The following is a 144,179-nucleotide window of genomic DNA, read 5'->3' as shown; positions in this document are numbered from 1 at the left end:
TGTCCGTGTGGAGCTCGATGTGCTTCGCCAGGTTCTGCTCCGAGCTGAAGGTCCGTCTGCAGAGCTTGCAGAAGCGCGTCTTCAAGTCAAAGCCCATGGAGTATATGGGCTTCCATGGGATTTTGTTCTCCTCTCTGGGACTCTTCTGACTTTGGGTATCACTAGATGAGCAACTGTTAGCATCTGGACTCTCTGGAGGTTTTCCATTGGCTATTTTCGTGGATACGGCGCAGTCAGAGGTGATGATCTTGTGGACTGTCCGCAGGTGTCTCTGAAGGTGACCTCGAACCTTGTACGTTCTGTTACAGAGGAGGCATCTGCAGGGGGATGAGTCTTCTTCGGTTCTCTCCTCAGATGAGAGCTGATTGTCCTGATGCTCCTCAGATATCACAGCATCTTCTGCACTTCGGCTTAATTTCCCTTCTTCCTCAATGCGATGATCATCTTCTTCTTCATTCATGCTGATGTCGTCCGTGTTTGGCTGATGGTGAGTCCAGCCGTCTGTGCTGGTGTGGTTGGGGCTCTGGGATGAAGGTGGCAGGTCTTCCTCCGTGGACAGATACTGAAAAACTGCATTCTGGTTACCATCAATGGGCTCCAGTCGGAGAAAATATTCCTGCCCATCGGAGCGAGGATAGACGGCCTCCAAAAGCTCTTTGATGCTTTTGCCTTCTGCAGAAGAGTCTAAGACACAAACAAGAAACAGATCCATGATAAAAATCAACTCATGTAAATAACAGCTTGATGCGCTGTGATAAAACTCATTGGCCCTCATTTATCATTCTTGCGTAGAAACGGGCGTATATGTTGGCGTAAGATTATGCTTACACTCCTCTCACCGCCTGATTTATGAAACTGTGCGTACCGTTGATATTCAGGTGTACGCAATATCTGCCCTTCATAAATGCCGCGGCCGAAAACGAGCGTCATTAGAATAACAAGCCCATATAAATTCAAGTCTCCGCCTCCCCCACGCCCTCATTTTACGCCATTGACACACGAAAAGACGGCAAAGAAGAGAAACCGGGGAAGTGAAAAGAAACAAAATTGTTTTATTTGGCAGTTTAAAGAGTGGGATTAAAGACACATTAATAATTGGATGACAATTTGTAATATTCTTATTATTATTTTTATTATTAATTGATATTTAGAAGAATAATTATTTATTATTATTATTATTTACTGTTGCCTACATCTAAATTCTATGTCTGCTTAATGGTTCAGTTAATTTTTTTTTATATAATATTTTAAAATGATGTAGTAACTTTTGTAGTGTGTTGTTCTGTATTTACATACAGTTGTTTGTTAGCTGTATCTTAGATCCAGTTTGATACGGAGCTCCGGATATAATTCAAATTAACAATTTGTTTCCACGACATCCACATGTTTTAGCTAAGCTAATTCATAATTTGAAGTAATAATAATTGTAATAGTAATTACGAAATATTCTAAATATTATAATAATTAATTCCAAGGAACAAACTGTTGAATATTGGGAACAAATTTTAAATTTATGGCCATACTTTAGACTAAATAAGAAAAAGAAGTGTCCATAGCATAAAAAATTATTCGTGGCCATAATTTTGTCCGCATGTCATCATGATCGGATTTACGGCTCCATTCAACACAAGCATTTTACCTTACCTCATCTGTATTTATTTATCATCGAATGGTACGTAACTAGCTTACCTTTTATTGCATTACCATGTTTTCGTAGCACATCCTTGTGCTTTCTTGCAATGTGCCGCTTCAGATTACAGGAAGAATATTTGCTAACTCTTTACAGTCTCTCCGCAGTCCCTTTCAATTTTTTCTTCCTGCTCAATCTTAACTTTGATTTTTACTTTAAATTTATGTATAAGGCTTGAATTCCATAACTTATTGCTAGACGTTTTTACAGATTCTCGAACTAGCAAATTATCAAAGGGCGTTCTGGGTTCAACGAGCGGTGCTGAGGGAGCGGAATTTTCGGAAAGGCGCTTTGATGGTAATATTACCGCACCGCTCAACGCTCCGCTCCCACTAAGCTCCGTTCACATGCTCGCTCTGAAACATCAGGTAAAGCGCACAGGCTCTCAACTGAAGGAATACATAGGCCTATGCATACAAATCAAATGCTTTGGTAAAGTCTCACAAATTGAACATTGTTGCATAAAAATAAACACTGAAGTTTATAATTACTATGTTTTTTACAGTGGGTCATAATATATCATATATTTTAGTTTGTCAGTACGTTTTGTGGTGTTAGGAAGTTTTTGCGCATTTCTGCACTAACTCAAAATGTGCGTACACCACCTCCTGAGCTGGCGTAGGATTTGAGCGTGCCGTACGCCAACGTCCATATTGATAAATCTCAAAGTCACCGTGGTTTTGGGTGTACGCAAGGTGTACGCTGGAAATTTGGTGTACGCACTTTTGATAAATGAGGGCCACTGTCTTAATGGTTATTTAATTGTAACGGCTGTCATCAGAAGCATTAACACATTAACTTATGAACACCCATCAACTATTCAGTAATCTGCTACTGAGTTTAGCCAATCAAAATAATGGAAAACATCCCCGTTCATCAATATTTTACTATGTTCTTACCTCAACTTAGATAAATTAATACATACCTATCTTTATTCAATGCGTGCACTTAATCTTTGTACAGCGCATCTTGAATATGTTAGCATTTAGTCTAGCCCCATTCATTCCTTAGGATCCAAACAGGCATGAATTTAGAAGTGTTTTAATTTGTGCCACCATACTTACTCGTGTAACTACTTTAAATAGGAAAAACATGGAAGTGTTTGGTGGCTTCTAAATTCATCCATGTTTGGATCCTAAGGAATGAATGGGGCTAGGCTAAATGATAACACGCATTGAAAAAAATTATGTATTAAGTTGAGGTAAGAACATAGTAAAATATTGAAAAACGGTGGTGTTTTCCTTAAACACAATTCTCAAAGGTACAGTAGGAAAAAAGGTCATGGGTTCAATCCCAGGGAACACACATGCAGATCAGACAGTGGATAGAAATTGACGTATATTACGTAAACCAGTGGTTCTCAACCCCAGTCCTCGGGCCCCCCCTCCCAGAATGTTTTGGATGTCTCTTTATATGAAACTCCTGATTCCACTCATCAGGCTCCTTTCAGAATAGCTGTGTCCCAATTCAAGGGCTGCAACCTTATAAGCATGAGACCTTAAAAGGTGAGCACTCGGTCTTTCAAGGTGGAAGCCTCAGAAGTTCGCGAAGAGAACTGAAATGAGACGGTCTAACCTTCGAAAGACCCATAATTGGCGTCACCTGCTGCACGCGCCCACCGTGCCTGTCAGCAGGACACAGCTGAGACGTTTCTGACTTATTAAAATAAATTTGAAATCAGAAAAATATGAATTTATTTTAAAAAAAGACACGTTGATGTAGATTAAACTACTTAACAGTAAATCAAATTAATCAACCTTAGAAATATATGCAAAATCAAAAGAATAATATTAACACAAAACATTACTTATAATACTAAAAATGTGACAAGAGAAAATGTTTTCTGATAAATACACTTTTATTTAATAAAGGTTTTGTTTATTTTAAAATACCAACCCATTATATGCAGCCGTTGCAGACGCGCAATGAATCTTAGGATATCCTCGGCTGTTAAGGATCCATTCGTTCTATCCTTAACAGCGCGGAGAAATGAGGACGCATTTTAAGTCTTCATTCTAAGCATCCTTTGAATTGGGACGGCCTTACCAGCCTCAAGTCGCGCTGCTGTGACGCAATCGGTCTTAAAATACGTCCTTAGAAGGTCGAAGCCTTTGAATTGGGACACAGCCAATGTCTGAAACATTTCCTTAATAAACACACTAACAAGCTGATGAACTGAATCAGGTGTTTTATATATGGAGACATTTAAAATGTTCTGGGGGGGGGCGAAAACTGGAGTTGAGAACCACTGATGTAAACCATGACTGATTTATTAGTAACCTTAACTAACAGGGCAACTTGTAAATAAGTAACTGCATAACAAATATAAGCTAGATTTGATCGTTTGCCTATTTTTCACCAAAATCACACTTAGGCATTTGCAATTACATAAAAACAACAGAATCAACACATCAACCCTGAACGCCTTCATTAAAACTGGAGGATCTTGGTTAACTCAACATTGTTCTCTTGAGAACAGAAGACAGGAAAAATCTCAAACAGTTTGTTTTACTAACCCTCAGATTCAGGATGTCTGGGGAGACAATAAACCTCCTTGTGTTTGATCAGATTGGGAAGACCACGGAAGAGACTGCGACAGACTTTACATTCAAAGATCGTGTCCACTTCTTTCAAGAGGATGTGTTTTAACTGTGCAGTACCTGCAAACAGACACAAGAGGACAGCGATGACACTTACTGTCAATTGCATGAATTCTTCACACGATTCTACAGGATCATAAGGCGAGGAAGGGTATGTGAAGAGTTTGGTTCCAAAATGCAATAAATCCATTATGACATTTTTCTGTAAAAATGTGTTTTCTATACCAAAAAAAGGACGAGATGAAAAACGCTATTTTCTGTTACAAACTTTCACATAGCATCTTTAGGTTATAATAACATGAAAAATAAAAATCCATTACTTGATTTTCAAAGATTATTAATTATTATAATACTTATTATTTCTTACACAAAATGCAAAGTTTTTTTTTCAAAATTTCTATAAATCTATTGAATCAATATATAAAGGTGCATTCATCTTTGCCATGTTATATTCATTTAGTTTGACTAGTGGTATACACTGATTAAAAAAAAATCAACATTAATTGCATAAATCAAAACATTTACTTTGTCATATTAAGAACACTGTATAATTGCTGCGGTTATACTTGGGACGTCGTCACTGAACTTTTTTGACAGCGATCAGCTGTAAAATGTTTTGGTCCTGCTTGATTTTCATTGACTTTGAGTAAATGATTGAAAGTTTTTCATAAGATCCCCTGGGGTCAATTTGTTAGCACGACAGAAGCTTGATGCTGTGGTGAGAACAATCAACAGCCGACATTTTTCCGTCACCCGAGTGGCTTATGTTTCTTCCACGCCACAGGAAACCACCCAGGTTTATCAAAACCATCTTTTGTTTGTTGATCACGAAGTACAAAGAACTGTAAATGAGGAAAACTAGGATTCTGTGTTTATTCAAAGTGCCGCCATTATTGTTTACAATGCGTGGAATGGTGCGCTGTGATTTGTTAAGTGGATTTATTGCATTCTGCAGAGAAGGAGGACTGGTGTTTGTAGAGTTTTGGGAAAAAAGGGAGAAAAGATGACAGAATAACACAGCGGATATTTTTAATACTGACCTGATACAATACTGATATTGGTTGTAACAAATTTTTTTTAAATGGCGTTTATCGCGTTTTGGAACCAAACTATTCATGTGATGCAATATACGCCACCTGTCCGAAAGCATTCGATAATCTGTTGGATTCCAGATTTGGAAGTTTCCAGTGGTCTCTGGAGCAGAGGAGGATCCCCAACTTCTGTCGAGTTTACTGCAAAACATAACACAACACAACATAGTTCAGTCAAATATATGCATGCTGCTTAGGCTTGCATAGAGGCAGAAAGTTTCCAGTAAATTTCCAAAAAACTTATCATGGAAACTTAATCTGGGGAATTTTGGAAATATTCCAAATTGGAAACTTAACAGGAAATTATGGTATTTGGGAAACTATATCATATACAAACAGACATGCATGCAAGGTAATAATGTTTTTTTAAAATAACATCCTGATTAATTAATTCTTTCATTGAGTAACACAAAAAAGCATAATAAACATTATTATAGAGACAGAGCGCAGCACGTCATAACCTGAAAACCACGCCCACCGGTGGGGAAACAATCCAACCGTCTCCATTGACTTTGTATTGCGAGAGGCTGCCTCCTTGTAATTTCTGGCTTATAACAAAAAACAGAATAATGCCTAAAAGCTGCTGTGTGACAATATGTACAGCTAACAAGCCAAAGAACCCAGAAATAAGTTTTATAAGCTGTCGAGCCGTAAAACTCAGCCTTTAAGGAGAAAAAAGTGGATCGCCGACTACGTTTCCCCCTAGTGGACGCAGTTCTTCTAATATGAGTACTATGAAAAGTTGCCTGTTTCCACTTTTGTGTCTTTAAACGCTCGTTTTTTGAGGTCGACAGCTTATAAAAACTTATTTCTGTTTTTTTTTGGCTTGTTAGCTGTACACCTTGTCACACAGCAGCTTTTAGGCATTATTCTGTTTTTAAGTTTAATCTGTAAATAAGTTTTTATACGCTGTCGACCACAAAAAACGAGTGTTTAAAGACACAAAAGTGGAAACAGGCAACTTTTCAAAGTACTTCTATAGACCGTTTCAGCAGTAACAACATAAACAAGCGGCTGTCGCATTCCGCACGTAACTTCCGGTAAACTCCGCTAAGAATAAATAACAAAAAAGTTCTTTAAACGTAGTTTATTTATACAACAAGCAAAAAAACAACACATTTTTGGTTTTAGGAAACCAAAACGACGAGGCGTTTGTTCAAGAGCTCAGTTTAGCAACTAGTCAGACCATTAAAAACAAAACGAAACCGGAAGTAAGGTTCGGATCCAGACGTGTATCGCGTGCATCCGATGAAACCGTCTATTAGTAGAACTGTGTCCACTAGGGGGAAGCGTAGTCGGCAATTCACTTTTTTCTCCTTAAAGGCTGGGTTTTACGGCTCGACAGCTTATAAAAACATATTTCTGGGTTCTTTGGCTTGTTAGCTGTACATATTGTCACACAGCAGCTTTTAGGCATTATTCAGTTTTTTTGTTATAAGCCACAAATGACAAAGAGGCGGCCTCTCGCAATACAAAGTCAATGGAGACGGTTGGATTGTTTCCCCCCGGTGGGCGTGGTTTTCAAATTTGCATAACTGCGCTCTGTCTCTGTAATAGTGCTAGCTTACATCCAGGGGGTGTGGCCTCTAAGGCCCTTCATAAAGCAGTGTGCTGTGTGCATGTGACTGAGGAATGTGCAGGGTAGAAATTCAACTGAAACTGCATTTAATCGTGTTGTTTTAAACAAAATTATGCTGCAAGATTTTTTTAAACTACATTTAAGTCCCCTGTTTTAGGCAACTTTTTTCAAATTCCTAGTTTATTCCCATATTTTTCATGGAAAGTTTCAAGCCTTGAAAGTTCCCAGAAGTTTGCAACCCTAAAAAATATTTACCAGACATGCAGATGGATATTTTATAAAATCCCACGTGAGATGATATACTGCATTACCTGCTTAACACTGTGAAAGTTTGAAAAAGTGTAAAACTACAACTAAATGTAAACATACTGAAAATGTAGTAATGAATGAATGCATTTGTAATGATTTGTCTATGATAAGTTAAGCTGTTGTGGTTTCAGGTATAAGGAGGTCATTATTCAGGTAGTTATTATAATGCAACTTAAAGCGACACTATGTTATCATCAACTCGACAGTCCATCAGACAGCATCACCTCTTAAAAACTCATTATCCACAAACGATGGCCGTGTTTTTATTTTTCACGGATATAAGTGATATCCATTTACGCTCTCATCTTCAGCTTGCAAACCAAGACTTTATTAAAGTCTACATTATTGATGCCCTTTGCCTGCGACTGTCGAGATGAAAACGTCTGCCTCTGAAACAAAGGCTTTGATTTAATACAGATTCACTTTTCCGAGGAATGCACCTGATAGTTTCTCTTCTGTTCGGTACATGGATGTCAATATTTAAACTGAAGACTTATAAATAATAAAGCCACGTAACCTGTGGGGCTATTACAGAGATGATTACTATGAGTGGTGCTTGCAAAAGCTTTGCTACTAGATTGACAATAGATTTCAAGAGACAAGATTATAGAGGATAATCGTTTGACTTATACTACAGCCCTACAAACAAAAACTCCTATCATCTGTGATGATACAAGGCTATAAAGCATCAGATAAAGAGATGGTGCTGATGGATTTATAACTGGACCAGCAAGCTTTGTTTTGAACAGCCCTGAGAGACTCGCCTTATATAAGAGATGTTTAATGGTAGCCTGTGAGTGAATAGCTAGAAGCTTTTTTTGTGGCATACACGCGAGTCAGTACATGTATGTATTCTCATTTAACTTTAGGGTCAGGGGGTGGGGCGTGACCTCTCCTCTTCAGGGGCTTAGAGACTTTGGTGACCCCTACTGAGTGAGCAACAATAGCTGGCAGTGGAGGAAACTGCTGTAATCTTCTCTGACCCTCTCGGACCTCTGGCTGTCAGGAAAGATCAGTCAGGATCAAGCGCTATTGAAATGCATTCACTGCTGTTGGGATTTCTCTCTCCTTACGGAGGTTACCGATGTGACTTTCAGAGTTTGTTGGTGCTTAGATGGACCTTTCTAATAGACTCAAAGTACAACAGACTCAAGAGAGAAAGAAGCTTACCCAAAGTCTTGCTTGCGTGGTCTGGTCCGGGCACGACGGCCTCATCCGTGAGGTCATCAGTCTGACAAGACTTCTCATTGGCCGGCATCGCGCAGGCTTCGGATATGGGCTCCTCCATTTCCAGTCGGCTTTAAACGGGCCTCTGTAAACAGATCAATACTCTAATCTAGATTCAAGGATTCACGATTTATGAGTTTGACTTTCTACAGTCTTCCTGTAGCTCAGTTGGTAAAGTAATGCATTAGCATTAGTTTAATGTTTGTGCACACATGTGTAAATACAGCATCATTGTCTGGTCATTCACACTGTTATTCAAATGCACCATCAGATGTCAATGTATTGTAATGAGATCATGAGGTCACAGCCCAGCTCTGTATAATCACTTACAAAGTGACACAGATATACCACTGGTCTAACTAAACTCAATCCATGACACAGTATTAAACGTTTGGGTAAGAAAGTTTCTTCATATAGGGTCGGTTTCTTGAACAGAGATTATCTTAAAACAGGACTAGGCCTTAGATTAATTTGGAATTAAAACTAATTTTAACAAACATGTGCATTTTAAGGCAAACAAATGGCACTGTTGTATTTTAAGATATGTCAGTGCAAATTGTTTTCAGTTTGGACAGCTCTGTTTAAAATTTTTTAGTCTAATCCCTGTCCGGGAAACAGCCCCATAGAGTTGTTGTGAGCAGTGTGTCCTCTGCTGCCCTCTGCTGGAGCTCGCACTATAAAGTCAAATGAAAGTTAAAGGCATTCCTCTGATCCTTCACTAAAACACGCTGGGTTATTTTCAAACCAGCTGCCTACATTGGGTCTAACAGGGAGGAATTCAGCCACTGGGTTAAATTATGTTTATATCTGATCCAACAATGGGTTAAAAACAAGCCATCTTTTTGGGTTGAAATTAAAACACTGGGTTTTTCCCATTTTTGACCCAATTGATGGGTTCAAAATCACAGCGTGCATTTATCTATTTAGGTGATGTTTATAATGAAGTTGCATCAAAGACTTACAAATGATATTTATACATGTATTACAGTAGAAATATACAGAGAAACAAGTTAGACAAGTTACTATTTCAGTTTACCAGTTACTTTCCTGGAACACAACATCAGATGGACTTGACCTTTTAATGATTGACTAACTTCAAAACATAAAAATTAAAAAGAGAAAAAAAAACTTTAGTCGATAGCTAATCTGAATATCCGTGTAAACATGAATGGTGCTTTGGTCCTTGTAAAGGTGCTATGTCCACCAGTCACCTTCACTTCAAGTGAGGTAAAGTGTACTGCAACTTATTTGACTAACTTTTGCAAAACATCTAATTAAATTTTACTTCTATACCGCTTGCAAAGCAGCTTTATACAAATCTCATGAATCTCAACCCTTTTTTTTATTTTAAGGCCAATGTCCACAACAATATTTGGGGGCTTTGGCATAACCAGAAACATGTTTTTTTTAAACTAACATAACATCTTGCTTTTTATTTGTTTTAGCTTATTTTAATGCTTGTTTTGTCTATATCATTGTAAGTCATATTGAGGCCCTCTTGTAAGTTTTTTGAGGCCCCAGACCCCAGGTTCAAAACAAATAGTAGAAACATAAGAAATAACAGTATAGAAATATATATGGCAACGTAATAATAGAAAACAAAAATTATATAAATGATATTCAGATCTGATATCTAACAGCACATAAAAGTGTATCATTTTATATCTGAGTGAATCCTCTCGGCGTGTACCGTGTACAATATCACCTACATCGGGTTATTCTGGCGTCACGCGACAATGCATTGCGTCACATCCGCGCATTTAATGACAACAACAACAACTCTTAACGATGACGCGTGACTACATGCTTAATTTATAAAACGAAGTGATTTTTAACCTGCATGTTATCCAACTGGACACACTGTTGTAAGTTAGTTTAGAGATAGCAAGCGTGCGCAAAACACGTGACGCGTGTATATGACACTTTATACGCATTTGAATCTGTTTTAAAAGCAAAACAAACTCATTCTTACGAAACAACTCGATTACTTCATTATTCTTGAAATCTCCTGGGCATTGCTGTAACTGTCGACTCTAAAATAAGTGTTAAACTACAAAAAACACAACAAACTACAAAACTCAACGCGCTTCAGCTACAACAGACCTGGTGCGTGGCGTAAAAGCGGACTGACGCCCTCGAAAAAGCATGAGATCTATCAATAAATACACAAAATAAACTTTATAACCCATTAACACAGACAGAAACACCGAAACGCTGATGCGCGAGTCTGAGACCGCCGCGCTTCGCTCCCGGTTGCGCGCGGCGCTGGAGAGCCTTCCGCCTTTGCGCGCGCTCTCCTGACTTACATTTGACGCAGATCTCAATGAAACGACACATAATACTAACACTAACAGTTACTTTAATCCAACTTACTCGCTAGAAAGCAGTCAAACGGCACGATGAGTCGAAACCGAGCCGTCTGTTCAACCACAGACACGACAAGAGCACCATGACGCCATTTTCTGTCGCGCTCGGGAAGGAAACGCAACGCTTTTACGCGTTTAAAAGACACACAAAGCAGTAAATCACAGACAGTCAGTATTAAATAAACGTCGCTTACGTTGTTTTGACGGATAGCATGCGCAGATTTCTTGTGTATGAGCTTCAGGACTGCTCTACGCCTCCAAACGCTTCAGTGAGACTCCGGTAGCAGCAGCAGCACATGCACTGGTGTCGATCAGCGTGCTGTAACCTAATGGTTAAAGATCTGGGCAGGTCACTTAAGGGTTGTGGGTTCGAACCTCATACGTGTCGATACCTCAGCACGACCGTTTCGTTTACCATTACACTTGTTCAGTCCAAGTTATTAGTTTATGAAGTTAGTTGTAAATCACTTTGGACAGAACTAACTCACAAGTTATGACTCAAACCAAATGCCAATACAAATATGGTTTAAGTTTTTCATAGAATGCAAAGTGCATTTCAGAGATGGTTTGGCACAAGAGGAATGCAATAACGCTTTTCACTAACGTTAACTCACTAATGTTATATCGTTTAACTACTAAATGTTTATGTTATTCGTTTCATATTTGTACGTTTTTATTAATATCTGAACGCTCTGAAGTTTTAGTAAAACATTTAGTAAAACATTTTAGTAAAATACCTCATAACCTTTTTGCTTTTATGCATACCTATGAATTGGTATGTAACATACACACAACACCTCCATACTAATGCTGTTACACAGATAACTTAACAGAACTACAGACAGACAGACGCGAATATATTTAAATATTATAGAGAAAATAACTTATAGTATAAGATACTAAGTACTGATATGAGAATGATTAATAATCTAACTTGAAGTAACTTACCCTGACGTCAGGTGCTGGATCGTTGCGTTGCTAGGAGACCACCACCCGAGATTCGCGCGCCAAAATTCATTTATGCAAGCACGTGTGTATCTGTTGTTTACGAGCTCGTGCACGTCTAGAAGGTCGGGCACAACTCTGCAGAGATTGGACAGATAGATAGATAGACAGACAGCGCATAGATAGATAGATAGATAGATAGATAGATAGATAGATAGATAGATAGATAGATAGATAGATAGATAGATAGATAGATAGATAGATAGATAGATAGATAGACAGACATACAGACATACAGACATACAGACAGATTTATAGAGCAGATAGATAGACAGATACAGCAAATAGATACACTGGAAAAAATAAAAGCTGGATTTACTTGAAATATAGTGCATCATTTTTTAATCCACTTTTTTAAGTAAATCCAGCATATTATTTTTTCAGTGTTTTTTTCAAAACATTTTTTGATAGATAGAGCAGATAGACAGACTAAACAGAGCAGATCGATAGATAAGATACATAGATAGAAAGACATACAGAGCAGAGATAGACAGGCAGAGCAGATAGATAGACAGACAGATATATAGAGCAGATAGCTAGATAGAAAGGCTGGACAGAGCAAATCGATAGATAGATAGATAGATAGATAGATAGATAGATAGATAGATAGATAGATAGATAGATAGATAGATAGATAGATAGATAGATAGATAGACACATAGAAAGACATACAGCGCAGATAGACAGATATATAGAGCAGATATAGACAGGCAAAGCAGATAGATAGATAGACTTTCTGAGCAGAAAGAGAAGATAGACAGATATATAGAGCAGATAGATAGACATATATAGAGAGCAGTTAGACAGATATATAGAGTAGATAGACAGATATTTAGAGCAGATAGAGGAGATGGACAGATAGATAAAGCAGATAGACAGATATATAGAGCAGATAGATAGACATATATAGAGAGCAGTTAGACAGATATATAGAGTAGATAGACAGATATTTAGAGCAGATAGAGGAGATGGACAGATAGATAAAGCAGATAGACAGATATATGGAGCAGATAGACAGAATAAATAGACAGATATAAAGAGCAGATAGACAGATAGATAAAGTAGATAGACAGATAGATAAAGCAGATAGACAGATAAATAGAGCAGATAGACAAATATATAGAGCAGATAGAAAAATATATAGAGCAGATAGATAGACATATATATAGAGCAGATAGACAGATAATATATAGAGCAGATAGACAGGCAGAGCAGACAGACAGATAGACTGTCTATTTGAGCAGATAGAGAAGATAGACAGATATATAGAGCAGTTAGATAGATAAAGCAGATAGAGTAGACAGACAGTTGGATAAAGCAGATAGACAGATATATAGAGCAGATATACGGATAGATAGATAGACAGATATATAGAGCAGATAGACAGATAGATAAAGCAGATAAACAAATAGAGCAGATAGATATAGCAGATAAGACAAATAGATAGAGCAGATAGACAGATATATAGAGCATATAGACAGATAGATAAAGCAGATAAACAAATATATAGAGCAGATAGACAGATATATAGAGAGCAGATAGACAGAGTAGATAGACAGATATAAAGAGCCGACAGACAGATATCTAGAGCAGATAGACAGATAGATAAAGTAGATAGACAGATATAAAGAGCCAATAGACAGATAGATAGAGCAGATAGACAGATATATAGAGCAAATAGATAGATAGATAAAGAGAGAGATGGTTTATTGATGGACCGAGACAGATAAATAGACAGAAATAGACAGAAAGATAAAAAGTGATGATGGATAGAAACAGACAGATATTTTGTAGACTTTCTACAAAATACATCAACAAACCATAAAAGTAAAGAAAATGGGATGATGGTAAACATTTTTTTTACCAAAGCATCAATGCATTAATGTTTAATACTTGAACATCAAAAAGCTTCACAACTCAAACTTTAACCCATGAATCAACAGGTACAGAGTTGTGCAACACTGGCTTCTTAATTGTTTTGCATGAAGCTTTTTGTAAACAAATACTCTGTACAGACACTCGCATAAAAATCAAGAATGCAGGAAAGCAGGTAAGAAAACTGTATTTCTGTAACAGCTGAAATGCAAAATATCATCAAACCTGTAAATACACATCTATATTGAGAACGTATGGGCCAACAGGACACAGACTGTATAAAGGACATGGACGCATCTGTTAGGAAGGAGATCCTCATCTTATTCATTGATGGTTTTTGAAGAAAAGTCCAGGTATAAAAATAAGGCCTTAATAATTACTATTTGTATGGCTGGGTCAAGCGTACGCACTGCAGGTACGACTTTAGACATTTAAATAAAAGTGAAGTTTACAAGGGCAGGTAGACATCAGGGTGCAGTGTTATGACAAATAATCCTTTTTACCAAAAACGTTACATTCACTTATAATGGCAAAGTAGTAGTATGCACACATATAAGACAATACATGTACTTACATAAATCAGTATATGAAATAAACCGCTCAGTGGAAAACACAATGAATTAAATCTTCTGTATCGCTTCAGGCGAATGAAGAATTTCAACAATCAAATCCATATAACATTAGGTGAATGAAGGAAAGAAACTGACAGGATTGAAAAATTACCAAAATAAAAGTCCTGGTAAATAGGGCTGCATAATGATTAATCACAATTAATCTTTTGCAGAAACTAGAATAAAGGTTTTTGTTTACATTATATATGTTTGTGTACTGTTTATATTAATTACGCATAAATAAACACACATGCATGTTTATATTTAAGAAATATTTACATGTGGATATAGATGTGTATATTTATATTATATATAAATACTTATATATAGATATCATTTTCTTAAAATTATACATGCATGTGTGTGTATTTATACATACACGTAATTATTAAACACAATACACACAAATATATGATGTAAACAAAAACTTTTATTCTGCAAACGATAAGTTGTGATTAATCATTATGCAGTTTTACTGATAAACATCGAAAACAGTATTGAAGGAATAAAACAACATATGTCATAATAAAAGAGAAACCAAAATAAATTAAAATATAGACAAATATAGAGCTATGCTATGATATATAACGGAAACAGTTTGAAATAACATTCATTCATTTATTCATAATCTAAAGCACTTCTCAATTTAGGGATGCATTCAGTCGACCTCCTGTAAAGCGCTGTACCACAAATAAGATTTCCAGGTTTCCACAGTTTCATATTGAAACATAATAAAATTATGACCATATTAAAATTGCATTTATTTTTAAACTGTGAAAATTCACACAGCAATGAGTTCATCTTTGATTCCCGTTGTACTTTTTTTAAACTCGCACCACAATTCTGAAAAAAAAAAAATAATAACTCTGAATAAAAGACCTCATGTGACTGACATGCAATGGTTAAAGGTCAAATAAAACATCCAAGCTGTCCTCCAACACCTCTTTTCTCTATGAATAACAGGCGTGGATTGGGGATCAGCACACATAAAATATTACAGCGCTAACTTCACAAGGAAGCACTTAACCCTTAACCTGTGATGTTTAAGGGATCTGGGGCTGGTTTAAGCTCTGACCTATGGACAGTTTCACATTAATAGCAAGGCAACACGGTAAAAATCCAACACGTGGGGTAAAAATCTGTCGTCGCGAACGAGCGCTGACTGGATCACAGAGAGTCACGTGTCTACACATGTGCGGATTTAACAACTAGGATTATTTATCTTCATAAATTCATATATCCAAAATTTTTATAAATAAGAGTATTAAAATCCTGAAAAATATGACAGAAAAGTGCAAACAGGGATCTTTACAGATTCTGACGTATTTTGTTTAGGCTAAAAATGAAGACCTTCTCATAGATAAAACCTGATGGAGTTAACTGTGAATGACATTATGTCTCAATGAAAAAGTTAAAAAGTACAAATAACAGACATGCAGTACATCCACTGACAGTCTTAAAATAAAATGAACACAGAAGGAACCATATAAAGTGAATGTTTCAATCTTTCATTGCTTAAATACTTTGTCATACACCTTATTTTGTCTTTGAGAAGGTCTTCATTTCAAAAGCTTAAACATTAAAATGACATCCTTAGATAAAAGTGGCAACCATCCGGCTACAGGCCTGTGCTGATTGCCAATACTGGCTCATTGTTACTGTATCTCTCTGCTGGAAGTTTCGGGATACTGGGATTTTGCAGTTTAAAGCTGTGGGAACATCTTTAAAAAAAAAAAAAAAACATAGTTTAAGTGGAACATTAAGTCTCCGGCCGAACCTTAAAGGAGAACACCACGGTTTTTCAATATTTTACTATGTTCTTACCTCAACTTAGATGAATTAATACATACCTTTCTTTATTCAATGCGTGCACTTAATCTTTGTACAGAACGTCATGACTGTGTTAGCATTTAGCCTAGCCCCATTCATTCCCTAGGATCCAAACGGATGAATTTAGAAGCCACCAAACACTTCCATGTTTTCCCTATTTAAAGACTGTTACGTGAGAAGTTACATAAGTAAGTATGGTGGCACAAAATAAAACGTGGGGATTTTTTAAGCGGATAAAAAATCAGAATATTGTACGGCAGAAGAGCACTTAGTTTGCAGCACTTCGACCTCTGGCGCAGTAACATCATCACATTATTTTGTGCCATCATTCTTACATGTTTAACTACTCACGTAACAGTCTTTAAATAGGGAAAACATGAACATGTTTGGTGGCTTCTAAATTCATCCCTGTTTGGATCCCAAGGAATGAATGGAGCTAGGCTAAATGCTAATACATTCACAATGTGCTGTACAAAGATTAAGTGCATGCATTGAAAAAAATAGGTATGTATTAATTTGACTAAGTTGACGTTAGAACATAGTAAAATATTGAAAAACTGTGGTGTTTTCCTTTAAGTTTCTGATAATGACACATATGACTAAAGGAAGATACAACCACAAAAAATGTTGTTGACCTCTAAGAGACACTAACAATAAATACAAAAAAATATATATATAATAAAAGATATGTACATACATTTCCAACAATAGGGTCTCCAATATAATACTTTCAACTTTCAAAATGGCAATGCAAATATAATTCTGCTTAACATGTGAAGCACTAATCCGGTCAGTTAGAAAATTAATAAAGAACGATAAATTATTATACAAAATTCATGACGGTAAGCAAGTCACTTTACACTCTTGACTTCTGGATTCCACGAATAAAACAAAGTATTCAAAAACCTGAATTCATTCATTTTAGAAAAATACAAGCGTCTCTGTAAAATTTTCCCTTAGTTAAAACTCTTTCTCCTGTTGTGTAGTTCAGGCATGAATTAAGTGCACTTGATATTGACAAAGGGTTTTCCTCCTCCAGAGATATTACGTCTGTCCAGCTTGCTCTGAACAGAATCCTCATTCGAATGCAAATAAAATTAAACTCCATCCATCTGTCGCTATGTCGAAAACATGTTTCTTACGTTGGCTATTACAAAACAAAATCTGAATCCACGTGAAACTGAAGTTTGTGAAATATTGTCTTTCAAAGGTAATGATGAGTCTAATCCTTTAAAAATTAAAGAAGCGCTTTATGAACTGAAAAGCAAACGATAAAACTCAACCAGAATGAGGAGAGGCAGCTGTGGGGATGAAGGCAGGACAGACACAGTGCTAAGTCTTAGTGCTGATCTCCAGACATCATGATCTCCAGATTCACAGAGACCCTCAAACAGTCCACAGCATCAGTGAGGTACCTTGGGCTAAAAAACAACAACAACAACAACACGGTTAATGTATCCATGTAAGCAAGTTTGGTAAATCAAACTCAAAAAAGTAGATTTTCAAGTCGCCATGAAACGGAAGTATCAATTGCCTAATTTTCCCCACGGTGACGTGTATCCGAGTAAAACCGCCTCTGAAGTGAAATAAGGCAGGGCTGGATTTGAATTTGTCCATCGAGATCTGATTGGATCATTTGAAGTTGGGTCGTGTTGCTAATTGCTAATCGCAGCGATATTCCCCCGGACCCCGCCCACCTGCCATACATTATGACCGAAAGTAAAGAGAGATTAATGAAGCTCACAGATAAATCATTTGTAAAAAATACCACGATATTACAAAACAAATTACAGTTTTTTATTTTACTTTCAATGCGACTTTAAGAACAAAAACCTGAGTGCTTCTGCACGTGTCCGAGTTATTTATTAAAGTATAAGCAATAGTAACAGTGTTGTTTTCCTAAGCAAACACTACTACTATGTTCTCTATTCTTACTAGTAAACATAATTTTGTAAACTATTGTTAGCTTTTCGGACAAAATTTTAAACCTCTCTTTTGTAAGGAGTCAACTAAAGGGTTAATGTTGCTGTCGAACATACGGTCCAAAATCTTATCGATCAGTAAAAACAAATAAATAAGAAATAAACATTTGTACCTGTTTGGAGGGGGCGCTGTGAGACGCATCAGCAACTGACGACAGCAGGCCGCTTTTCCTGAAGATGGCATCCAAGACCGCCGATTTGGATGTTTTGCTGGGTTGGTCACAGTCAGCGCTCGGTCCGGGACCTTTCCGTTTCCGGTCGTCAGAGAAGCCGTATGTCAGTGAGCTGTGTGACGAGACGCCTCCGTGAACTCCTATGAACTCTGCCCCGCCGTACCTGTCCTCGCTCTGTCCGGGTCGAGGTTTGGACCTGGCGCTTAGGGCTGCCGCGCCGTTACTGATGTGCGGTAGATTGTAGCTGTTCCCACCTTTCCGGGCAGCCCCTGACTCGGATATGGAAGGTGGCTTCCGCTTTTTGGGTCCTGGGCCTTCCCCCGAAGCTTTGGCCGGTTTAGTCCGCTGCATTTTGGGGCCGGGCTCCCGGTCCCTGATGCAGAACACCCCGGCGCCGTTGTGGGAGTAAGAGGTGGAGTATGAGGCCATGGATACTCCGTCCATAGCGGCCGTGAGCGTGTGGTTGGGCAGGAACGAAGAGCCGAGTGGGGACGCTTCAGTCGGGCCTGTCATACTCTCCACCACTAGAGGGACTTTCCTGTGACAAACAGGATGTGACATCATCAACCTGTGGTAGGAACCTATGTGGCATGTTAACCTAAATAGTACATTTACAGAGAGAAATAAAAGTGCTTTGCTTGTGTGAAGTCTACAATGAAGAGTGCATTTGATTGATTTTGACCACATGAACGCTTGCAAAATGAACAACTATATTTTACTAGGATTGAAGCTATTATACAAAATAAAAGCTTCAGTGACATACAAGAGGGCACAAATTTTTCATTTGTGCACAAAATCTTACCAAATGAAGTCGTATGTCTGTAAGCAGACCGTCAGATGTGTAAAAGATGTGAAATATTCACCTCCACATAAGTGAGTTGACGTGTTTCTCCACCATGCAGTGCAGTGCCAGTCTCACCCGATCCCACCGTCGGTCAAACACATAGTGACCTCTACCCATCAAACGACTGCTGAACGCACAGCACTAACAAACACACCGAAGAAGAAAAACATCTGTTAATCTGATGAAGGACATGCATGAAAAATTACAGCTTTGGTTCAACCGTATGTGAATTTGTGATGCGATGGTCGCTCGGCTCACACTCAAGGGTCGCGGGTGGTGCGGTGTATAGTGGCACAGTGGTTTCTCGGTCTCCTCGTGAGGGTCGATCTCTCCCTCGTCACTGGACAACCGCACGTCTCCACCGATCTTCTGCCAGCTGGGTGGAGGTTCAGGAGCAGCAGCGGGAGCAGAGCTGAGAGTCACAGCACCTCCATTACCAGATACTCTGAAAACGCAAAACCTTATTGGTCCAAAAGCTGACATCATTTATTGTCATCCTTTTGTTATCAGCAGCATTACCTGTTTGTGTGAGCACTGGGCAGCCTCAGTTTGAGAGTGGGTGTGGTCTTGCCATTGGTACAGCCTGCAGACAGGCTGGGTGCAGTGTCGTGTGATTGTGTCACTTGTACTGATTGAACTTCCTTTTTTTGCACCGGCTCTTTCTCTTTCGCCCGTCCTTTATGCTCGGCAAGCAAAATGTCAAATGCTGTTTTCCGCCCCTGGACCGCTCGGCGATGGGTAAGAGAGTGAGTCTAACATACAAACACATGTACGGCATGACGTCGATCATTCAAATGCTGACATGTGATATTAACAGATGGCACAAAATGAGTCACGTAACAATACTAACCTTACAGGTTAACGATCGAGTGCACGGCCGCTTTGTCTCTGGGTCCAAAACTCCACAGTGTTTATTAGGATCAAAGATTCTCCCTATACAACAATAACAGTAAGAACGATAAGTGACTATCTGATCTTTAATACACACACGTGAGAAGTGCTGTTTGTGTGGCACTTTTCCCTTTCAGATAAGAACCTGCTTTATACTGTATTTTGCTTTATAGATAGCAAGAAAAGTTTGTATCTCTGAGAAACTGTGGTGTAGGCAACACAGCATCCAAATTAAAACATCCCAGATCAACTTGCATTAATACAATCCAGCATGACAGCTCAATATACCGCAATAGTCATGATATATGCATACCGCAATAACTTGTGATATTTGAATGATTTTAATACTTCAATCAAAGAGAGTAGAGACTGGCATGTGAATGTTTGTGCAGTGTTATGAGAGGACGATGATCAATGATGAGATATAATGTAAAACAAGTATGTTTGCTATATAAAATCAATTAGTTGGTCTGTGACCCAACATGGTCCCACACCACCGTCGGACATCACAGACCCGCGTCTGCTTCATACACCGCAAACTGTATTCGTCGCTCATAATTAAAGTCAGGTCATCTTTCTTCATACAACACGAGCTGCACATTTATCAGGCGCTGCTTCTGTTAACCGCACAACCAGCTTGTTTAAAAGCAAGTCAGCGTTGCCAGGTCCTCCTAAGCCTTTCGGCAGAGTTATGAATTGGGCTTCTTTTCAACTGTTTGGCAGGTTGATGTTTTTCTGCGGGTTGGAGATTGAAGGATTTGGTTCATTAGTTGTTATTGTTTGTGCTGTGAAGTCATTGGGATGCTTTTGGACTAATTTCAAATGGCTATTATGCTTGTTTTTTTACGTTCATCTGGCAACCCTGACAGGACAATGACAGAAGTACAAGCAAACTCTGGTTAATAAAGGTTTAATTTTCTTTAATATAAGCGGGTTTCTATTTGTTAAATTGTTGTTGGGTTTTAATAAAAATAGAATTGAACCAAAACTAAGCATTTGTTTTAAAGTAAGGAAGAATTTTTTTTTTTTTTTTTTGATTGTAACAACGAATGTATATTTTTCTCATCAAGGATGAAGTTTAAAATGAGTTTGTAAATATGTGGAAAATTTCCTCACATCCCTGTAGACTCGTTCAAACTTTGTTTGTTCTTATTTTTATTTGTAGATTTTAATTTTTTTTTTTAAGACTTAAAATATAAAAATCAAAAATATTATATTAGTAAAACTCTGTAGTAGTGTGGGGCTTTTCCAATACACTTCTACACGTGAATAACCTAATAAAGTGTCTAATTTAGCTATAATAAGTGAGAAATCTAACTGAGTAATATTTATGTTGTTATCCGATTAGTCAATGAATCTGAAAAATAATCATAGATTAATTGATAATGAAAAATAATCGTTGCCCTTGTAAATTTTTTTATTTTATAAACATGCATGTATTTTAGTTCAGATTGATTTCACAAAACGTAATGCATTATTATATCGCATTTTTTAGCAAGTTATCACACTTGTCTACAATATGCTCCAGATTATGTGTCTGGTATATTGTGCAGTCCTACTTTCTATAATGACCTCAAACTTGCTATAATGGTGTTTGGGAACAAGAGAATCTGGCAACTGACACTTACAGAGAATAAATCAAACCTTCAGATTGACCAAGATCCAAGTAAACAACACCGAGAGAGACACATGTCTGACCTCCACTGAATACTAACCAAAGATTCAAGGCTAACAAACAACTCCAGATACCCTGAACCACAGATCTGACGCGTGTGATTGAGACACATGATAGCTGTCTGTTTATCTGTTTATTTGTTCACATTCACTTATAAAAGAGAAAAGTATACTTTCATCAAAGTATACAAACTTTATCTGTCACTGACAAAACATTAAAGGAACACGCCCACATTTTGGGACTTTAGCTTATTCACCGTATCTCCCAGAGTTAGATAAGTCCATACATACCTTTCCCATCTCCACGCATGCTGTAACTCTGTCTGACGCAGCCCCCGCTAGCTTAGCTTAGCACAAAGACTGGAAGTGAATGGCTCCAGCTAGCAAACTGCTCCCAATAAGTGACAAAATAACGCAAACATTTTCCTATTTATGTGTTGTGATTTGTATAGTCACACCGTGTACAAATGACAAGGACATGTGAGACACAGCCATCTTTTAACCGTATATATACTGGGAACTATATTCTCAGAAGGTAAAGCACTGCTACTTGGGCGGAGTGATTTGCACAACTCTGAGCGAACTCTCTGCTCCTCACCAGGGGGCTTTTCGGGTGCTGCCCAAGTAGTAGTGCTTCGCCTTCTGAGAATATAGTTCCCAATATGTATACGGTTAAAAGATGGCTGTGTCTGCGTTATTTTGTCACTTATTGGGAGCAGTATGCTAGCTGAAGCCATTCACTTCAAGTCTTTGTGCTAAGCTAAACTTATGGGGGCTGCGACAGACAGAGTTACAGCACGCACAGAGATGAGAAAGGTATGTATGGACTTATCTAACTCTTGGGGATACAGTGAATAAGCTAAATTCCCAAAATGTGGGCGTGTTCCTTTAACTATTATAAGGGCTGACATGAAGCGAGTGTGCTTCTCTGAATGTCTCAATTAAACAGACAGTTTCCCACCCACCTGAAACTCTTCTGTGCTTCGCACCCTTAGCTCCATTCTGATGCTTCCTTTCTGGGGGAGAGGGAGGGGCTAAAAGTCTCCTGTCCAGTAAGGATGGCGATATGGAGGCTGAAGGGGCGGGCCGTTTCTCCATCGGCGAGCGTGAGGGGCTGGGTCGTCCGTCAATCAATGACGGAGGCGTGGTCGCGTGAGGAGTCACCGGGCCTCGTCCGTTCAGAAGCTTTTCCTGGTTCTTGTGAGATGCTGGTGGTGTCAAGGAGGACTTGAGAGAAGTGGACGACGGAGAGGAAGACGAAGAAGAGAAAGCCAGAGAAGATCCCGCGGAGGGAGATGCGGAGTTGACTTTGATGTGCACGCCCTCCGGTCTGTTGAAACATGGCATCTTTTCCAGACTCACCACAGGTAAGGACACACTGCAAATAAAATACAATTCATTATTAATATCTTTGAATCCCACCATGACCAATTTGGATGCTTTATTATAAAAAAAAATAATGTAGCTGTCTCAATAAAGTCCACAAAATTTCTCATGTGTGTCAATTAGCCATGGAACTGACCACGCCCCACAAGATTGGGATGAGGATAAGAAATGAAACTCTGGTTTGGTTCGGTGTACCCACCAAGCTTTGGCTCGGGCTCCCTTAGGTGGATACACAGCCAGCGGTGCCTTGTTAAAGCGAGAGTGAGGATAGTCACGAGGAACCCGGAAGGGCAAAGCCTCAACTTCAACGTGACCCACCGGCATCTTTGCCTTGACGGGAACCAGCGGGGCTCTGGAGCTACTGGGCGAGCCGTGTCTCCTCTCTAAAGATCATAAACACAGGAAACTTACAGTGACATTACAGGACCAAACACAACATTTGGAACAAAATTACAAACTAATATGAACACACTGTGAGGTTGGCCCATTACTAACCAACTGTGTCAATTTCAAAATGGCAATAATTGATTGTTTAAACATGTGACCCTGGACCACAAAATCAGTCATAAATCATACAGTCATAAGTTTAAAGAAACAGCCAACAATACATTGTATGGGCAAAATTATAGATTTTTCTTTTATGCCAAAAATCATTGGCACAGTCATGTTTCTTAAAGATATTTGAACTTCATTTAAAAAATTTTAAGAGTGATTTTCTCAATATTTAGATTTTTTGCAACCTCCGATTCCAGAATTTCATATAGCTGTATCTCGGCCAAATATCCTAACAAACCATATATCAATTGAAAGCTTATTTATTTTAATTTCAGATTATGTGTAAATCTCAATGTAACCAATTACCCTTATGACCCTTATGGTTTTGTGGTCCAGGGTCACTTTGTCAATTTTGAGTTAAGTAAGTCTTTGTTTATTTACAAAGACAATCAAAGATATTGGATACAACAAGACTGATATTACTATAAATAGGGAACGATGCAGTGCCCAATATGGATGCTCTGGCAACAGTAGTCCCGCCTTCCAGTTAAAAGAACCAATCATCAACTGATAAAGACTGAAGATTTCTGGTGGAGGGGCTCTGTACAGAGTCACATAAGGTGATTGACAACCTGTGAGCATGTGCAGTAGCTGAAACGACTTTGATTTAAAGTGGGTTTTTTTTTTAGCTAAATTTAAACTTAAGAAAAAGTTATGGTGGTACAGTTGATGTCAGGTAGGGCTTGATAATAATTCAATATCAATATATTTCACAATATACATTTTTTCGATAATGTTGATATTACTTTTTATATATTTTTTAAACATTTCCATCATTTCAATATACATTACATATAATTCAGGCGGCTAAAAGCTTCTAAAAACGTGTGTTAAACGACGGTAAAGCTCTAGTGGTTACTCGCGTTCCCGTGACTTCTAGCAACCATGAGTCGCGATCTCCGATCAGATTTTAAGTTTGAGACTACCGTAAACACAAATTAACTGTGAACGTTCATATATTTATACCTTCTTTTATTTTAAATATGATATAATTTTATTGGAGAATGTTTCAAAGATTTAACAAATTAATTTGTTAGAAGTTTGTTTTTGGTACAGGCACCCATTGTGGGCATTCTTGGCAGTTTTTCCTGAGGCTTTTTAATGTGCAAATCGTTATTGGATTTATACTATATCAACCAAAAATTAATAAGTATATCATGATAAAAGTGTTGGTTATATCCAGTGTTTTAAGTAATTAGTTACTGTAATTTAATGACTTTTTCCTTAAAGTAAGGGATTACTGTTATTTTTTCAGTAATTTATTTACAGTTACTTTTGATGTAATTGATACTAAATACTGTGTATGGACTGTAGACCAATTATATATAAAACAATAGTGAATTTACATCAAAAGTTAATATTAAAATGCATGGTTTTATGTATCCTTCTAACTCTAAATACTTTGAGTTCATAAGAATAATGGTTACAATTATCACTATTAACTAGTTGGTTATTAGAATTAATATTACTGAGATATTGTCTGTTTATTAATACTTAAAGGGGACAGAGAATGAAAAACCATTTTTACCTTGTCTTTGTTGAATAATGGTAGTCTACCCACATTCACGAACATACAAAAAGTGCTAAACATGCTAAACATCTCAGTCTCATAGAAATTCCTCTTTTAGAAATGTCAGCCAGAAAACGTCCCAATCTGAAAAACTGATGCTTATGACATCACAGGCATCTAACTGCCCCTCCACTTTAAAATAATTGCCTACATTTTTTGGGTGGCAGCAAAGTCAGCCAATCAGTAATGAGATTGCAAGTTAAGCCAGTAGGGGGAGCCAAATAGGTGCAAAACCACTTGTTTAAAATCCCCCACACTAATAGAGCTATCTGAGAGAGGTTTTTAGGAAGCTTCTAAGGCATTACAAACCCAAACAAATTTTTTTTTGTCTACATGTCACATCACAGAACAAGCATAAATACTCTGTTCAATTATTCTATGTCACCTTTAGGCAAATATTTATGTCTTAGTCTGGAAAACCTTATTCTACATCCTTAATCCTACCCAATTCCTACAAATACTTAAACTCAACAACTACTTTACTAAGTATTAATAAGCTGTAATTAGGCAAATGTTGTTAATAGTTAGTTAATAGTGAGAATTGGACCTTAAAAAGAGTGACGAGAATAATTTATATACTTTTATATGATTTATTCTAGCCATTTCAAGCCTATCTTTGTATCATTTACTAAATAGGATTTAGAAAGTAACTAGTAATGAATTACTTTTTGGAGAGAGTAATTTGTACAGTAATCTAATTGCATGATTGAAGATGTAATTAATAACTTGTAATTAATTACTTTTTTTAAATAACTTAGCCAACACTGGTCATATCTTACAGCCCTAATGGCAAGTTGTGTCTTGTTGTTTAATTGTGATTTTAGCATGTGACATCTGTCTTTCCCATTCAAGTTCATATAGGACTTAAATCTTGCATAACTCAAAATAGCGATTCATAATTTGTGTTCAAACGTGCCTTTCTAGTCAAAAATAATTGTAAAACCTTCACCATTGGAAAATAACAAATGGATAGTAGATGTTCAATAAGACAGAGGCAATGATGTTAATACACTTACGGTTCTTGCTATGCATGGCTCTGGGGGTGAAGGGGTAGAGGTTCACTGTTTAGCAACTCCACAACTACCTGCAAACACAGAAGTACAATTTAAACAAAACAAAAAAACATATCATACTTCAGATAAACTACACACCTTCTCTGAATGTATGCCATTTTAACCAGTTGGCTGTAGTAAAAAACAAGCTTGTTTATTGTCAAGCGTGTTATAATACAGCCACTGGATCATTCTGGCAGCTCTCGAACCATCCTTGGCCTTCACACTGGGTCTTGTCTGCCAGCGAAAATCTCGGCCAAGAGCCATAACACCGTTTGTAAGGTCTCAAAATAGCTGTACAGGGAGAGCCCATCGTCTGCAATGAGGTTTAAACCGTGAAAATAATGAAGAACGCTGAATAAAAAATGCCTGTGGTCTGAATATGCAGCAGGTGTGTAAACAAGACTGTAGGTGACTGCCAGCAGCTGGGCTAAAATAAGGGACGAAGTCCACCTTGTTGACCGGTGTGTTGTGCTCATAATCTGATACAAACAGATGTGATAAAGATTATTGGTTTCTTGCCATCATGATAAATTAGCGCTCTATTGGCACTGCCTTTGAAAAAGATGCAGAAATGGTGCCTTTCTATACCCTAGGGATCAAACCCACAACCTTTCTCTAATGCAATGCTCTGCCAGTTGAGCTAGTTTAACCTTCTCTTAACATCACAGATGAAGTCAGAATATAAAAGATATTTCTGTAAGCAACTATTTCGCAACCACCCCAAATACCCTAGCAACTGCAAAAAAACAACCTAGCAACCACTCAGAGTACTCTAGCAAGTTAAGAGTGATTTTTGCACAGACATCTTGCTGTCATTCAGTAATTTATTTACATTTGTCAGACACTTTTATCCAAAACAACGTACAGTACATTCAAGTTATACATTTCATCAGTACGTGCATAACCTGGGATGAAACCCAGAATCTTTGTGTTGCTAGCACAACGCTTTACCAAGTGAACACAATTATAGTATAAAGTATCTATTTACTGTTAAAACACTTCAAAGATCCGATACCATCCATCCAGCTTCCTATCACACAACCTTTATGTGTGTGGTCTATGATTTATGCCTATTTGTCTGTCTGACAGACCACAGGAAGCCGCAGGCGAAGAGTTGCTGGTGCTCAGCTGAGCTGCACGCATTTACATCCGGCCTGCAACTTCAGGAAGACCCAACACCGAAAACTAATCCTGCCTTAGAGCTAATAACACATGCACGCACATGCGCGCAAACAAACACGTGAGCCTCAGATCAGACGCTTGAGCTTTGAATAACGCACACTCTCGACGGTTGGGAGCAGCGCTTACCCTGCCTGCTTGTTCTGCAACGGTGGAGCAGGCAAGAAATGAAAGCGAAAGAGCGTTGAGAGAAAAACACAGCATGTTTCCTCAACGGCTGAAGGAATTCCACTCTTTCTCTCCGAGCTGCGGCGTTCGAGTTGAATAGCTGCGAGTCGTTGACCCCTGCGCTCAACTCCAGGCGTCCCACAGCTGCTGTGTAGATCTCTGCTCTCAGACGGGCGGCTTGAAAGAGGGGGCGGTGGGGGAAGAAAGCATTGAATGTGAAGGAAAGACAGTGGCAGATCCGTCCTTCCTCTTGAGAAATCGAGCCTGAAGGGGGCGTGAGCGTGGATACGCCGCCAACGGTGTTCTGGACTCGATGCCAAAGACGGATGAGGGAAAAGTGAAAGTGCAGTGAAAGCAAGCGTGGCGTCAGAGTAAAACTGCTGTGGCAAGAAAGGACCAGGATGAACATTCAGTCATAATGCACACCACTAACTTTTGTTAAACGGTTGTTGGTTTGATTAAAAGTGAACTTGCACGATAAAATGTAGACCTTGAAATCACAGTGTCCGACAAATGAATAAATGCAATCTTAACACAAACTCTTTTCACTGTGTCGTCTTTGCGCTTGGCTGCACAAGCGCATCACGCTTTTAATATCAAAGGAAAATCAATAAACTCATTCTGAAATCATTAAAATCCTTAAATGTAAAAGTTCACCGAAATCAATAAAAGATTTAATATTTCTGTGAACTGTACCTTTAGTTTTCTGCTCCCGGTGTGATTCACAGGTTTGTAATAGCAGGGCAACAGGCACGAATGGCAAATGTTTGGCTGTTAAAAACCAGACTGCACTGACCACCCACAATGCCCGGCTCTAATAGACGGTTAGGCTGACGCTGTAGGCTGCATTAAATTGTGTCATAACATGCCTGAGGTGTAACACAGTGGTGTAAACATGTTTACTGTAACCTGCCTCATTCTTGTATTATTACAGAGGATACAGACCAAAAGCATGCAAATATTTCATGAGCAATTGTCTGGTACAGCAAATATCACTATAAATTCATCAAAGTCAACGTTTTTGTGTACCAACCCTACTGAAACATCCAGCAAAGACCAGAATAAGCTGGTAGCAGCTGGTTTAAGGTGACAGTAGCTGGTCCTCCCAGCCTGGCAAATCTGTTCAGGCTGGTGGGTCAGCTGGTCTTCCAGCCTGACCAGTTAAGTCCAGCTAGACCAGCTTAAAAAGTGACCAAAACACAGCTAGACCAGCTTGCTAAACCAGCAATACCAGCTAAAACCAAGCTGGGAGACCAGCTAATACCAGCTCACCAGCTTTGTTAGGAAATGTTAGGAAAATAAAACAAGATCGCAATAAATAAGCAATTATCAAGATCCATTTAACATCGAGTTCTGCTTTCCTGTAGCCGACAGGCTTCAGAATTATACCCACTTCATAAACCTCGACTATTAAACTGCCAGACAACAAATCACAAACACACACACACATACTCACCGTAACAAGTCAGGACGTCCTGAAGCTTAGTGACTTTCCTGCAGACATGGCAAACGGTGGGTTCATAATCCTCATGTGTCTGGAGGTGATCATGCAAGAACATATCTACAGGACAAAAAGATTCAACCTGTTTATATCTGAACCAGTTTTGTTTTTAACTTCAGGATGATGATTTTAGGAACTTCTGTAAAAACATCTGGTTTACACCACTGCTGGATTGATACACACACGCGCACCTAACGGGCGAATGAAACTTTAACATAGGGCCTACGCCGTAGCATCTAAGCGTCAGTTTTCATTTATACTTCTGCGTCAATGTGTATTTACAAAAATGGACGCAAGGAATTGTGGGTAATTTGTAGCAGTGAAGGATACGTCCCATGCATCCTCCAAATTTACGTGAAAGAAGGTTGCATTCGAAAATGGCATTCATGCTTTTCTGAAATGAGAGCCTTGGTGACGTATGCTGCCTTCGAATGCGTCCGCCGGAGGATGCACAAATACAGTTTATTGAATATTGCTCAGAATACAGCCTACTATTATTTACAAATAGCATGTGAAACACATTATGCAATGGTAAATGTACTTAAAAATGTCATAGTTTAATACAATAATATAGTACAGTGTAATTCTACTGTATAGTATAATTACTAAAGTATACTGTAGTATCAATCAACTACATACATTATTATAAACTGCAGTTAATGTAATATACTTAAATAATTACTACAGTAAACTCCAAAACCTCTTTAGTATCTAGGACTATATTTTTTTTATTGTGGGATGCATACTGAAATGTGCATACTTTGTACAGTACTTAAAAAACAGTATGCTAGCTGTTTAACACAGCCTATAATTCAAGTTTTGAAAACTCAGTGATGTGTAACTGAGCATTGGCAACAATAACAACGTTCACGTGAAGACACGCCCACTAGCATGACACAAACACGCGTACGCGCGCCAGCACGAACACACTCACCTTCTTCACAGAGTCTGATCACTTCTCTGCCCTTCACGAGCTGTTTCCAGGGGATATCAGGATAAAAATCTGAAAAAATGTGCAGATATGAGTCATATATCTGAACGAAACCTAACAGTTAAGTAGCGCGCACAGTTACAATCAATGGAAGCTAGATGGCCGCCTTGCTCAAGCAGTACACAAACACACATATACACGCATAAACAATGTCTAAACTTATACGCACTCGTACACAGTGCCGTAACAGTGCATATATAAATAGAGTAGAGAGCACTAAAATGCATGCGCCTTTACAGCATGTTCTTTATATATCACGCAGGACACGCGCGCAGCTACGGCTCAATCCCAGGCGAAAAACAGCGACAACAACAAGTGGCGCATTCACGTTAAGGCTCGGGATGACAGCGGCCTCGTGCGCTTACCGAGTGAATGTCGGAAGAAGGATGAGAGCGCGTCGCGTGTGAACGGATCCAGTGCGAGTTCTCGGCGATACAGTGTCGCCATTGCTCTTCCTTCTTGTTGCCTTTTCCTTCGCAGACAGCCAGACGAGCAGCGAGCGAAACATGTGACGTCAGCTTCGGCGCAAATCGTATGTGGTTCGGTTCTATTCGGCTTTCGGTGATGTAACGGTGCGTGGTTGACCACAGTTCTTTCACAAAACTTGTCTATATTTAACACTATGCTTTTTCTTTTTACTTAAAAAATATGTGTCTATTTAACTTTTTGTATAATTGTCCTTGTATTATATTGGACATATTGTGTGTATATACGCAAACAAATATCACACTTGAAAATGGTTTCCCTCTTCATATTTCTACCTACATTTTTAACAATATTTTATACACAGAGAAAACACTTACAAAATACTAGAAAAAAAATATTTTATTAATTTCATTTTAAAATTAATAAATAATGCTTAACTAATTCTTCTCATTTTAATTATTTAAAACTTAATAAAATATATATTATTATACAACCCCAAAACAGAAAAAGTTGGGACACTGTAGAAATTGTGAGTAAAAAAGGAATGGAATAATTTACAAATCTCATAAACTTATATTTTATTCACAGTAGAATATAGATAACGTATCAAATGTTGAAAGTGAGATATTTTGAAATGTCATGCCAAATATTGGCTCATTTTGGATTTCATGAGAGCTACACATTCCAAAAAAAGTTGGGACAGGTAGCAATAAGAGGCCAGAAAATTTAAATGTACAAATAAGGAACAGTTGAAAGACCAATTTGCAACTTATTAGGTCAATTGGCAACATGATTGGGTATAAAAAAGCCTCTCAGATTGGCAGTGTCTCTCAGAGGTCAAGATGGGCAGAGAATCACCAATTCTCCCAATGCTGCGGCGAAAAATAGTTTTCTGAGTTTCTCAGAGAAAAATTGCAATGAGATTGAAGTTATCATCATCTACGGTGCAAAATATCATCCAAAGATTCAGAGAATCTGGAACAATCTCTGTGCGTAAGGGTCAAGACCGGAAAACCATACCGGATGCCTGTGATCTTCGGGCTCTTAGATGGCACTGCATCACATACAGGAATGCTACTGTAATGGAAATCACAACATGGGCTCTGGAATACTTCCAGAACACATTGTCAGTGAACACAATCCACCGTGTCATTCGCTGTTGCCAGCTAAAACTCTGTAGGTCAAAAAAGAAGCCATATCTAAACATGATCCAGAAGCACAGGCGTTTTCCCTGGGCAAGGCTCATTTAAAATGGACTTTGGCAAAGTGGAAAACTGTTCTGTGGTCCAACGAATCAAAATTTGAAGTTCTTTTTGAAAAACTGGGATGCCATTTCATCCGGACTAAAGAGGACAATGACAACCCAAGTTGTTATTAGCGCTCTTTTCAGAAGCCTGCATCTCTGATGGTTTGGGGTTGCATGAGTGCGTGTGGCATAGTCAGCTTACACATCTTGAAAGGCACCATCAATGCTGAAAGGTTTATCCAAGTTCTAGATACATATGATCCCATTCAGACGTCGTCTCTTTCAGGGAAGACCTTGCATTTTCCAACATGACAATGCCAGACCACATAGTGCATCAATTACAACATCAAGACTGCATAGAAGAAGGATCTGCGTACTGAAATGGCCAGCCTGCAGTCCAGATCTTTCACCCAAAGAAAAGATTTGGTGCATCATAAAGCAAAAGATGCGACAAAGAAGACCTAAGACAGTTGAGCAACTAGAAGTCTTTATTAGACAAGAATAGGACAACATTCCCATTCCTAAACATTGGTCCTCCTCCAGCTGTTCCTTTATATGCACATTTAACTTTTCTGGCCTCTTATTGCTACCTGTCCCAACTTTTTTTGGAATGTGTAGCTCTCATGAAATCCAAAATGAGCCAATATTTGGCATGACATTTCAAAATATCTTACTTTCAACATTTGATATGTTATCTATATTCTACTGTGAATAAAATATAAGTTTATGAGATTTGTAAATTATTCCATTCCTTTTTTACTCACAATTTCTACAGTGTCCCAACTTTTTCTGTTTTGGGGTTGTATATATAACCATTGTTTGATCTAAGTATAATAATGGCTGCGTCTGAAAGCTTAAGCCCCATTCATACTGCTGCGACAAGCAGTAGCAGAGCGACGGGATCTCATTCATTTCAATGGAAGCTTGGCGACTTCCGGGGACACGAGTAAAAGTGACCGTTGGCTACCATATGGGTGTGTCCAGCGACGTGAGAAAGTTTAGAAAAGTTTAACTTTATGCAAATGATTTTCGGAGCGACTTCCAATGAGAGCAAAGCCGTGGAGTTCATATCATCCTTCTCTCGTCAGTCACTGGAGTGACTGGACTCATTTATTTATGACAACCAGATTTTAGAAACGCCTCATTGAAAGAGACAGGCGACACACCGCAAGAAAGTTGCTGATTGTCTGAATTAGGCTTTAGGGGCCTTTTACATGTCAGGCCTAAAAATTTGTGGAAAACGCTAGGGGCATAGGTTCTTGTCACATGACCTGCAACTTTTCAGTGCTTGCAGCATTCTGAAAAGTTGAGATGTTTTTAACTCGATGCGTTGCGGCTACTTGAGTGGGCAAAAGATGCGATATGTGAAAGGCCCCTTAAGCAGCTGACTTGTTGCCACATTTTTTTCGAACTTGACCATGCTTGACCAATCAAATTCCCCGTGCACGCCATGCATACAATTGTGGGACAAGACAATGAAGGTATCTCAGGGGACAGGAAGGCCCTGTCCCAAATGGTGCACTTCATGTAGACTTTCGGTCTCGTGGCCTTAAATTGCGCATGCACGCTTAGTCTATGGGTGCGTCCCACTCCAGTTTTAGACACGCACTCGCAAACTTCCCTAAACACCTTACCTCTGGGGAATCCCTGTCGCCATTTTGAAGTTCGTTCCACTTTGTCAAGTGGACGAGGGAACGATGTATGGACAGACCCTCGCTCCCTCGATTTTGACCAAGGGAGCGAGTCTACTTCATATGTACACTTCAGGCAGCTCCATATCCCACAATGCATCACGATTGTGACGTCACTTCAGCAACTCGCGCTTTGCAAATGGGGGGGTTTCCACTTTCCATGTGATCAAGGGCTAAGGGCGATCCATTTGAACCTACTTCAAGTGTTTCAGCAGTAGTGGGCACTGGTACAACGTAAGCAATGACGTACATCCGAGTGAACGATACTGAGGTAAGTTAAGGAGGGAAGGTCATATAAAATGAACTGGAACCTGCGTCCCTAGGGTGTCCCATCAGTCATTTTTATGCTCTGAAGTGTGCTCATCAGCGCCCCCTTTGCCCCCTTAATGCAGTCTTTGGTGAAACCCGCACTGCAGCAGGCTTCACGCACTTTAACAACCCAGAAGTCCTTGCGAAAGAGCAATCAGACCAATCAGATGACGGAAGGGAGGAGTTCACACTGACAGGCAACTTCTACTCCTATTTCCAGCGTGACGTTCGAGTCTGTCCCAAAATACAACTCCGGTGCACCCACGTGGACTCGCATCAAGGGTCCCTAAAGTCTGCACTACATGATGTCACCAAAGTGTGGACTGAGGAGGACCACAAATCCGGAGTGTGCCATTTGGGACAGGGCCGAAGTAAATCTAACATTGGATTCGAACGCGTGGCTTGATGCCTTCATGCCTTGGAATGCTACCTCTTGAGGGTTGTCAAAAGATTAATCGTGATTAATCGCATACAAAATAAAAGTTTTTGCATAAAATTTTGTGTGCAATTATTATGTATATATAAATACACACATACATGTTTACATTTATGAAAAATCTTATGTATTTTTTATTTATATATAATATAAAATATGTAAATGTTTCTTTAATATATAAATTCATATGCAGTGTTTGGGGTAACGGACTACAAGTAATGTGCATTACGTAATAATATAACTTTTCCGAAGTAACGAGTAAAGTAACGCATTACTTCATGAATGTACACATTAATATTTGAGTTACTTTTTTTAAAAAGTAATGTGAGTTACTTTTCAGTTTAATTCATTCAATTTAAACATAAAATAATGTTCTGAATTAACCTAAACATATTAACTAAGTGGACACAGTTTGAGTCAGAAACGGAAATGGCAGGCCAGAGCTCGATATTTTTGCGATCATAAAAAACACCTGCAAGGCCTGAAAGGGAGCAAGCCTCAGCCACGTAAGAAAAAGTAACGCAAAAGTAACTTAAAAATAACGTAAGCATTACTTTTCATGAAAAGTAACTAAGCAACGCAAATAAGTTACTTTTTTGGGGAGTAACTTAATATTGTAATGCATTACTTTTAAAAGTAACTTTCCCCAACACTGTGCATATGTGTGTATTTATATACACGAAATAATTACGCACAGTGCACACACACACACACACACATATATATATATATATATATATATATATATATATATATGCAAAAACAATTATTTTGTATGTGATTAATCTTTTAACAGCCCTAATAATAATTATCATTGAGTTTTTCTGTTTGATAGTTAAATAAAAAAATATATAGTTTAACAATTTTGATTACATCATGATTTTATTATAGACAGATAAATACTAATAAATTATATAAATAGATGAATAGGTTAATGAAGAACTCTAAATAATTGTCTTATAAAGCTGTATGCCAGTAGGTGGCGATACAGCACCAGTCAAAACATGACTGCCCCTCATCCTAACATCTTGTTTTTCAAAAGATCACTTTATCTTGATAACTTCCTTCATTGTTTTATTACATTACAGCATAAAACTCACAAAAACTGAGATGTATGGGAGAGAAATTATTATACACCGATGAATAAGAGGCTTCACACCTCCTTTTTTTACTGCTGTAAATGACCATGCTGCGATGTTTGGTGCATATAATGTTTGGTTTGTTTTCTTGACAAATGGTGACCGGTGAAGTCACAGGATGAGCAGACAAACAAAAGCAGTATTATACCAGAAGCAACCAGATTTATTTGGCAAAAACATTTTACTCTTTCCCAAAAAGTACAAACACAGGCAAGAAATATCAGTCCTGTAAACTAGTATACTTTTCAGAGTTTTATTCACCAAAAAATAAAACCGTTTAAATGCACAGAAAATAATGCTTTCCTAATCCTAGTCTATGGCAGGAGAATAATAAAAACAAACAAAGATAAACCATTTAAGCATTAAAAGTACGACAAGCAACACTCCAGCCCTGCCAGAAATACTGTTGCTGAATAATACTGCATTACAATGACACATATAAAAAATACATGTACAATAACACAGGAATATTTTACAAATGTGCTACTGAAGTAAATCACGCTTTTTAAAAGAAACCAAAATACAATAAAAAATAAGCTAAAACATAATATTGTCTAAAAATGTCTGCCTGATGAATGATGCATGAGACAAAGGTCATTTAAAAAAACATGCAGGAGTAATGCAATATAAAACAAAAAACACTTGTGGGTGTGAGGCACTCAGAAACAAACCTAAACATTTTTCAAGTACACATAAACATCACGTGTTTCTTACATCATCTAAGATATTGTTATTGTGTGTGGTGGTGATGATTCGGGAACAGGGTTTAGATAGGTGCAGGAGCTGGACCCCGACCCGCCACTGGCCGAGCATTTACCTTCTGAGAGTGCCAGCGTGTCTCCTTATACACAAACCAGGCATTCCCGGCCCATATGAGGAGGTTCAAAAAACCAAATACCTGTAAACAAAGCACAACAACATTTAAAGTTGACTAATAATGCCATGCATACTTAAAGCTTATTTAGTCCACATTATTCTATATAAACAAATGATTGTTTTTATAATCACTTGCAGTGAAAGCTACTGTGCGCGGATTCTCTTACCGCAGATATATTGAGTGAGCGCAGACTGGCATACTCGGTTACTTCACATTTGACATCTCTCTCCGTACAGAGGCCAAGAGTGGACTCAATGCCGGCCATGCCGGTGGCGTCCTTCACTGTCTGCAAACCTCTTGCCCACGCCGACGAGCACACGAGCCACAGGAATGCAAACGCTGCCGTCATCACAAAATCCTAGCCGGTAGAGACAGAGAGAAATCTCTTAGCTTGCAAGTAATTTTGAATGCAAAGCAAATCCTGAAACTTTTAACCTCTGGTTGCATACTCACAAACATTGGGCCAAAGTCAGAATCCCGGTATACGTGCATGTAGCCGAGATAAACCAACAGAGCCACCATGCAATAGAGAAACGCCAAGACGGCTACAGCCACGAAAAACTCCACCGAGGATGAAGAATCTCCCACCAGATGAGCTTCAGGAACGGTGCGGTTGCAAAGGGTACTGTTGTTCTCTACCAGGAGAACCTGGTTTAACCTTTGCAAATAAATAAATATTAAGTGAAGTTTTTATAAACGGTAAGGTGAGAGAAAGATAAAGGAAATCTCACCTGAACGGATAGGAGAAACTGGCACTGAGTGTTTCATTGCTGCTTCCATCACAGAAGATTGAAATCACATTTCTGCCACTGTATCCCCCACAGGTCGCAAACGCTATAACCGCTGTAAACTACAGAAATGGAGAGCAAATCAACACAAAGATGCATGCATCAGTGTTTGACTACACTTGAACTTTAAGATGCAACAGAAAGGTCACTTTATTAAATACATGTTAAGGAATAATAGACGACGGGGCGTTGAGTTATAAGAAAATAATGCATGTAATTGTATAATCTGTAGGCAGTTATTCTGTTTATGCCACGGTTACAGCAAAACATTGCTCTGATGGTTATTTTAAGACATTTGACAGGTCAGGTGTGCAGTTATCGAAAATGATGCATACCCATAGACCATTTCTCAACCAATCACAATAAAGCATTAGACAGCCCCGTGGTATATTTTGATATTAACACTTTTTTAATCTCCTCTCTCCTCCCATTCTGAATCAGCTGACATCCCCATCTGATTTGGGGACTTCCTTACAGTTTAACCCATGAATGGAAGACTTAACTAAATCAAGACCTTCTGTTCGAAGTCAACCTCATTTCCCAACTCCAGATGTTGAGTTTTACTGCTTGATACATCCGGTCTGCCAACTAATGTAGTTGTGCTGAATATGTTTAAAGAAGACATGCAACACAAAAGCCAAACTTTTCTCGTGTCTTCATAGATTGAAAGCAACAGCTGGCAGCAAGATTTTCTCCGCCAATAACAGATTTCTCTGAGCACATAATGCAGGGAGGAGGGGCAGTTGAGAAGGTTGTTAGTTGTTGTATAAACTGTTTTCAAATACTTCTAATAACTTGGCCTGTTCAGCAAAAATGAATTGCTTACTGCAACCCAGTAAATCACTAGTGTGCGACATTAATGCATAACATATGAGAAACCATCTAAGTGCATCTGAGCTATTCATATGTTGTTTATTAATGGGCAAAAACAGAATTAAGAGATAAAGATGTTTTATGTGCAAGTGTAATTTTGCTTGTATGCACGGGAATAATGCATTCGTGTTAGCGCGTTTTTTCAGGCCGTTGGTTTTCTTCAGTTAAATCTTTTCAAATGGCAAAACAGATTTGGATTTTTCGTACTTACCCACTCCACGACTTTCACGAAACCCAGCGGTTCTTTAACCGGGCTTAAATTCAGTCGAAATCCAGTCTGCATCTTTTTCACCCAATGTACTCCAGGAACAAAACAACGAAATGATTCTTGAATCTTCAAGTTTCATGAAAAACCGAGTTTGACAGAGTGACGTGGGTCTTTGGTAAAAGATGCTGCCCCTCCTCCAGAAGGAAAAGCGTACAGTAAACCCACAGGAGAATTGTGCAAGTTTCCTCAAACTTTGTGGCGCTTTATGATAATAACAGAGGCGTTACGTTAGATATTTGGATCAGACGAGCGAAAAAAATAACATTGTTTCTTTTCGGGGAGTTTTACGATGTTTCTTCTCTCAAGCTAAAAATATTTCTGTCATATGATTCAGTGAGAAAAATTCCTCCAAATCCCTGCTCTGTTGTAAACTCTTAAGTTTCTTAAAGTAACAGTTCACCCATCACTTTATCCGTCCAAAGTTTCTGTGATTTGAAAGCAAAGTTCCCGCAATGAACAGAAACAAGTAACAGGATTTTGAAGTCACGTGACCATGTGTGTCCATACGGCAAAAAATACATTTCTCTGGCCAAAAATGTATTTGAAATATATACCATAAATATATTTTTTAGAAAGGAATGCTCCAATATATTTTTGAATTTAGAAAATTAATATACCAACATATATTTCAAAATATATTTTAAAAGGGTCATATTATGATTTTTTTTAAAAACTGTAAAATAAATATTGCGTATGTGAAGTTTTAGCCCAAAATGCCCCACAGATAATTTATTATAGCATGTTAAAAATGCCACTTTGTAGGCCTGAGCAAAAGTGTGCTGTTTTTGGGTGTGTCCTTCAAAATGCAAATGAGCGGATGAAATGCAAGGACTGATGCAAGGATGGTGGTAAATTGTTGCAATTGAATTTTAATTGTGCTTTCAATTATTTTTCTCTCTCCTTTTATCTCTGCACTAAATGGCAGTGCTGTGGTTGGATAGTGCTGATTAAGGGGTGGTATTATTGCAATTAGACTTGCTACCTACCTGAGAGAGAAATTCATAGTGTACCTGAATGCACACGTACCAGTTTTGACCAAAGTTAATTGTTTGTTTAGGGTCTTTGTGTTTATTTTCAGTTAATCTTCTACACCCCGCATCACTGTAAAATATATTTTTATTTATTTATTTATTTTTATTTAGTATGTTTATTTATCAGGGACAATGTACAAAAAACATTAATCTTTCGAACAGATGTTTTGTACCAGAGTTAGCAAAAACTATTTTCCGTCTGCAGTCCCCGGGCAGGTATACACAATATTAAAACATTACATTATAAAAACCAACACATCCTAAGATATGTAGAACTTAATTAAAACTTACATTTAAAAACCTTAATTGAGCTGATGCTGACACAGCTGGTTATCGAGGATGTATTTCTTTAAGTTTCTAGTAAAATTATTAAAATCTAGAGACAGCTTCAGACTACCTGGAAGTAAATTCCATTGTTTAATAGTTTTAAAAGAAAAGGCTGTCTGTGCAAAGGTACTAGATCTATTCGGGATGGCACAATTTCATTAGAAGTTAATCTATTGATGCATTCCTAGCATGTTTTTCATGCACATAACTATATGATATAATTTATACTAATATACCTGGTATATACCATCTTATAAATTAGGTCTAAATTTGGGTGGTCAATCTGCATTTGAAAAGGTTTTAAATCTATAGCTAAATCAAGTAAATGTACTCTAATTTAGTCATTTTAGGATGCCAAAGTCAAGTTTAATCATATAAAATGTATTTTACCAACAACAAAATTGTGGCCAGTGAAAATGCTGAATGGCTAACTTTGGCTGGTAAGCAAAAAAGTTAATGTCAAGCCATGATGACCCCTTTAAGTACAAGCAAATACATTTCTAATTTTACATTCCAAAAGTGTATTCTTTAGTAAAAAATATTTTGAATATTAATAATTTTATAAAGCTTATTTTTTAAAGTTAAAATATTTATATTGCTTAAACGTTCGTAAGATAAAAAACTTTTTCTTACAATGATACGTGAATTTTTTTTTTTTTTTATTGAAATATATTGAGGGCTAAATATATTTTTTATTTTATTTAAAAAAATATATATTTTAAAAATATATTTAAAAATATTCCAAAATTGCCAAAAAATAAAGCTATTTTTGTAAACATATATTCCAAAATATATTTTAGCAAAAATATTTTGGTATATATTGCAGCAAATATATTTTTGGCCATTTTTTGTATATTTTGATAAATATTTAAAATATATATTTTGCCATATGGGTGGGGATTAACATGTGTTTAATATAAATACAAATCAAACTTAAATCAGTCTTATATTGCTTTTATTTCAACACTAATGTTCCGCAACACAGAAATGTGCACAGAGACATTAATGTTTCTTGACACATTTTTAAACTGGTCATAGTTTCTACTATAGTTGAAGTCTAGTGCACTGAGAAACAAATTACTATCCTTACAGCAGCTATAAAAGGGAATGATTTCATCTTTTCACCATACCATCAAAAAAGTAAAGTGGAAATAAAAAACAATTTAGCAAACAGGATGGGTTGTGTTGTTTAATATGCGGTCAAAACTGCATACCATATTAGTTTAAAATATCTGAAGGAAAGAAAAAGAGGAAACCCGACATATACATAAAAACATCAATCAAATTATAATCAGCAAGTATTATCCACCAAGTGTACACTCAGAGACAAGTATGCACACACACACACACACACACACACACACGTGCCAGAACTGACTGGCTGACATCAGTCCAGAGAACAAAGCAGATATTTTCTGTTGGTACAAAATGGGCATTAGACAAAAATAAGAACCAATCTCTATATGCACAAATAATAAACCATCTCTCTCCAAACAAACACACTCGCCAGTATATACAAGAGAGGAGGCAGTTTGGCCACATTAATTTGACTATGGATATTTACTATGGTAAATCTGATGCTATTTAAGTCTGTCATAAAAAATAATGATTCTGAAACATTACGTATACAAAATATTAAACCCAAGCTCTTCTAAAATGATTTGTGTTGTATAATAAAACTGCCATTTTCAAGTGTTTCCAAAAAAAGCGTTGAATATAAAAAAACTGTTTTGTTGCGCCGTGAATATATCAGCATTGTGTTCTTAACATGTTGGCAAGGTTTAAATAATGATTTCTATGGAAAAGGGCAAGGCTGTTGTATGTATACGTAAAACTCACAAAACACAAAAACATGTCCAGGTCAAAATTCACTCCGCAATCCTTTTATTATTCCTCTATTTATTTCTTTTCTTAAATTGGAAGGTGAAATGAGAACTGGACGTGTTTTTGTGAAATTGAAACGAAAGCGAAAACGCTAAGGCTAATGATAGTGAAAATAAAGTGTCCCCTAGTTCAGCCGTCTCATTTGCATAAAGTAAGAGAATAATCTTTGATAAAGTGAGCAACGCACACACGACATTCAAGCAACACTAAACCATCATCTTTCAATCCTACAGTGGTACAAGCAAAGAAAAATCTAATCTCGCAGTACACACACACACACACACGCGCGTACAGTAAGTCTCCATTCTGTCAAAGACGTGTGATGGATAGCACGCTTGGTCAAATATACACTTAAATGATTTGGATAGCTTTCATCCGCCATTAGAAAGACACATTAAAGCACAGCGGAGTCTGGAGACAAACGCAGAAGAGTTCTGTACACTGTATGTGGGCGCATCCTCTCGTCTCTCCGAATGGAGTTTCGGACACGACTCCTCTGGGTTGGTGTTTTAGGAGGTGTTGAGGGGGTCTCAGAGCAGCTCGTCTACCTCGCTCCTCTTTAGCTTGGCATTGTCTCTGACCTCATCGAAGGTGTACGTCTTTATGATCTCACCGTTGCGGAACACAGTGTGCAGCAGGTCCTGCAGGGGAACAGAGGGGGACATCAGAAACAAAAAAATATATTTCGATGGAATTTACTCAGTTACCCGATGATGAAGAACATTCAGAACAACAGGTCTGAAGAACATACCTCCCCATACTCCTCCAGATCACCCTTCCCCTCCTCCAGAGTAACAAAGTCACCGTTTGGTGTCCTGTGAAGAGAAAGACGTCCCTTCTTTGACCTTTTGTTGGGGTCTGCAACAGGATCTTTGAAGACGTTAACCTGTAAAAAATGTTAGAAATGAGCAATTCATACTTCAGAACTAAGCTTTTCTGCATGTGAATGTAATGGATTTGTTAAACCACACTTACACCCAATCCATTGGTCACAACGTAACTGCACTTGAAAGAGCAGTTGAGCAGATCTCGGGTCAGTTTCTGCAGCAAAGCGCCCCCTGAGCCAAACGCGATGTTCTCGATGCTCCATCTGTGTTGTTTCATGCCTTCCACAATCTGTTTCAGTACAAAATAGGTTTGTAGAGTTCATATGGGCTGTTTATAACTGGTATTAAGATGCGTTTCCGTCGTTCAAATCACAAGTGGACGAGCTTCTTTAACTGTAAACAGCATCATAGATCACATGATATTTCTGACACAAGCTGGGCGTACACACCTCCTGTAAAGTGTTGATGTCCACACCGTCGCCCTGAATCACTCTGATGTAGGGTGGAAGCACCTTGTAGCCCTTGGAGTTCTCAGTAGGAAGGAATTTCTTCCCTAAAATCTCTAGGACCTGGGAAATGAGTCATAACGAATGTGATGTAAGAAGAAAGTCAAGCAAATTACATTTTTTATTTTCTGCTTTCAAGGATATTCTACAAAATAGTTTGAATAGTAAGGGTGTCACGATTTCGATTTTAAATCGAAATCGATCGAAATGAAGTCACAACCTCGAACTTAGAATTAAAAAATGGGATTGTCGATGCTGCCACGCCACCATGTCACGTCCGGTCGGCTTGCCAAGCGGGGGAAAAAAACCTCTCAGAGATTTATATTTTAAACACAAGGGATGTATTGCTACAACTGCTTGAAATGCATATCATAAACAGGATTACTACCTAGTGATCTGACTTCGGACAGAGTGCAGCTCTCTGCACGTGTGTGAGAGAGGCGCCAAGATGCAGCGGGTAATATTTTTAACAAAAGGGATAGTTTGCCTCAGCTCACAGGAAACGCATAAAACTGAACAAATACGTAAGGATTAGTATTTTAGTTTGTTTAGGGTTCGGACAGTTGCGAGAGCACGTGCATGTGAGACAGAGAGATGACACACTGGATTTATTTTTAGATGCTAGGAGTCCAAGACGAGTAAAAACCGAGAATCGAATCGTGGCCTTAGAATCGAAAATGTAATTGAATCGAGAATTTGGAGAATCGTTACACCCCTATTGAATAGTTTTATTTACTTGCCTAAAAAAACTGAAAAAAAAAAATTCAAATCGGAATGCACTTTATTACAGGCTTTGTTAAAATGACGGGATGATGATGATGTCTACCTTTAGCACCGTGTCTAGAGGATTTCCTGAATCTGGTCGAACCACCAGCGGGGCATCTGCGCTCCTCATCTCGATCAGACTCCGGAGGTCCTCACCCCAGATCTTCTCACAGGCGTTGTAGATGTCGTAGCTGTCGCTGACAATGGAAACGGGCACATTGGGGAACTGCTTGATAATGTGCTCGAAAGCGTCCTTCTCGTGGTCCTTTCCCCAAGCAGTGATTGTGCTAAGAGTCAAGCAGGAGAGATAAGCGTTTATATGAAATCAAAATACTGCTGAATTAGTCAACATCCCATAATAACAAATCAACCGTGCATTGCATTTTTAATAACTTGATTATTTCACAGCAGTACTTGTGTTTATCTCTTAAAATGCTTTAGTGCATCAAGCAATTTCATTTCACATCTGATTAAACATCTGGGCTTAGAGCCCAAGCCACCATTACTTGTTACTCTAGGATAAAAGTGTCGTGTTTGCTTGTGCATGCATGCAGGCTGGGCATGAAATGTCCTAATGGTGATAACTATCCAAGAGAGAGTGTTGCATTATATAGCATTAGAAGTGAAAACCACTTTAAGGGTTAGCGTTAAAGTTCAAGGTCTGAATGACTACACAAAACTACTTCACAGCAGTGCAATTATACAAAATTAAACTTAAAATGCTAATTTTGTGGTACTAACTTGATTTGATTACAATCACAGTTTATCACAGCAGCCACTAGGGGGCAGCAAAGGAATCATCTTGGGCAAAGTTACTGTGTTTCTCTTACTTCATTGGTAAAGTGCAAGAACAACAGAAAGCATAATCTCCATTAAAGGTGTTGTATGGGACGCTATCTCTTCTAATATTTTAGATGTTATTAGACACACACCCTCTTTCACAAAACCCCTGGACTTAATGAAGATATTGATTTCTCTCCATTTTTATAATTTTAATAATTTTTTTGTTGGTAGCTTACTTTCCTAGCCCTGTCTTAACAATAAAGGCTTTTTACTTTCATACTTGGGAGTGCCTGGATGTGGATTTTTTCTTTCAGTATCCACTTAGCATTTTTGACACACACACACACCAGTGTTTAGAGGCTTATAGCACCTTTAAGCAAAATGATTTAGTTTGTATTAAAATAGTGTTTGTGTTTCTACCTGTGTTCTGCAGCTGGTACTGAGAAACCAGGAACTGGGTCTTTGGTGCCGTAGTACTTCTTAATAACGCAGATCCCAGCCACGGTGTCTGTTCCTTTGAAGTTTACCAAGTGAGCAGATGCCCCGATACCAGCCGTCTGAAATCATGATGGATGTATAAACACACAAGGCTTTCAACTGTATGCGCGTGACGTATTTGCAATGAATAAGAGTATTTTTGACAGGGATAAAATCTTTAAATGGTAAAAAGACATTTAATCCTTAAACTAACCCAGCCTGATTCCAGTAATCTGGGTTGACAGGTGTGGTAGTAAAACCAGATTTGTTGAGTTTGTGTAAGAGCAAACAAACTCTACCAGTGTGTTTAGCACCCGGTTCATCAAATTAAGTATGTACTTTGGCAACTAAAACACATAACACATACCTCTTGAGATGAAACTCCTCTGTAGCCAAAATCATGTAGTTTATATTCCAGTCCCTCCAGGCTCCCTGACGTCTCCATGAGATATTTGGCCAGAATCTTCTTCTGTTCTCGTGAGTTAGTCGCTACGGTGATGGGATACCAGCTCTGAACCAAGATAGTCTGTTGAGAAGACAAAAGTCACAGTCATTCGTCTGCTCTGTTTTAAGCGTTTACGTATATTCATATGCAGAATCTTGCTTACAAAACTGGACAACATTTTCTCATTCTGCTAATCTGGCAAAAAAAGGCTGATTAATACTTCTGCATCATTGTTCGCATCGATGTGCAGAGCGCTAGAAGTTAGTGTCGACGGTGTATATGCAGTATCAAGGCAAAAGCCGAATATGCAGTGCTGCATCAGCAGTAATGGATGTAAATAGACAGCGACTTTCGTTACAGCCTTAATTGTTAAATATTGCCTCCAACTTGGTCCATCTTTGTTTTACCATTGCAAGTGGAAAAGCATGTGATTAAGGCCTAGTCCACACAGACGCGGGTATTTTTATATCCAGAGTTTTTCCTCCAAAAAAAATCTCATCCACACATGCTCGATTTAAAAGAAATCTCCGTCCTAATGATAAAGCAAAAACACGCTAAGCACTGTCAAAAGCATGCCACACCAGCAGGCGGCGATATAACTCAAATCGTAAAGCCACCTTGGCCAATCAGAAGCCTAACAAAAGTGTCGTCGCAAGGAAAACTACACGACTGTCTACACGACAACATTGCAACCGGCGTTTTATTAAAATACTCGATTTTCAGCGCCGTGATACTGCGTTTTCGTGTGGACGAACGGCCGAACCGCGTAAAAAAGCCACTGTTATAAAAATACCCGTGTCTGTGTGGACAAGGCCTAAATCAGACAGGTTGTAGCAGACTGATCACAGAAATCCGCATAGAATTGATGCATTGTTACATTTTTGGAGAGGTGCACGTCAGGTTACAGTGTAGGGTTTGCATCTATGCCCACCAGACACGGAAGAGGCGGCAATCATGAGTGATTTACATGTTAAGTCAATGCAAAGATCAAAAATCTGAACTTTGGCAGATTTTGTCACAGTGTTAACCAATCAGGAGCTTGCTCTAGAAGTGACATGATTACAGAAACTAAGCGAAGGCAGAAAAACAAAACAACAATGGAGGACAATAATCATGCTATACAAGACATCTTTGTACTTTAACAGGAATTAAAACGATCTTGTTTGGAAGAAAGTGAGTGAGGAGGTCAAACAATCTGGTAAGTTTACTCAATTTGAGCTATATAAGCCCCTCCCATGTCTCGAATGACGCGGAAATTTCGTGCGTTTTCCCCGCCTCTTCCACATCTGTTGTGAACGCACAGTTAGCCTCTGCATACGAAACACTTCAGCAGATTCAAAGTCGTCTTCTGATTGGTTGAATTACGCAGGATTGCCGCGATCTTTAATGGTCCGCCCGAAAACCACAAAGCCATCTGATCGAAGAAGATTTTTAAAAGTATGTGAGATATTTTAACGCTTAAGATATTTTAGATTGTTTGCTTGTTGGAATGCTTGATTCTGATTGGCCAATCGCAATATGTGTTTTAATAACATATATGACATTATATTTACAAATGATTAAACCAAATAGTGCTTGTGACATTTCATTTTCTTGTCTTATCTTAAATCTGAAAGTAAACGTGTTTTCCTCACGGAAGATCTGCTTCGATAAAATAAAATTATTTAATGTTCCTTACCTAACTTATCAAGTAAATAGCCGTGTAATAGGCGGGATAATGTACAGACCGCAGGATGTTATCGCGAAATAAACCACTTCAATGTGATACAAGACCATCCACTTCGCATTAAGTCCTGATCACACTGTCAGGGCTTAATTCTGTAATAACATCTGGCTAGAAACATTACAACTTTAAATATGTTTACTGTTTGCTGGTTGTCATAGTCCTGCCTTCTTCTCCTAGTTTTTGCTCCCTGTGGCAGGATCATGTGTTTGGTGTGGTAGCACAAGGCCTTTGTTTTGGGCTGTGTGCTTCCCTGGCTCGTCTTCTGACCCCGCCCCCTCGTCTCTCTGTTAATTATCTTTATTGTTTAATGTCACCTGCACCCTCATCATTTACTCCACTTTTTAGTGCCCTTATGTTTGCTTTCCTGTGCTGGTTCATTTGGTCCTTGTGACGCCATGTTTCCTGTCTCAGTTGTTATGCACCCTCGTGGGCTTTTACTTTATTGTCAATACATTTTGTGTCTGAATTTGGGTTCCTCGCCACTTGAATTCATGACAGCTGGCCCTGTACTGTACTAACAGCGCTGTTCAGATAAGTAAACCCCAAACTAGTAGCATTGATCATATTAATGCCATAGTCTCAGAACAATCTATACAATTTAAGAAATGCGATACATCTGCAGTCTTAAAAAATAAAAAGACACGGATATGCATCTTGCAGTCAAACATGATCTGATGCAAATGGTAAAGCCAAACTATAGTCAAATCTGCCAGTATGTGGCCGTCACAAATAAGAGATTCTCTCTTCCCAAGCAGCACAAGCGATGACCGCCGATAAGGTGAAGGTGTATGTGGGGAGTATACATCATGCCGACAGCCTTCACAAAGCATAAACATATTTCATTATCAGTATAATGTAGACTTGTTGGTCTGCGTAATATCCAAACAAGCCGGTCATTCATAAGCATTAGTATCTCGCCATGGTCATTATAAAGGAAACAGAAGTGCGTTTTCAATCTCCTACATTCTCTGGAGAACATAACAGGGGAAGATACGCCTCATTGACAATGTGTTCTGAGAGCCAAGGGCATATCGCTACTCACTCACCCTCTCAAAGTCTAAATATATCAGGTACACATGATGACACGTGTCTGCCATTTATCTAAAGGTCTCTGAGTCATTTCTAAAGGGAATGAATCTATTTGCCTACACAAATAAAGGCAATCCCAGTATACAAATGTGGCAATGTACAGGAGAACCGAGTCACTATTACACAGGTGTACAGTATCATGATGACTGTAGCATATAGCCAGATGTATCATAGCATACAGTCAGCATGACTCAGTGAATCCGACAGTAAAACAGGACACCAGTGGTTTTAAGTCATTCAAACCAAAGATTATCTAATTTGGTATATAATGCGATATATGGTATGTGAAAAATTATAATAAAGTAGGATTTTACAATCTCTATGGGAAGAAAAGCATTCTTGTTTATCCATTATTTTAAAGCATTAACTATACATAGCTTTTTGAAGTTTAATATCATTTATTTATTGCAAACCATTACGATATGAACAGCAATTTCGAAAATTGTCTCCTAAATAAACAAATGTAAGTGCAACATCAAAAATTAGTTAAGCATTACAACTCACCTCCACCCAGTTAGTGAGCCAGTAGCATTCCGGATCTGTGCTTTCTACAGTAAAGAGCACGTTCCCACGCGGAATAACGCTTCCCTCCGGGACAGCCTTGATCTCGATGGGCAGGTGTCCCTTATATTTCTGTAGTGATATAACAGGGAGTGAATATTTGTCATGGGTCAAAACATTCACCGTAGACTGATCGAGTTTTCTGTACCTCCAAAATGTAGTTCCATCCTTTCTCATTGAACACATCATCCTGAAAGTGTTCTCGGTAAACCTCCTTTGCTTCTTGGATCTTCTCTGCAGTGACGACTTGTCCTGTGAGGTTAAAAGACATCAGAGTTGAAACACGTGAGACGAGGAAAGTGAATTATAACACAGACTTATGATGGAGATTGTTGTCCCTGCGTACGTGTATACATTTTCAACATTCTCGTGTTATTGCATTAAGGGACTTTTAAGTATTCACAGTACAGCTTTGTCTCACCAAAACAGTGTACAGAGACTCTAAAAATCCACTTAAAAGATACAGCTGCTTTATTTTAAGCAACAATTACACATATATGTGACTCTGGACCACAAAACCAGTCACACGGGTATAATTTTAGAAAAAGTTGTACAAAAATCATTAGTATATTATGTAAAGATCAGGTTCAGTGAAGATATTTTGTACTATATATCAAAACTTTATTTTTGTGAGTGGATACAGCAAAATCATGAAAAAATTGGCCAAAAACTTGCTCTTGTTTCTACCCTCTTTGGGGATTTCCCATTCAAGTTTGGTTTATATGTATCACCATTCAGTCCACAAAGTCATTACAGCCGTAAGCCAGTAGAGAGTTTTTCATAACTAATATTATTGGTTAAAGGACTTCATTTGGACTCTGAACTTTAAATTCAATGTTCTTAACTCTTTCCCTGCCATCGACGAGTTAACTCGTCAATTGGGAGAAAACGCTTCCCTTCCAATGATGAGTATTACTGGCTTTGCGCAATACCACTATAATCCACCAGGTTTTTATTCCACAGCTTATAATACCCAGAATTATTCCCTTAGGGCAAACAGCTGTATGTCCGTGTATGTTTTGAGGATCGCTCTGCATCTGATCTCTATCAAAAGTCCTTCACAAAAATGGAATTATGTAAGGTTTTTGCTCAAATTTAGTGTTTTTGAAGAAACCTACCCATATTTGAGAGGTGATAAAAGAGAACTAATGAAGGTCAGATGAAACCGTTTGTTTAGTTTGAAAGCAGAGGGTCTGTTCTTTTATTTAATATTGTATGTTTATATATTTAAAAAAGAACATTTTCTGGAAGGCATTAAACTTTTGTAAAAATCATTTAAAAAAATTCTTGCGCTGGCTGGAAACTTTTTTTTAAACACTGGCGGGAAAAAGTTAATATTTAGATTTTTCCACCCTCATAATATACATTATCAAATCGTTGTTTCTCAGTCAATATTGCCCTATCCTAACAAACCATACATCAATGGAAAGCTTATTTATTTAGCTTTCAGATGATGTATAAATCTCAATTTAAAAAAAATTGACTCTTACCACTGCTAATGTGGTCTAGAATCACATATTCACATCTAAAAATAATTAATACATATTTACAATAAAGCTGTCATGTATATCTTGTAGTGGAAGAATGAGATTTAAAGAAGGAACATAAAAAAATTAAGGCACTTAATATTTTTAATATAGTCATGGTGACAAGAGCTTTTGGATATTTGCTGTGTCAAACCCTGCCACCTTCAGCCATTAACAATACAAAATAGCCTCTTTGACAATACTGCGTAAATATATGATCGATCAAATGGAGACAATTATGTAATTTGAGCTACCGTACCAAATTTCAACTTCAGTACTTATTATTAACCCAGCAAAGAGTTTCATAGCAGAGTTAAGCTGAGGTCCAGGCTGCATGAGGCAGCCGATGTTTGTATTGTAATGAGTAAGAGCAGATGTTCTTTTGTCTTCTTGTACCTATAGCACTTTCTAAATCCCTCACCCCAGCACACCACAAAATCCTTTACAGTCTAACAATACCTTAAATTTCTCTTTAGACACATCATGTGTGAGTGGCGTGCAAAACAAGCTTTTTAAGCCAGCCTGCTGTTCTCGGCTTACACTAATGTCCCTCTTTATGATGCTATTTTCTTCCACTTTAGCATTCACGGCCAAGTTGTTTTCCTGTTACTAATATTATTTTTCAAGGGCCGAAAAATGAAGCAAACTGACTGTATGACTAATTTTGGAGTGGAGCTGCATTCTTGAGCAAGAACCCAAACGGTAATTACCAGTTGGGCCTTCCCTTTTGCACAACCGTGACAACGTCTAACGTACCTTTTAAGTATTTGTGGAGAATATACTGAAGCCCGTAGAAGACCGTTTTGTCATATTTGACTTTTCGGGGCTTGGATGGGTCTGCCTTCTTCTCACGGCACTCGAAATAAGAGTACACCTTACTAGTGTTCGGTGGGTACTGTTTGTAATGTGTGACCTGCATAAAAAGAAATACAAAATTAAGTTTTGAATCCACAATAGGAGTCAACAAGGCAAATTATAAAAGTGAAAGAACAGGCGGGCATATAAAGCATACATATGAGGAGCTCAGATGCAAAACACCACCTCTGTCAACAATGATATATTGATTATATTAACCAAATGCTCTCTGCACGTTTTATACGTTTATAAAATAGAGTCGCTTCAAATCGGCTTCATCCCAGCCTTAAGGCCATTGAGAAATACCAGTTTGTTGGCAGAATCCATGATAAAAAAATGCTTATTTACTGTATAAGAAAAAATGTCAGATGCACTTAGAGGGTTTTGCATGTGAGCTCTTGATATAAAATAACCCTTAATAATGGCACACACACACAAAAAAATGTACATAACCAATTATTTTATTGATCAAGATGACTCCATACCATTTCCAATTATTCCAACAAATGGATTGATTCTGGCCAGTCTAAAAGTCAAAAAGCTCAATTTTAGGGTTAAAGGTTGGAACAAACCTTTATGGAAGCAGTGGTTGGGGTGTTTGACTTATTTTGGCAATGCCTCGGGCTCTCATAATCTTATAGCAATATCAGTAAAATCCACTATCGGTCGACCTCCAATTATAAACTTCCTGTAGCTCAATTGGTAGCGCATAGCATCAGCAATACAAAAGGTCATGAGTTTGATTCCCATGGTGGACATAAACTGATAAAATGTGTATCTTGAATGCACTGTAAGTTGCTTTGGATAAATGCGTCTATCAAATGCATTAATGTAATGATCTAGTTGCCCATTTGCGTTTTCAATCAGTTTCCATTTCCATATAAATATATCTCATGCAGAGGATGGGATCACAGTTAGCAAACAGCCAACACAGTGATATCCCTTCTGATATTTTGTGCATCTGACCTTTCTCATTTTGGACGGTCTCCTGTAGTATAGACCCGCCTGGGAAAGGTCACACCCTTACAGTTATGTCTGACAGATATGATGATCGCCGAGTGTAGTGTAAGGTCTCTGTAAATTTATAGCAATTTTTTCCCTTCCGGCAGTCCCAAAGGACAAAAATCCTTATGGAGTAGTGGTGGCTCTCCATTCAGGAAGAAACGCCTGTGTGTGTGAACAGCTGCAGGCCGTGCGGGCATGCGCAGGGAAACATGCAGAACAAGTAGCCATGTTTAAAATCCACAGCAATGAAGCACATGCGTTACGACTCAGAACAGAGATAATAAACCCACCGGCTGTGGATTCAGCTCAGGATGTTGTATGAGGAAATCATGTAAGGTGTGGTGAACTGTAGTGAAAGTGAAACTACTACAACTGACTAATCTAGTTAAGCTAAAATGCAAAGGAGGAGATTTTGACCGCCATTTCCAAGACGACTGGTGCGTTTCGTGTCATGAACCAAACCAACTGGTTCAAAGATTAATCATAATATTACAAACTTATTTGAAGCAAAAGTAGTAAAGAAAAAGGTACAAAATCTTTTATGTGAGAATTAACTGCTTAATCCCCTGATGCACTGCATCCAACATTATTTGATTGATAGGCATTGCAGAACAATATATTTTACATGAATTATGAAAAATTTAATGTATCCAAATATGTACAATAAGTGTGAATGCATGAACTTATATCCTTCACTACACTTTATAAGTTTGGCCACACCTTCCCACAGTTTCCTTTTCTAAGGTATACTGACTTATGGGTAATATAGATCTTTAATCGGATCTTTTTTTTAAGTTATACTTTTTGGCCAGTTTTTGCCTTTATTTAACAGTGAGTTTTAGGAGAGGACAGGAAAGTACAGGGAGGAGAGAGGGGTATGGGATCGGCAAATGACCACGAGCCAGGAACCAAACTCGGGTAGCCAGAAGTGTGAAAGAATCACATGTCATACACTGCCCACTACACCATCGGCTCCGACTAACTGGAACTTTTATTGTTTCACTTCTACCCCTGTTTCACAAACAAGGCTTAAAGCGGTACTCCAGCCAAATATCAAAATAACCCCGGGATTTACTCACCCTCAAGCAATCTGAGATACATATGTCCTTCATCGTTCAGACAAACATTTTTGGAGTTATTTTAGTAAATGTCCTTGCTCTTTCAAGCTTTATAATGGAAACAACAGGGATCAGGGAACAATTTCTGACTTGAAACCCCAAATAGTGCATCTACCCTTGACAGAAGTAATCCACATGGCTCTAATGGGTTAATAAAGGTCTTTATACTTTTAAACTTTAGAATATGTAATAACTAACATCCTGTAACAGCGCCATCTTGGACTCATGCGATTCACATGAATTATGTAAGTTCAATGTGGCATCATTACTAGAAGCTAGTTATTATAAATTAAGGTAAAAAAAAAAAAATTTATCTTACAAAATCATATCTATTACACATACAAGACCTTCATTAACCCTTGGAGCCATTTGGATTACTTCTGTGAAGGATGAATGGGCTTCAAAGTCAGTTGTTTCCTGATCCTTGTTTTCTATCGTTATCAGCTTGGAAAAGCAAGTACATTTACTAAAATAACTAAAAATGTGTTCATTTGAAAGATGATAGACATATGTATTTCGATTGCTTGAGGGTGAGAAAATGTTGGGGGAATTTTGATATTTGGATGGAGTATCGATTTATGGCTAGTTCTAGACTAAAACTGTCTCAACTGAAAATAAATTGCACTGACAGATCTTAAGATATGCCAGCGCCATTGTCTTTAGATACACATCATTAATATATTAATCAAATCAAAGCATGTTTAAAAAAATTAATTAACTAAGGCCTAGTCTTGGCATTAGGTTAGCCTTGTCTGTGAAACCAGGTCCTAATGTTTTATTTAAATTAAGCACGTCAACTTGTGACTTTGACAGACTCGTATATCATTGCTTAAAATAGGAGCTCATAATCAGATTCATCTTAAATGGTTTTTACTGTATGTTCACAAATCCAACCCCTGTCATCCTTTATCATCTCATTTCTATCTTAGCGTCTCTGTCTCTCTCTCTCTTTCTCTCTCTCACTCACTCATTCACTCTCTCTCCAAATCTCACCTGGCTGATTCTACTACAATTTCATCAGTTATCTATCTGTTCATTATCTGAGCCAAAACCTTAAACAAGTATCAAGTATCAACATGAAACATTAAACTTTAAAGTACAGCCAAAAAGTAAAACCACACAGTTGAGCAACAAACTGCTGTTGTCCTTGGCAAAATTTCATACAATAAAAAAGACGGAAAAAAACCCCACAAAGTACAATACTATTGCATGGATAAGTATATATGGTAATAAAATGGCTGACTATTTTACAATGTGTAATATTTGACCCTTAAATGACCTCTGTAGGATTCTTAAGTGATGAATGCAAAACACGAGAATCCCATTACATCTGTGGTGGGAGGATAAAAGACAAACTCCCATCCTCGTGCATTATTATCGGAAAAACACAGATTAAACAAAGATGAGCCCATAACCACAACATAACAGTGTTACTGTGAATCCAAGGCCAGAGATCACTCGGGAACTGTGACTGAGCCATGGTAAAAAAGCAAAGATGCCATCCTGACAAATTAACTAACAAAAACACTTCTGGGTCAACAGAGACACAAGGGCGACAAGATGTTTTTTTACAACAAAATGAGAAACACTCTGGTTGCCTCACATGTTCCAAGGTCTTATGAAATACAAACATTACACAGCAATTGTCTATGAAGGTTTAATATCTTGCCACTCTGTATAATGTATAAAATGTATAACATATAAAATACTGTGTAGTTATGTCAGTAACTGAGTAGACAGAGCCAGACAAATCTCTTAAATCAAGACTTCCTGAATGACCCATCCTCGTCTTCACTTTAATACTGGGCTGGGTGGTATATAGAGTTTTGGTAATATATAGTTTTTTTCCAGCAAGACGATATGGGTATGGTCTGATATGACCATCCTTCATTGCAACAGAAGCTTTCCCAGTACACTGAGGTCAGACGTAAGCTTTCCTACCAGCTCGCACTTTGAAACAGGGAGGAAAGCCTGCATTTTAATTTTATTTGCATCATACACTGTTTCAGTAAGGAATAATGGATGACGCGTCATTGAATTATTTAAAAATAATGCACATCCAAGGTGGTAATGCCGTTTCACTGCGGGTGTGCATTATTTTCAGTTATACTATGGGGCTGTTGAATGCTTTATTCTGATGTACCATTTCTCAACCAATCAGAATAAAGGATTCAACAGGGCCATGGTATAAATAAAGGTAATTGTGAGTGACTTCTCCCACGGGCCTTAATTTGATATATAACTTTTCATTAATAAAATAAACACTTTTATTTAACAAATTAATATACTTATCAGATCATCACTTAATGTGTACTACATTTACAGAGTTTAATAAAAGACTTCATGTAGACTACAGGAACTATTTTTCCAAATATTACACTACACAGTAATGTATAACTTACTTATCATGCCTACTGTACTACTGCAAAGTATGATTTATCTGTACTGATATTACACATTTCTATTTATAATGACAATACAAAATTAAATAATTAAATAATTGAAACTATAATGACACTCAGTATCCCAACAACCAAAATTAAAGTTGATTTTTTCCTAAGTATACTGTTATTGTAAAAAGAAATGTCAAATGTCCATCAAAATCTAAAATGAAAGTGATGCTAATGTAGTCAGACAGGAGACGTCATTTATTCTGTATTAATACGAGCTTAAAGGTTAGTTGCACAACTATCACCATTCTTCTAAAAGTAATTTAAAAAACAAGGTATAAGATTTTAGTAAACTTATTTTATCTGGATTTCAGACTTATGTGAGAAAGCAATTTCCTTTCAGTTTTGGTTTTGAAATAACGAAAGAAATCTTCCCTCGTGACCGGCCCCATTCGCCCTCGGCTTTATTTATACTCTTTAATAGATTTTCACGCATATATTCTAGATTTTTCATAGAAATTAAGATGTACCTGACGTCTCTCCTCACACACACTCGGCCTACAGACCTGACTGACACCGCTAACGGCCTGAAGGATGAAACCACCTTCATTTCTCCCTTTCATCCCTTCAGTCCCATGTCCAACGATCTACCGGAACCGGATCGATGTTAACCGGGCTGTGGGTCTCCGCTTACCTTGTAGGAGTCGGTGGCCAATAGGATGTTGAAGTCCGCGGCGCATCTATGTTGCTCCATCTTCCCCTGGACGTGACTACAGACCCGCGCGCTGCTGCCTGTCAGTTCTGTTGTTCCGTCCCCACCGCGCCGACTCTCACCAACCCCCGTCGCCTAGGAGGGTGAATGACGCCATCGGAACGACGGCCAATCCGCGGGAGAAATGAATGAGGCGTCACGACGGGGGGCGGGGCGCTGTACTTGTCGCAATGTTGCCAAATGAGATGTTAACCACACAAGATTCTGATTTTATGGCAACGCAACAGAGCGTGAAAATAAAATGATCGTTTATTTGACTAAATAAATAAATAAATGCACTGTTTAGGCATTGATTTGGAGTACATTTTCTAGAAGCCATTGATTTTCAGGTGAGATTTCGTTTTTAATGAATTATACGCTAAACTAAGTGTAAATGAGACGTAAACTTGCATTTTCATATTCATTTAGCAGACGAAAGTGACTTTACTTTGTCTTAAACTATACGTACCATACGTATCATATAGTAATAAAAAGCAATGAAGACAGAAGTGCATTAAACTGTTTTTTTTTTCTTTTTTTAATGGCATGTACTTTCAAGTTTAAAAGTGAAAGTATATTTTGTAAACATAATTGTTTTATAGTGACTATTACAGAATTTACTTCAATAGATTTTCATGATAAATTAATTTGGATGGCTGTTCAACTCAACTAAAGTAAATGTTATGTGTATAGCAAGTGTATTTACATAACATCATTTAGGTGTCATGTATAGTGATTGCGAACTCAATGTCAGGCTACAGTAAATAGTCGTCAAGGTAATTTCTGCAGGCAACCACAGGCTTTGAAACCAGAAAGACGTCACTCAAAAATGGAACAAAAAAGCAAGTTTGACACCAAAGCTATTTTGACATCTCTGAAAAATATATTAATTTCGTTATTAAAACTTGATACTTTTCCTATATTTATGAAAAAAATCATAAATGTGTATTTCATGTTGCACTATTTTTTAAATGCCTGAACCCATTTGACCCTAACTTGTTTTTTGTTGAAAAAGGATAAAACTTAATACAACAGAAAGATTTTCTGTATGTTTCCCTATTTCTTGATGAACCTGAAATGAAAATATAATGTATGGCTTGTCAAAACCTGAAACTATCTACACACCTGAAAGTATATGATATTAAATAACATAAATAATAGTTATAATTAATTTCATTAGTTATACTTTTGTATAGTTATATTAGTTATATTTTTGTTAATTCCCATGCCTTCTGAAATTAGACCAAGTTAGTGAGCAATGAAAATTCATTTGTTATGAGCACATGCAGCTGTATATCATACTGTTTATACATATATCTAAACAGTGTTCCTGTAAAACTGATCTAACAAGTGTTTGTTATGTAAAAAGCTGTTCGCAAATAACTTAAATGTTATATATTATTTTCATTACTACTGTTTTTTTAACTAAATATACACTAAATTCGTGTGCAACAAAAGATGTGTTATCATAGAAATACATATATTAAATATACAATATAAGTATATAAAAAGTCAAAATGTTATGTTTTTATACACTAGGTATAGTGTGAGTAAATAAAAACAAATAACATTTTAAAATTAAGTTTTTTAACATACATGAATATATTTGAGGTAAATTTGACCCCAAACATTAAAAATGTCACTAAAATTGGATGGGTATAAAGTTAAATAAATAAAACACCTGTGTTAATATATGGCTCACCACTAGAGGACGCCACTGTACAGGTAATAGTCAATTATAAACACATAAACACAGTGGGCAGGTTTGCATGATTGCTACGTGAAAACGAGTTTGAGTTTCTGCCGCGTTTGTGTAGTTGATATAAGAGAAATAATAAAAACTAAAATAACACATATAATGCCTTTATTCAGTAGTACGTAATCATCTTCTTCGTTTGCCTAACCTCATTTCAAGAAACGAAAATTATAACAGCAACAGTGGTACTGCAGTGAACAACGATAAACAATTATTATGCAGGGTTAATGCACCGATACTCAATGCTACAGAATTCCCTGGAATACATAGAAATGCAAAGCATATTCATGAGCTAAACTAGTGTTAGGTCACTCACTAGAGGAGAGCATGAGCTTATTGCTAAACCAATAGAGGGAGAGGCAATGTAAAGCATGAAGTGTGAGATCGCATATGGTTAGAGGAGGGGTAAAGCGACTCTCCGACTGACAGATCTCTGTTTATCTGCGATAGTAACAGTTGCATTAAATCGTTTTTACTCATTTATTGTCTGTTTGTTATTTCACTGCATCCATGTATAAGTTTTCACTCGACCACCTTCAGGGTCATTGGCTCTGTGTTTGCTAAACGGGTAAGATTTCATTTTTATTCGCTTTTAACCTCAGTGCTGTAAACCGTTATTTCCTTATCTTTTGATGTTGAAATTGAAGCGTCTTATTATTCTGACAGTGATCCTGTAAAATATTTGATTGACTTGTTTATAATTTTAAACCTGATTGTTCAAAGAATGAATTATTTTAAGAAACTTCCGCGTTGGCAGTGTGCTTAACATGTTTAAACTTTTATTGTCAAAGTTTCATCTTATAAATGATTTGATATTCTGTCGGAAACAAACTGTTGCTCACAATGTTTCACTTTGCGCTTCTTCAAGACTTCTCTGCTTGTTTTTGGACTTTTGTATTTGTCTGAATGTTTAACACATTTGTGCTTCCTGCTTTTGACTTCCTTTGCATGAAGACAACGTTAACTTTCATTAGATGGTGTCAGATGTAAATAAAACAGGCTAAAGGAAATGGGTGTAAATGATGTGAGAACACTAAAGAGAGACCATACTTGCTTTTGGACTTTCTCTGTGACTTACCTTTTTAACTAGTCTTGTTCACCCGTTCTTGTTTTAAACTATGCAGTAATATCAAATGTAATAAATCCTAGAATTAAAAAAAGAAAATGTTTTAGTTGTTGAATCTTAGATCATCAGTTTTTATGTTATCTAAAATGATGTTATTGTAATTAAATACAGATACACCGATATGCAATTTTCCCAGCGATAGCCGAATATTTAGACTGATATCTGCTGATACTGATAGTTTGCAATGGTTGGAATACATTTTCTGAATGTTATTTATTTATATAATGACCATTAATAATTAAAATTAAAGGGGAGATATCATGAAAATCTGTTTTTCATGTTTAAGTGCTATAATTGGGTCCCCAGTGCTTCAATCAACCTAGAAAAATGTGAAAGAAGATCAACCCAGTAACTTAGTTTTGGTAAACCATTCTCTGCAAGCATGTGAAAAAATAGGTCATTGAAATTTGGGTCCCCTTGTGATGTCAGAAGGGGATAATACCGGCTCTAAATCTGCACTATCCAACCACGGCACTGCCATTTAGTGCAGAGATCAGCTTATTTGCATTATAAAGGACACACCCAAAAATGGCACTTTTTTGCTTATACCTACAACATTTATAAGTGTTATAATAAATTATCTATATTATATTTTGAACTAGAACTTCACATACATACTCTTAAAAGAGTCTTGTGAAATGTCCCCTTTAAACAAGTAATGTTTCTTTACATTTTCTATACACAGAGCTCAAATTCATTGCATTTTCCTGTTCTCTCTTGATCGACAGGATATATCGGTCATTACTAACTATCAGCCGATAGTGTGAAAATAAGCTTTTATCATCCAACACCGATTATTGGCCGATATATCGGTGCATCTCTATAACGAATGATTATTTTAAAAGTATTTTGACATATTGTTAACTAAAACATGCCTGTTTAATTAAAATAAAATAAAATATAGACCTAAATATTACTTGGAAACTTAAACAATAATGATGTAAATGGTACTTATCTCCTTATTATGAAAAAAAAAAACATCATCAACTATTATTTAGCTCATTGCAGAGTTGCTAAAAATGAAGTAAATGCTAAAAGTAAATGCTAATTCAAAATATAAATGAAACTAAAATAAAAGCTAAAACAAGCATAATATTAACAATCTTTCTTGCTTTTATTGATTTAGTGTTGGTTATGGAACTGCAAGCCAATAATGATGAACCACCGTTAGTTTGTATAGAAGAAAACAACAGAAGAAGAAGAAGAAAGATGAAAGCATTTACATCGAACTCAGCCGTACCCACGGATCAAATCGCTGTTGAGTTTGTCCTTCCCACCATCAACAAGAAGAGTTCAGACAAGAGTCCAGACACGCTGCTACTTGATGTGACCGGAAATTGGACGGTGGAGCAGGTGAAGGTTCAGATCTGGCACAGAGCACTAACCAACAAACTCTGCCCTGAATTTTACCAAAAATTCTCTCCGGATCACTGCATCCTCCTCTATCAGAAAAAAGGCAACTGGTATGAGATCTACGATAAACAGCAGGTGTTTCAAACCCTCGACTGCATCCGCTACTGGAAAGCCTTAAGGAAGGAAGTCGGAAGGATTCACATGATTATACGGCCACAGCCCTCGGAGGACTCACTTCAGTACCAAAAGTTTCTCAACCACCTGATCGGATACGACGTTACGGATGTTAGCAACGTCCACGACGACGAACTTGAATTCACGCGGCGGAAACTACTGACTCCCCGGAAAATCGAGCTATCCGATAGAGATCCCAAACTTTATGCGACTGATCCCTGGATAACCAGCAAGCCTCTTCCCGAATACCTGTTGAGCAAAATAAGTAACAATCACATTTTGGTGGTGATACACAAGGACACAACAAGCCAGACCATCAAAGTGTCTATAGACGATACGCCGGTACAGGTTCTTAAAAACTACTTTAACAAGATCTCCAAAAAGAGAGCGATTATAGGCATTTCGGAAGACGTCAGCGAATCGGATTTTGTTTTGCGGGTTTGTGGAAGAGAGGAATACCTATACGGAAACTATGCCATTAAAGACTTCCACTGGATCAGACAGTGTTTGAAAAATAGCGAAGAGATCCATCTGGTTTTGGAAAACCCACCAAACCCAGAACATGATGTGGTTCAGAAAGACGACTGGGCACAGGTCGACGACTGCACCGGTGTAGCCGGTACTCACGAGCAGCTGACTATCGCAGAGAAAGACCACGAGAAGATGTTCACCATCTCCCTTTGGGACTGCAATCGGAAATTCAGGGTGAAGATCTTGGGGATCGACATTCCCGTACTTCCTCGTAATTCCGATCTGATCGTGTTTGTCGAAGCCAGTATTTTTCACGGTCAGCAGCTGTTGGCTCAAGAGAGGACCTCGTCCAAGCCCTTCACGGATGAGGTGCTCTGGAATGCCTGGCTGGAGTTCAATATAAAGATTAAGGATTTACCCAAAGGAGCACGACTCAACCTGCAGGTGTCCTGTGGGAAAACACAATCTCAAACTTCAAACGACTGCAAAACCAAGAGTCGTCTGCTGTACTACGTCAACCTGCTCCTGGTGGATCACAGATCCCTGCTCAGACAGGGAGAGTTCGTTTTACATATGTGGAAGATGGCGGAGAAGAGCGAAGACAACAGCGTGAACGCAGATAAGCTTACATCTGCCACGAATCCAAATAAGAGCAATTCGATGGCCATTGCTATTCTACTAGACAGATACTGCTACCCTGTGGCTCTACCTAAAGGAAAGGATTCCCAAGATGCCTTAGAAATGGGCGAGAGAGGACAAAGAGAGATGCCCAATCACCTGCGCAAACAGTTTGATCAGATCATCGATACAGACCCCCTGCACCCCCTCTGTGCCGAAGATAAGGAATTGCTCTGGCACTTTAGACAAGAGTGCATGAAAGATCCCAAAGCGTATCCAAAGTTTCTTTCCTCTGTTAAGTGGGGCAAACAAGAAGACGTGGCCATAACACATCGTCTGCTGGAGCGGAGCACAGTGTGGGACCGAAGCTCACTTGACGTAGGTTTGGCTTTACAGTTATTAGACTGTCACTTTTCTGATGAAAACGTGCGAACTATGGCCGTGAGGAAGTTAGAGACTTTCGGAGATCACGATGTCCTGCGCTATCTCCTGCAGCTTGTTCAGGTACTGTAGGTTAATACAGGGTGCTGTGGTTGCTTTTGCATATAGCTGTAACACCAAATAAAGATACTGTGTGTGTTAGTAAGCTATTAAAATTTGTATGTTAGGCAAATATATTTACATATTATAAATGGACTCTTAAAAATAAAAGTGCTTCACGATGCCGTAGAAGAACCATTTTTTTGGCTGAATGGTTCCATAAAGAACCTTCTAATATCTTAAGACACTTTCTGGTTCACAAAAGTAGAGATACTGTATAAGGTGTGAAAGAAGGAGAAACCAAAAAAGGTTCTTCTATGGCATAGCTTTATTTTTAAGAGTGTATGTAGGCCTAAATGATGATTTAAAACACTTTGTGGAATTCAACAAATGTTAATCTTTGTTGTTGTTTGTTTTGTTTTGAAGGCGGTGAAATTTGAACCATACCATGACAGCGCACTTGTAAGGTTCCTTCTCAAACGGGCGCTTAGAGTAAGTAATGAAATCATCAGTTTTTATGAGCATTTTAATCACTATTTATTTCATTCCTTACTGTACCATTTGAGCTAAACCCTTAAAAGGGTTATAAATGTGCTATTAAAGGTTCTTCTCACTGTTGCCATAGACTTTCATAAGAACCATTGAAACAGAAGGGCTTTTCATACTCGAAATAGTTCACCTTAAGTTATTCTAAACCCCAGGTTAACAGAATCCTGCTTTATCTGTTTCACACTGTTCATATTTAAACACGGTTTAAAAGATAACCATGGGTATTCCTAATATGACATTTAACACTGTGCGTTCCTAAACCCTGTGTTAAGGTTTTCATTAGCATTTGCGGGGTCAACAGTCATGATTGGATAAAAAGCGATGTCAAACTGACTGAATTAAAATGGCACGCTGTCCCTTTAAAGGGGACATTTTACAAGTCTTTTTTTTAAGTTTTTAAATCAAACTTTAGTGTCTCCAAAGTACAAGTGTAAAGTTATAGCTCAAAGTACCATACAGATAATTTATTATAACATGTTAAAATTGCCACTTTGTAGGTGTAAGCAAAAATGTGCATTTGTGTCCTTTAAAAATGCAAATGAGCTGATCTCGGCACTAAATGACAGTGCCATGTTTGGATAGTGCAGATTAAGGGGCGGTGTTATCCCCTTCTGACATCACAAAGTGAGCCAAATTTCAATTACCTAGTTTTTCACATGCTTGCCAAGAATGGTTTACCAAAACTAAGTTACTGGGTTGATCTTTTACACATTTTATGTTGATACAAGCACTGGGACCTAATTATAGCACTTAAACATGAAAAAAAGTCAAATATGTCCCCTTTAAATAACCGCTTGTTTAATTTTGTGTGTGTGTTATGCTTTTAACACATTATGTGTCATTTTAACACATTATGGGGTGGTTCCCCGGAAAGGGCTTATCCTAGTGCCAAAATTACTGTAATTTAAAAACAACTTTTACTGATATATCAGTGCGATATTTTGTAAGGATTGTTTGTAAAAATACTACTTAAATATCCTAATATAATTAAGGCATAGTCCTGGATTAATCTAAACCCTGTCTGGGAAACCGCTCATATGTCTCACTTTGTGTTGATTTTGTGTTAAAATAAAACACAAGATGTGTTAAAATGTGTTAAAAAGCAAAACAAAGATGTTTGCATTTAGTGCGTTGTCCCTAAACTAACATTGATTGTGCTGTTTTTAACACATCCGTTCTAAGAGTGCACTCTTAGCAACAGACAGCCAATCAGAAACTGAAGTGCATGTACCTCATATCACATATCTGTGTACTAAAATCACCTGAAATACACTAAAAAGACATCCCAGAAGACAAAAAAATGTCCAAGAGAGATTTACATTGCGACCTGTTCTGTCACTGATGTGGAAGCGGTTATTTAAAGGGGCAGCGTGCTAGTTTGATTCAATCAGTTTGACATCGCTTTTTATCCAATCATGACTGTTGACACAGTGTAAAACATCAGATTATGAATATCTCTTAAGTGTGAACAGTGTGAAACAGATAACCTAGAATTCCCTTAACACGGGGTTAACTATTTCAAGTATGAAAAGCTCTTTAGAAAGGTTCTTCAGATGTTAAAGGTTCTTAATGGAGATTCTTCTATAGCATCAAGTAGCACCTTTATTTTTAAGAGCATTGTACATGAAAGCTTTTCATGTGTGTTGTTGATTTGCAGAGCAAGCGGATTGGCCATTTCCTTTTCTGGTTCCTCCGAAGTGAAATAGCTCAGTCCATGCATTATCAGCAGAGATACGCTGTTATTCTTGAAGCTTACCTGCGCGGCTGTGGTGAAGCTATGCTGCAGGACTTCAAGAAGCAGGTGGAGATCACCGAGGCCTTGCAGAAAGTCACCCGTGAAATCAGGCAAATGTCTGCCGATAAATACGACGTGTCGACACAAGGTGAAGGCTACAGCTAGGATTTGTCTGTACTGTGGTGTTTTTATGAGGTTGTGTATCTAATTTGTCGGGAACTGTAGTTGTTGTTCAGTTGCGACAGAAACTGGAGAGCCTACAAACGTCGGGATTGCCAGAAAGCTTTAAAGTGCCGTACGACCCAGGCCTGCGGGCAGGAACGCTTGTGGTGCGTAAAAACACTAAACGAATGCATGAATAATTTGGTTTTAAGTGCACTAACACTCCAGGTATTTTTATTCGTAGACTGAACAATGCAAAGTGATGGCATCCAAAAAGAAACCATTGTGGCTGCAGTTCAAACGGGCTGACCCTACGTCCTTGTCGGGTGACACCATTGGCATCATCTTTAAAGAAGGCGATGATCTTCGTCAAGATATGCTCATATTGCAGGTTGGCTTACCAGCATGGTCATCACCCACATGATCACATTGTCAATGCTGTCTGATAGTAAGTTGTTTATCCGCACAGATTTTGCTAATAATGGAGTCTATATGGGAGCTGGAGTCCTTGGATCTGTCATTGTTACCATACGGCTGTATTTCCACTGGAAACAAAATTGGTAATGATGTGTTTATGTTATCTGATAACAGATTACTAGATGCAAGTCAAATAAATTACTTTTAAATCATTATTCTTTCAGGAATGATTGAAATAGTGAAGGATGCCACTACTATCGCTAACATTCAGCAAAGCACTGTTGGGAACACCGGCGCTTTTAAAGATGAAATCCTGAGCCAATGGCTTGTTGAAAAGTGTGTGAATGAGGACAAGGTATGTTATGTTCATTTGTAAGCGTCGCGTGTGCTAAAGAGGAAGGAAACGCTTGACTTCCTGATGTGTTTGGGTCTTTGTTTCAGGGTGCTTGGCTTTGTGGAGACCAAACATAGCACCTGCACATGCTTTTAATACGCTTTCTTTTCATATCATTGTCTTTGGCCAAGTTTGGGTTCTCATGAGCAGGTGTTTGTGTGTAATGTTATTAGTATGCATCATGTTTTCTTAATCTCTCCTTGTCAGCAACAGCAGGCTGTGGATCGCTTCGTGTTCTCGTGTGCAGGATACTGCGTGGCAACTTATGTCATGGGCATCGGTGATCGCCACAATGACAACATCATGATAACAGAGACGGGTGATTGATTTTTTCCAGAGATGGCTTCAAACCAGTATGGTGCAATGTTTCGAAATGATTATGACCAAATGTACGTGTTTATATTTAGGCAGCCTCTTCCACATTGATTTTGGACACATACTTGGGAACTACAAGAGTTTCATGGGGATAAGTAAAGAACGAGTGCCTTTCGTCCTGACCCCCGATTTCCTTTTCGTGATGGGCACAACCGGCAAAAAAAGCAGCCCGAATTTCCTCAAATTTCAGGTATGCACATACCCTTCACGATCTCAGATGGAGTCTTGAGTTTTTATGACCGTTTGTGATTTTTCTCACAGAACGTTTGCCTGAAGGCCTATCTGGCCCTGAGACACAACACCAACCTGCTCATCATCCTCTTCTCCATGATGCTCATGACCGGCATGCCTCAGCTGAACAGCATCGAGGACATCGAATACATACGGGAGGCGCTGACGGTCGGACGCACGGAGGACGATGCCAAACAACACTTCTTGGACCAAATCGAGATCTGCAGAGACAAAGGTTGGACGGTGCAGTTCAACTGGTTCTTACATCTAGTGCTTGGTATAAAACAAGGCGTGGAGAAACGTTCAGCCTGACCTTTGACTGCATAAAGGATGTGAAACTTTACCACAATGAATCCTTTTGTTATTTTAATGTAAATTATGTTTACTTCATGCATTGTGCTGTAAGTTGATATAATCATGCACTGTTATATAGTAAAAAAAAGCGATTTGATATATTATGCAGAAGTCTAATGGAGAAGTGATGGCATACGGTCAACCTACATTACATCACTGATCAGAAATACATTTGGCAATCTTGAGGTGCACCAAGTGCTTGTTTTGCACTAAATTTGATTATATATATATATATATATATATATATATATATATATATATATATATATATATATATATATATATATATATATATATATATATATATATTAGGGCTGTCAAAAGATTAATCATGATTAATCACATCTAAAATAAAAGTTTGTGTTTACATAACATATGTGTGTGTAATGTGTATAATTATTATGTATATATAAATACACACACATTCATGTGTATATTTAAGAAATATTTGCATTTATATACTGTATAAACATTTATATAATTTATATTATATATAAATATAAATATTTTATATATAAATATAACCAATTTTTCTTAAATATATACATGACTGTGTGTGTTTTTATATATAAATATTAATTATACACACTACACACACATATGTTATGTAAACACAAACTTTTATTTTAGATGTGATTAATCACGATTAATCTTTTGACAGCCCTAATATATATATATTTGAAATACTCTTTATTTCTAGTGTTTGTTTATTATTTTTTTATTCAGGTGTAAAACCTTCAACATGCATCTATAATAATGTCCAACTGGAAATTGCAGGAGGTGTAGCAAACACATCAACATAACTTGTTTTTGAATAGATATGTTTAATTTAATGATTTTATACAAAAATGATAAAAAAATAAACAGCATCATGATAATTCCTTTGTGTTGTTGTTGTTGTTGTTAACATGATGCTAAGGTTCATATTCATCTGATTATCTTTAAAAGACTTATCATTATTTAAATCAAGATTGAGTCTCAAAGGGCTTTATAGAGATGTGTTAAGGAACCAGCAGTACATCACAAACACATCCATGAGGAGGAAGAGGATGAAGATGAGCCAATGTGGTCTAGTCATGGCATCATATGATAAAACCACGATAGCTCTTTGGAAACGTAGGCACGTTTAACTGTAAGGAGTAGTCTAGCAGGCTTTGTTTTGGACCCCATTTGTTGCGTGGGACAGGATGATCATCCACAGGATCATTGTTCAGAATAACTGTGAGAAGAGGAAGTGATATGATGCTTTCATTGTGTCACTTCCTCTGCTCAGTTCTCCTGAAGTACAGACTGCCTCCTTTATCAAACACAAACCACTTGTATTGTTTCCAAGAGTTAATGCACTTAACTATGCTCCTGTGGAGAGAATGAAGGTGGTAGATATTTCGGCCTGTTTAAGTAATGAGGGATATTTCACAATTCCTGTATTTAAATCTCTTTCCTGATAAACTATGTGAACCCTTTATCAGTTGTTAATGGATGTTCGGGTCTTTGAAACACTTCTTGGAGATCATGAGGAAGATCATTTCTAGTTATGAAAATCAGCTGATTGAACCGTGTCAAAAACACAGCTGTCCACACATAACAGAGCTGCCACAGTCAGTGCGACTTTCAAAGGAAACGAAATGTATTCAAAACATACTCGCACATATAGATGTTATGCAAATCCGATAAACAAATTCAGTAGTTTTAGATGCGTTATGTTTAGAACAAATATAGCCATGGTGCAGGTATTACTTTGGAGAAGTTGGGATAAAGATATACACTTTTATTCAATTTATTTTCAATAGTGAATTTCAGTTTACAAAAAGCAGTAGTGCACAAAATTCCAGGGACGGTAAACAAGACGAACACCATATAAACAAGACTCGAATCACAAAGCATCATTGGTCTGCCAAGCATAAAGTCCGACAATATGATCATACAAGCACCCTGACTGATCTACTGACCGCACGTGATCACTAAAAGATTTGTACACATTAAAATACAAGAAAGTTCTGTAAGTGCTTCGGTTATGTAATGTGAAGTTGTACGTCACAGACACAACGCCGTCAGATCTGGTCCTCTGTCGTGACAGCCGTTGACAGGCCCATCATCGCACGGCGTCTGGCATTCTGGCGTCTCTCCAATCACAGCTTTGTGGATGACTCTCAGCCAGCGCAGTTTCATTTCCTCTGTATCGGCAGTGAAACAGTGGACGGATTTGGACTGACACAGACGAAAGCTGGTAGGAGGATGATCCACGGGTTTTTGAACATCTTCAACCTGGTAACCCAGGAGTGGAATCGTACACTGGGCTTTGACATCCTGGAAAAAGGCCAAGAGAAGATGTTGAACATGCAAATAATGGGTCTTATTCACTAAGCATGCGTACGCACAAATTTGTTCGTAAAATGTGCTATAGACATTTTAACTAACAAATCATGATTTAAAGGTGACATAGAATGATTAAACGGGGTATTTATCCTTGTTCTGTGATGTGACATGTAGACAAAAATTTATTTGTTTGGGTCTGTAATGCCTTAGAAGCTTCCTAAAAACTCTCTCAGATAGCTCTATTAGGGTGGGGGATTTTAAACAAGTGGTTTTGCACCTATTTGGCTCCCCCTACTGGCTTAACTTGCAATCTCTTTACTGATTGGCTGACTTTGCTGCCACTCAAAAAATGTAGCCAATTATTTTAAAGTGTAGGGTCAGTGAGATGCCTGTGATGTCATAAGCATCAGTTTTTCAGATTGGGACGTTTTTTGGCTGACATTTCTAAAAGAGGAATTTCTATGAGACTGAGATGTTTAGCATGTTTAGCATGTTTAGCACTTTTGTATGTTTGTGAATGCGGGTAGACTACCATTATTCAACAAAGACAAGGTAAAAATGGTTTTTCATTCTCTGTCCCCTTTAACAAAAACTTTTATAATAAAATTTCGTAAATGTATGCAAAAACGTAAGAACAACTTTGACCACACATTCACAAAAATCATGAACGAGAAAAAATATATAACACAGATATATATTATAGGGTTCTTTTTCCTTGTTCATGATTATTGCGTACTTGTTGACTAAGTTGTTCTTACGTTATTGCAAACATTTAGAGGAAATTTTAGTATGAAAGTTTTTGTTGATTTATGATTTGTTAGTTAAAACGTCCGAACGCATATTTCACGAACAAATACGTGCGTACGCATGCTTAGTAAAAGAGATCCATGTCTTTGTACGCCTTATTCAGTCTCCCGCCATGTTGATTCCAAAAAGAGGCTGTGAGGAAATTTGTAAAATGATGTATCTTCTGTGTGTTGATGTCTGAAAGACCAGCATCCTGAAACAAAACAACAGGTTTGAAGCGCACGCGCTGGACGTCCATCCCTCACAGCCTCGATTTGGAATCAACAAGGTGGCGGACTACATAAAAAGTGTTGCTCACCTGCGGGGCACCGTACAGATAAAGAACCAATGCGTCGTGCTGAGGAATCACACACCACACCCTCTGACACGGTTTGGTTCTGTCGCTGTACTGCAGGAAGCCACACACGAAACTGTTTCCTGACACCTGAGCCGCTTCAATCTGGTGAAGAACGAGAGAGGAAATCAAGAACCTTTCTGAAACGCTTCTCAAAGATGACAGGAGGACATCAGCGCGTACCTCAAGAATTCCTCTTTTCCTCCCACCAGCCGGTTCCTCTGCGTCTGCTCTGCCGGTTAATATAAAGTAGCAGTCCTTGCACACCCTATTTAATTTGTTGCTGTCGTACCTGAGTGACGTCTTGTAGTCTGAGCATTTATAACACACCACCTAAGAGACATTTGAAAACATTTGTACTTTGGTCTGATGATTTAAGATCAAGAATTGAACAATAGAAAGTTAACAATTAGCCATTAGATTTAGATATAATAAACACATGTTGGTAAACCCACATATCCGCATGCTCTGCAATGGTGCCTCCTGCGGGTCAAAGCATTAAAGGGCTCCTTGCATTTCATGCACATGGTTACTTCATTATCCCGAATCCAGCGAGGAGCTCTCTTCCCCAACTCTTCTTTCTGAAAAACGATGAATAAATAAACTTAAAAGAAATAATAGATCACACATCTTCCTTTAAGAGCTATGAACCCCTTAACATAAAAACAGACATGCACATAAAGACTCATGCACTTACAGACACCTCATCCACCACTTCTTTAGAGGCCGATTTGAACGTTTCATTTTTCTGCTGAAATATTGCGATGGTCTCTTGAAATGCCTTTAATATACAAACAAACGATCTGTTTAAAACTGATCCACTGTCTTTAAAATCATCATAAACACAGGATTCAATTTTGTACCTTGATCCAGTCCTCTTTGTCTTCCTCTGAGCTGTAACAAAACAAATAATATTTATAAACCTAAATGCAAAAGATCAAGTCTATGTTCAGATGAAGAGATGCTGGATGTCCTCACCTTGCCTGTAGCTCCAGCGTTCGCTCTTTACCCGACACCTGAAACGTGTGTGGGTAATCGTCGTTGGAGGTTTCAAGCACCTTCATGCCCTCGACCCTGACCCGTGTGCGTACGGTAAACCTCTGACCCACCAGACTGAACTTTGGCACGCAGTATAGCAGCATGTTGTTAAACTAAAGACAAAAGATGGGGTAGCTTTAAACAGCTTTGACCATTACTGTACATGATGCTTGAAGTCATTTACCTTTTTTAGTTTTAATGAATCAACTTTCTAAAAAAACTTATGGCAGATGATGTATATTTCTTTAGAGCTTAATTGTCAGGTGTGGACTGGCATGCATAAAATCTGGCGTGACCAACCAGGAAGAGGTATCTTTCCATGGATGATGTGTTTCTGGCTGCCAGCTTCAGGATCTGTCCTTCCTTAATGAGCTCATTTGAGGGATTCACAATGTCCTCCTCTCCTCCCAGCATCTCGTAGATCTCCATGAGCTTCTTCAGGTTCTCCTGGAGAACATACATGGAGATCTTGTAAATAAGATCCCAACATGGTCTGTCATTGGCACATGGTCTGTGGCAAGTAAGAGAGCGTCTTACCATCTTACGGATGGCCATGTTAGAGTGGGTGGCAGCCATTGAGATGATGTGCAAAGACTCTGGAAAACGAGAAGCAGAAGTGATGATTTCAGATGACTCATTTCAAGTATGGAAGTGAAATTAAACCGTGCTGTGCGTCAAACAATATCAGCATTGTGGTTGTTCTTGGATAAAGTTCAATGAGAGCAATCAGGTGACCCCACAGTTAAGGGCAGCAGAAAAAATGGGTTTGAAAACTTAGAAATCGAGAAAGACACAAACACAAATATAGCTGCAAGCAGCGATACGGGGCCAAGCACCTTCAGCGCAATGAGCACCCGAAGCACAGCAAGCAACATAGAACGTATCAATCACCCAAGGCGCATACTAGATGCGCCACTCAGTTGACACGGTTCAAGGGGCAGCAGAAAAAAGCTTACAGAGCTGCAAGCATGGACATATGGCAATCATCAAAGATGCAGAAATGACACAGCATAGCAGACATAACAGAAATACAATGTATATGAGAATCAAAAAGCTTAAGTGAGATTGAAGACAAGAAGAACATTCTGTACAGTAACACTATAAAATGTAATATACAGTATTTACTATGACAAATAGACAATGTCACATGTTAGGTATTTCTCAAAAAATCTCAAATCTGTTCGATGACGTCTGTGTGGATTGCGCCAAACATTATACGAGCATAACCTGGGATAAAATAAACAAACCTTGTAAACAGAGTTGCGATAAAAAACATTTACCATATGCTTTAACATAACTTATGAACGGAATGTAGGAAAATGACAAACGAGGTATTGTTGCCATCGGCATAAACCACTGAATCCAATTTCACAGAAAGAAAATGAATATCAGACAAAGTATTCAGAAGTTATAAGCAGTTCTATAAGAACTGTTATAGTTCATGTACTCTGACTTCACAGGTACCTTTAGGACATCATGCGAAGCTCCCTACCGTTTTTTGCGCGGATATCTCCAATAGTTCAAAAGATTTAACAATTTGTGTCAAATTTCAAAATGGCAAACCCCGCATAATACACATCGAAAGATGCGGCATGAGGTAAGGAATTCATGGACACCTAGATCCTAATTTTCTCACAAACAGATCAGTAGTTATGGGCAAAAATTTGCCTTTTTTCATATCTCATGACCCATAGGTGGTGCTGTCACCAAATTTGGCATGGACCCCCAGTTCATGGTCCAAATGAAGTGTACCAAATTTCATTTCGATTGATCAAAGAATGACCGAGACACAGCTTCAGAACCATTTTTGCGTCAACCTCATTAAGTTTGCACATTTATTACTTTTGACAAAAATAAATATCAAAATTCTGTTCAGTCATTTATATGCGGCTCACTCCAAAGATTGTCTGTACCAAATTTCATAACAATTGAACCAAATTTGAAGGAGGAGTACCGAAAAAACGAAATACTGTACATTTCAAAATGGCCGTTACTGTAATGGGAGGAGTCTTACTGTAAAGTATCAAATTCAATAAGCGGGATGAGAGCAATCACGTGTACTAAGTAGAATTTTCAAAGATCTAATGGATCACCAGTAATAACCATTTGAACATTGAATTTTTTAGCTGATGTTGGCCCTATAGAGTTACTGCTAGAGACCCCGTTTTTGGCCACATGACTATTTATGACCACCACTACAACTGTGCCAAATTTCATCATTTTCCTACATACGGTTCATAGGGCTGCCATAGACTCCCATTGGGGAAGAAAAAGAAGAATGAACAATTCCAATAGGTGCCACAGCAGAGAAATAGTAGTAAAGACTGAATCACTGAAGTTTTACTGTGAATTCAGTACCATCCTAAGGAATTATTTACACACCTTTCAAATTAAGATGTTAGAAACAAAAATAAACATACACTGCTAGAAACCAAATGGTCAAAAATTTGTATCCCAGCTGTCACTGGGGCATTACCCTTGCAAAAAGTCTTAATATGTACTATTTAGGTACAGATATTTAATTTGGTACCAATATGTACCTTTGAGGTACTAAAATGCATCTTTAAGATACTATATGCATCTCTGAGATACTAATGTGCATCCTTAAAATATTATATATGCATCTTTGTCAAACTATGACAGCATCTTTAGCACACAAACCTTTGACAGAGCTGACAAATATCGCGTTATTTACTTACCATATTCCGTGTGTAGATCCAGAAAGCTGTTTTTGACCATAAGTAAATTTCTAAAGCTTTTTTTTCTAATAACGCGCTGTGTTTCGCATTTCATGTGTTACAATACTGATCAATCTACAGGCTATTTAGGGCTCTAACACATCCTGAAGTTTGACTTCCAAGAGTTTTTCAAAAGAAAAGTAAATCAGGTTTAAATGTCAGGAGTTCCTGTTGGGACGAAAGTAACACTTGTTACTTTTGTCCCGCTGCTAACAGCGTTGTATATGTTGAAAATTTATATTATTCTAATTTGATTTCATTTCATTTTCATAGTGTTCAAACTGTTGAAAAAATATTTTATTCTCAACCATTCAACTTTGTACTGTTGGTTGCTTTTAAAACATTTGAAAAATTAAATTGAAAATGTAATTTCATTATTTTTTACAATGATAAATGGCAAACTATGTTTGCCGTTACATATTAACGAGATCATAGTTATGTATATTTAATAAAAACAAATGTAACACAACAATCTATCTTGTTCTGTTGTGTTACTTTCATCCCTGCTGACAGTGTCAAAAGTAACAGTGCAATCCCTATGTTCAAAGTGAAATTATACTGAAGCCGTTTTACATTTGTTCAAAATTCCACCTGGTATTATTAGACCACACTTTTGAGTTATTGAGTGCGTTTACATGCACAGTCTTACGCCGATTATGCTTAATAAACTGATAACACGTGGGGTCATGTAAACGCATAAAGCGGTTTTCATTAATCGGGGAAAGCCCATAAACAGCGTAAGCAAAAACCGATCGGCACAGGTAGTTTTTTGCTCATTACGCCGATTTCGCGTGGCACGTAAACACCTTAACCCGCTTTCTCACGGTTTTGTCCATGTGCGCATGTCTCCGCGTATGAAAGATAAACGTCACACGCGGAAGTAAGCGCAAGGTAACGCATAAAAGTCTCCGCTCGACTAAAGCAGTTGGCAGAGAAACTGTGAAAATAAAAGCTCATGTTACATTTACAGGTTCTGCAGACACGAGGAGAGATACAACAGTACAGCTTAAGACAGATATGCCGTCGGCTTTTTGATCGACTATTATGTACTATAGGCGGTGACGTCACTGCCTGCGAGAAAACTGATAATTCTCCAAGTCCCATGTAAACGCAGTTGACTGCATAGCCGGCTTATTGATTTGCATGTAAACGCATGAAAACAGTTTTCTATAATAAGCAGATTTTTAATAGTTATCCGCTTATTCTGTGCATGCACTCATTGACCACAGCAAAAAAATATATCTCTGTCTAAAACATTATCTTTTAAAATTAATTTTTTTACTTTCTCCCTTGTTCTCCCCTACTTATATGCATCTTTAAAAAATATACATCTTTGAGGTTCCATTTTGCATTTTTGAGGTGCTACTATGCTCTCTTCTGTACCAGTATGTACCTCTGACGTACTAATATGAACTCTTTAGGTGCAAAGCTGTATGTTTTGAAAAGGTACTGCCTGATGGTACAGCTGAGGTACATTAATTGACCATTTTTTCTGACAGTAACTAACAAATGTGAAAGATAAAAAAACGTCTCTCTTACTCTCTGCCTGGCTGCGGTCACTGTCGTCCTCTGGTAGTTTCTTCAGATAATCTTTGAGAAGCATCTCGTAGCGAGGGATCCGCTGTACCGGCTCCAGCATATGATGTTGTAGAGTCAGATTTCCACACTCCTTCATGGTCTACAACAACATTCACAGATCATCATCTCAACGCCAAATGCATAATGAAAACATGATATTTGTAGCGCAGGTAACACCCATGCACACGCACTTGTATGTCCTGAATAATGGCATTAAACTGCGGCGAGCGTTCCGTCCACTGTTTGAGCAGATCCATGGCACTGTCGAAATTTTTTACATACTCAGCGTACATCCTCAGAAAAGGAGCGAGCTGTGCCAAGATGTCCCCGATGCGAGGTGTGGAGTCCCTGCAGGATGATGAAGAGTCAGACAGGAGCCAATACAGCTTGCAATGCCATAGAAGAACCATTTATCTGGTTATCAAAGAAGCTGTTAAAGGTTCTTGAAAGATACACTTCTTAAAAATAATTTAGCAGAACAGAAATGTTCTAAAGGTTCTTTATGGAACCATACAGTGCAACGAAGAACCTAGTGTACAATAAATGTGTGTTCAATAACGCAATGCTCACCACTGGTTCATCCGTGTCTCCAGATCAGGCAGGAGGAACTTGCTGTGGAAGGTGTAGATGGATCCTACATTAGAGAAGATGCCCTTGACCACCTCTAGAGGAAACGTTCCCTTCACAGCTTCCTCTGAGAGTCGGACACAAAACACCTGCACATACAGATCATCTACAGTGAACACAAACAGAATTTGACCCCTTTAAGTCACCTACTTATAAACCAACAAGGTTTTCTAAGAACCAACTTCACTCTTCTGAGACATCTGACTTCTAACCAACAGGTGTCCCAGCAGAGTTACCACAGGTGCACTTCATCACAGTTTTAACGCAGAAAGATTTCACTGTAAATCTCTCACTGACCTGCTCGAGTAAATGCAGTCGCTTCACGTAAGCTCGCTCTGTCTGCAGAAGTTCATTGGCAATCTTATAGAGTTTCAGCTCTTTGACGTCCTGTTAAAAACAACAACACATCCTGTGTTCATTTTGAGAGCACATCGGTGTCGTGGTTTTGATACCATAGTATGTCACTTGTGTAATGCCTACGACTGATGTCAGTCGGTGGAAAAACACTGTCATGTGGTTGGGCAAACAGACAGGATGAGATAAACATAGACAGAAAAGATCAAAACTTATGATATGATAAGAAAAACTAGATTTAAATGAGATATGAGTGGTTTATTTAAAAAAAAAAAAAACCTACACTGGTCCGTATGATATTGTGATCTATAGATAAGATTACGGGCTTGTTTAACCATCTATGAAAAGAGAAAAAAACTTGCTGATCACAAACAAAAAAATAAAACCCCCATGACTATAAGATAATTCGGGTCAGGGTTGAATGAGTTAAAGAAATACTCACTTTAAGTTTAATACTTACAGTTGTGTGTTAGTTTAGTGAGCCCTGCTTGAGAAAACACCACAAATGTACACAATTGGTGACCAGAACGCAGTGTGATTACTCACTTGTTTGTCATCATTATTTTCCATGTTCTTCAGTTGTTCCTCATGGTTTTGAAGAACACTTTCACTCTCACCGGTTCCTGAGGGAGTCTGGAGATGATCTGGATCCGTGCGGGTCAATTGCTCTTCAAACACACCCCTTCGTTTGACTTCTTCTGACCACCAACCCGACCAATCAGGCCATTCGGAACCTGGTGGTGACAGATTGAATAATCCGTCCTCCTGGCTGTCCTGGGAGTTTGGTCTCTTAGAGTTAAGGTGGGTTTGCATGAGCTGATTGGATGAAGAACAATCTGGTGAAGCTCTGAAAGAAGAGTATTAGGTGTCAAATACTGTGTCTATGGTAAAACCCACTACAGGAAGTTTAAGAGGCGGAGCAGAGGGTTAAAAAGAGAAATGAGGGGGTGACGTCTTCCTCACAGCCCCATTTGTGATGCGTGCACACACAGTACTTGTCAATGTACACCACTGGTCTGAAGTTAAGGGCCCACTTGATCTAATCTTGTTAGAGACTTAAGGGCTAAGATACATTTTGTAGACTAAAGGAAACGTGTGCTTTAGTATTCATTTCTATAAAACTAAAATTGAAGTCTAATGGAAAACCAGCCCAACTATGTCCAGTACACATGGGAACAGTTAACATCATCAAGTTGGAGAAAAGTGTGAGCAACTGTAACCATGAAGATAAGAAGACAAAAATACATTACTGTTACAAAAATGTATATTACTACAGAACTAAACAGAATAAGTATTTTTTTCCACACTTCTCACAGATAGTATCCACACATGTGAAACCTGATATATACTGTACCCCTTGTCAAAATGTCTGTGAAATTCGGAGGCAGCAGTGGTCCTCTCTTGACTCATATTTGTCACCGTCTCCTCTTGATCCGTGATGTGTTCATTTGAAGTCTTTACTGGACACTGGAACTTTGGTTTTGGAAGAACTAGTCAATGACACACACACACACACACACACACACACACGACTGTCAACACTGTTACTCTATCTTGGTAATGGAGTTTGACAGTAACAGAATCTACACTGACTAATTCATACAATTATTAAAGAATCCATCCAAACTTTTAAAAAGTTTAATAAAAAGCCTTTTAATTGAGTTATGGTTTGTTAGGATAGTACAATATTTGGCTGAGATATAACAATTTGAACAACTGGCTTAATGAGAATGGTTTACCAAAACAAAGTTACTGGGTTGTTCTTTTTCACATATTTTAGGATGAAAGAAGCACTGGGGACCCAATTATAGCACTTAAACATGGAAAAAGTCTGATTATCATGATATGTCCCCTTTACAGTTGTCCAAATATGTAGGAAATTTACTAAATGTCTTCATGGAGCATGATTGTTACTTAATATCCTAATGATTTTTGCAAAAAGAAAAAAAAAGAATTATATCATTTTAACCCAGACAAATTATTGTTGCCTATTGCTACAAATGTTACATAAGATAGTTTTGTGGTCAAGGGCCACATATTGTTATGGCCTGTAACATCTTGTGATTCATGACCATGACCAAAATATAACTATTTGAAAAAAGCAGGAACTTCGTAGACCAAATGTAACTGCAACTATATAATGACCCATGATACAATGTATTTGGACACTTAAAGGAAAACACCACGGTTTTTCAATATTTTACTATGTTCTTACCTCAGCTTAGATGAATTAGTACATACCTCTATTTTTTCAATGCGTGCACTTCATCTTTGTATAGTGCGTTGTGAATATGTTAGCATTTAGCCTAGCCCCATTCATTCCTTAGGATCCAAACAGGGATGAATTTAGAAGTCACCAAACACTTCCATGTTTCCCTATTTAACGACTGTTACACGAGTAGTTACACAAGTAAGTATGGTCGAAGTGCAGCAAACTACGGGCTCTTCCGCCATACAATAGGCCTGGGCAAAAAAATCTATTTTTCGATTAATCGTTTTTTAAAACGTGGTCGATTAAAAATCGATTCTCAAAGAGCAGAATCAATTTTTTTCATATTTATTTCCACAAACATTGAACGGAGGAATGGAAGCATTTTAGATTTCGCAAGTAAGATGTGTTTTTTATAAGACAGGCTTTTAATTTCTTTTTATTAATTACGCACTTGTAAACTGCTGTTCACTGTTCTTTTTTATTAATATAGTATGTGTATTAAATCTATATTCATTGATTTGAATCGAGAATCGAGTATAAAAACCTACCTGAGAACCGGAATCGGTCTAAGTTGAGGTAAGAACATAGTAAAATATTGAAAAACGGTGGTGTTTTCCTTCAAACACGTATGAACGTTATAGCATTAGAAACTAAATAATTGTGTTGTTTAGTTGCCAACTCAATTTTAAAGCCTCCAAACCTCCTAAAATCCTGGACTTTACATACATGGGATCTTGAAGAAAGTCTAATGTCTGTAATAAAGCCTAGTGCCTTTTCAACAGGTAAAAACAGCAATATTACTAACACTAACAAAGAACTGTGCTGTTGGGTGTTATTGTAAATGGCATTCAGATGCAAATCTACCGGGTGGAGGAGGCATCGGTGATACTGTATACACGGCTGATTTTCTCAGCACTGAAGATCTTTCTCTCAATAAACTTCTGTCTGAACCATCACACTGTCCAACACATACAGGATCTCCTGTCAACACACAAAACCATAAAGTCAAAACAAAACTGGAACAGAAAGGTGTCTCACACACACATACACGTCTTTAATAAAAACCTCCAGTAATAAACATTCAGCGGAGTACAAATTTTGACAACATGCCCTGCCTTAAGAGAACACAGTCAAATTTGTCCTCTGCAAATAAAATGACAGATGTATACAGTAAAGGTTCATTTGATTGTGGTTCAGTCTCTCATGAAATGTAATCCTCTGGAGGCCTCTGTCGCCCATCACACAAACTTCCTCAGTGAGGTTTCTCAGTTCCTCCAGGTCAGAGTTTCTGACAAAGATTTATGAGAACGTATCACCAGAATCTATACACAAAGCAAGACGGCCAAAAACCAAATTTAAATTTCATCGTCATCAGAAGGTTTTGCTTTTCAGCAATGGATTCATTATAACTGACTAATAATTTAATAAAATTCATATACTGAATTCACAGAAAGCAATTTTTAGCAAAGTTAAGCATTTAAAAAAATATCTTCACTATAGAAATTTCCAACAATCTTTCTTTTGCACTTTTGGAACGAAACATCACCTGTACACACACAGCAATCCAGAGTGAAATTAGATTGAGCTCAGAAAAACAGTGATTATTTTACAGTACAAAAGCAACATTTCATATGTTTTAAAGCAGTGATTTCATTAAAAGCAGAAATATTTGCAGAAGTTGTTCATTATTAAACAGCACAGATAACACGTACTTTTTGACAAAATAATACGGACACAGATATAAACTGACCTGATACTTGACTCTTCTCGTCTGTTGAATTGTGTTTGTTGACTGTGAACATTAGACAGTGCCTATAGATCTTAATGTCCCCTCCCTCCTTTTAAAACTCATCCAATTCCCCTTTTTCTGCATGAACAGTTATGTTTGACAAATACAGAAATTGATTTTCTGTTAAAAATAACCGCAGATGTTGCAAAAGTCTCCTTTTAACAGTTTCCAACTAGTAGTTTGATGACTTTTCAGTATGATTGTCTTTGTAGCAGACTATTAGGAAACAGACTGGAATTTTTTTTATTCAACTTACAAGCTAAAGATTAACTAATTTAATAAAACACGCAATCCAAAGTAAAAAATAAAAAATCTCAACACGAGCAAGACTTTTTGTTTAAAGACATGGACACTTTTAAACAATAAGCAACATAAAATTTTGACGTTCACAGAAATAATATCATTACATGAAGTTTAAAGCTTATGCTGCCCTCTGCTGGCAAAACATTTACGGATCAAGAGTTTGCTATAAAACCAAACAGCAGATAAACCCATGAGTCACAAAAATAAGTATAATTCACAGGAATGAAACATTCATCCAGTTCCAGTCAGAAACAATACAAACCATCACATCAATTAAACCTTTGTATGGATCTCAAACACTCACATGCTGAACTCCCACCTCATGAATTCCCAAGAAGAACAACCATGATCATTATAACTGGATTTTGTACAAAATTATTTCATAGAGAGTGCAAATGTATGATGACATTTTTACTGAAGCAAATAGAGTTTTAGATTTTCAGACTAACGTTAATGAAAAATTCATTGAAGATGTCTGACCAGAAACAGATTTGCGACCCGATCTTCTCCTCATAGCGACCCGCCTGAAGTCCTTCACGTCATACGCACTTCTCTTCAGCTTCTCAAACATCTCAAAAACCTTTACTGTCGTCTCAAAATACGCAAACACAAAAAATAACATCTGCAGGCCTCGTTGAAAGATTGCGAATACAGGTGTGTGTGACTTCAGGTGGCACTGCACAGACCGATCGGCGAATGACATTAAAATATCGCGAGAACAAATCCACAAAGCTGGGCTTTCTCACGGTGTTATGATGTCACACGAGGTTAACGGTCTGCGCAGCGTCACGTGAAGAATTATACAATCTGACTAACACAATCTTAAAAAAATAAAAAATAGTTTATGTTAATAGAACAAACTATCCAGACACATTTGAAGTATTTAAATATTTAAATCACACACACACAAAAAATCCTAAAACTCTCATTAGTCACACAAAAAAGTAAAAAAAAATTAAAAACTTTCAAAATATATTTAAATACTTAAGTCACACTTAAAATTTTATAAACCAAGTGCAATCTGTAAAAAGTTGAAACAATGATATCTAAGTGATTTTTAGTGAATATATGAAGTCAGTTTCATGTTTATCACATACCCCACTCATGCTTATGCAAAAAAAGTGCAATATCCTTATATTTATTTGTTACCCCTCCATTCTAGTACATCCCTGCATCTTATTTAATCATATTCAATTGTCATTTATAGCACAATTGTTTACACACCTATACATTTGCCTACAATTTTTGTCTGTGTGTTGGTGTTTTTGTGTACTGGAAGCTTATGTCACTAAAACAAATTCCTTGTATGTGCAAGCATACTTGGCAATAAAGCTCTTTCTGATTCCTATTTATACTTCATAATACAATACTTCATCTTTATTTATACCTTTATTTTTAAATGCATTGATAGTTCTATAACTACAGTATGTCTTATGTGATATGTATAGCAGGTAATGGCTAAAAGGATGCAGATTCATTTTTTATTTTGAATGTTAAAGTGTATTTGTTATCGTGGAAAAATAATAGACTTTTGGTTGTACGAAATCATTTTATTATACTCATAAACCAGGTAAGCAATACACTTGATAATTTTATTTATTTAGATTTGCAGTCATCTGTATTGCTGTTTATCAGGAAGACTGTAAATGTGCAGTAGATTGACTTTAGTTGTAGATACAGTATGTGTTTTTGTTTAGCTAATACACAAGGTTGAGACCGCTGTACCATACACACAAATAGTCAAGATAGTAAAATTGAAATACAATTGAAGCACACCTAGTGGTTAATAATACTTTGCACAAATTCACCATTGACCTAGATTAATCTGTCCACAGTTTACAGGCAAGAAGCAGGACAGGTGTCATCCATGAAAAACGTCCACAACCCACACAAACCATCAATGATGAAGTGTGTTTGATCCTGCAGGGATCAAGATTAACAGTCCTGGAATGTTCTGGTTGTGTGTTTGTTTGTGCTTGCAGCTGAGATAACCGCTGGATGACAGGACACCGATCATGAAAACACAACAAACAGCAGTGCAAATACAAAGAGAAGATTAAACAGTGACATTATATCAAATTCACACATGCAGCATTCCTATCAGATAAACAAGGTTTGTATTAATCTGAAATGACCAATCTACAGAGGTAGTTTATATATAACTGAATGAATATAATCTGAAAAGTGGGTTTTTAAACAGTAAGGCTTAAATAGGATAAATAATCGAGCTCAGTCTTTATTTCCAGCTGTATTTTGAAGGGTTTGGTAAGCCTGAAGGTTATAAAGAGATTCAGAAAGGTTAAACTCGAAAGACTTCATATTATGTGAAATTATTCTGCCTTTAGTTGGTAAAACCAAGCTCATCATCAGATTCAAGAACTGGAAGCAACTGTTGTAAAATAGATTTGATCACAAGACTAATCTCATGTTAGATTATGTAATACTTATGGGTGTTGCAATTCTTTCGAAACTGTTTTTAGATTTATGCCTGTTTTTACAAATAGTGGGACAGTACCCAGTAGGCTACATTCCTTTAATTCATTTGGTTTGTCAAACAAGATTTAACATCATAATATAATGTAAAGTAAAGCATTCTTCTATCATTAAGCCATTTTAATAAAGCTAGCATCAGTTTAAAACATCTCTACGGTCCCTGTTACAGGCTATTTAAAGTGTCCACTCCCTTTAACATCCTTTGACTGTGCATCATTATATTCATTTGACAAAACAGTAAAACTTAAACATTCAAGTGAGTATGTAAACCAAAAAGTGTCATATGTAAAAATCTGCTGGATGACACCCATGACCGTGATGTAACTGTGATGTCAGAGTGTCATGTGATCACACAGGCTTTTGGTTTCACTGCAGCATCTAAAGCTCACGGTGTCCGGTGAATGTGGCTCTCAGCTTAAAATCAAGGCGTTGATGTGGTAAGAAAATTAATTTAGGGGTCAAGAGGTCAAAGTTTTAGAGACCTGGGCAGTTAAAAAGATACATAGGCGATCACAGCTCCATCTGCTAATGTTGAATCCTGGAGCACCACCACTATAGTCCATCTGTAACATACAACAGCTTTCACAACACTGTAATGAGACACTTGATATTCTTTAATGTTTGTGACCCTCATAATCTAATCATGAGAGAAGGGGCATCAGAGTTTGACATGATCTCATTCAGTCTATAATAAGAATATTTTCACAGAATGTTTTTGACATTATCAAAGATGAGTTTATATAGAAAACAGTAAAGCACAAAAAAATTGGCTTTCACAGGCAGGGTCACATTTACCTGTGTGGCCTTTATTACATCAGAAAAGAAAAAATTTCATTTCATAGACAGAAAATGTTATCATAAATGGACATTAGCACATTATAATCTTTCATTAGAGCTGTATGAGATAAGCCTACCTGTAGGCTGGTAGGACCAGGGGTGTTTAGTTCTTAGTAGGGTGGTGGCACTGAGGCAGGAGGCTACTGACTATCTGTAAGAGATTGAGAGATAAGTCCTAGGGTTGGTAAAAAGCAGTGAAACGAAAAACCATTTACCGAAGGCGTCTTCATAGCGTACTATACTATAAAAATGCTGGGTTATTTTCAACTCAGCGTTGGGTCAAAAAGGGACGAACCCAACCCGAGTTGTTTTAACTCTTTGTTGGGTCAAATATAAACATTTTCTTTGTTAATTTAACCCAGCAGCTGCAGAAGACTCCGGGCCGGATCCGCGCCAAAGTCAGCAGTTCTTGTGAGGATCTGGTGCAGATCCAGCCTGGAGTCGCTTCTGTCCTTTAGTTCAACCCAGCATTTTAGAGTGTACTCGATTGTTTTTCAAATAATTATTCTGTTGTGAATATTGTTCACAACCTTGCAACTTCACTGTAAACAATAGCTTGTTGCACTTAAACTTGTAAGTTTAATCAACTTGAAATTACAATGAATTTACGTTTTTGACAAGTAAGAAGTTGCTATAAATTTGGGCTGGGCGATATATCAGAGGGGATTGTCATGAGCATCTCATCAGTGTAGCCGGTTCTGTGATTGGTAATAAATCGCCACTTGTTTCAGATAGAGCGGCATTTCCTACACAAAGCTGTACTTCCAAGACAATTGGGGCAATTTCACATTCATTATCGTGAAAGAATTGCCTGCGATAATGAACGCGATAATGCCTAGCTGAAAACAAGTGATGGTGATTTACTACTAATCACAGAATAGGCTTTACTGATGAGATGCGCATGACAATCCTCTCCAATATATCGCCCAGCCCTACTATAAATTATAAAAAATTAAGCTGAATTAGCTTAAGTTATCTCAACCTTATTTTAATAATTTATAGCAACTCCTCACTAGGCACGGAAGTTGAAATTTATTGTAATTTCAAGTTGATTAAACTTAAAAAATTAGGTGCAACAAGGAATTTTTGTAACACTTAAAGGGACGGTTCACCCAAAAATGAAAGTTATGTCATCATTTACTCACTTTCATGTTATTACAAACCTGCATACATTTCTTGGATAAACATGAATGAAGATATTTTGAAGCATGTTCAAGGCCTGATCAGAGGCCCTATTGACTTCCATAGTTGGAAAAAATACTATGGAAGTCAATGAGGCCTCTGATCGGTTCGGTTACAAACATGCCTCAAAATACCTTTGTGTTCATCAAAACAAACACATTTTTACAGGTTTGTAACAATATACGAGTAAGTAAATGATGACAGAATTTTCATTTTGGGTGAACTATTCCTTTAAATGACGATGATTTGGAATTAAGCTCGACTTACCTCACAAAGAAGAGAGTATTGAAGATCATCCTGCAGATCTATCACGAAACTGACCAAACTATTAACCAGTCTACCATTGTGTGTTATAAAGAGATCAATAACATGTTTTATCATTGAGTGTTGATACGCTTAAATGTATGCAACAAAGCAAATGAATGTATATCCAAAAACTCTACAAGCATATAAAGACGCAGACTCGATAAAAGAAGTTCATTTATACGTGTTATTTACAGAAGAATATACATCATGTCACCGTCTAAGTAGTAACAATAGATATATACAGCGGTGTTCTGTACCCTCTGTACCGTATACACATGCATATAACAGGATACATGTACATTCAATATAAACACAATAACAGTCTCAGAAACCTTTTACATTGTGTCGCATGTGCACAAAGTGGTTGTTTATTTACAGTAGCACACAGTAGAAACATTCATCAAAGACTCATAGTGCAGATGATCGGAGCGTGACGCGATGGAGAAATGATAGAGGAAGTAGAAATGAAACAAGCTGGAAGCATTTGACAGGTCAGTCACAATAATATGGTGGAATTTGGGTGTGGGCGTTTAGGTCATGATCGTGTGTGAGGTAAACAGAGAGGAGGTTTCACAAGTTTTCTGTCCTGTGTTGAAAGACATGTGGGATAGTTCACTACAGTAAGCTTTTTCATCTGAACACATACTTATAGACAGCCTTTAGTATGAACCAAAACGAATGCCAATCAATTGTAGATTTGACGTCCTACAGTGCTAAAAAAACATCATATGGCCTTTTCAATATACAACTATATTGCGTCCACACAATGATCGAACAAACTGCATTTGTCAAATTTGCATAGGCAACTAAAGCTACTGTCTATTTAATCTCACAACATTATTAAAATAAATATTTTCTTTAGATTTATAAAACTGGAGAAAAAAATTTGCATTAATTGCACTGCACACAACGTCATGCAACACTAAAGTTTGTGTGAGTATTAATGAAGTACATTTGGCAGAATTTAAATATTAAAATGGGGCCAGGATTGTGTCATTGTACAAGTGCAGTGGCAATGGAAGCTAAGTTTTATTATCTTCCTTTAAAAACATACTCAGATCTCCAAAAACATTTGCAAGTCGGAAATAGATGACAAAATCCATCACTGCAATTGTAAAATAACTAAAAGGTATTTAGGAGAAACAGCATGCGGGGAAATGATGGTGGGGTTGAGGGTTTGATACCCGTCAAATGCTTCTGGCGTCAGAAAGGTTTATGTGAGGTTTTGAAGAACTGTGTATGTTTGTGTCTTTGGCGCTGTAGTATAGATGTTTAATGGAAAGACACAGAATAAGACATGGAGGTCAGGTACCTCTCTAGAAGTGCTTTGTTTTGACACTTCTGGGCATCTTATTTGGCTGTACGTTCTGGAGTTTAGCCCAAGTGTTTACAAATAAAAATGAAAGACACAACAAGCAAACAAAAAAGGGGGAAGAAACAAATGATAAAATGATCCTGGTGTGTACTGTATGTACTCACATGACATGTGCTGTAAATAAATGTGATCTTCCCAGATCACGCTAATAATAATGAATGATATTCCCTGAGAGAGAGAGACATCTAGACTTTTGCATCACATCATTATTAACACATTCACTATCATCATGATTCACATTATCTGAATCAACTTCGTTCTCAACATTTGAATCAGGTTCAGGCTGATTTGTACATTTAAACCTTCAGACTTTAGACGAGCAATGATTATTGCACATTCATGTTGCATGGCCCATCATTTGTACTGTTTATCCACTAGATGGCACTGTGACAAAATAAACTATGGCAATGTTCAGAATGGCACACTTAGACACTTTCTGCAGTGTGCAATGTATCCTGTGCACAACATGCCAATCTATATATGTATGAAACTACCAGGTTGCTTACAACTCACAAAAATGAGCAGTGTACATCAAATGCACACTGTGTGGAATACTATATCCCACAAAAATGTGGTTTACAAATTAAAAATACCTGGTTTAATATTTGCAGGATAATAACTGGACGCCTAGCGTGGCATAGTATTTAATTAAATACTTATTATTGAATAATAAATATAGCTTCACACAAAAAATTGCATGTTGTGTGCAGAACATGGGCGTCGGGAAAAAACAAAATTTGGGTGGGTTCAAAACATTTACATGCCATTTTCTTATATTCTGGTGCCTTTTAAAAAGGGACATTCCACTTTAAAAAAAAAAGCTACTTTTGACTTTTTACCGTTTTAGGAATCCATTCAGCTAATCTCTGGGTCTGGGGGTACCACTTTTAGCATAGCTTAGCATAATCCATTGATTCTGATTAGACCATTAGCATCGTGCTTAAAAAATAACCAAAGAGTTTCAATATTTTTCCTATTTAAAACTTCCGTCAGTCTTAGAACAAAATGTAACTACAGAGTAGTCAAATTTAAAAAGGAAAAAAATTCTTTGTTTAGCGCAATGCTAATGGTCTAATCAGATTCAATGAATTATGCTAAGCTATGCTAAAAGTGGTACCGCCAGACCCGGAGATCAGGTGAATGGATTCTTAGTACACATGTAACTACAGAAGAGTTTAATTTAAAAAGGGAAAATATCAAAACTCTTTGGGTTTTTTTAGCGCAATGCTAATGGTCTAATCAGATTCAATTAATTATGCTAAGCTATGCTAAAAGTGGAACCGCCAGACCCAGAGATCAGCTGAATGGATTCCAAAACAATAAAAGTGAAATTTTTAACCTTAGGGGAGCTGGAAAATGAGCATATTTTCAAAAAAAGGGTGTCCCTTTAAACAATTGCTTTTTTAGCCTAAAAGCTTTGTTTACCTTATGGTGTTGTGCCCGTGTGGCAGGCGAAAGTAGTAAAACAAAAAACAAAATGGAGTTTAATTTATGGACTCTAAATAAGCAAAGTATAATGGATTTGAGAAGGCAGCAGCGTGGAAGTCAAGGTTGAATTTTTCAAGGCATTCCTCAACAGACATATGCGCTACATTAGCAAAAAATGAGTGGGTCCAATATCATTGGTCTTGTCCCACCCACATATAATGGTTCCGACACCCATGGTGCAGAATATCCACTACAGTAGGTGAAATTGTATGCTAGTTTTCAATCTGAACAAAGCCATTGACAAGGCAAATTAAACCGAAATGATGTTGTTGCATATCAACCATTTTAAAGTAATGCTAAGTAAACTTGGAAGTAATTTTTCATTTATCATTGCTGTATAAGCAACATAATGGCTGAAATGCTTTGCATTCTTTTGTGTAAAATGACTGAACATTTTCAAATATCAGCGCTGTGTCTTTCTTGTGACATATTAACACATTCGCTGTGAGACACACCAACAATCTGCAACTCCAATCTGTCAACTTCCAGTTGAAATTGTCTACAAGTTTCTGTCTGTAAAGTCCACATGCAGCCACATAAATGACAGAGAGTTTGCCAGAACAGTGTCCTGAGAACTGATCAACAGTCTCGTGTGAAGAAGGCCGGGTCGCTTGTGCTCCAGTAAATCCCTGAGTAAAAAAACATTCAAACACAGGAACCAGAAAGCAGAAAACCAGTGTGTCCTCCTCTCTGTATCACCCAGGTGTCAGTACCGGGGATGATGAGAGCTGTAGTTTCTGGGATACAGAGGGTTGTATGAAGGAGATGGGGGCGTGTATCGAGAGGTGGGGCGCGTCAGGTGGCTAGGAAGGGGGCGAGATTGGGAAGAGCTCCACATGGAGCGGCGACTGGCCGAAAAGGGCGAGTGGTAAGGCGAGGAAGGGGCGGAGCCCGGGGAATAGTGCGACTCGCTGGTATAGCGACGGGCCAGGATGGAGGAATGAGTAGGGAGTCGCGTGTAGTCCGCACTGAAAGAGTGCGGCTCGACGACATACGCCCGGACTCCCATCGTCCAGTGGGAGAAGCCCTGGCGATGGAGGGTGGTCGGGGGGGTCCAAGTGGATGAGGTGGAAGCGGGGGACGAAGGGGCCTCCAATGAGGGCGGACTGTTAGGGGCGGAGGGTTGCGTGGGAGTGAAGCTGGGTGTATTCTGAGTAGTGGGTGAGGTAATTGCAGCCGCCGCCGTAAGCACCTCAGTAATTGTCATGGGTGTGTCAGGAAGGGGTGGAACTCGGCTTGCACTTACTTTGGGCGTGGCGGTCCTTATTCTGGCCGTCTTGGTCACGCGGGGGCGGTGACACTGCTCTTGGTCGAACTCCAGGTCCTCTAGTTTTTGGGTAAGCGCAAGTTTCTGTTGGATGGCCATGCGAAGGAGAGAATTCAACGTCTTTTTCTCGTCTTCGGCCGCTGCGAGTTGTCTCTGCATCTCGTCGAGCTGAGTTACGTACTCGTCGCACCTGATCAGAGAGAAATAAGCATTGTAATATTCGCTGTGGATGTTTCAGGAGCCTTTTATAGCAACAATCCTATTCAAAACTGCATAAAACAGTGTTGGTCTGGTGTATACTGTATTACTTACCGTGTTGCAAACATGGCTCTAAGGGAAGAGAAGGTGGCCGCGTCCTCTTTAAGAGCCTTCAGTTCGTTCCTCAATTTCATCATGGTCTCAGTCACCATAGTCTTCTCATTCTCATACTTACTTTTCAGGTTGGCCAGTGCGATCTCAGCCGTCTGTAAAACACCAGTGACTGTTAAACAACTTTTTCTTCTGATCTTATTATATCACTAGTAAGTCAAATAATATAGATCACAAAAATCCATTATGATTGACCAGTAAAGGTTTTGTTGGGATAAAGGGATCTTTAATTCTGAGGGTTATCTGTGTGGTTTTGTCTTAGAAATATCCATATTTAAAACTTTATAAACGCCGCCATCTTAGATGCTTCTGCATTCAGGAGAGAGTATCAGAAAAGCGTACGCACTTTTCTTTGTGACCTATGACAAATGCGAAGGGCTGAGACACAGAGCAGCAGCAAAGAAACCTCCGCAAACTGCATACACTCTCATCTGAATGCAGAGGCGTCAAAGATGGTGCCTTTACCGGAAGCTAGTTATTTTCGTTTATAAAGTTTTAAATATGAATATTTCTACAACAAAAAGGCACGGATTGCCCTCAGAAGGCCTTTGTTTATCCCCCTGGAGCCATTTGGATTACTTTTTATGTCCGAACTATCCCTTTAAGTTCAACTAAATTAGGGCTGAACGATGTGAGGAAAAGTTGCGATGTGCGATGACATTGTTTTATGTTGCGATGACGATGTGAGTTGCGATAAATATTTTATATTTTTTCATGTTTTAGGGGCCATTCACATGTCGCGCCTAAAAACACGTGGAAAACGCTAGACACGTAGGTTATTGTCACATGACCTGGACGCTGCGCTTGTGTCATTCTGAAACGTTAAAATGTTTTTGAAAAGCGTGCGAGTCGCGACCGTGGCGCTTCCAGAGCGCACATACTGCGCGCCTACAATTTGAAATAATGAACTTGAGCGCGCAATAGACACTGCAGTCAAGCCAGCCGCCACTCCGAAAAAGACGGTCAAACTAGCCCCCCGTTTTTTTTCTGTGTGCACATAAATGAGACATTACGGTAAATGCACGAGAGGAATGATTTCAAAATAAAAGTTTCTCACTAAATCTGCTGATATTTCTGTTGCATTATGTGTCTGTTATAAGGCATTGCTAGGGTATTATGGTTGGTTGCTAGACTGTTTCTGTTGCATTCTGTTTGGTTGTTAGGCTGTTTATGTTGCATTATGTGTCTGTTTTAAGTAATTGATAGTAAGGCTGTCACTTTTGAGAAAAATCTAATTCGAACGGATTTCGAATATCATGCAATGTATCCGAATATATTCGAATATCTAGGCGCCGCCCCCCACGCGCATCAAAAACCCACCGTAATGGAGATTCAATCACAAAATTATTAACAGTGAATGTCATACACAGGGTTGTCTGGATTACTTTTTACTTAATGTTTTAAACAGCAGGTTATCAACTTATGAATAACAAACTTATATATATAAAAAAAATGATTCAGAACAGTTACAAACAATAACGTGACAACTTAAATAGGAGCAGGAGTATATGCAGACGCAAACGGAATTCGCGCCCACAGATTTCGGCAGAAAACTCCGCGGAATTTCGCGGATTTAATGCCCATCATTGACAAGCACACATATCCCACGCTTGAGCGTGTTTGTGACCAGAACTGTCATTGACAACAAGCACACTTATACAAAGCCTATCCCGCGCGTTTGTGAGCCATCATTCACAAGTACATTAACCCTGCGCGTGCTGTTTGCTTGCCCGTTTTCAATTATAGAGAGCACAAACCCTTTGATACTTGAGATGAAATTAAACTTATAGATGAGTTAATCAGATCTCACTTGACTCTGTCGTCTATGTGACGCGCGACAGTCAGCACGTGATCATTTAAAATCCGTTTACAAGACAAATGCTGTTGTTGTTTAATATAAAGTTTACATTGCGTTGTAAAAATGATGAAATTATCTTCATACATGCTAATTTCATAATGCGAACGTATTAACACAAGGTATTCTGCTATAATATTTAACACTATAAACAATATGTCATTTTATATACAAACTATAATTCTATCTTGACATGCACATGAGGTTCATTTTAGTCCCATTTGATTCCCTCTCGTGCGCACAGTTGCTGTCGTCGGTCTCACTCTCAGCCTCCTTCCTATTACGAGGTGTTACTGTAAAAAATGCGCTACACATGGCATTTAAAAAAACGGATGGTTTATTTATAGTTCGAATACGGATATTTCACGTCATGTTCGAAAAGTGACAGCCCTAATTGATAGGGTATTATGGGTGGTTGCTAGGCTGTTTCTCTTGCATTCTGTGTGGTTGCTAGGGTTCTATAAGTGGTTGCTAGGCTGTTTCTGTTGCATTCTGTTTGGTTGTTAGGCTGTTTATGTTGCATTATGTGTCTGTTTTAAGTAATTGCTAGGGTATTATGGGTGGTTGCTAGGCTGTTTCTCTTGCATTCTGTGTGGTTGCTAGGGTTCTATAAATGGTTGCTAGGCTGTTTCTGTTGCATTATGTGTCTGTTTTAAGTAATTGCTAGGGTATTATGGGTGGTTGCTAGGCTGTTTCTCTTGCATTCTGTGTGGTTGCTAGGGTTCTATAAGTGGTTGCTAGGCTGTTTCTGTTGCATTCTGTTTGATTGTTAGGCTGTTTATGTTGCATTATGTGTCTGTTTTAAGTAATTGCTAGGGTATTATGGGTGGTTGCTAGGCTGTTTCTCTTGCATTCTGTGTGGTTGCTAGGGTTCTATAAGTGGTTGCTAGGCTGTTTCTGTTGCATTCTGTTTGGTTGTTTGGCTGTTTATGTTGCATTATGTGTCTGTTTTAAGTAATTGCTAGGGTATTATGGGTGGTTGCCAGGCTGTTTCTCTTGCATTCTGTGTGGTTGCTAGGGTTCTATAAATGGTTGCTAGGCTGTTTCTGTTGCATTATGTGTCTGTTTTAAGTAATTGCTAGGGTATTATGGGTGGTTGCTAGGCTGTTTCTCTTGCATTCTGTGTGGTTGCTAGGGTTCTATAAGTGGTTGCTAGGCTGTTTCTGTTGCATTCTGTTTGGATGCTAGGCTGTTTCTGTTGCATTCTGTTTGGTTGCTAGGCTGATTCTGTTGCATTCTGTGTCTGTTTAAAGTCATTGCTAGGGTATTATGAGTGGTTGCGAGGCGGTCTCTCTTGCATTCTGTGTGGTTGCTAGGCTGTTACTAGGGTTGTATGCGTTGTTGCTAGGTTGTTTTTGTTGCATTCTGGTTACTTGCTATGGTATTGCTAGGGCTTTTTAAGTGGTTGCTAGGGTATAGCTTTGGTTTTGTATGCAATTGCTAGACTGTTGCTAGGGTATATGGGTGGTTGCTAGTCTGTTTCTCTTGCATTCTGTGTCTGTTTAAATCGTTGCTACGGTATTATTGGTGGCTGCTAGGCTGTTTATCTTGCATTCTGTGTGGTTGCTAGGCTGTTACTAGGGTTTTATGCGTGGTTGCTAGGTTGTTTTTGTTGCATTCTGGTTGCTTGCTATGCTATTGCTAGGGCTTTTAAAGTGGTTGCTAGGGTATATCTTTGGTTTTCTATGTGATTGCTAGACTGTTGCTAGGGTATATGGGTGGATGCTAGGCTGTTTCTGTTGCATTCTGTTTGGTTGCTAGGCTGTTTCTGTTGCATTCTGTGTCTGTTTTAAGTCATTGCTAGGGTATTATGGGTGGTTGCTAGGCTATTTCTATTGCATTATGTGTGGTTGCTACGCTGTTACTAAGGTTTTTTAAATGTTAGCTATGGTATAGCTTTGGTTTTCTCTGTGATTGCTAGACTGTTGCTAAGCTATATGGGTGGTTGCTAGGTTGTTGTTCTGGCATTCTTTGTGGTTGCTAGGGAATTATGGCGGTTGCTAGGCTGTTGCTCTGGGGTTATGTGTGGTTGCTAAGTTGTTGTTGTGGAATTCTGGTTGGTTGCTATGCTATTGCTCTTGTTTTCTGGGTAATTGCTAGACTGTTGATAGGGTTTTATTGGTTATTGCTAGGCTGTTGTTGAGATATTATGGTGGATGACTATGAAGTTGCTAGCATATTAAGGGTGGTTGTTAGGCTGTTGCTGTGACATTCTATGTGATTGTGTTGCTAGGCTACGGTATTTAAATTGGTTGCTAGGATATTGTTATATTTTCTTGGTGATTGCGAAGTTGACCTTTGCTAGGGTATTTTAGATGGTTTATAAAATTGCTAGGCTGTTCAGGGTAGTTAACACAGAACTGTTATGCGTATAATAGAGAGTCAGTGAGTGAATGATAGGTAGTTGCTACAGCATTATGGGTGGCTGTTAGTGTTACTAGTTGCTGGGTTTTTCAGGGGATTGACAGAGCATTGCTATATAGTTGATAGGGTATTTAAATGAGAAGGTTCTAAAATATCCAACACATGCTGTATTTTTATATTTTTAGTTAGATGTTAAAGGAACTACCTGTTTCCAAAGAATCATTCCATCTCTGAAAGATGGTACACCATCTCAGGTTGTCACTCATGCAGTATCATCACAGTCTGATATGCTGTTTTTAAAATAGAGACCTCTAAGATGTCCTATACACTCTGTATTTTCTATACATTTAGTTAGATATTAAAAGAAAACTACCTGTTTGCACAGAATGATTTTACCTCAGAGTGACAGTATACCATCCGAGGGTGTCACTTACACCGTATCAGGCCAATCTGATATGGAGTTTGTAAAATATAGCTCTCCAAAATAACCCAAATACACGTTTATTTTTATAAGATCAAATAGGTGCTTAAAGGAAACTACCTGTTTGCACAGAATGATTTTACCCCAGAGTGACAGTATACCATCTGAGGGTGTCACTTACACCGTATCAGGCCAATCTGATATGCACTTTGTAAAATATAGCTCTCCAAAATAACCCAAATACACGTTTATTTTTATAAGATCAAATAGGTGCTTAAAGGAAACTACCTGTTTGCACAGAATGATTTTACCTCAGAGTGACAGTATACCATCGGAGGGTGTCACTTACACCGTATCAGGCCAATCTGATATGGAGTTTGTAAAATATAGCTCTCCAAAATAACCCAAATACACGTTTATTTTTATAAGATCAAATAGGTGCTTAAAGGAAACTACCTGTTTGCACAGAATGATTTTACCCCAGAGTGACAGTATACCATCGGAGGGTGTCACTTACACCGTATCAGGCCAATCTGATATGGAGTTTGTAAAATATAGCTCTCCAAAATAACCTAAATACATGTTTATTTCTATAAAATCAAATAGATGTTTAAAGGAAACTACCTGTTTGCACAAAATAGTTTCACTTCAGAGTGACAGTATACCAACTCAATGTGTCACTCACACCGTATCAGGCCAATCTGATATGGAGTTTGTAAAATACAGCTCTCCAAAATAACCTAAATACATGTTTATTTCTATAAGAACAAATACCTGTTTAAAGGAAACTACCTGTTTGCACAGAATAATTTCACTTCAGAGTGACAGTATACCACCTCAAGGTGTCACTCACAAAATATCAGGCCAATCTGATATGGAGTTTATAAATTACAGCTCTCCAAAATATCATAAATACTTGATTGTTTCTATAAGATAAAATAGGTGCTTAAAGGAAACTACCTGTTTGCACAGAATGATTTTACCTCAGAGTGACAGTATACCACCTCAATGTGTCACTCACAACATATCAGGCCAATCTGATATGGAGTTTGTAAAATACAGTTCTCCAAAATAACCCAAATACATGTTTATTTTTATAAGATCAAATAGGTGCTTAAAGGAAACTACCTGTTTGCACAGAATGATTTTACCCCAGAGTGACAGTATACCATCTGAGGGTGTCACTTACACCGTATCAGGCCAATCTGATATGCACTTTGTAAAATATAGCTCTCCAAAATAACCCAAATACACGTTTATTTTTATAAGATCAAATAGGTGCTTAAAGGAAACTACCTGTTTGCACAGAATGATTTTACCTCAGAGTGACAGTATACCATCGGAGGGTGTCACTTACACCGTATCAGGCCAATCTGATATGGAGTTTGTAAAATATAGCTCTCCAAAATAACCCAAATACACGTTTATTTTTATAAGATCAAATAGGTGCTTAAAGGAAACTACCTGTTTGCACAGAATGATTTTACCCCAGAGTGACAGTATACCATCGGAGGGTGTCACTTACACCGTATCAGGCCAATCTGATATGGAGTTTGTAAAATATAGCTCTCCAAAATAACCTAAATACATGTTTATTTCTATAAAATCAAATAGATGTTTAAAGGAAACTACCTGTTTGCACAAAATAATTTCACTTCAGAGTGACAGTATACCAACTCAATGTGTCACTCACACCGTATCAGGCCAATCTGATATGGAGTTTGTAAAATATAGCTCTCCAAAATAACCTAAATACATGTTTATTTCTATAAGAACAAATACCTGTTTAAAGGAAACTACCTGTTTGCACAGAATAATTTCACTTCAGAGTGACAGTATACCACCTCAAGGTGTCACTCACAAAATATCAGGCCAATCTGATATGGAGTTTATAAATTACAGCTCTCCAAAATATCATAAATACTTGATTGTTTCTATAAGATAAAATAGGTGCTTAAAGGAAACTACCTGTTTGCACAGAATGATTTTACCTCAGAGTGACAGTATACCACCTCAATGTGTCACTCACAACATATCAGGCCAATCTGATATGGAGTTTGTAAAATACAGTTCTCCAAAATAACCCAAATACACGTTTATTTTTATAAGATCAAATAGGTGCTTAAAGGAAACTACCTGTTTGCACAGAATGATTTTACCCCAGAGTGACAGTATACCATCTGAGGGTGTCACTTACACCGTATCAGGCCAATCTGATATGGAGTTTGTAAAATATAGCTCTCCAAAATAACCTAAATACATGTTTATTTCTATAAAATCAAATAGATGTTTAAAGTAAACTACCTGTTTGCACAAAATAATTTCACTTCAGAGTGACAGTATACCAACTCAATGTGTCACTCACACCGTATCAGGCCAATCTGATATGGAGTTTGTAAAATACAGCTCTCCAAAATAACCCAAATACACGTTTATTTTTATAAGATCAAATAGGTGCTTAAAGGAAACTACCTGTTTGCACAGAATGATTTTACCCCAGAGTGACAGTATACCATCTGAGGGTGTCACTTACACCATATCAGGCCAATCTGATATGGAGTTTGTAAAATATAGCTCTCCAAAATAACCTAAATACATGTTTATTTCTATTAGAACAAATGCCTGTTTAAAGGAAACTACCTGTTTGCACAGAATAATTTCACTTCAGAGTGACAGTATACCACCTCAATGTGTCACTCACAAAATATCAGGCCAATCTGATATGGAGTTTGTAAAATATAGCTCTCCAAAATAACCTTAATACACGTTTATTTCTATAAAATCAAATAGATGTTTAAAGTAAACTACCTGTTTGCACAAAATAATTTCACTTCAGAGTGACAGTATACCAACTCAATGTGTCACTCACACCGTATCAGGCCAATCTGATATGGAGTTTGTAAAATACAGCTCTCCAAAATAACCCAAATACACGTTTATTTTTATAAGATCAAATAGGTGCTTAAAGGAAACTACCTGTTTGCACAGAATGATTTTACCCCAGAGTGACAGTATACCATCTGAGGGTGTCACTTACACCATATCAGGCCAATCTGATATGGAGTTTGTAAAATATAGCTCTCCAAAATAACCTAAATACATGTTTATTTCTATTAGAACAAATGCCTGTTTAAAGGAAACTACCTGTTTGCACAGAATAATTTCACTTCAGTGTGACAGTATACCACCTCAAGGTGTCACTCACAAAATATCAGGCCAATCTGATATGGAGTTTGTAAAATACAGTTCTCCAAAATAACCCAAATACACGTTTATTTTTATAAGATCAAATAGGTGCTTAAAGGAAACTACCTGTTTGCACAGAATGATTTTACCCCAGAGTGACAGTATACCATCTGAGGGTGTCACTTACACCATATCAGGCCAATCTGATATGGAGTTTGTAAAATATAGCTCTCCAAAATAACCTAAATACATGTTTATTTCTATTAGAACAAATGCCTGTTTAAAGGAAACTACCTGTTTGCACAGAATAATTTCACTTCAGAGTGACAGTATACCACCTCAAGGTGTCACTCACACAATATCAAGTCAATCTGATATGGAGTTCGTAAAATACAGCTCTCCAAAATATCATAAATACTTGATTGTTTCTATAAGATCAAATAGGTGCTTAATGGAAACTACCTGTTTGCACAGAATGATTTTACCTCAGAGTGACAGTAAACCATCGGAAGGTGTCACTTACACTGTATCAGGCCAATCTGATATGGAGTTTGTAAAATATAGCTCTCCAAAATAACCTAAATACATGTTTATTTCTATAAAAACAAATACCTGTTTAAAGGAAACTACTTGTTTGCACAGAATGATTTTACCTCAGAGTGACAGTATACCATCTGAGGTTGTCACTTACACCGTATCAGGCCAATCTGATATGGAGTTTGTAAAATATAGCTCTCCGAAATAACCTAAATACATGTTTATTTTTAAAAGATCAAATACCTGTTTAAAGGAAACTACCTGTTTGCACAGAATAATTTCACTTCAGAGTAACAGTATACCACCTCAAGGTGTCACTCACAAAATATCAGGCCAATCTTATATGGAGTTTATAAATTACAGCTCTCCAAAATATCATAAATACTTGATTGTTTCTATAGATAAAATAGGTGCTTAAAGGAAACTACCTGTTTGCACAGAATGATTTCACTTCAGAGTGACAGTATACCACCTCAAGGTGTTACTCACAACATATCAGGCCAATCTGATATGGAGTTTGTAAATTACAGCTCTCCAAAATAGCATAATTTTTAATTATTTCTATAAGATCAAATAGATGCTTAAAGAAAACTACCTGTTTGCACAGAATAATTTCACTTCAGAGGGACAGTATCCCATCTCAGGGTATCACTCACAACATATCAGGACAATCTGATATGGAGTTTGTAAAATACAGCTGTTCAAAAGAATTTAAATACACATTTTATTTTAAAAACTCTGCATCAGATTGACTTGATATTGTGTGAGTGATACCTTGAGGTGGTATACTGTCATTCTGAAGTGAAATTATTCTCTGCAAACAGGTAGTTTCCTTTAAAAATCTATTTGATCTTATAGAAATAATTGAATATTATGCTATTTTGGAGAGCTATATTTTACAAACTCCATATCAGATTGGCCTGATACAGTGTAAGTGACACCCTCGTGACACCCTTAGATGGTATACTGTCACTCTGAGGTAAAATCTTTCTGTGCAAACAGGTAGTTTCCTTTAAGCACCTATTTGATCTTATAGAAATAATCAAGTATTTATGATATTTTGGAGAGCTGTATATTACAAACTCTATATCAGATTGTCCTGATATGTTGTGACTGATACCCTGAGATGGGATACTGTCCCTCTGAAGTGAAATTATTCTGTGCAAACAGGTAGTTTCCTTTAAGCACCTATTTGATCTCATAGAAATAAACATGTATTTAGGTTATTTTGGAGAGCTGTATTTTACAAACTCTATATCAGATTGGCCTGATACAGTGTAAGTGACACCCTCAGATGGTATACTGTCACTCTGAGGTAAAATCATTCTGTGCAAACAGGTAGTTTCCATTAGGCACCTATTTGATCTTATAGAAACAATCAAGTATTTATGATATTTTGGAGAGCTGTATTTTACAAACCCCATATCGGATTGGCCTGATACGGTGTGAGTGACACATTAAGGTGGTATACTGTCACTCTGAAGTGAAATTATTTTGTGCAAACAGGTAGTTTCCATTAAACAGGTATTTGATCTTATAGAAATAAACGTGTATTTAGGTTATTTTGGAGAGCTGTATTTTACAAACTCCATATCAGATTGGCCTGATACGGTGTGAGTGACACATTAAGGTGGTATACTGTCACTCTAAAGTGAAATTATTATGTGCAAACAGGTAGTTTCCTTTAAGCATCTATTTGATCTTATAGAAATAATTGAATATTATGCTATTTTGGAGAGCTATATTTTACAAACTCCATATCAGATTGGCCTGATACAGTGTAAGTGACACCCTCAGGTGGTATACTGTCACTCTGAGGTAAAATCATTCTGTGCAAACAGGTAGTTTCCATTATGCACCTATTTGATCTTATAGAAACAATCAAGTATTTATGATATTTTGGAGAGCTGTATTTTACAAACTCCATATGAGATTGGCCTGATACGGTGTGAGTGACACCCTCAGATGGTATACTGTCACTCTGAGGTAAAATCATTCTGTGCAAACAGGTAGTTTCCTTTAAGCACCTATTTGATCTTATAGAAATAAACGTGTATTTAGATTATTTTGGAGAGCTATATTTTACAAAGTGCATATCAGATTGGCCTGATACGGTGTAAGTGACACCCTCAGATGGTATACTGTCACTCTGAGGTAAAATCATTCTGTGCAAACAGGTAGTTTCCTTTAAGCACCTATTTGATCTTATAGAAATAATCAAGTATTTATGATATTTTGGAGAGCTGTATTTTACAAACTCTATATCAGATTGTCCTGATATGTTGTGACTGATACCCTGAGATGGGATACTGTCCCTCTGAAGTGAAATTATTCTGTGCAAACAGGTAGTTTCATTTAAACATCTATTTGATCTTATAAAAATAAACGTGTATTTATGCTATTTTGGAGAGCTGTATTTTACAAACTCCATATCAGATTGGCCTGATACAGTGTAAGTGACACCCTCAGGTGGTATACTGTCACTCTGAGGTAAAATCATTCTGTGCAAACAGGTAGTTTCCATTATGCACCTATTTGATCTTATAGAAACAATCAAGTATTTATGATATTTTGGAGAGCTGTATTTTACAAACTCCATATGAGATTGGCCTGATACGGTGTGAGTGACACCCTCAGATGGTATACTGTCACTCTGAGGTAAAATCATTCTGTGCAAACAGGTAGTTTCCTTTAAGCACCTATTTGATCTTATAGAAATAAACGTGTATTTAGATTATTTTGGAGAGCTATATTTTACAAAGTGCATATCAGATTGGCCTGATACGGTGTAAGTGACACCCTCAGATGGTGTACTGTCACTCTGAGGTAAAATCATTCTGTGCAAACAGGTAGTTTCCTTTAAGCACCTATTTGATCTGATAGAAATAATCAAGTATTTATGATATTTTGGAGAGCTGTATTTTACAAACTCTATATCAGATTGTCCTGATATGTTGTGACTGATACCCTGAGATGGGATACTGTCCCTCTGAAGTGAAATTATTCTGTGCAAACAGGTAGTTTCATTTAAACATCTATTTGATCTTATAAAAATAAACGTGTATTTATGCTATTTTGGAGAGCTGTATTTTACAAACTCTATATCAGATTGGCCTGATACAGTGTGAGTGACACATTGAGGTGGTGTACTGTCACTCTGAAGTGAAATTATTTTGTGCAAACAGGTAGTTTCCTTTAAACATCTATTTGATCTCATAAAAATAAACGTGTATTTGGGTTTTTTGGAAGCTATATTTTACAAACTCTATATCAGATTGGCCTGATACAGTGTAAGTGACACATTGAGGTGGTATACTGTCACTCTGAGGTAAAATAATTCTGTGCAAACAGGTAGTTTCCTTTAAGCACCTCTTTTATCTTATAGAAACAATCAAGTATTTATGCTATTTTGGAGAGCTGTATTTTACAAACTCTATATCAGATTGGCCTGATACAGTGTGAGTGACACAATGAGGTGGTATACTGTCACTCTGAAGTGAAATTATTCTGTGCAAACAGGTAGTTTCCTTTAAACATCTATTTGATCTTATAAAAATAAATGTGTATTTGGGTTATTTTGGAGAGCTATATTTTACAAACTCCATATCAGATTGGCCTGATACGGTGTGAGTGACATATTGAGGTGGTATACTGTCACTCTGAAGTGAAATTATTTTGTGCAAACAGATAGTTTCCTTTAAACATCTATTTGATTTAATAGAAATAAACATGTATTTAGGTTATTTCAGAGAGCTGTATTTTACAAACTCCATATCAGATTGGCCTGATATGTTGTGAGTGACACCTTGGGGTGGTACACTGTCACTCTGAAGTAAAATCATTCTGTGCCAACAGGTAGTTTCCTTTGCACATGTATTTGATCTTATAGAAATAAACATGTATTTGATCTTATAGAAATAAATATGTATTTAGGTTATGTTGGAGAGCTGTATTTTACAAACTCCATATCAGATTGGTCTGATATGTTGTCTGTGACACCTTGAGGTAGGATACTGTCACTCTGAAGTGAAATTATTCTGTGCAAATTATTGACTTGATATTGTGTGAGTGACACATTGAGGTGGGATACTGTCACTCTGAGGTGAAATTATTCTGCGCAAACAGGTGGTTTCCCTTAAACGTCTAACTGAATGTATAGGACATTTTCGAACTCTCTATTTTAAAAACAGCATATCAGACTGTGATGATACTGCAGGGGTGACAACCTGAGATGGTGTACTATCATTCAGAAGTAGAATGATTCTGTGGAAACAGGTAGTTTTCTTTTAATATCTAACTGAATGTACAGAAAATACAGAGTGTATAGGACATCTTAGAGGTGTCTATTTTAAAAACAGCATATCAGACTGTGTTGATACTGCATGAGTGACAACCTGAGATGGTGTACCATCATTCAGAGATGGAATGATTCTTTGGAAACATGTAGTTCCTTTAACATCTAACTAAATATATAAAAATAATACAGCATGTGTTGGATATTTTAGAGCCTTCTCATTTAAATACCCTATCAACTATATAGCAATGCTCTGTCAATCCCCTGAACAACCCAGCATCTAGTAACACTAACAGCCACCCATAATGCTGTATCAACTACCAATCATTCACTCACTGACTCTCTATTATATGCATAACAGTTCTGTGTTAACTACCCTGAACAGCCTAGCAATTTAATAAACCACCTAAAATACCCTAGCAAAGGCCTATCAATCATTTAGAAAGACACAGCCTCAACGTCGCAATCACCAAGAAAACATAATATCCTAGCAACCAATTTAAATACCGTAGCCTAGCAACAGCCCAGCAATCACATAGAATGTCACAGCAACAGCCTAACAACCACCCTTAATATGCTAGCAACTTTATAGTAATCCACCATAATATCTCAACAACAGCCTAGCAATAACCAATAAAACCCTATCAACAGTCTAGCAATCACCCAGAAAACAAGAGCAATAGCATAGCAACCAACCAGAATTCCACAACAACAACCTAGAAACCAGAAAGAATGCCAGAACAGCAGCCTAGCAACCACCCATATAGCCTAACAACAGTCTAGCAATCACAGAGAAAACCATTTAAAAAAACCTTAGTAACAGCCTAGCAACCACACATAATGCAATAGAAATAGCCTAGCAAACAACCACAATACCCTAGCAATGATTTAAAAGAGACACAGAATGCAACAGAAACAGCCTAGCAACCACCCATAAATCCCTAGCTACGATTTAAAACAGACACAGAATGCAATAGAAACAGCCTAGCAACCACCTATAATACCCTAGCAATGACTTTAAACTGACACAGAATGCAATAGAAACAGCCTAGCAACCACCCACAATACCCTAGCAACGACTTAGAATGCAATAGAAATAGCCTAGCAATGATTTAAAACAGACACAGAATGTAACAGAAACATCATAGCAACCACCCATAATACCCTAGCAACGGCTTAAACAGACACATAATGCAACAGAATAGCCTAGCAACCACCCATAATACCCTAGCAATGAATTAAAACAGACCCAGAATGCAATAGAAACAGCCTAGCAACCATGCAAAATGCAACAGATAAAGCCCTGCAACCACCCATAATACCCTAGCAATGACTTTTAACAGACACAGAATGCAATAGAAACAGCCTAGCAGCCACCAATAATACCCTAGCAATGACTTAAACAGACACAGAATGCAACAGAAACAGACTAGCAACCACCCATATACCCTAGCAACAGTCTAGCAATCATATAGAAAACCAAAGCTATACCCTAGCAACCACTTAAAAAGCCCTAACAATAGCACAGCATCAACCAGAATGCAACAAAAACAACCTAGCAACCACGCATAAAACCCTAGTAACAGCCTAGCAACAACACAGAATGCAAGAGAAACAACCTAGCAACCACCCATAATACCCTAGCAACAATTTAAAGAACCCTAGCAACAGCCTAGCAACCACACAGAATGCAAGAGAGACCGCCTAGCAACCACCCATAATACCCTAGCAATGACTTAAAACAGACACAGAATGCAACAAAAAAAGCCTAGCAACCAAACAGAATGCTACAGAAACAGCCTAGCAACCACTTATAGAACCCTTGCAACCACATAGAATGCAAGAGAAACTGCCTAGCAACCACCCATAATACCCTGGCAATGACTTAAAACAGACACATAATGCAACAGAAACAGCCTAGCAACCACTTATAGAACCCTAGCAACCACACAGAATGCAATAGAAACAGCCTAGCAACCACCCATAATACCCTAGCAACAGTCTAGCAATCGCATAGAAAACCAAAGCTATACCCTAGCAACCACTTAAAAAGCCCTAACAATAGCACAGCATCAACCAGAATGCAACATTAACAACCTAGCAACCACGCATAAAACCCTAGTAACAGCCTAGCAACCACACAGAATGCAAGAGAAGCAACCTAGCAACCACCCATAATACCCTAGCAACAACTTAAAGAACCTTAGCAACAGCCTAACAACCACACAGAATGCAAGAGAGACTGCCTAGCAACCACCCATAACACCCTAGCAATGACTTAAAACAGACACAGAATGCAACAGAAACAGCCTAGCAACCAAACAGAATGCAACAGAAACACCCTAGCAACCACTTATAGAACCCTAGCAACCACACAGAATGCAAGAGAAACAGCCTAGCAACCACCCATAATACCCTAGCAATTACTTAAAACAGACACATAATGCAACAAAAACAGCCTAGCAACCATTTATAGAACCCTAGCAACCACACAGAATGCAAGAGAAACAGCCTGGCAACCACCCATAATACCCTAGCAATTACTTAAAACAGACACATAATGCAACAAAAACAGCCTAGCAACCATTTATAGAACCCTAGCAACCACACAGAATGCAAGAGAAACAGCCTAGCAACCACCCATAATACCCTAGCAATTACTTAAAACAGACACATAATGCAACAAAAACAGCCTAGCAACCATTTATAGAACCCTAGCAACCACACAGAATGCAAGAGAAACAGCCTAGCAACCACCCATAATACCCTAGCAATGACTTTAAACAGACACATAATGCCACAAAAACAGCCTAGCAACCATTTATAGAACCCTAGCAACCATTTATAGAACCCTAGCAACCACACAGAATGCAAGAGAAACAGCCTAGCAACCACCCATAATACCCTAGCAATGACTTAAAACAGACACATAATGCAACAAAAACAGCCTAGCAACCATTTATAGAACCCTAGCAACCACACAGAATGCAAGAGAAACAGCCTAGCAACCACCCATAATACCCTAGCAATGACTTAAAAGAGACACATAATTCAACAGAAATATCAGCAGATTAAGTGAGAAACTTTTATTTTGAAATCATTCCTCTCGTGCGTTTACCGTAATGTCTCATTTATGTGCACACAGAAAAAAAACGGGGGGCTAGTTTGACCGTCTTTTTCGGAGTGGCGGCTGGCTTGACCGCAGTCAATAGACGCAGTATGTGAATCACCGCTTCCACAGTACCTGTGTTTGCGGCATCATCTCTCCTAAATCCAAAATAATTCCATGAAATAGCTGAAGTGCTGAAGTGCTGTTCACCACAAGGTCTTCGTCTGACAACACATTTTCCTCACTCTTCTCTCCTTCCTCCGCCATAGTTTTTGCTAACAGGCACAGCGTCGCAACTGACACCTCACAAATCAATCTGAGCGTAGCTGACTTGGGGGTTCCCCTGATTGGCCTAATAGCATGAATGCGCAAACCATCCGTGCATCCCAAACCGCATACTTCCATACTATATAGTATGCAAAGAGTACGAGAAGAAGTGCTTTTCGCCTACTATATAGTATGGAAGTATGCGGTTTGGAACGCAGGGCATGTCTTCAGGACTAAACGTGATAGGTCAAACGTTTATTACATGCGCTTACCATTTTCCCTTCATTCATCGCGTCAAGGCTGTCTGTTGCGATGTGTTCATCGCGTGAGTTCATATCGCGATGACGATGAAAATTCGATGTATCGTTCAGCCCTAAACTAAATACATATATATGTGTGTGTGTATATAAAGGGATAGTTCACGTATAAATGAAAATTCTGTCATTAGTTACACACCCCCAGTTGTTTCAAACCTGTATACATTTCTTTGATTTTGCTGGAAGATATTTATGATCAAGCAAGAAACAGGAGCACCATTGACTTCAATAGTAGGACGATATTAAAATGGGTTATATCGTAGGCTTGCCGCGATAGTCGGTGAAACGGTGATAACCGGTGCTTCAGCCTCTCACTGGTTAGATCACTTGCCCACCGCGACACCGTCTTTCACCGTCGTTTTGATATTTTCGTGTAATTAAATCATTAAGTTTCGTTAGAGAGAGCAAACACTTACAAATGAATGTGTCTCCTGCCTGAATTCAGCAAAGCTGAACGCGCATCACGTCACAGAGCAGCCGGTGTCAGGTTTCATTTATTTCTGTCAGAGTTTGCGAGGCGAGCTGACTGACCAGATGATGACAGAAGCCGCGTGCTTACTCGTTTTTGTTATAATATACATATATGATGTTTAATATAAGCGAGATCGTTTTGTTGTTGTGTTTTTCATCAAGAAAAATATTAAACCCATCATTCAAGCAGCGCTTTTATGGATAAGTAGCCGGTTGCTCCGCTTGGGACTGGCGGGTTCTGTCAGAATTACCTGCGCACATTGACTCAAGCACTTATGTAAACCAGCTGTTGCACTCGCATTGCACGCAAATTCATACGCGATTTAACGCAGCTTATGCAAGCGCTGCATTTAAACAGTTGCGTAATTCAAAAGTGAAAGTAAAATGTGCACGTCTGCATGCGCATTTATAAGCCCCTCCCACCCGGTGATACCGGGATCACCGAGTTTGTGACGCGTCAATTAACCGGTGGGAAAATTACATCACCGCTGCAACCCTATTATATCGCCCCAACACAAGAGTAAATGATGACAGAATTTTTGGGTGAACTATCCCTTTAAGTTATTGAATTAGGTTGAACCTTGAGTTTATTTTTTCTTACCCCACAGTCAAATTATTTTTTACCTGTTTTAAGCATAAACTCGATCTTCATAATTCTTAATATTTAAAATGATTTTGCTTCACCGGTAAATGCATCTCAAGTATTTTTTATATGCTTGAAAGAAAGACAAAAATACGAAGTAATTCATTTTGCAGTGTAATAAGAGTCCTGTTTAATATGTTGATATTGATTCATGGGATATATTCTGCGGGTAATTGCTCCGGTTTAAAGCTCTAATATAGGAACATCTTTTTGAATGCATAATGTAACTCTATTGAACTTCATTCATGAAACCGACACGGTCAACTGGACTGAACTGATGATCTATGTGTTGGACACAATAATGGATACAGTAATTACACTGCGGCCCGGCCGGTACAACACAGCACAGTTTTCTGTCTTGTATGTGATCTATAAATTGTGACATCTATGAATCATCTCAGGCCTGGAGGGGTCATACAACACGCTTATATCATGAGAACAAAGATCCAGCACATAAAACTGTCACTTTTAATCAAAATGCATAAATCTTGCTGGCCACAGACTTTTAATTTAGCACGGGGCAACTATACTAAATACCCACGAGTAAAACAGGACTTACATTTGCTTTATAATTGTGCCTGTCAAAAAAGAAGCTACTAATAACTTTTAGGTTGACACATAATTGTTTTTTTTTTTTGGGGGGGGGGTGCATTTTTACCTGTTTTTGATAGATCTTAAAGGGACACTTCACTTTAAAAACAAAAAAAAAATGCTCATTTTCCAGCTCCCCTAGAGTTAAACACTTAATTTTTACCGTTTTGGAATCCATTTAGCCGATCTCCGGGTCTGGCAGTACCACATTTGGCATAGCTTCCCAGTCGGCATTTCAACGTTGATTCAACGTTGAATCAACGTCAGGTACCAACGTTGAATCAACGTTGGATTACCTTTCGGTTTTGCAAAAAATTTCAACGTTGAAATCACGACGTTGTTTCAACGTCACACTTTCAACATAGGTGAATTATGGTTGATATCATGACGCAATTTCAACCTTCTATTTCCTTGTTGTTTTAACACTAAATATAGATTTTTACTTTACACTTCAATACTCACTAAATTATTTACTGTAAACGTGTCATTTTTAGTGCAATTATCATATGAATGCAACTTGCTATGCATAACTTACAGTACAACCCCATTCATAAAACTAAACACTTAAGGAAGGTAAAGTTTAAATGTGGACAAATAAGATGGCGGGTGCCTACCCTTTCCAAATAAACATGAAAGCAGCTGTTAAAAATATTTTTTTATGGATAAAACACATCCTTTCAAACAGTTAGGTTTCCAGTTAGTAGTGCAGAAGTGGAATTTTCTAAATATATAATAAAGTCACAAAATATGAAACAAAATCATGTTTAAAAGTCATTTTATTAATCTGAATAGAAAAACTTTATTCAAGAAAAACTGCAAATATGAATTTTGTTGTTGGTTTAGTTGACAGTCTTCTTATGGCCACCACCACCCATCTATTCTGGCTCATGCTGTACTTAATACGATGACAGCATCTAAAGAGGGGAAAAAACCACAAGATATTTATGCTGCATTTTAGCCCATGTACAAAAAAAATCTTGTTATTGCACATCAGGGCAAGATGCGTTTTCTTTGATAGTCTGACTTGAAACATTGCATAGCCATCTGATGAAAGAACAAAGTTGTGTTTACGAAGATGACAATGAGGTTCAATTAATATAATCTACAGTGCATTCAGAAATCATACACCTTTCACTTTCAATTTTATGTTGTTGCATGATACTGTAATTGTTTAGATATTTTTACAAATTAACAACAGGATTTTAGAAACTTTTGCAAATGTATGAAAAAAGAAAACATATCATATTTACATTATACATATTCAGACCCTTTGAAACAACATCTGCAATTTAGCTCAGTTGCCTCCAATTTCTCTTGAGGTTGCTGAGATGTTTCTACACCTTAAAGTGTCATGATGAACACAAAGATTTTTTAAGGAATGTCTGCAACCAAACTGACCAGAAGCACCATTGACTTACATAGTAGGATAAAATAATACTATGGTAGTGAATGGTGCTTCTGATCGATTTGGTTACAAATGAATCCAATACTGAATGCTTAAGTGATATTAACTTTTCAACACCCCGAAATGAGATGCTTAACAAAGCAAACACTGACAGGTTGCTTTACGTGTGGGTCAAACAGCCTTTTGTGTAGTCCCTTACCAATGAAATCGAAGATGGACTTCAGAACCTCTGGACTGTCTGTGTAAGCCTTTAAACTCGCCCAGACCAGCAAGGCATCTTGTTAGCAGACATCCCGACCTGATCAAAAACTTTTGATTAGGAGATGTTCTAATCCTATTTTTAATATATGTTTTACAAACTTACCACAGGTGATCTGGCAAAGCGACTTATGAAACAGCATCTTCCCAAATCTCCTCTTCAGGCTCATCTTAGCGATCATTGCATTTGATAAAGTTTGGAAAAAGAAAAACATATTTCATTAGTATAGAAATATAAATGTAATCTTTTGGTTAGAAATACAGAAAACTGTGGCCCAAGTACAACTTTTATAGAAATTAAGAATGTTTAAATTTTTGTCATAACACTATTCATTACCTTTTAAGGGGGAATGATTTGGGGATCTGGAAAGACACACTACTTCACCTCTCTGTATTTTATCACACGTCTTCAAATTGCATGTTGATCTGCCTACAATTTAAAACACATAATAAAATAAAAACAAGTCATAGCCCCTTTTAAAAAGAAAACATAAATTGTGAAATACAAAACACTGCATCTTAATTATTAGGATCAGTAGAATTTGATTTGGTTACAAAACAAATATTAAATGCATTGTTAGGTTTTAGGGGAGACGCTTCACAAAAAAGAAATGGTAAATTACGGATTTCTATTACAACATGGTATCTTGGGGGTGCATTACCAGGGTAGGTGGTAGCTCATTGACAATTAAAAAAATTATGATTAAAGCCATAATACATAAAGATAAGAACAAATAAATGCTGTCATGTACACCACCACAAAGACCCATTTTTTTCTGTCAATATGAAGCCTCTATAAAACTTGCATCAACATCCACTCTGAACACTGGATTAACTTTTGTCTCTGTATACTGAAAACAAAGTGTTTGAAATATGTAGGCCTGCATACTGTAGAAGGAATAGTGGCATACAAAAGAAATTAATTGCTGTGCTGAAAAGTAACCATTGTATCCTAAATTAGTTTCTTATATTTTCCTAATGACAATGATAAACCAGTCTTGAGAAAGTAGCAGGTGTTTTTAAAAAGCCACTCTCAATTCTCACCTGTGAAGTTTCTTGTGTTTGTGTGGCATTCTGTTTCTGATCTGACAACCCTTGCTGTCTGTTTCTTGTTCAATCTTGACAAAATATAAAAAAGAAAAATTAGTGCAATATTGGAAGAGAATTCTATAATGACTTTTATCAGAACATGAATACATACACTTGCATACTGCATTTAAGTAAATACTGTAGAATAGCAGGGTTAACACAACATTACTTGATCCAGATGTAGTGGCTGTTGATGCATGAAAATCTCAGCATTGACATGATCATCATCACTATTCTAATTTGAAGGGCTCTGATAACGAAGACATTACAAAAGAATTATAAAAATATACTAAAAACAAGAGCACATTTGTCTAGATAACCATTATTTTCTATTTCCATTAAAACTTGCTAACTACTCAACAAGTATGCAAACTTACACGACATGATATTTTCGTACAAAGGAGTTAACTTAAGTGTTTCATGCCGTTAAAATCATGGATACTGCACGAATGACCGCAGGTGCGATCATAAGCGTAACATGTAATTGACTCGATTGCCATGGAAACATGAGGGTCACGTCGACTATCTTGTCCCTTTTAATTTTATGACTGCATTTATACACATTACCCCGTCGAGAAAACCTCAGCATGATTAATATTGGATTCGACGCCCATCACGTCATCAATAAGTTTGGATTAATGTCATTAACACGAACTGCTAAACGTATCCGTTATTGCGAATTCGTGAGCCATAAAACCAACATCTCATCTAAGTTTTAACACTTTATCAGTAATATGAATTTGAGAAACTAAGCAGCTTAACACTGACCGGACCGCACCGCACTCGAGCTGCTCCTCCTTACAAAAGGCTGATAGGTGTCTGTCTGTGGCGCCTGTAAGACCTCTCGGATATAAGTTACACTGACTGAACTACGAAATCAACACTTTTTCACCGAAGTTGTCCAAAAAAAGCCCCTACATTTATAACTAGTTGCTTTTCTGAAGCAAAAACAACCAAGTGGTTAAGTTGATAACACCACACCTCATTTTAATTTATTAATATTCATAATAACGAAGTCCGATTTCGGCGGGAACATCCCGTGGACTAGTAAAGTAACTACTATAACGAATACATTCGCAACTAACAGACAAAAACCCGCTTTGGCATCGTGCTTTTTTGTCATACCACTTTGTATATGTGAATAAAATAACGTTATACGTTTACATTGACTTATATTTCCTTACCTCTTCTTTCTCTGAAGCATTTTCTCGTGTGATACGCAAGATCTCTTCTTCTTCTTCTTCTTCTTCTTCTGTTTTATGGCGGGTGGCATCCAACGTTATACGCAAGATCTCGCAGACAGCCGTTAAAACAGTCCAATCTCGTGTAATCTCGCGAGATTACCTCGCTACCTGTATATTCAATTATTTTTTACATTTTTTTTTATAATTTCATCAATTTTATAAAATGAGTTTTTACATTTTTTTTCTGAATGATTCACATATTATAAAACATTTTTTTATTGTCTCTCTGCAACCATTTACTTCACTGTTGTTTCAACGTTGTTTCAACGTTGAATCAACGTTGAACAAACAACTGACGTTATTTCAACCAAATTTCAACGTTGATTTTTAAGCATTTTATTAACCTTTTTCAACCGTTAACCATTCACCGTTGTTTCAACGTTGTTTCAACGTTGAACAAACAACTGACCTAATTTCAACCACATTTCAACGTTGAAGGTCGGTCATATGCCCGCTGGGTTAGCATAATCCATTGATTCTGATTAGACCATTAGCATTGCACTTAAAAATAACCAACGAGATTCGATATTTTTCCTATTTAAAACTTGACTCTTCTGTGGTTACAATGACCCTCATTTATCATTCTTGCGTAGAAACGGGCGTATATGTTGGCGTAAGATTATGCTTACACTCCTCTCACCGCCTGATTTATGAAACTGTGCGTACCTTTGATATTCAGGTGTACGCAATACCTGCCCTTCATAAATGCCGCTGCTGAAAACGATCGTCATTAGAATAACAAGCCCATATAAATTCAAGCCTCCGCCTCCCCCACGCCCTCATTTTACGCCATTGACACACGAAAGACGGCAAAGAAGAGAAACCGGGGAAGTGAAAAGAAACAAAATTGTTTTATTTGGGAGTTTAAAGAGTGGGAATAAAGACACATTAATAATTGGATGACAATTTGTAATATTCTTCTTATTATTTTTTATTATTAATGACGCTTATTGATATTTAGAAGAATAATTATTTATTATTATTATTATTATTAGCCTACATCTAAATTCTATGTCTGCTTAATGGTTCAGTTAAGTTTTTTTAAAATAATATTTTAAAATGATGTTATAACTTTTGTAGTGTGTTGTTCTGTATTTACATACAGTTGTTTGTTATATCTTGGATCCAGTTTGATACGGAGCTCCGGATATAATTCAAATTAACAATTTGTTTCCACGACATCCACATGTTTTACTAGGCTAATTCATAATTTTAAGTAATAATAATTGTAATAGTAATTACGAAATATTATAATAATTAATTCCAAGGAACAAACTGTTGAATATTGGGAACAAATTCTAAATTAATGGCCATACTTTAGACTAAATAAAAAAAAGTGTCCATAATGTAGCATAAAAGATCATTTGTGGCCATGATTTTGTCCGCATGTCATCATGATCGGATTTATGGCTCCATTCAACACAAGCATTTTACCTTACCTATTCATGTGTAGCTATTTATTTATCATCGAATGACTAGCTTACCTTTTGATGCATTATTACCATGTTTTCGTAGCACATCCTTGTGCTTTCTTGCAATGTGCCGCTTCAGATTCCAGGATGAATATTTGCTAACTTTTAAAGTCTCTCCGCACTCCCTTTCATTGTTTTCTTCCTGCTCAATCTTAACTTTGATTTTTACTTTACATTTATGTATAAGGCTTGAATTCCATAACTTATTGCTAGACGTTTTTACAGATTCTCGAACTAGCAAATTATCAAAGGGCGTTCTGGGTTCAACGAGCGGTGCTGAGCGAGCGGAATTTTCGGAAAAAGGCGCTCTGATGGTATTACCAACGCTCCGCTCCGCTCACGTGCTCTGCCCTGAAACGGCTCGCAAAAGGAATACATATGCATTCAAATCAAATACTTTGGTAAAGTCACACAAATTAAACATTGAAGGTCATATTGCAAAAAAAAAAAAAAACACTTAAGTTTATAATTACTATATTGCTGTTGTTTTTTTTCAGTGGGTCATAATATATCATATACTATTTTAGTTTGTCTGTGCGTTTTGTTGTGTTATTTTGTTGCATTTCCTAACTCAAAACGTGCGTACACCACCTCCTGAGCTGGCGTATGATTTGAGCGTGCCGTACGCCAACGTCCATATTGATAAATCTCAAAGTCGCCGCTGTTTTGGGTGTACGCCAGGTGTACGCTGGAAATTTGGTGTACGCACGTTTGATAAATGAGGGACATTGTGTACTAAGACCGACTGAAAATTACAAGTTGCGATTTTTGTTTAGGCCGATATGGCTAGGAACTATACTCTCATTCTGGCGTAATAATCAAGGGCTGCTGTACCATGGCTGCAGCAGGCGGAATGATATCACAGAGCGCACAAAAATAGTCCCTTTGGTAACTTTCAATAGCTGTGGACTATTTTCGGGCAATGTGTAATATCATTTTCCCTGCTGCAGCCATGGTACGGCAGGAAAATTCCTTGATTATTATGCCAGTATGAGCGTATTAGTTCCTAGCCATATTGACCTAGAAAATCACTTCTTTTAATTTTACGTCGGTCTTAGTACACGATGTAACTACAAAAGAGTCAAGTTTTAAAAATGAGAAATAGTGATGCTAATGATCTAATCAGATTCAATGAATTATGCTAAGCTATGCTAAAAGTGGCACCGCCAGACCCGGAGATCGGCTGAAGGATTCCAAAATGGTACAAATCAGGTGTTTAACTTGGGGAGCTGGAAAATGAGCATTTTTTTTAAAAGTGAAGTGTCCCTTTATGTTATGAGAGGACAGGAAAGTATAGGGTGGAGAGAACTAAGTAGACAAAAGTACATCTGCACTATATGTCGGAGCACTGACCACTACATCATTGTGTTACATTTTTTTTTTAAATCCGCTCATTATTTTCATTTGTAAGAGATAAACCCATTAAAAATGTTTCATGCAAAGTGAGCCAGACTTCATGTGAATGTTCAAAAATGTCTGGTAATGAGACTCATGGGAAAAGACAGCAACTTGAAGGGAAAACCAAAAAGGTTGTACCAAGAAAAGAAACATCTAAAAAGCAACGCTAATGAGAAAGCAGAGAAGTCACTCAGCAAAAGAGCTCCCATGGTTACGCTTTAACAGTCAATACACTTAGTCTACATGGAGATCGATAGAATGCTGGGTAATAAATAGAGCTGATTATCCTACCTGCTTGTTGGCTTTGAGCACAAGGCGCAAGGTTGCGACCTGCTCCCTCTTTGCGTTCAGAAGCGCTTTGAGTTTCAGAATCTCCTCCATGCAGGCCTCCTTATCCTTGTCCATCAACGGGGCGAGCTCGCTGGCGGCTGCACGCTGACGGGACAGCTGAAGCGATCGGTCCACCGCTTTCTGAAGATGCTGGATCTGGTCGCGAATGATGGCATTGAGATGGTAGATGTTGGTCGGTTCACGTCGTGGGTCGGAACCCGTGGCTAACTCGGGTGCCGGGGATGAAGATGATGAAGATGAGGAGGCACTAACGACGGGCGAACCCTGTGGTGTACGCACCGGGCTCTGCTCAGCAGTGTGAGGCTCTTTGGATGGCGAGTCAGATGGGCTACGCGACTCGGACGTTGCGGCGTTAATGGCCGCTAATCGGCGCGCCAGGCGTGGTGTCAAAAGCACCCGGTGATCATCTTGGCCCTTGAGGCCAGCGGTGGAAATGCGAGTGGGGGTCCTGCCCTGCCGATAATATTCCAGCGTAACGCGGTTGGGTGTCTCGTTGTTGCACAGGCAGACATGGTGGTAAAGTTGGGCTAACTCCTCGCTGAACGTTGCCAGCTCATCTTGGGCGGTTCCCAGAATTCCATGGGTCTCCAAAGCCGTGCTCTTGGCTGCCTGCAGCTCGCGTTCCAGACTGACCACTTTATCCCGGCTCTCCCTGCAGCTGCGTTCCAGTTGAGCCACCTGAGTCTCCAGCGCCTGGAGCTGGGCCTGTCCCTGTTCCTCTACCCGCACTCTGGCTTCAACGGATTCGTTATATCTTTCTTTTACCTCCTTAAGCTCCGCATTTAGCCCAACCACCTCCGTCACTGCGACCCTGTACTTGCACTGCAACAACTCCAGACTGGGCCCCTCCTGGTCCCCGGGGACACACGTGGACTCTTCTACATCCTCCACATCATCTTTTTCTTTGCTGCTTCGTTTGCGGAGGAGTTTTCGGAATCGCTCCCCCAGGCGATTGGCCCTTTCATGTTGTTCTGCAAGAGCTCCCTGTGTGTGACGGAGGAGTGTCTGTGACTCCTGCAAACTGTTTACCAGAGATGATCTTTCTCTCTCCACCTGCAACACACAAACAACCTAATGATGGATAGTCTATACTGGTTTGTGCTGGTGCTGGTAGACGATTAAGAGTAAAATCTAGCTGGTCAATTACTTGACTTGTTTATAAAGCTGGTATTTTGGTGAGGAAGCTTTATCTCATATTGTAATGTTTCCATACAATTTCATTTTTGCATATTTTAATGAAGTAATTGTTAGTCTAAAAACAGAAAGGATAAAAATAAGGCAGCAGCATTGGCCCATTAGTGTGTATGTGTGTGTAGCTCTCATATTTCATCCTACGACACTGCAGTATCCGACTGTAAACAGAACAACGCCTAAACCAATGCAGCACTGCTTCACTCTACTGTTTAGCAATAAAAACATGCTTATAAATGTAGAAATGAAATAAAAATAACTAATAAAGATGAAGTGACATAAAAAAGTGATAAAACTAAATGCATGCCTATACACATAGGTTTATATATATTAAGCATGTGGCTGACACATAACCCTGCCCATTCTCACTGACCTGCTGCAGCTGTTGTTTGAGTTTTTGGATCTCTGGGCCATTGAGTTCACTGTAGAGGTCAGGGGTCAAAATTTCACTCTTCCTCAAACCTGTCGGCCTGAAGTCGCCATTCAGCCGGTTGAGAACCGAACCCGTCGCGCCCTGCATCAGATGCCCGTAGCACTTGCTGCCATCTTCACTGCTGGGCGAGGTCGCAGCCGTAGGGGTGGCACTGCCGCTAGGTGGCGCTGAGCTCAAAGCGATCAGATGAACGCAGCCCGAACTAAAAGCCCCGTCACAGACGGTGAGGTGATGTGCTAATTCCTTCCTCAAAATTTTTTTCTGCTCTCGCTCATTTTTTAGAGCGTCCAGGGCTTCCTCCAACTGGCCCTCAGAGATTTCCTTCAAGCGCAGGGCATCTTCTAATTGGCTGTTAAGCAGGGCTGTTTCCTCCTCTAAAACTTTGATCTCATGCTTTAAGCCTTCATACTCCACCTAAAACAAAAGAAGCAGAAGAATTTACTTAGATTCTGGAAACTATCGTAGACCTTGACATCTAATGACAATTTTTACTTCAAAAAATTGTTTCTAAACACAGTAGAAATGTATTGCTAAAACACGTAACAAAGCCTGTGAACTATTTAGTACTGAATTGTGGAGTTATACCATTAAACAGTCTTCCTCATTTCGGGGGTTACTTTTTAAGGGCGGGGTTAAAAGGGTGGCTTGATGATGCAACAGAGCCACCAAGCATGGCCCCGGCTCTAACACAATCACGATCATCCATTTAGGTTGTAGCGTTTTTTTGTTTCAGTGCTGACAACGAACACGCCCCCATTGCTAAAGAGCAGAGAATCTTGCCTGTTTTCTTAAGATTTTGATAACTTGTTTTATTTACTTTGCATTGTTAATATCACATTTTCTGTGGTGTGACAAACTAAGAACATATTTGATATCAGTCATTACACAGAGTTTAGCCAAGCTCTTCAAATCTGCTTAATCCTGGCCTCGGGTCATTCAGTTGGCAAAATCCATTAAACGCAAAAACAATATTTTAGCAAAGTCATCTTAATTTTTTAGCCTTTTTTATTTATTTAGTAATTTTGTAATTTATTTTGAGCCTATTTTAGTAAATAACATGCAGATATTACCATTACCATCTGCACTTTTTTTTTAAATTGAGCTCTTGCGCTAATTTGCCAAGTTTAGTAAATCTGTCCCTATGTCTGTTGATCCCCTAATGCTTTGCTTATGTACAGCGACCTTGAGCTTGGTAAAGGCACTTTATAAATAACACTTATTATTGTGGAGATTTTTGCATGCTTTTTGGAGTTTGAAGTCAAATATGTTAAATACCAATAAAATGACTAAAGTGACATTTGTGAAAATAAGGCATTTCAATTACTGACTAATAACCTTTTTGTTGCCATTTAAGTAAAATTAAGACACGCTTAGAGGGTTTGGCATCTCTACTCTTTAAAAATACTTCAACCATTCCCAAAAGTTTGGAAAGGCTTCTAATGATCTTAAAAATCTTTTTAATCTAAAGGTTTGTGTTTAAGGGCTCTATCATACACCCGGCGCAATGCAGCGTAATGCATTGCGCCTAGCAAGTGTCTTTTGCTAGTTTCAACCCGGCGCAATTACAGTTTTCACGTTTAGCGCCACTTTGTTTAAATAGCAAATGCATTTGCGCCCAATTTTGCGCCCATGAGGGTTCTGGGCCGGGTTTCCCAAAAGCATCGTAAGGCTAAGTTGATCGTTAAAACGATCGTACGAATCATCTTAGAATTACGGGCCGTTTCCCAAAAGCTTCGTAGCTTAAGTAGCACTTGAAAATCATTGTAGATCTACGAGTGCTCTGGAGTAATCGTTCATTCATAAGTGCATCGTAAGACAGCAGTGTTACAAGGTCACCTGCAGGACAACCAGCAAATTGCACTCCTGCAATAACGATAATGTAATGTTTTAAATGTAGGCTATATTTATTTATTGGGGTTTTCTTTGTTTATTTGTTTAAATTACTTTAATATAATATATTTAAAATTAAAATGAGAAATCTAATTTAATTGACTAAACATATATTAATAAAGAAGGAAAACATATTTGGTACAATTTTGGTAAAAGTTGGTACTAGCAAATTGATAAATGGTTCCTACCAATTGCTGCTATAATTCCTCTAGGCTACAGTAAAAAAATGTTTTGAAGGGTATGGCATCTGATTAAAGAAACCAAATAAATATTTACGGTACAATGCAATAATCCCTAATAATAAATATAACATATTACAAATAATAATAATAATTCTAAACTATAAGATGAAATGCAGGAGGCATTTTTCAGTGGGACGAGTCCTAACTAAATACGGAAAAGAATATTTCATTATGAACAATTTTAAAACATTTAAAAGGTCATTGAACAATGAAATTAAAAATATTATAAAAATATTACTGCACAAAGGCTAAAGATCATTAGCCTAAACAAGTTTCTGCTACAAATTCGAGTCATTCTATTGGTGACATTTCAGCACTTGACAAACAGAAAGTGACTCGTAAGTAGCACTTAAAACCCAGCTGCGAGCGATCGTTTCACGTGCATCTTTGGGAAACGCACGTAAATGAACAACGAATGTTCATTAAATAGCTCGTAGAAAGCGCTCTTAAGTGCAAAGTTTAATCGTTATCGGGAAACCCAGCCCTGGTCTAAAAACGAGGTGTGTTCACGCGCATTGTTGGCGCGTTGCTATTTTGAGGCAACTTAAATAGACTACGCCATTGACCAACAAAAACCTGGTCTAAAGTCTAACGTCAATGGGGCAATATGTTTTTTGTTATTTAATGAGCGCATTAGTAATATGCGCCTATAAACAGGACGACAACACAGGTTTGCTTATCACATACATGAATGCGCAGCAGCACAAAAACGCTTTTAAATATGAAATTTAAAGGATTGAAATGTAAAATATTATTATTGAGCCTCTTGAGGACCGATTATGAGATGTTAGAATACGTAAAGAGCTGCTTCACCTGTAGCCTGGTAAGTAAATAAATGCTTTGCTTTAAACATGCTTAGTCTACGGATTTATTGTATATGATGACTCTGTACCTGTGGATATGGTGAGATGAGAAAAGTTTTAAGTAATGCTTTTTAAAAATTGGCGCTGTCCGAGTGCTGAAACGCTTCTGCTCTCTGCACGTTTGTAAATTCTTTATCTCTTGTTTGTATTTTTAGAGTACAAATCTTTTCTTGCATATTTGCAAATTATTTTATGAGACAGTGATTATGTAGGATATCAATACATTTACAGCAATCAAAAGCCTGCTATTTGTACTTCTATGACTGAAAGAAAAATGCATTTTAACCCTTATGTGTTGTTGGGGCCATTTTTGGCCATTTTTGCAATTTTTTTGTCTTAATTTGGCCACAACTTTCTCTGTGTTTCAGCAAATGGAATGATTTTTGGTGACAAATCTTATATTTACACATATTTTAAGAAAATGCTTTGAAATTTTTCAAAAACTTAACAATATACCGTGGGCAAATTTACTACCCTTACGTGTTGTTAGCGGCCAAAAAAGGCCACTAAATTAAACTGCTGTAAAAATTTATCGGATGAAATTTTTTTCACATTTTTTTTGCATAAATCTGTTAATCAACCTCAGTACTGATCAAAACTACCAAATGTTTGCAAAAAATCCATGATTTTAACTCTTTCATTGCCAAGTTTATAAGTAGTGTCACTGATTTGGGGAAAAAAAACACACAAAATGACAGATTTTCAATATAAAACTTGACTGTGGACTGGATTTTCTTTTACCTTTTTTACAGTCTTGGGCATGCCAAAGATTGGTAAAAACATTGGCTTTGATGCATTTTTAGTTTTTGTGCAGCATCAGATTAAATTTTTTTCTCCCTCATTTATTGTTTGTGGCCATTTTTTCCCCATTGACTTCCATTATAACAACATTTTTTGATTGCTGAGCCATGACACCTTATTACCATGCATTCTTGATTCTTTGTGCCTTTTCCTTTTGCAAAGAGGTAAAATTTGTCATTTTTACTGTTGATCACCATGTGGCACCATTAACCCTTTAGTAGCCTGTGCAAAAAAACAGAGCATAAATTCTGGTCTGTACATTGAGTTATATGGACTATAAAACCATTGTGTGTGTACGAGTGTGTGTGTACGAGTGTGTGTGTGTGTGTGTGTGTGTGTGTGTGTAGGGTTAGTGTTAGTATTGAGGAGAGAGCACCTCCCTCGCGCACCAGTTAGTGCTGCACTGGTGAGAGGGATTTAGTCTCCTGTAGCTGTCCCTCTAGACACAAATCCACAGACACCAGCAGGCACCAGCAGCTCAGGAGTGAAGAGGGGAACATGCAAGTGGTGTACAGAACCAAAAAAAGAACAGTCAGCATTTGTATCCGTTGTGGTAGACACACTTGCAGAGAGCACCAAGTAATATGCTGCAAGTCCTGCTAAAAAGACTGAACACACACACGTACACATATACACACCAAAAAATTTGTTTGATTGTTTAGTTCTCCATCCATCCTCTACTCTTGCTTCATTGTTCAGTTTATTTGAAGTTGTTTTTGCATTTTGGTTCATAATAAATGTTGTTAATAAATCTGATGAAGAGAAGATTTTTTACAGATTTTTCCACACAGACGCACACACATGCAAGCACGCACGCATGCACGCACGCACGCACGCACACACACACACACTCTCTCTCTCTCTCTCTCTCTCTCTCTCTCTAATATGCTGTTATAGTCCATATAACTCAATGTACAATCCAGAATTCAAGCTCTTTTTTTGCACAGGCTACTAAAGGGTTAATTGTGCCACATGGTGATCAACAGTAAAAATGACAAATTTTACCTCTTTGCAAAAACTAAAACCACAAAGAATCAAAAATGCATGGTAATAAGGTGTCATGGCTCTGCAATCAAAAAATGTTGTTATAATGGAAGTCAATGGGGAAAAAATGGCCACAAACAATAAATGAGGGAGAAAAAAATTTAATCTGATGCTGCACAAAAACTAAAAATGCATCAAAGCCAATGTTTTTACCAATTTTTGGCATGCCCAAGACTGTGAAAAGGGTGAAAAAAAATTCAGTCCACAATCAATTTTTATATTGAAAATCAGTGATTTTGTGTTTTTTTTTTTTCTCAAATCAGTGGCATCACTTATGAGCTTGGCAATTAAAGAGTTAAAATCATGAAATTTTTGGAAACATTTGGTAGTTTTGATCAGTTCTGAGGTTGATTAACAGATTTATGCAAAAAAATTTGAAAAAAATATTAATCTGATACATTTTTACAGCCGTTTAATTTAGTGGCCTTTTTTGGCCGCTAACAACACGAAAGGGTAGTGAATTGGAACAAGGCACAAGGGTTAAAGGTTTTAATAAAAAAAGAAAAAAACTCCCGCACACTATCATATACTTGCAATTTAAAAAAAATGTTTATTCACATATTCTTTTCTGATACGACCTAATTGTTGGTCTTTTTTCCTACCCATTCACTACAGGTGTGCGATGGAGTTTGTTCATTAAAGGTTTTAATAAAAAAAATTTTTCAACAACACATTTTTTTAACATTATTCTTAAACTGGGGGTCTTCTTCCTCTGCTTAGTTTTAGCCCATTTAGAATGTGCACTTTAGACAATGTGCTTAGATCATTAAAATAGTGCCATAAATGTTTGACATTACTTTTGTAGACAAAAATATAGCTGTGCCAAACATAATTATTTCTTTCATTAGAAAACTGAAAAAAAGAGTTTTGAACTGCATTCAATGTAAATACAGAAAACGCTTTCAGATGAATTGGGTGTGCCTGTACCTGGTTCTGTTTAAGTGTGGACACCAGTTTCTGTAAAGAAATGTTCTCCTCTTCTAGTTCAGTGTAGTCCTGCAGCATTCTGCCCTCTCTGAATTTATACTCTCTGATCTCCTCTCTCATGCGGCTCCTCTGCAGCTCTAACATCTCATTCCTCTGAGAGACAGAAACAGAGAAAGAACAACCAACAATTTAAAAGCCAAACTCATCAAAGCCTTTCATACCTCTGATTTCATCATCCAAGCTTTTCAGAGCTATGAAAATAATGAAATGTATGGCTTTTGTAGGCAGTTCAAGTACAAATTCAGACCTCTCTGAGCTCCTGTAAGATATCTGTAAGCCTCTCGTTCTCAGCCTTCGTACAGGATGCCTGCGATTGGCTGCTCTTCAACACGGCCTGTTGCTCCAGAAGGCGGCCCATGTAGTACGCCTCTTTAGTGGCCGACTCCTGCAACAACGTCTCTTCATTGTTCTCGCCATCTTCAGCCACCTTCTTTTGGGTGGTGTACGCCTGGCTGAAGGCCTTGTGAAGAGAGAGAAAGAGAGAAAGAGAGAGTAAAGCCTTTCAGCAAAACATCAGGTCAGGAAGACTTTGGCTGCAGCCTTATTCTCATACCACGCATAAGTATGTGCATTGAGATGAGATTTGTTGACAGAGAAACATATTTCAAAGTGAATAGCCTTTTATGGATATGTTTACCCGAAGTGTGTACCAAAATACAGTTTGAGATTTAATATTGTGGTCCTGTAGCTCAGTGTGTAGAGCATTGCAAAAGGCAGTGGGTTTGATTCCTAGAACACACATATAGATAGACCCTGCTGAAAAAACCAGCATACCAGCATATGTTGTGTTTTGGTGCTGGTTTGCTAGTGAACACCAGCTAAACCAGCATAAGCACCAGCTAAACTAGCACCAAACCAGCATTAGCACCAGCATCCCATGCTGGTCATACCAGCAAGACCAGCACCATATGTTGTGTTTTGGTGCTGGTATGCTGGTGACCACCAGCTAAACCAGCATCAAACCAGCATAATTCCCATGATGGTCCATGTTGGTTTGATGCTGTTTTTTCAGCAGGGGAATATGTTGTAATAAGTCGCTTCAGATAAAAGCGTCCACCAAATGCATAAATGTAAATTTAGACAAACAAAAAGCACAAACATTGCATGCTTATACTATGAAAATGGACATGCAAAATGGATCAAAGTTACATCATAAAGTGTTCCAAAAATCAAATCAGTACATTGAAGATGACACCAATTCAGTGACCTCATAACGTAAGGTGAGATTCTGAGAATATTAGCCGTAATCTGGCATGTGTGACTGGGATAAGAAGTGATAGTGATTTCGAATAAGACACAAAGATAATCAATACAGCGCTCAGTGGAGGAGGAGAGCCGAATCTCATAGTGTGAAAAATCAATTGGAAGGTGTATATGAGCTTAACACTTCAGGTATGAAAGTTGAGAGATGAAAATCACTGACTTATGGAGCAGTACATCATAAGATAATGACATTGAAGACCATAAAAGTAGGTGGAATATCTGTAGTATCTCTTTATCAGCTGAATTTTCTCCATTACTGTGGAAAAACACACCTTTCTCCCTCAATTTCACAGTGTGCTGCTTTCAAAGATGAAGTGAAATGGTATTGCTCACTCGTAAGAGAGCGAGTGTTATCCAAGACTGAGACTGATTAACCCGTTAGTACCCATGCGCTAGTAGCACTGGAGTTTTCCATTGATGGTAGAGTATTGTGTTAGCAGCACAAAAGATCATGGGTTTGAATCCAGGGAGCATTACAGGGAGCAATGAATTGTCCCACTGTGTTGGTCTACTGTGTTTCCTGTGGTATCATTTCATAGGTTTTTTTTTACAATTTGTTATCGTACCGAAATTAATGCCATGGTATTTGTGTATTTCAAAAAATACAATAATTTTACCAATGTGCATGTTCAGAAACGTAGTATTAAAGCATGGTCCTTTAAAAAGAGAGTAGATGATTTATGGGAAGACTCGTATTGTGTGACTGTGACACGAGAGAAAATGTACACTATGCTGAAGTTGCACATCTCAGCATTACAGAGGCCTTTGGTGGTTTTTGATACTATATTTAGTACATCCAATACACAATCAGCAATACGGTGTGCCAAGTACTGCTGCTGATGTGATTCACATCATCGATCACAGGTGTTTACTGTACACTTGTTATCATGAGATATTGAGATCTAAATGGACCGACAGCTGCAGCACCACATTACAAAATCATGAGAATGTTTCAGTCCATATGAGATGGTGTATGAAGATGTCCGTATGTTGTAATTCAAACTGCACTGTCAAAAAAAAAAAGGTACAAAACTGTACCTTTTTTGTTGCTGGGGTGGTACCCTAAGGTACTGTTTGTACCTTTACAGGTATATAAACATAATACTATGTTGTACCTTTTGGGGTACATTACTGTTTCTAAAGGATCTATTTTGAACCTTTAAAGGTACAGTTAACTGTTTTACCCCTAAAATTTAATTGGTACAAAATTGTTCCTTAAGGTACACAATTGGTCCTTAGGGTATAATATTGTACCCCATAAGGTACAACATTTCAATGTGTTTTATACCCATAATGGTACAAAAAGGTACCTTTTAGGGTACCACCCCAGTGATAGAAAAAGGAACAACTTTGTAAATTTTTTCTGACAGTATGGGGTGAAAAGCAAAGTCTGATTTGAGAACAGTTTTGGCTCTTAACTCTTTCCCTGCCACTTCCCTGCCAATGACAAGTTTTTATGGCAATCCATAAAATTATTTTTGAAGAAACCTACCCATGAGAGGTGAAAAAAAGAGAACAAATGAAGGTAGGATGAAATTTTTTTTTAAAGCAGGAGGTCTGTTCTTTAATTCAGTAGTTCTCAAACTTTTTCAGCGGGCGGCCCCCCTTGAGTACAGTGGATTCATTTGCACCCCCCCCAAATTTATGACAAAGTTGTTCTAAAATATAACATTTTAATTAAACAAAACTTATTAAATTATACAAAGTAGTGCTGTTGGTTAGCCTTATTTTTGAGGTTTTATTACACAGAATTCATGATAAATCAATGTATTTTATAAAATGTCATAAAACTGGGCCCCCCCTGGCACCATCTCGCGGCCCCGGCCCCCAGTTGAGAACAACTGCTTTAATTTTATATATTGTATGTTTACATATTTAACATTTTCTGGAACTTTTGTGTAAATCATAAAAAAATGTGGGTGCTGGCTGGAAACTTTTGTTAAAAACGCTGGTGTGGAAAGAGTTAACAAGAGCATTTCTTTGACCAGTAAAACAGATATCTTTATTTAAGTGAGTAATAAATGCATAATACATAAATGTCATCAGATAAATTCTTAATCAACACACATTTACTCTGGGTTAAAATTTAAAAGAGAATCTTTGTAAAGGATGTTAATTGTGTTTCAAATGTTATTGCACTACATTATAACCAGTGATATCACTGAGGGAATGAGTCAGCTGTTGCAGTGTAATAATAACTACTTAAAATATATGAAATAAGTAGTCTAAGTTAATTCAAATTCAAATTTGCACTTACGTTTAAATATCTGGCAGATGCGACTTGCAATAAATTTAATTAAGTTTGTGTGTTTGTTGGGGATCACTCATTTAAGATGCTTATATTTGAGTTTTTCATCATATATAAACATCTAGGTTGTGTAACCTGAGCTCTTTTGACTGATCTTTAACGTTTTTATTTACACTCAAGGGACGGTCAAACGTACAGACACAAGGACAACCTCATAGACTGTAATCAGTATTCAAGAGACTCTCTCCGTGTCTCACTGCATCCCCTCCCTCTGTCTGTCTCTCTGTTCAGACAGACACTCATAATGCTCCTGTACCCCACAGATACATCACACTCCCACAGGGAAGCTTATGTTTCCCCTTTAGACATGTACTTTACACACTCCACACAACACCAGACACACTTTACACAACACTGGACAGTTGCTTCATCTACTCTACACAACAGCAGACACACTACACAACACTGGACATTTGCTTTATCCACTCTACACAACAATAGACACACAAGAATGGCAGAAATGCAAATATTTTAACATGGTTCCTAATCCATATGCCCTTGAATATTATCATGTCATTAAACATGAAAAAAATCTGCACTAGGAGTGGATTGCCTCACAGTGATTTGGTTTAGTTTGAAAGAAACAGTTGAAAGAAAAATGAAAATTCTTTCGAAATGATGATCTTATGCCCTCAGTTTGACTTACATTTTTAGTTCAAGGTAAAATGTAAATAAAAACGCTGAGACTGAGATGTAAGTAATTATTCACTGCCTTTGAAAAGCCATTGGTTATCTTGCACTATATAAAAATGTACAATGAATCAATAATGACTTAAAGGTGCCATAGAATAAAAAACTGTATTTACCTAAACACAGATGAATAATATGAGCTCTGTAGATGATAATGGCTGTGTCTGAAAACTTCATGAGGCAATGACTTCGGAGGCATGAAGGCAGCTAAGAGAAACACTTTCGGACACACTTCAAAGGCAGCGTGTTTGAAATCTAAACAGAGAGCGCCTTTGTGATAACTAATCACATATTTGAAAACTACAATACTCATTTCTCACTAGAAATGCAATTAAAAGTTGTAGAAAGTGAAAATATAATTTTTTTTACACGTGATGCCTTCCTGGCTTGGAAAGCTGCCGCAGAAGGCAGCAATTGAGAGTTTTCGGACGCAGCCAATTACATATCGTGAGCTTCAAATGCGTATTGTTTCCTCATTTTTTTGTAAACCTTGTGCACGCAAAAGAAAAACAGGCCCATCTTAAAGGATAATTCCTGTATTTAACACTTTGAGTCTCATTTCTGGTTTGTTTTGGATGAACTATGGACACTGAAATTTTGACAATAGGCTCAATTGTGACTGTCTATACGCTAAACACAGAGCGTACTTGTATGGCAAAGTGGTTGTCGCCATCAAGTGGTCAGGAGTGTGCTAACGCTTCAGACTCAAATATAGAGCGGAAGTATATACGTGGTTGTGAGGTATCTGAAAAAAAGTTCCACTATAGCAAATAACACGGATTGAAATCATACATTGCGCCAATATATTTGTTTTTAATCATCAACGAACACCACAAACCACTCGGTAAGTAGCACAGTTTTGAAAATGAACGTTAAGTGTTGTTTTAATGACATGTTTGTGCATGGTCATTGACTTCCATTCTGAAGCAGTCAAGAGACGCTTCTAAACGAGTCAAAAACTCAAGACACGACCCATTGTCAAAATTTTAGTGTCCATCACTGTAGTTCATCAAAAAAAAAAAAAAAAGAAATGAGACTCAGAGTGTTAAATACCGGAATTATCCTTTAACATAACACCGACTGTGATGTCACAGTCGAGATGTACGCCACCACATTTAATTAATTGAAAAGTTAAAATGCTTAAAACAAAGTTGTCATTTTCTGTGTAAGTCTTAAAAAAACAAATTATTTTCAATAAAATTTTGTAATATTCACAGCTTAAATTCTTTTAACATTTAAAATCATTCTGCAGAATTCTGCAAATTTTTCCATAAAATTTCCACAGAAAAAGCAAAAAAAGTCAGTCTGGCCCTGGCTATATGCTAGCGCTTAGGCTGAAGTTCCACTATTGCTTTACAGTTACGTTTTGCAGGTCCATACTGAAAAAAAAAAAACAGATATACGTCCATTAACAGTCTCCAAACAATTATACTCAAAATCAGTATTTTCATCTGATACAGGCTCAAACATATAAGGTCTGTTTATTAATGTGAGCTACTGGCATGAGCCTGAGAGCAGAGCAGAGCTCAACATTATTATTCACGACCCTTCCAAATAGGGCACAAATAGATAATTTCATTCAAAGGACAAATCCTAGGACATATAATTGAGATTTAAAAACATTTCTGAATAATTTTTGCACTTACACACCTTCTATGTAAATATCAAATAACAATTTAACATTATTTCAATGCGTTATTTGGCACCTTTAAATTATGGTCTCCAGGAAGGCTATCATTTGATTGTCCAGCACAGCACATACATCAGTAATGTTGTGAACAGATCATTTTTAAAGCAAATGCCATCACAAGATTTCTGTTGGCACTGTACAGCAGCTCATGTGAGAGGCCGTAAGGCGAGCAGCCTCATTTTCTGAAGAGAGTCCACATGGATCAATACAAAGGCCCGTGGGCCACAACGAACCTGTATGTGATGTTTCATGCTGCAGAGCTCCAAAGCACTTTTTTTTTGTTCAAAGTCAGACTGTTTCTGTGTACAAGGATCAAATCAGATGGTCTAGTGAGTTACTAAAACAAGATAAGCTACAGTAGATGTCTCTTTAAAAGCTGCATAGCGTTTTGTTTGGCCATTTGTATGATACTGTTATGAGGGATATTAGCTGGTAGATGTGCCCTACATAAAATGTCATCTATATGAGATTATATATAAAAATAATAAAGGACTAAGGGGGCAGTATACCAGAAATAGGCCTGTAATACATCACACCCCTGAACCTCTCTTTCAGTGTAAAAGCTTGTGTCCTTTGTGAATACCAGGTTTGAATTTATCTTCTGTTACAATCTATCCTTCCTCCTCCCCAATCTCCCCCTTCATTGCTCTTTATCCTCCCTACAGTTCTATTACTGGGGAGGGGGGTTGAACTTGGGGCTACAACTGTGCCTCGGGTTCAAGCTCTCTTCAAAGACAGCAAGCCAAGGTCGTTTACCGTTACTTATTAAGAGTGAATGGGCAGGTGAACTTCTGATATAAAATTAAATAAGTATAAGCAAAATATCTGGACACTTTTATTTAATGTTATATGCTGATAATACAATAGACTTTAAAATAAAAGCAATTTCAATGCTAATTTCATATATACCCCATGTGTATCCGACTCAGACCAAGCCAATTAAATGTGTTACCTCCCTCAAAGTGTCTGTGTGCTTTAGTATCTTAACAAAGGCTAAACTATGACATCACTCTCTACACATGAATTACAGTAGCAAATGTTTCGCTTTGTGTATTTTCCACCTTGACTTTCACATCCCTCTCCTAAGAGGCTGGTTCTGTCCGATTCATAATTCATAACTAGGAGCAAACGTATCTCCAACCTCAGACACAGAATGTCAGGAGCTCAGTGTGAACTGTGTGGGCAGATCCATCACTGACTCCACCTCAGGATGAAACCATTTATAATGATATATGTTATGATTATAACACATTATAGACGTAAACACAACCTTGCATTAACAGTGGCCCCTAAAGGTATTTGTCCACAGGGTAACAAACCTGCCAACACACAGCGATCTGTATATGTCGAATTGCTGCATATGACACGAGGGCATGACCTGCAGCAGATGCTTTTAGCTTCAATCCGCTGCAGCAAATGCACATCAATGCATTTTTCATCTTTACTGCTGTGCTGATGTACATGAGCCACATGTGCCCTAGACAGAGATGAATTAACAGGTCAAAGCCCAGTTCGTGTCAGATCTACTGGTCAGCAATTCAAAACTGAGAGTATGCAACAGAAACTTTGCAAACATAGGTCAAAATTTTGACATAGTCAAACATCTTATTTATAGCAATTGAAACATGTGATATTGGCCTTATCAATAAATGCATTAAAATGCGTTTAAATTAAAAAGATGGAGAATCAAAACAAGGAGATCCATCGCATGATCGAAAGATTTCCTGAATTTATATTGATTCGTTTACATCAAAATCAATATTCTTATACCCAGCCCTACTAAAAAAGTCATTAACAAATATGACATAATGAAAAGGCGCGACTAAGATGGTTATTCAGAATGTTCATCAGTGGATTCCAGGTAAATAACAATAAACCAGTTGAGAATGAACTCGGTGTGAACTATGAAACATTCAGTAGTGGATCAACAGCACAATTTACGACTGCTTGTATTGAGATTCCTGAAAAGGTTAATGGAGACTCTTGGACAGTTATGTGCTCATGGGTTGGTGGCTTTGCCATGGCAACACTAAGACCCTGGGAAACATGTTTTACGCAGTACACCCCTCTGCCATTCTCTTGTTATGGTGATTCACCATGTACATAAATATTTTTTTTGTTTTGTTTTTAATAACAAATGTTTAATTTGCATACAAAAGCATTTTTCTAGTAGTTATGTTGTTGTAAGTAACAGATTTCTGGAGCCAATGGGGGTGTTGAATGTCAGAAATAGACATTATGAATAATACATTAGCAGATGCTTTCATCATTTGATATAGCTCACATTTCCATTACTATTTCATAAGAATACAAAATATATAATTACCAATAAAATATAAAATATATTACGAGAAATTAAATCAGCATTATTCAATAACCTGATATTTTCTATAAGAATTTATTATTTAAAAGCTTCACAAAAACCACACGGAGTCCCAAATCACAAATCAGTCACATGAAAATCATAATTTCTGATTCATCAGATGTAAATTTGAATGGGAATGTACAGGGAAATTCCAGCCCCGATGATTAAGAGCTCATATAAATACACTGACATGCGGAAACATTTAGGATCAGTAAAAACTAACATCATATAAAACTAATAAACACAACTGTCTGTTACATGTGCAGTGCTATAATTGTTATTTTTTAGTCCTAAAACAAAAACCACTGAATGACACTGAAAAATATCACTTAATGCCAGATTGGTGTGACCAGTGCAGATCTCTGATCTGTTAGTCAGCTGATCAATACAGCTGATTGACATTTAATGGAGAACTGAATCACGCCAAATAAAGACAATAAATCAGTACATCGGGCTGGATTGAAGTCTTTACAGTTCTAATTTTCTATCGTTTTCAGCAATCCATCTTTATTGCAAGAGAAAATAGACACTCTTAAAAATAAAGGTGCTACAGTGATGTCATGCAAGAACAATGCTTGGTTCTTCCAAGAACCATTTAATCAGAAAAATAATTTAAAAACGAAATAACCTTTTTGCACTACAAACAATCTTTTGTAAAACAGAAAGGCCCTTCAGGTATTAAAGGTTCATTATGGAACCATTGGGCTAAAATGGTTCTTACATGGCATCGTAAAGCACCTTTATTTTAAGAGTGTCGATCTTAGAATAGCTCACTTAAAAACAAAAAATTATGTTATCATTTACTCACTAGAGGACCAAAGCCCAAAATAACTTCTCCAAGGCAGCAAATAATTACTTACGTCTCAGTCAAAAGCTTTTTTATTCACATTTTACTTTCCATAGAAAATGAATAAAGTCAAACAGGGAGTGAGATTTTCATTTTGACAAAATTACAGAATTGTAATTTTTGGGTAAACTGTTCCTTTAAATTTCATATGATTCTTAAAAACTAAACCAAACATGTCACTGTGAGGCGATCCCCTCCTAGTCTAGAGTGCAAATGTGAACCCTGTGAAAGTGTCTCTGTCAACCTTATTATCTGTGACCATGTTTGTTGTTACCCATCAACCTGCACTAACATGCAGTTAAGCCCTCTGCTGTTCACAAGAGTATGTGAGCCCCAGTAATGAGGCTATGAATAATCTCAGACTGGAGAAACATTACATCACTTCACATCCGTAAAATTAAGCCAGCCACTCACTTCCGAGAACATGAAAAAAAAAGATTTTTGTAATTACTAAAGGTTCTTGAATACATTAAACGATTTTTTATGGAAAAGTTTATAAAAGCATACACAAAAAGCATACATATCAAATTTAAAAGGGTAACTAAATCAAACAAATAATAAAATACTGCTCATTATAAGAACGAAACTAAAAATGTAATGATAATCTCATGTAATGATACATGGGGACAAACAACATTTATAATTCATTGATAAATGAACAAACTGACTGACACAAATCCTTAATACAACATGAGATAGCAAACAGACCTACAGTTATCATCCGCTGCACTGACTACTGCATTTTACCTGGTATACACTTCACTACACTTCAACTGCAGAATAGCAGATCCACCTTAAGATCCTAACATCTATTTGTGTATGCTTCCTAATAAAATATACTTTTCATTATTAGTTTATCAATATTTACATTACATTTACATTTAGCAGACACAATTTTTCAAAGCAACATGCTGTGAGGAAAACAATAAGTGATTCATCTTAGACATCAAACTTATTTGGGTTGACTTTTTTATTATTTTATTTTAACCATTTTTTATATAAACATAAAACAGATGAATGAATGTATGCAATGTATACAAAGACATACTATACACAAGGAAAAAAAGGGAAAAGGAGAATTTGGGTTGACTTTTAAATGTATACATAAAGGTATAGCTACTTATAAAGGTGTGTGTGTGGATGTGTCTGTTGTAGTATTTCTTTTCAACATATAGGCTAGTAGATATGCAATTTGTGTATCTTTCTACTCAAGTCTTAAATTACTGTATTTGTTCTGTTCTTGACATATTTCTAATAGACTAAATGTTCTATTTAGTTCGACTTACTCCTTTGTTCTGTTATATTTTTTTATATTATGCATATTTCACGTGTTTCAACTTATTGACTTAATAACTATATCCTCATATATCATAAAATAAAGACATAATCATAACATCTGAAAAGGACCTATAGCTCGTTAAAGACACATAATACAGGATACGGGTAATAAAGTCGTCTGTACCTCTTGCAATTGCTCCAGCTCCTGTCTCAGGGTCTCCTGCTCGGCCTCCAGCTCCGCATACTGCTGCTTCAATGTCTGGTTCTCTTCCAGCACCACCAGCCCGCATTCCGCCGCCCGGACTTTCTCCCTGTTCGCCTCCGCAAGTTCCCGGGTCAGCCGCTCCACCTCCCCCTTGTAATGTTCCACCGACTCCCCGCATCCTCCCGCACCTCCTCCAGCAGCCATCGGCCCGGCCCCTCCACCTTCCTTTCGGCGTCTCCGCGCTGGATGATTAGATGGATTGATGAATGGATGGATGAAGGGAAGGCACCGACACCTTATCACAAGCGCCAATAGAAAGTCAATAATCCAGACATATTAACATCTAAATAAAAGCCAATACACATCCAAACTCATTGCGAATTCAGAATTAACATCGCGGTCCTGAAAAGAAGGTGAAATCGAGGGCCTCGCATCCTTTCTTTCTCTTCTTTTTTTGCTTAATCATGGGTATTGGGACGCCATCTCTAGGATGGAGAAAAGTGGACCGAGTCACTCCGACTATCCGCCTGTCTGTGACGTCAGCACATCCTGCAGCATCCTTTTGCGAGGCCTGAGCTTATGAATATGAATTCCGTAGCGCTGACGTTGCCTGGTAACCTTCCGGGATCGCCCAGTCACGTGACGTGACCTAATTAATATTCATAGCCTGCATCTACGTTGGCCAACCAGCGCCAACAGAATGGAAACACTTGAAATACTGGGGGACCTCATTTTAAATAATTACTTGAAAGTTTGTCATTGTAATGATTGATATTTTTCCACAGACATTGTCATGTTATATTAAATAAGTAAAATGTTTGTTGTAGAAATATGTCACTGGTCAAATCAAATCATACAATTAGAGCATGAAACAGCATAGCAATGATCGATTTGATAGGTTATCTGCTTTGAAGAAGAATTGTTTTACTTTAATTACATTTACATTGTAAACAATATATGACAAAGGTATTCTGTTTTCTCGTTGAAAAGTTATTTCTCTTAAAATACCACAAGATGGCAGGATTCTACAAAAATCCTGGATTTAAAATGGAAAAATTTCTACTAAATGTATACACACATTTATGTTTATACACACTCGCAAATATGAACTTGCATCACTGTCACTCTCGTGTGTGTTGTTTTACAGAAATACCCGCGATTAAACATCTGTATATTAGTCATATAAATTCGCCAAAAATTGATTTACCACTCACAATCTATCGGCCTATTAATTTTTTTTTTCTGTTGTAGTCAGAAGGTGCTCTGATAAGACAAAGATATTACGATTACTGCTTAAAGGCTGTAAAAACAGATAAGCACTAAGGTGAAAAGTTGAGCATTGGGTGTCAAGGTAAGGTCACCGCTGTAAAAGCATACGCATGTGTAAAGGGTTGTCGGACGGTTTCCCGGACAGGGATTAGTCCTAGACTAAAATAAATGTAAGAGCTGTCCAAACTGAAAACAACTTGCACTGACATCTTAAAATACATCCGTGCCCTTTGTTTTGCCTCAAAATGCACACAAGTAATGTTTTAATTAATGCATGTTTGTTAAAACTAGTTACATTTCCTAATTAAACTAAGGCCTAGTTTAAGATAACGTTACCGGTAATCACGTCTGGGAGTGTTTAGACGTCGCATTACTGGACAAACTAGAACCCACCAAAAATGTGTCTTTAGGTTTAGGCTAAGCGTTAGGTGATGTATCTGACTCAAATGGGCTCAACAAAGCGTTTCAGAGGTAAAAAGAGAGTTAAACGCACAAAATGTGCTTATATTATACGCCGTAATCACACCACATATAAATCCGCCATTTTGATTACTTCAACAACGCGCCTCCTCTCCAAAACCCCGCCCAGCATAAGCATGTTAACCAATCCGTTGTCTGAAAGCACGGGCGCGCAAAATAATTGACAGGCAATTGAATAGAAGTCAGTCAGAGAAGCAGGGCGGTTTCTCACGCCAGAATCTTGTAAAAAGCATTATTTTTTTACATCACGGCTGGTAAGAACATTTTATTAATATTTTTGTGTCAAAAATAAAGAGAGAACAAACTTAACTCAATAACACAGAGCGCTGTGTATTTATTGTGATCGCGTCATCATTGTAATCAGACTCCCATATGAGTGACATTTTCTATGAACTATTTTACACGTAATTTATAGTCTGTCAAATCAAAGTTTCATATGAAATTAGTACCACGTACTCTCAAGTGAGTATGGATGAATCAGCCTTGTACTAAGATAACATGGGATAAAGGGTTTAACTTTTCCTCAGACTTTATCTGACGTCTGTTTTCCCTCAGGTTTCAACGTGGATTCACCCGTGTTCGCACCCTCGACCCGTCCTGACCAGCAGGTGAACTCAGTCAAATTAAGATAAGGCCAAACTTTATGGTTTAAGAGCCAATAAACCAATTCAGAGATAATTGGGAATTTCAACAACAAAATTTATATACGGCAGCATATCCATTCGGATTTAGTTTATCATTTGGAGGGCAGAGATAACACCCTAAAGCTGTGTAATATACAGCAACTGCATAAAATTATTATTTAAAAACTGAATGTGTTTAATACATCCACATACACAGTAACATGCAGCTCAGTAATCTACCGTTTTACCCCACTGTATGTAAATTGGTTTATAGATATGTGGTGTTGATAGTTCACACAGACCCTTAACTTTAGCAATGTGTTATTATCCTAGAAACATTCCTTTCCAATATGTTTCTCTATTAACCATCATGTCATCATTTCTAGGATCCATGTCACAAATTACAATATTTACTAGCTGCTGTTGTCAGGTGTTTATTGTGACGAGATAAGGAAATTAATTTACAACATGCCACACGTTTATGGCTTCACGTATGATTTTGTAAAATCATCATTTAAAAAAAATAAGGCAATGCTTATGTACAAGATGCATATATACACAAATATTAAAAGGCTCTTAAATATCACTGAAAACAACTGATATTAATGAGACATGATTTGTCAATGTTTAGATTAAGAAATCTGCAGCAGAACATGTGCAGTATATCTGTTAGGTTGACTGTGACCAATGAAACCTATGAGTTCAATAGTAAGACCGCTGATCTGGGATGGCACGCTCTGTTGATCCAGCAGGTTGACAGATTAAACCCGGCATGGGAAGCTTCTGGTGAAAACTCAAGAACTGAAAATACAAAGCACCAATCAGATGGCAGATTATAATTTATATTTAATATACAAAATGATTCATAATATATAGAAATATACATAACAAAATTACATTAGGAGTCCATAGTTGCTTTGTTTTTATTTTAAAATTTAAAATCTTTCTCCTGCTTTAATGTAAAATTAATTAGGAGTTCATAGCTTTATGGTTCATTTGTTGATTAAAGGCAGGTGGGGTTGAGTGTTTTTTTTAAAAAACTAAACTATGTATTGTTTCCCCAATCTGGTTAGTTACTGCAGGCACAGCAACATTAACTTCTTCCTGTCTCATTGTTAGCCAAAATAAATAGCCTATATTAGACTGCCGAAATTTGATGTTATTTTTTTGTTGTCTTCACTGTGCTTTTAGTTCATCAGTAAAGTTAATTTGATCATCTATTCAGGGATCTTGGAGAAGTATGGAAAGGTTATGAGAGACTTGAAGGAACTTACTGGAACATAAAGGAGAGGAGGTAAGAGATGGTGAATGTGATTTAAATCTGTCAGCGCTGTTGAAGGTCTGTTTTCACCTTTAGTCTCACTGCGTCTCCACTTTGCCCTTCTGTTCTGGAACCAAATCTAAACATATAAACAACAGTTGAACTCAAACGCAGAGACTGAAATGTAGAAAAGGTGTCTAGTAATACCACCTAAAATTTACACTTTCCATTATACATGCTTAAATATAAATTTTGATTATTGGAAAAAGAGTGTGTCTATGTTATGTCTCCGCTAATCATGGCTTATTTTTATGAAATAATCTGAGACTTGATACATTTGAATTAAAGAAATGTTTCACAAATGTAACCTCCCTAAAAAAAGAAAATCTTAAAACCACTTCACTGTCACCCACCCCTTTTGAGTGTGTGGGGGAGGGGTGAAAAGTTGATGTGCACCTTCAAATTTATATAACCCTGGCATTTTTTTGGTCTAAAAGCCAATCTTGTCCTATTTTAAAGAAGAGAATTTAAGGTTTTTCACGGACGTTTCAGGAGGTGAAAATATTAAACAGAATAAATGTATTTTAATAATTAAACATAATCCAATAACATTAATTTTATACATACAATTATAAAAATGTAAATATTTCACAAAATGAATAATGTAAAAATGAAGCCATAAGTATCTGAATTATCCAAATTTCATGTTAAAATCACAAACAAAAAAGAGGTTTGTGTCACACTTTTAGTGGTTTTTCCAACAACACCCACTAGGTTTTAACGGTTTGCTGCTTGCTCTTGTAACAAATTACTAAATAACTGTCACTGCATTATTATTAATGCTAAAAGATTGGAAATATGAATACTACATTTCATAGAGCTTTCCAATGATATATAGTTTGTCAACATTTTTAAAGATTTATAATAAGATATAGTGTTACAAATATAAACAAATAAATATGCATTCCTTTGGGGTTGGGGTCAAGTAACAAAAAACCTGTCACTACATTATTACTATATCATCAGATAACCTTGAAAATAAAAACAACATTCTGGGAGCTTTCCAGTGATTTATAGTTTATCAAGATTTTTGGGGTTTTATAGTAGGGGTATACATTTGTACAAACAAATTGGGCCTACATGTGGGCCCGTGACATTTTAGAAATTGACTCTCACCATGTCATTTTTTCCCCAAAATGGTGATGAAATTTGAAAACAACACACTTAGAGCTTTCCAATGATATATAGTTTGTCAAGGATTTTTAGGTTTAGAATAGGGTATTAGTTTTATGTAAAGACAGTGTGTGCCACGTTTGTGGGCCCGTGACCTTTTAGAAAATGACTCGCACTATGTCAGTTATTTCCCAAAATGATGATAGTTTGTCATGATTTTATAAGAATTCATCTGCATAACACAGAAATAACTGTAGGCATCCCGCTGGTGCGACAGTGACATTTAGCAGGATTATCAATGTTTTGAGGCTCACTTATCATAAATGAATCGCTTACCCTCCCTACATAATTTATTTTATAATATCTGTATTTTACAGATATGTAGTTTGTCATGATTCAATGAACATTTACTTCCAAAATATTAAAGTAAACCTAGGTGTTCCTCTAGAGGAACAGTGCATTTTAAAACAGAAATAGCATTATTCTCATTATTCTTATTTATACATAAAGTATACATTTTAAAAGTTACACATCTGTCTTCTAAAAGAGAATAAGGGGTAAAGTTAAATAGATATCCCATGTTGTATTTTTCATTTAAAAGCACACTTTAAATGAATACAAATATATTTTAAATATCTTTGCACTGTAGATGAATTATTTTATGTTATGACAAAAGCAGTAGGTTATACTGTACCTGTACTCTGCCTTCAGAGAGTTGAGTTTGAGAGGCGAGCTGATCTCTTGTATGAGCATCAGGATAATGTGTCTCCTGAAAAACTCTTTCTAGTTCCTCCAGCTGGGCATTAGTGAATGTGGTGCGAAGTCTTCTGTGTTTGGACCGATAAACTGTGCAGTGAAAAATATATTTACCTTATTTACATGTAAGGCAAAATACTTTACTTAACAGTTACTTAACAGTCTGTTTCTAAGCATAAAAGATCAAGAGAAAGTTGAAGTGCGTTTGTATTGGATCTCAGAGGGTGAATGTGTTTAAGGCTTTAGATTTAGAACAATTAAAGGGATTAATGTTAGCAAACTGTAAAAAAGTTGCACTTTTTAATACAAATATTTTATATTAATTTTAATATTAACTTTCATTTTTTATCTTGACTAGTGAGTTGATGTAACTTATAAAATGAAGTTAAATTAGCCTAACATATTCAACTTTATTTTAAAAGTTACAGTGACTCATCCCTTGTCAAGAAGTTTAAATTACTTATAAATTAAAGTTGATTACACTTAACAATTTAAATGTATTTTTACAGTGAGCAGAATTTCTTACTTTATTATTTAAAAAATCTTGCACTAACAGTTCAAAATTTATCATCATACTCTAGTATACCTGCATACTTGGTGATTTTAGGAGCTTCTGTCTTGAGTTTTGTTTGTGTAGATCCAGATATTTCATGCACGGTTCTCTGTTCGGTTCCGTCCGTTGGGATGTTTGGTGATTTCCTTAGTATTTCCTCAATAGAGTGTGAAAGAAATTTGGGCTTATTTGTGGATGTCCTGCTCTGAAGAGATGACTTCACACACTTTTCTAATTCCAGATCAAATATTTGCATTTTGCAGTCTTTAAATGTTTTTTTCAGACGTTCTAGATATCGTCTGTCTCTTTCTCATTTAATTGTTCCTTTGTGGCTGGTTAGGGTGTGAGACCTGAGTATGTGATATTATTGCAAGTGTTCAGAGGAGGGGTCAGTGTGGAGCTGAAAGTTTACTGTGTAACAAATTCATTAAACCATAAACGTTCATCCTCTTTTTATGAGGAGTACACCTTTATTATTATTCACACCTGCATTTATAAATGCTTTATTTTAAACGTGCAAGTCTCTATGTAGTTGCTGGTGCTTTGATAATGTAATGCAACAATGGTTAACAAGAGTTATGTCAATCTTTTGCAGTGATTTTTGTTTTCCATTACAATTGTGCAGAAAATGATGATGTTTTACCTTTTAGCTTATACCAAAGAGTATAGAAGCACAAGAGGGGAAACTCAATAGAATGTTCCATTGCAATGCCAGTGCCCAGCAGCAGCCCTACAAATCCGCCATTTTGGAATGAAAGCGACTCGGGAGTCAACTAGAAGTGATGGCAATATCAACTACTTTGTACATTAAAAGATCAAATTCAAAGTGAATGATAATAACACAGAATACAATCAGACCAGTGATTATTAATCCGTTTTTACAACTTATTTTCAGATATTTAGACAAGTCTTCCACTTTTATATAGGCAAATTTTACATACAAACATACCGACATAAACTCATCCACACATAATATTTTGGCTCCATATACACACACATATACACACATATACATCTGAATTGCTCGAAATGGATTAAGTAAAAAAAAAACACAGCCACTGTCCAAAAGTGGCAATTATAGGATAACAGACAGAGCAATGCATCATGTTCTATAAGATTATAATGTTTGTAGCGGGATCCAGGGGATTAATATGTACAAAATATATTTCATACCTAGTGGAGTTGGTAACTTATAATAGTAGTAAATGTGTAAAGTAGCACACAAAGACAATACAGCATTTCGTGTAGGTGTAGCAAGGGAACAAAATTTGAATTTAAGAAACTAACTATTGCGCTTCTGATTTGGCTGTGAGATTCGCTGAGAATGAATTGGCTGTGAGAATATTCATTCCAAAATGGCGGCCGCGCTACTGAAGCGCCACCTAGTGACTGTTGCCAAAAACGAATGAGAGTTTCCCCTCTTGTGCTTCTATACTCTGTGCTTATACTGTACTATTGAAATTCACAGATGTTCACTGATGCTGTTTTAGACCGCATCGACACCCAGTGGTCTGATGTAGAAATACAATTTTTATTGCTTTTAAAAGCCCACTCATACTTAAAATGTTAGTCAAGTCTGATGTAAAGTCAAATTATAATTCAGTTTGACGTTATCATTTTAAGGACTCAGTATTAATAGGCGGTTTTTGTAGATGTTTAATCTATATTATGATTGACTAACTTTGAGTTTGAAGTACAGTATGTACATCACGTTAAGCATTGAATTACTATTGTTTAAGTTTCATTAATAATCTGTCTCTGGACTGAAAGCTTTACTTTAATTTTATGCATATCTACATAGTAACTTACATCAAACTTTCTAAAGAGTGTGTGTATGTGTGCCTGGTAATTATCATGTTGTGGGGACCAATTGTCCCTACAAAGATAGGAATACCAGCATTTTTTTGACTTGGGGGACATTTTGAGGTCCCCATGAGGAAACAGGCTTATAAATTAAACAGAGTGATGTTTCTTGAAAATCTAAGGTAGCAGAAAGTTCTGTGATGGTTGGGTTTAGGGTTTGGGGAAGGGAATAGAATATACAGTTTGTGCAGTAAAATAACCATTACGTCTCTGGAATGTCCCCACAAAACATGGAAATCAAAATGCGTGTGTGTGCGTGTGTGTGTGTGTGCGCACCATTAAATTATGACCCCCTGCCTAATATCCTGTAGGGCCTCCTTTAGCATGCAAAACAGTAGCCATGAGGAAAGGGATTGATTCGACAAGGTGGCGATAGGTTTCCTGGGTATAATTTTAACAGCAGGTCCTTCCGTTCCCATTTATTGCAGCTTGGTGGTTATGTAGTGCACTACTAACCATTGATGCTCAATTTGGTCCATGTCAAGTGAATTTGGAGGCCACGACATTAACAGAAATTCAGAAATTCACCATCATGTTTCTCGAACCACTCCTTGATCATTCTGGAAGTGTGGCATGGTGCATTATCCTGTTGGTAATGGCCATCACCGCCAGGGAACACAGCTGCCATGAATGTGTTCACCTGGTCCCCAATTGTGTTCAGATACCTGACAGCTGTCAGGAATGGTGCAAATGTCATAACTGGGCCTAAAACATCTGTCATGTTTTCGTTCAGTAGTTCATCCAGAGGCCATAGCCTCTGTTGGTAATCTGCGTATCTTTGCACGATCATCAACGTGATGCACCAGGAATCTTAAGTCATCAGATGAGGCCACTTTCTTGCGATCATCCACAGCCCAATCACAATGATTTTGGCCAATTGGCAGCTTTTCCCATTCTGACACCAAACACTCTGACTGAAAGACGTTTTCTGGGTGGTATATATAGATGGTTTCAGCAGTAACAACATAAACAAACGGCTTTCATGGTCAACATCGTGACTTCTGGTAAACTCCGCTAAGAATAAAGAACTTAACGTAGTTTATTTATATAACAAGCAAAATAAACAACACAAAGATTACCAATGAAGCCAAAACATTTGTTATTTTCGACAAGGTATTTGTTCAAGAGTTCAGTTTAGAAACTAGTCAGACCATTAAAAAACTGAAACTGGAAGTGAAGTTCGGACCAGACATGTATCGCATGTGCGTCCGATGAAAGCGTATATCTACTGCCCTATGAACTGTACATGTGCCAACGTTTGGTTGCCAGGTGCGCTCATTGCTTTATGCTAGGGGTGGTCATAATGTTATGGCTCATCTGTGTATGTGACAATAGCTATGTGCAGACCTCTGCTTTTACTTCTGTGGACCTCATGGGAACATAACACAGTAGGGTGAGCATCAATAAATGGTTCAAAGACTGATGTTATATAGCCCATGCTGAATAATTCACTTGCATCAAAAGTACATACACCCTTCTGTCAGTTTCACCCTAAAATCGCACAGAAGCAAAGCCCGATATGCAGCGTACACTACAGGGTATGACAATGATGAAATGCAGTCATTTATATTTTATCATTTTGAGCCCTCTTATTTTTGACTGGCAATTGTCTGATTGACTCTATGTGGCTTGTGCTCGTCTGTTTATCTGAAGTGCTACGATTCACATTCACAGTGGATTCTGGAGGCCTTTGAAAACCTTTCCTCCAGAGACACTAGATGGCAGCCTTAACACATCAAATGCAACCTGTTTTATATGTAAATATAATTCTCAAGGTGTTTATAAACGTGAGGCATACAGCACTGACATTCCATAGCAATAAATCTTGCAAAAATATAAATAATTATTAGATTGATAATTGTAATTTAAAGGACTAATACATAGCACGTCACATGCACTATGGTGCTGTTATGGGACGTCTGTGTCCTTTTAAAAGCCACATTCATAATTTTTTCTCTCATTTTTGGGTAAATTGCTCCTCATGGTGCATAACAAGAACTTACCGTATCTATCCAACAAAAATAATAAACAGTAATATGGCGAACAGGTGTTTAACATCACAGTTTTATTACATCATGATTTTATCATAGCAAATTTTGCTTTAAAATTCTCTGACATCTCTCTATATCTCTATCTTCGTCTCTCTCTCTCTCTTAGATTGTTTAGCTCTTCCAACCTTTTATCCTAGAGTCTCTGATGTAATCTATATTTCTGAGCGGCTGGAGTTGTGCCAAATACCTTTATTTCTGCAGTCTGAAGCAGTAAATGGATTACACATTCAATTAACACACAATTCCTCCTGCACTCTTGAGTCTGACAGCCAATTTCCATTCCAACAGTGATGCATGTATTACCAATAGCAGCATTTCTTTTAGCAGGGCTTGTTTTAACCCAGAGACCCTTGATATTTGTGGTCAGTACATGTGGATGTCAGTCAATACTCTGAATACTCTCAATAGTCAAATCTATTTAGGGTCTCAAGGCACAATCTGATGGGACTTAAAGGGTGGAATGCATTGAAGAAACGCATTTCATGCAACATTTAAAAGACAGCAATCAGTCTAAAGAGCACAAAGCTCCTTTTACAGTACAGATGTGGAATGCTTTCTATGTGATAAGAAATATGCTAAAGAATCAATGTACCATTGTGACAGTGCTGCAGAAATTTCATTATGATCAGATAAATGTATGTGTTGAATGAAAGGGTTAAATGGGCAGTTCACCCAAAAATGAACTTTGCAATTTCCAAGCCTCCAAGTCCTTCCCAAACCCGTATGATTTTCTTTCCTCCATGAAACAGATGCTGAAAGTTTGTGCCATATACCCTGGAACTGAAACGGAGATTGATGATGTGACTACAAAAACATATCAAATAGACCATGCAACTTTATTCAGATCTACTGATGCCATATTCATCCGTAAAGATGGCAAATAGTCACGACAGTTTGAAACT

The 144,179-nt window shown here is 37.5% G+C and overlaps 7 protein-coding genes across 14 annotated transcripts in view; 1 reads left to right on the top strand and 6 right to left on the bottom strand.

Moving 5' to 3' along the window:
- znf800b (zinc finger protein 800b) overlaps positions 1 to 11,976 on the bottom strand; it is a 16,436-nt gene extending 4,460 nt beyond the window's left edge. Inside the window, exons 1-5 of one of the 3 annotated variants that reach the window (XM_065273397.2) lie at positions 11,811 to 11,976; positions 8,440 to 8,581; positions 5,427 to 5,522; positions 4,207 to 4,350; positions 1 to 684 (exon numbers count right to left, since the gene is read on the bottom strand). The exon at positions 1 to 684 is cut by the window's left edge and continues 496 nt beyond it. In XM_065273397.2, coding sequence (XP_065129469.1) covers positions 1 to 684; positions 4,207 to 4,350; positions 5,427 to 5,522; positions 8,440 to 8,557 — 1,042 coding nt within the window. In that variant the 5' untranslated portion in view covers positions 8,558 to 8,581; positions 11,811 to 11,976. Of the gene's footprint in view, positions 685 to 4,206; positions 4,351 to 5,426; positions 5,523 to 8,439; positions 8,582 to 10,869; positions 10,986 to 11,056; positions 11,185 to 11,810 lie in introns of those variants that run through there. The other 2 variants (XM_065273395.2, XM_065273396.2) reach the window with 2 other exon arrangements.
- A 4,700-nt stretch (positions 11,977 to 16,676) lies between these two features.
- Positions 16,677 to 30,713, bottom strand: atxn7l1 (ataxin 7-like 1). Of its 3 annotated transcripts, XM_065273374.2 has the most exons (12): positions 30,518 to 30,713; positions 30,096 to 30,164; positions 29,117 to 29,221; positions 26,275 to 26,342; positions 23,333 to 23,516; positions 22,713 to 23,125; positions 20,033 to 20,115; positions 19,702 to 19,934; positions 19,441 to 19,627; positions 19,202 to 19,323; positions 18,279 to 18,876; positions 16,677 to 17,604 (listed from the first exon to the last, which is right to left on the bottom strand). In XM_065273374.2, the coding sequence occupies exons 4-12, from the start codon at positions 26,288 to 26,290 to the stop codon at positions 17,587 to 17,589; spliced, it is 1,854 nt and encodes a 617-aa protein (XP_065129446.1). In that variant the 5' UTR covers positions 26,291 to 26,342; positions 29,117 to 29,221; positions 30,096 to 30,164; positions 30,518 to 30,713; the 3' UTR covers positions 16,677 to 17,586. The 3 variants fall into 3 exon arrangements, with proteins under 3 accessions (XP_065129446.1, XP_065129448.1, XP_065129447.1); XM_065273376.2 differs by lacking the exons at positions 29,117 to 29,221; positions 30,096 to 30,164; positions 30,518 to 30,713 and adding an exon at positions 27,622 to 28,160; XM_065273375.2 differs by lacking the exons at positions 29,117 to 29,221; positions 30,096 to 30,164; positions 30,518 to 30,713 and adding an exon at positions 26,410 to 26,831.
- Positions 30,714 to 35,423: 4,710 nt separating this feature from the next.
- Positions 35,424 to 38,617, bottom strand: sypl1 (synaptophysin-like 1). The gene is made up of 5 exons (XM_065273342.2): positions 38,149 to 38,617; positions 37,008 to 37,126; positions 36,730 to 36,934; positions 36,443 to 36,634; positions 35,424 to 36,297 (listed from the first exon to the last, which is right to left on the bottom strand). The coding sequence occupies exons 1-5, from the start codon at positions 38,218 to 38,220 to the stop codon at positions 36,166 to 36,168; spliced, it is 720 nt and encodes a 239-aa protein (XP_065129414.1). The 5' UTR covers positions 38,221 to 38,617; the 3' UTR covers positions 35,424 to 36,165.
- A 2,108-nt stretch (positions 38,618 to 40,725) lies between these two features.
- nampt1 (nicotinamide phosphoribosyltransferase 1) lies at positions 40,726 to 56,371 on the bottom strand. The gene is made up of 11 exons (XM_065273477.2): positions 56,215 to 56,371; positions 50,909 to 51,065; positions 48,775 to 48,878; positions 48,570 to 48,698; positions 45,173 to 45,331; positions 44,749 to 44,885; positions 43,607 to 43,832; positions 42,724 to 42,843; positions 42,423 to 42,563; positions 42,199 to 42,333; positions 40,726 to 42,088 (listed from the first exon to the last, which is right to left on the bottom strand). The coding sequence occupies exons 1-11, from the start codon at positions 56,272 to 56,274 to the stop codon at positions 41,978 to 41,980; spliced, it is 1,479 nt and encodes a 492-aa protein (XP_065129549.1). The 5' UTR covers positions 56,275 to 56,371; the 3' UTR covers positions 40,726 to 41,977.
- A 115-nt stretch (positions 56,372 to 56,486) lies between these two features.
- pik3cg (phosphatidylinositol-4,5-bisphosphate 3-kinase, catalytic subunit gamma) lies at positions 56,487 to 66,702 on the top strand. 2 transcript variants are annotated; one of them, XR_012336348.1, is made up of 11 exons: positions 56,487 to 56,621; positions 60,280 to 62,273; positions 62,676 to 62,741; positions 64,456 to 64,681; positions 64,759 to 64,862; positions 64,940 to 65,086; positions 65,165 to 65,255; positions 65,337 to 65,467; positions 65,714 to 65,825; positions 65,918 to 66,071; positions 66,143 to 66,279. XR_012336348.1 is itself a non-coding variant. In XM_065273476.2 (11 exons), the coding sequence occupies exons 2-11, from the start codon at positions 60,288 to 60,290 to the stop codon at positions 66,422 to 66,424; spliced, it is 3,303 nt and encodes a 1,100-aa protein (XP_065129548.1). In that variant the 5' UTR covers positions 56,489 to 56,621; positions 60,280 to 60,287; the 3' UTR covers positions 66,425 to 66,702. The 2 variants fall into 2 exon arrangements, 1 of the variants encoding a protein (XP_065129548.1); XM_065273476.2 differs by having other exon boundaries at positions 56,489 to 56,621; positions 65,914 to 66,071; positions 66,143 to 66,702.
- Positions 66,703 to 67,390: 688 nt separating this feature from the next.
- Positions 67,391 to 81,229, bottom strand: fgd4b (FYVE, RhoGEF and PH domain containing 4b). Of its 2 annotated transcripts, none has more exons than XM_065273360.2 (17): positions 81,043 to 81,229; positions 79,335 to 79,451; positions 77,613 to 77,748; positions 76,805 to 77,105; positions 76,202 to 76,291; positions 75,848 to 75,993; positions 75,469 to 75,625; positions 75,239 to 75,377; positions 71,499 to 71,557; positions 71,262 to 71,408; positions 70,902 to 71,074; positions 70,787 to 70,817; positions 70,621 to 70,704; positions 70,379 to 70,504; positions 70,107 to 70,256; positions 69,888 to 70,028; positions 67,391 to 68,773 (listed from the first exon to the last, which is right to left on the bottom strand). In XM_065273360.2, the coding sequence occupies exons 1-17, from the start codon at positions 81,182 to 81,184 to the stop codon at positions 68,501 to 68,503; spliced, it is 2,412 nt and encodes an 803-aa protein (XP_065129432.1). In that variant the 5' UTR covers positions 81,185 to 81,229; the 3' UTR covers positions 67,391 to 68,500. The 2 variants fall into 2 exon arrangements, with proteins under 2 accessions (XP_065129432.1, XP_065129433.1); XM_065273361.2 differs by lacking the exon at positions 81,043 to 81,229 and adding an exon at positions 80,221 to 80,287 and having other exon boundaries at positions 67,392 to 68,773.
- A 913-nt stretch (positions 81,230 to 82,142) lies between these two features.
- LOC135758758 (protein bicaudal D homolog 1-like) lies at positions 82,143 to 133,835 on the bottom strand. 2 transcript variants are annotated; one of them, XM_065273401.2, is made up of 9 exons: positions 133,228 to 133,831; positions 122,850 to 123,062; positions 122,543 to 122,695; positions 116,716 to 117,189; positions 115,092 to 116,204; positions 89,823 to 89,974; positions 89,490 to 89,700; positions 83,970 to 84,043; positions 82,143 to 83,618 (listed from the first exon to the last, which is right to left on the bottom strand). In XM_065273401.2, exons 1-8 carry the CDS (start codon positions 133,450 to 133,452, stop codon positions 83,996 to 83,998), a joined length of 2,589 nt encoding a protein of 862 aa, XP_065129473.1. In that variant the 5' UTR covers positions 133,453 to 133,831; the 3' UTR covers positions 82,143 to 83,618; positions 83,970 to 83,995. The 2 variants fall into 2 exon arrangements, with proteins under 2 accessions (XP_065129473.1, XP_065129472.1); XM_065273400.2 differs by lacking the exons at positions 82,143 to 83,618; positions 83,970 to 84,043 and having other exon boundaries at positions 87,692 to 89,700; positions 133,228 to 133,835.
- Between the last annotated feature and the right edge of the window lie 10,344 nt (positions 133,836 to 144,179).

This window comes from Paramisgurnus dabryanus, chromosome 1, assembly GCF_030506205.2.
Source record: "Paramisgurnus dabryanus chromosome 1, PD_genome_1.1, whole genome shotgun sequence".
NCBI lineage: Eukaryota > Metazoa > Chordata > Actinopteri > Cypriniformes > Cobitidae > Paramisgurnus > Paramisgurnus dabryanus.
The sequence above is the reverse complement of the archived record's forward strand: the minus strand, read 5'-3'. Positions and strand labels throughout refer to the sequence as shown.

What these genes read in the sequence shown, in the direction of transcription:
- atxn7l1 (XM_065273374.2), bottom strand. An exon ending in GGAGCCCGAGCCAAAGCTTG is followed by an intron (nt 23,126 to 23,332) that starts GTGGGTACACCG and finishes TTTTATTTGCAG; the next exon opens with TGTGTCCTTACCTGTGGTGA. An exon ending in CTCGATCGTTAACCTGTAAG is followed by an intron (nt 19,935 to 20,032) that starts GTTAGTATTGTT and finishes TTTGTATGTTAG; the next exon opens with ACTCACTCTCTTACCCATCG.
- sypl1 (XM_065273342.2), bottom strand. Translation starts at nt 38,220, where the DNA reads ATGCAGACTGGATTTCGACTGAATTTAAGCCCGGTTAAAGAACCGCTG. An exon ending in AGTTTCTCCTATCCGTTCAG is followed by an intron (nt 36,935 to 37,007) that starts GTGAGATTTCCT and finishes TTATTTGCAAAG; the next exon opens with GTTAAACCAGGTTCTCCTGG. An exon ending in CTGACTTTGGCCCAATGTTT is followed by an intron (nt 36,635 to 36,729) that starts GTGAGTATGCAA and finishes TCTACCGGCTAG; the next exon opens with GATTTTGTGATGACGGCAGC.
- nampt1 (XM_065273477.2), bottom strand. Translation starts at nt 56,274, where the DNA reads ATGGAGCAACATAGATGCGCCGCGGACTTCAACATCCTATTGGCCACC. An exon ending in GATGGAACTACATTTTGGAG is followed by an intron (nt 48,699 to 48,774) that starts GTACAGAAAACT and finishes ATATCACTACAG; the next exon opens with AAATATAAGGGACACCTGCC. An exon ending in ATCTGGAGGAGTATGGGGAG is followed by an intron (nt 42,089 to 42,198) that starts GTATGTTCTTCA and finishes GTTCCCCTGCAG; the next exon opens with GACCTGCTGCACACTGTGTT.
- pik3cg (XM_065273476.2), top strand. Translation starts at nt 60,288, where the DNA reads ATGGAACTGCAAGCCAATAATGATGAACCACCGTTAGTTTGTATAGAA. An exon ending in AAGATATGCTCATATTGCAG is followed by an intron (nt 65,087 to 65,164) that starts GTTGGCTTACCA and finishes TTATCCGCACAG; the next exon opens with ATTTTGCTAATAATGGAGTC. An exon ending in AGTGTGTGAATGAGGACAAG is followed by an intron (nt 65,468 to 65,713) that starts GTATGTTATGTT and finishes TCTCCTTGTCAG; the next exon opens with CAACAGCAGGCTGTGGATCG.
- fgd4b (XM_065273360.2), bottom strand. Translation starts at nt 81,184, where the DNA reads ATGTTATTTTTTGTGTTTGCGTATTTTGAGACGACAGTAAAGGTTTTT. An exon ending in CCATTATTCAGGACATACAA is followed by an intron (nt 75,378 to 75,468) that starts GTGCGTGTGCAT and finishes ATGTTGTTGTAG; the next exon opens with ACCATGAAGGAGTGTGGAAA. An exon ending in TGACCGCAGCCAGGCAGAGA is followed by an intron (nt 71,558 to 75,238) that starts GTAAGAGAGACG and finishes CTCGTTTTCCAG; the next exon opens with AGTCTTTGCACATCATCTCA.
- LOC135758758 (XM_065273400.2), bottom strand. Translation starts at nt 133,452, where the DNA reads ATGGCTGCTGGAGGAGGTGCGGGAGGATGCGGGGAGTCGGTGGAACAT. An exon ending in TCTTACAGGAGCTCAGAGAG is followed by an intron (nt 122,696 to 122,849) that starts GTCTGAATTTGT and finishes TCTGTCTCTCAG; the next exon opens with AGGAATGAGATGTTAGAGCT. An exon ending in TCAAACAACAGCTGCAGCAG is followed by an intron (nt 116,205 to 116,715) that starts GTCAGTGAGAAT and finishes TGTGTGTTGCAG; the next exon opens with GTGGAGAGAGAAAGATCATC.